Source organism: Arachis ipaensis, chromosome B9 (genome assembly GCF_059453495.1).
Source record: "Arachis ipaensis isolate K30076 ecotype BB chromosome B9, ASM5945349v1, whole genome shotgun sequence".
In the NCBI taxonomy this organism is placed as follows: Eukaryota; Viridiplantae; Streptophyta; class Magnoliopsida; order Fabales; family Fabaceae; genus Arachis; species Arachis ipaensis.
This window is the reverse complement of record NC_142444.1, coordinates 147,121,033-147,265,211: the sequence shown is the minus strand read 5'-3', so window position 1 is coordinate 147,265,211 and position 144,179 is coordinate 147,121,033. Positions and strand designations below refer to the sequence as shown.

Here is a 144,179-nt window from a genome sequence, read left to right as displayed (position 1 = left end):
CGTTCTGAGCAAATTAAGCTATATGTTGGATATTACTAGATTATGAGAATACAATTTGACACGTTAATATTTTTTTTAGTTACTTTATATATGTATATTAGGAATAGAAGGCGCAGTCATTCTTCGATTAGTCGAAGAGTGAACACATTGCCATTAAGGCGAGATGCATTAGATAATATCATTGGGGCGTGTGGAGATAGAAGTTGCATATGGGAGTTAAGAATGAGTTTGAATGCATTTACCAATTTGTGTGAATTGCTACAAGTTCGGTGTGGGTTGGAAGAAGATGGTCATGTTGGCATAGGTGAACAAATAGCTACTTTCTTAAACATATTAGCTCACCATACCAAAAATCGCAGCGTACAAGTTAGGTTCTATAGGTCTGGTGAAACTGTAAGTATGTATTTTTACAAGGTATTGTGTTCAATTTTGCATGTTCAAAGTATATTATTTGCAACGGCAGATCCTGTACCGGAAGATTGTGTAGATCCCAGATGGAAATGGTTTAAGGTAGTCTTGTATATAGCTCAATTTTTTACTGGTCAAGTTTATCTGGTGTGTAATAACTATTTTTTTTAACAGTTGATAGGGTTGTCTAGGAGCATGAGATAGAACTTACATAAATGTCACGGTCCCGAAGAATGAAAATCTAGATATCAGACAAGAAAATCTAGAATATCCACCAATGTCGTAGCAGTTTGCAATCGGAATATGAATTTCATCTATGTCCTTGGCGGTTGGGAATGATCGACATCTGATTCAAGGGTATTTAGGGATGCAATTACTCGACGTAATGGTTTGAAAATACCTGTTGGTATGTCTACATTAATCTTTTGATAAGAGCATTAACTATTTATTAAAGAATTACAATGTATATCTTATATTTTTTTTCTATCTTTCCGTTTTAGGGTTTTATTATTTAGTGAATACTAGCTATATCAATGGTAGAGGATTTTTATCTCCTTATAGAAGAATTTGCTATCATGTGAATGAGTGGATTCAAGGTCACCTCACCATACACCACAAAATCGTCTAGAGTTATTCAATAAGAAGCATTCTTCGGCTAGGAATGTGATTGAGCGATGCTTTGGATTGCTTAAGAAAAGATGGGCAATTCTACAAAGTTTGTCGTTCTACCTTATTAGGATTTAAAGTCACATTATTATCGCTAGTTGTTTGTTACAAAATTTTATTTCTATGAACATGGATGTTGATCCCGAAGAAGATGCAACTCTTTTACCAAAACACATATCCACAGGAGATGATACTATAGTTGATGAAACCGACATAGATGTTGTGAAAAGTAGCCATAAGTAGACTCAATGGCGTGAGGACCTAGCAACCGAAATGTGAGAAATATGGAGAGGAGATCATGGCACATAGAGTTTTTATCTTTGCTAGTTTTACTATGTATGCAATTGTCCTAGACTATTATTATATTTGAGTTCATTTGAGTTTTTTCTGTTGTGGCATATGTATTTGTCAACTCGGTTTGATGACTTGTATTCTAATTAAAGATACAACTAGATAAGGGTTTGTTTTAATTGTTTCAAAAGATGTTAAATGTCTATAATTTTATTGAAAATGTTGAAGTATGTTTGATATTGTGCTGGTAATTATTTATTTTAATAGTCCTACCCCACCCTATTATTATGCTAGTAATTTGATAAAAAATTCTGCTACAATTGTGCTAGTAAATCTGTTGTCATTATCATAGCAATTCTAGTGTAATCCTAAAAATAATTCTGCTATATGGTGCTCTTTTTCGTTATTGTGCATATATATTATCCAGCAGCAAATGACCTCCACACCACGCCAGTGGATTGAACAAGAAATTGAATAATTTGTGGTCCTCATGGAGGAATTGGTTGTTGAAGGCAAGAGGGCTGATGTCGATCAATTTAAATCAGGGGCATTTCAAAAGCTGGCAAACAAGATGAATGAGAAGTTTCTTGAATGTGGTCTTATTGTGAAGCACATTAGAAATAAACACAAGCGCCTAAAAGAAAAATATATGTATGTAGATGAGATGTTGGGTTGTAGTGACTTCGGATGGAATTCTCAAAAGATGTGTGTTGAAGTGGATAGTAAACAAGTATTGGAAGCTTGGGAAAAGGTGTGTTTTTTTGCACTTTTAATCATTGTTCGTACAAGTACTTTTTAATTTTCATATAAGTGTACGCATATGCATTTGTTAACGTATACTTTGTTATATGGTATAGGGTCACAATGTGACACTCTACACTCCAAACAAGCTATTTCTGTTGTTTGAACGTCTTGGGAACATTTTTGGCAAGGATAGAGCTACCGGTCATGAAGCATGCAGTGAAATAGATGATGAAGAAGATGTTACTCCGGACTCTACATTTGCTATAGCCATAGTTGGTGGCCTGGGTTTATATGGAGAGGATGTTGACATGGAGGATTTAGTAGCCGTTGAGAGCGAATTACCAAATACCTTTTTGACCTCTTTTGCTTCATCAGGTGAGAGAAATCAAGGATGTCAAACTGTAACTAATAAAAATCAACGATGCTACAATCCTATCAAACTTGGTTGAAACTTTTAAGGCTGCGGTTTATGATCAAGGAAAGCATGTGCAAGTACTAGCCAATGCATTGTCTGGGGTTAATGAGCAAGTGAATCTTGGCCGAATGTTGAATAGTCTTGGTTTCGACACAATAGAGATCGTGAAAATTGAAAAAAAATTATGTAGAATCTAGAATTGAAGGAAACCTTTTGGAGTTTGGACGAGGAAAATGCGGCATTCACACGAGATAATATGGACAACTTTTAGCTATTGTTGGTGTAGTTGGTCTTAGTTGTTAACTTATTAGGGTATATTGCTAAACTTACTACTGTTTTTTGATAAACTTATTAAACTTCTCAGTGTTATGTTGTTTTTTTGTTATGCTATACAAGTAAAGTGCACTTGCTACATTGCAACTCTTTTCTGTGTTGATTTTCTGTTATTATGCAACTAAGTTATCCATCAGGTGAATTTCAATTGTATTGTGCAATTTTGCACTTGAAATTGTGCATTCCTTCAAAATTCTATTGAATTTTGCATAATCTATGTTAATTTTCTACACTTAAGTACAATTAAATTTTAATTGTGCAGTGTAATTTTGCACAACAAAATTGTGCACTTCTGCAAAATTCGAATCAAATTTTGCTTTATAAAATAATGCACTTCATGTGTTGATTTCCTACATGATGTTTACAGCTTGAGTTTTTAATTTCCGTACTTACATTTTTGTGCAAAGCAAACAAAATATACTCTAGATACTATTAGCTAAAAACAAACAGCAAGCCAAAATAAATTTCAAAGAAACCACTTTCCATTCAATTTTCAATTCATACGATTTCATTACAAGTAAAGGATCTAACAAACAATTGTGTATTCCCTAAAACTATATCAATGGAACTCTTATGCTATTATTTGTCATGATTCATTGTATGAATACAATGCCAAATAACAAAAAAAAAATACAACTTTCAAAGTCTATGAATATCCCAAGAGCCATCACAAGATACTACCACTTCATCCTCTCTTCTTGGTATTGTAGATACCTGCCAAATGCAGAGAAGATGCTTCTTGGCATTGGCTTCTTCTTTGATGTTAATTCAACACATAGTGCTTTCCATTTATGAGCAATCACTACAACATTTTGGGACTATGGCCACGGTTTTTTTGGTCAAGGCGAAAAACCGTGACCATAGACCGTGACAAAAAAAAGCTATGGTCACGGTTTTCTAAAAAATGGTGGCCTAAAAGGGTCTATGGTCATGGTTTTGGGGGGTGACCTAAAGGGGTCTATGGTCACAGTTTTTTACAGTGACAAAAAAGGGTCTATGGTCACGGTTTTTACAAAAAGGGTGACCATACGGTACCTTTGGTCACGGTTTTGGGGGGTGACCTTAAATGGTCTATGGTCATGGTTTTGGGGGTGGCCTAAAAGGATCTATGGACACGATTTTAGGGGTGACCTAAAGGGGTCTATGGCCACGGTTTTTTATGGTGACCAAAAAGGGTCTATGGTCACGGTTTTTCAAAAAAGGGTGATCTAAAGGGGTCTATGGTCACGATTTTGGGGGGTGACCTAAAGTGGTCTATGGTCACGGTTTTGGTGGGTGGCCTAAAAGGGTCTATGATCGCGGTTTTAGGAGTGACCTAAAGGGGTCTATGGTCACAGTTTTTTACAGTGAGAAAAAAAGATCTATGGTCACGGTTTTTCGAAAGGGTGACCTAAAAGGGTCTATGGTCACGGTTTTGGAAAGTGACCTAAAGATATCTATGGCCACGGTTTTGGAAGGTGACCATAGATACTCTATAGTCACGGTTATTAGGGGTGGCCTAAGGTGGTCTATGGTCAAGGTTTTTTTTTTAAATACATTTTTTTATTTTTTAACTATCCCTATAAACGCCGTCACCCCCCCCCCCCAAATCCCAAAATTCCCCCTCCCTCCCACCAAAATCCCCATTCCCTCCTAATTAATAACTTATAACAAAAAAAACCCTATCACTTCATCACATTCCCCATTCTCACCGTTTTCCTTCGAGCCAGCCCCCACCTTCGCTGAGCTCCTCCCAACCCCCTCCATCGTACGTTGTTTCCCTTTCTCCCAGCCCCTACCATTGTCGTTCACCTTCCTCCCAGCCCCTACTTCGTCACAGCCCCCAAGATCGACGAAGGCAGAAACCCTAGCGTCGCCGAGCTCCTCTATCGCATCTCACCACAAGCTTCTTGTCACTGCGAGCTTCCTGTCACCGCGAGGAAGAAGAGTAGGCATCACGCTCCTCCGCTATCCAGCCACCATCGAACTTCGAAGAGAGAGAGAAAGAGCATGAAGATGAGAGAGAGAAAGAGGGGTCAAAAGCTGAGCTGGTGTCTGTCACTGCCTCCACTGCCTTCACCGCCGCTGTTGAAGCTCTGCTGCAGCTGCTGTTGCCGTCTGACCTGCCGCCAGGGGAAGCCACTACCGTCGTTACCACCACAGCACAAGAGAATCCACCACAGTAAGGAAAGAAACGTGAGTTAATCTTTCTTTTCTCTTTCTCTCTTCTGTTGATTCCTTTTGCTATTTATTCAGTGACCCCAAATTACACATAGATGTTTTTATTATGACTTTATATATAGTTTCTAGTATTAAGCTCTGCCTTTGCCTCTGTGTACAAAAAGAAATAACAAAGAATATTGTGGACAAATTAAGGTGGGGACTAGTGAAAGCATGCACTCCTAAGTCCTAAGACCTTGAGTTGTTTCCATTGCCTATACTATAGTTGCTACTTGCTAGAGCGAGAGATTCAAGGTAGTAAATAATGATAAGAAAAAGAAGGCCAAGGCATAACACAGTTAATGATTTTTCAGAACAAAATTCTATTTACAACAAAAATCAGAACAACAAAGCCGGAAACATGTATAAGATAAGTTAGTTTTCTTCAACTAAATAATGATTTTTCATATGATTGCTAATTGAACCACAATTAATACACTTCTTACTAAAGTTCTTGAATCAATGTCACCATTTGAAGTGTTCTTACTATCCCTCTTATGCAGCATTGTTCAAATTCATCATTCATCCCTACAACTTCAACTACTACTCTATCTAATTCTAATTCCTATAAGAGATTAGGAGATTGGTTGTTGGTTTTATTGGTTAGTTAGTTAGTGATTATAGTTAGCCTCTGTAACCATATTCTGTAACCATATTCAACTACTAGTCATAAATCACACAAAAATACAATGAAGTATCTCTCCAAATAAAATAATTTGAAAAATGAATAAAAATGCATTCTCTGTTGCCTTTTTTCCATAGATAAAACAAAACCAATACAATTAAATATAACTATAGAGTTTAACAACAGTCAAAACAGAGGTCTGGAACCAAAATTACTTGCTTTTGCTTTCGATAGATTTTATATATAACTAATTATTGAGAATGATCGCATAAAAAAAGATAAAAGAATAGGAAATTGTTTTATCTTCACTTTGTATTAGAACTTTTAATTACAGCAAAGTAACTGATTTAAGCATACAAATACTGATCCTTCCTAAAACAATTGCTAGAAGCACATCCAAAGTATATCATTATTAAGCAAAACAGAAGCAACCTGTATTGTTCCTATAAGGATTAAAATCTAATAGCTGACCTAATCATGTTCTAATAGCTGACCTAATCAATAAGGATTAATACCTATTTATATTTAAAAATGAAAGCATATTAAAAGGAATGGATAAAAAATGAAAGCATATTAAAATGAAAGCATATCAAGTGTTTTCCCCATGAATAGAAGTGTAGCTTATCATACCCAGCAGGAATTCAACTTTCTAGAATACTAGACCACTAGCAAAAGGTGTCAAAGTCTCCCACCAAACTAAAATGATGAAAATTTAGTAATGGAAATCTTAACCTGGTCACAAATTATTTTTTGTACAAGCTGATGGAAAATTTGTTGGAATTTTGAGCTAATTAACTTTAGATTAAGAAATTAGTATATCTGAAAGAACTTGAGTTCATTAGTTCTACTTTCTATACAATATTTTCTCTGTTATTAGAAAAGACCATTATATTCCAAGTTCTGTGAAATGAATGCTAAAAGTTTAGTTATTATGCTTCTAAGATTAGAATAAAAATTGTTGCTCAGTGAAGAAATTTGCAGCTGTAAAGTTGCAATAGAGTGAATAATGCATGATGAGACAGATAATTAGAACAACAATTCTCCATTCAATTTATAGTTTAATGGTGATCTTAATATATAAGAACACACTTTTTACGCCTGAACCAAAATCAGACGAAATTTAGGTTAGAATGGTCTAATTTTTCATATTTTGTTAGGTGGAGGTTAATTAACGGTTTCTGTGAAATATGTGTGCTTGTTTGGGTAAAGAATAAGCTGAGTGTTAGGTTAAATGGAAAACCTTTTGTACTGATTCATGGTTTCATGAATTTGTTACTCTGGTTTATGTGGGATGGATTCAATGTTGCATTTTTTGAGTAATGTGATTTACATAATATAGCTTCAGTGATTACAATTTCTGATTTTCCTTCTGGCTGCAGAATGACTTTCCTTAGTAGAGCTAGAAATATACTAAGCCAAGTGACAAGTAGGAAGATCAGTTCGGATTTATGTGAAATCCCGTTTGTTTTCCGGTCTGTATGGTGCATGTCAAATGCTCCAAGTACGAAGCTGTTTATAGGAGGTGCGCGGTTGTAGGATTACCTGAGTTGCATCCATGAATTGGCATACTTTTTCACCTTTAGTTGATAATAACAATTATGTAATGAACATGGTGTGTTTATCCATTGCAGATGTTTCGTATTCCACTTATGAGCAAAGTTTAAGGGAGGTTTTTGGGAAATATGGTGATGTTGTTGATGGTAAATAGTTGGATTCTCTTATTGCTATTTTTTTTGTTGGTTTGGGATTAGTTTCAAGTTAGTGATTCAATGTTAATTGTTGTTTTATCTTGTGATTTTTGTAGCAAGGATAATTGTGGACTGTGATTCTGGCAGATCCAGAGGATTTGGGTTTATTACTAATATAACATCCTAACTTTTAGCACGTCATGATCGTACCAAAAGTAAGGCGTTACGGACCTGATTTCCTTTATTATCTACTTAATATTGAGCCTTTACATCGATATTGCGTTTCAGTTTATAAGAAAATACCAGAAAATTATTTTTAGTAATTAAAATCACACAATTATTAATAAAAATAAATGCTATACAAATGAATTTAATATAAAACTTGAAGACAATACCTATCCCTCTGGACAAAATAAAAGCTAAAGCAACAAGGACGAGGAAACTCTATAAAAACGATAGGTATCACAAGTAAATCTACTAATCGTCCGCAGCTTCATACTGAATCTTCGAACCTGTCACTGAAAGGGTGGAATATTTTGGGGTGAGAACAAACCACACGTTCTCAATAGGGAATGGGAATGCCGTAAAAGTAATGAAATAAAATACAAATAATTAACTTCACTAAAAAAAACTATATTTCTATCAAACCTTTTTAAAAATACTTTTGGTTTTACTTTAGCTAACTAATTACCTCTTTTGAAATCTCTAAACTCAAATCAAATTTTAAATATAAAACTAATCACGTTACCCATCTCTCAGCTACATAAACATTTTTCAACCACAACATCTCACCTCAATACATCCGAGAACTAACAACACAAGTAAGGGATTCAAATTAACATACAAACAAGTCAAACAGCACAATCACAGAGAAGTAATACAAGCAAACACAACCAAGTACAAATGTGCAAACAACATGATGCATGTCTATTCCTAATGCAGGCCATGAGCTCATGTATCGGTTGCCTATCCGCTCCCGACATTACCCGGGCACAAGTCTCAGATATGGCTTTCCAGATGCATACAGTGTGCTTATAAGTCGCACGGCTAGGCCGCATACAGTGTGACTTTAAGTCATACAGCTAGGCCGCATACAGTGTGACTTTCCAAATCAATAAGTGTACATCTAGAAAACAGTTCTCAATGTGTGGGCGTCCCCGCTTTACATTTGGCACTAAAGCCCAAACAATGTCACATCTTCTCTCCTATGGCAGACAATCTCTTTAATTAATACATTCTTTTGATCTTTGTTCTCTGCTTTCCTGTGGCAGAGATTCCTTTATAACCTTTTCCAAAAGACTAAAAGAATCATTTTTGATAAATCAATAAAACTCATTCCCACTATTTCAAATCGTTTCAAATACGGATTTATTTTCAATATCAAATTAACCCCAAATCAAGAAAAGAAAATTATTTTACATAGTATTCAATCAAACCGACTTTCCAACTCAATAATCAAAATTTTTAGCCACAATCAACCAATTTAGCATAATCTCATAAATTATAATTTTAAACAATTCCATCAAAATCAGAAAAACCAACATCAGTCACAGCCTCATTTCAACCAGTCGCGATTCAATTTCATCAATTAACTACTCACAATAACAAAACTAGTCACGAGACATTTATAAATTATTTGCACTTATTCACTAATAAACTTTAATGGCATTCATAAATTAAACGATTAATTTTAAAACAAAATTCCCTACCTCCGTACGAAATCAAAATCAATAAAAATTTCAGAAAAACCTTCTGACCGTGCTGCTGAAGAAAAAAACGTCAGGAGTTGTATGTGTCTCCTAGAATTCCAATTGGCCGAACTCAAGGAGAAGAAGAGCTACGTCACAGTCAACTTCTACCGGACAAAAGTGATGCCAACGTGTAGAAGAGGAGGATACAAACATTTTTATTGGATTAGATTTTTTTATTGGAGTTACGGATTAAAAGAAATTGAAGAGGAAAGAAATGCGAGGAGCTCACGATTTCACCATGCAATTCGGTTACTCTCTCTTCATTTTGAAATGCAAGTTCGGTGATTATTGAATGAATTAGAGAAAATGCTTAAATGAGTTGATGATGATTTGGCAAGGCAATGGTGGTTAGGTGTCATAATATTTATCAAAGGAAATGGATATGTGTGTGTGTGTGTGTGTGTGTGTGTGTGTGTGTGTGTGTGTCATTGTTATGTTAATGCATGCATAGTATATATAATAGGTGAGTTTTACTTAACCTCCTTTAAAACAACATGTAAATTACCTTCTATGACGTGGTATATTTTAATTGAATTTTAATTTTAGTTTGAGTTAATTTAATCCAATAAGAATTAACATCTTAACTAAAATAGAATCATTTTTTAATTAAGATGTTAACTCTATTCTTTAACCTATATTAATATTCCAATTGATCAAAATTTTAACGAATATTAACTAGCAAAAATTGATAATTATTGAGGGATTGATAGTGACGATAATCAATATGATTGAAACGACATGATGATGGAACAAAGTTAACCAAACTATGTTTATCATTTACTTAGAAACATAGATAATGGTTTTGGGAGAAGGAATGATTGTGAGTTGCAACCTTAACAATAATTGAATTATATTAAACTATTTTTGGTGTATAATGTAAATTAAAAATTAGTTATTAAATTAATTATATATTTGTGTAAATATATGTTAATTCTAAAATATGTATTAAAAATATATGAAATAATGCATGTAGTTTATATATAAAGATGTGCTGATATTTTGTGTATATGTATAATATTTTTTTGTTGCAATTTTGACATTAAAAAAGGCAATTATATCAATTATTATATATATAGTAGGGTTATTTTGAAATTAAGATGTTAACTCTATTCTATTTTAGTTAAGATATTAACTCTTATTAAGTTAAATTAACTCAAACTAAAATTAAATATTCAATTAAAATATGTCACGTCATAGAGAGTAATTTACATATTATTTTAAAGGGGATTGGGTAGAAGTCACCTACATAATATTACTAATCTTTCTTTTGCCTTTGTTCCCCCTGGCTTCGACCAAGTATTCTTTTTTTTCTTTCTTTCTTTTAAACGTTAATAATAATAATAATAATAATAATAATAATAATAATAATAATAATAATAATAATAATAATAATAATAATAATATTTATAAAGATCAATTTAAACTTTGTCTATTAAAATAATTTCTAATACATAATTTAAACTAATAAAATAAGTCATAATTAAATTAAACTTCCATAATCATAAAATTCTATTTAATTATTTTTGTTGAAAATATTTTTTTTAAATAACTAATTATTTAATTTTTAAAAATTCAGGATGTTATATCCCACCCATCTTATAAAAATTTTCGCCCTCGAAAATTGTTATATTAAAACAAGTTTAAACTCTAATTAAAGAAAATAAGGTCCTTGAAGAGAAGGACAGAAAAATGTAATAAAGATAATATTTGAAAGAGGACAGGTAGGCAATTAGATTTGCAGGCCAATGAAACTACACCGGAACGATAAGATTTAGTCAAAAAAATAATCAAATCACATTCTGGAAAAATTCAAGGCAAGGATTCCAATGAAAATAATAAAGGAAGAGGTGGCACCAAGTCACATAGCACGAGTAAAGAATATACGTCGAAACAAATCTGTAAAACGTAACTTCTAACGTCCCAAATCCCGTAATTCTGCATAACCTATTATTTCTATTTTGTCTATGATAATCCATTAGTGTTTTCGTATACACAAATCATCAGTATTAAGTTGGTCAGACCTAATACCATGATAGATGCAACAGTCGACTAACAGTATTAATAAATAGATAGTCATGCATCTGAAACTTAAACTCTTGTCATTAGGACAAGTCCTATTGCATGACAGACACTCAGAGTATGCAGTGAAGCATAGTCAGTCCATTTCCAAGGCTCTAACAGGGACGAACTACACTGATACTATAATGTAACACCCTAACTTTTAGCACGTCATGATCGTACCAAAAGTAAGGCGTTACGGACCTGATTTCCTGTATTATCTACTTAATATTGAGCCTTTACGTCGATATTGTGTAACACCCTAATATTCAAATCCTTATGCTCGAGTCATAAGTCAATGATATTACGGTGGTACGACTCTCAGGTGGATTTTTAATATATAAATATAGGTAATTTCGAAAAGAGTATTAATCGAGAAGCCTGAAAAGAGTAGAAATAAAATCGCAAAGACGTATCACTCACGTTTCGACAACAAAAGATAAACCGTGAAGCCGAAAACGATATACGGACAAGGCGTAGAGGAGATTAAGAGATAGATAACAGATAGATATATATAACATAAGTAAATAGCCACTAGTCGCGACCCGCGAAGTTTAGGCCGGCTAGGGTACAGTATGAAAGTAGATGACAATAGTATATCCTAATCTCTCCCAAAGGAAACATAAGAGCCTCTATAGGCAAGTTCTAAAAGAGTTCAATACATAATATAATCTTTTCAAAACATAGGTGGAGAGATTCTAATCAAACACAAAGTAGAGGAAATAAAGATCTTCGCCGTCTCTCAGACGACCCACAACTCACTTCTGAGCACCTGGACCTGTATCTGAAAAATAAGAGATATATACGGAATGAGAACCCCGGGCCCATGGGTTCCCAGTACGGTAAAAGTGCCAAATAAATACAATGCACTGCAATAAAAACTCACCAAGCATCCTAAACTCCTTTTCACCAAGTATCCAGCCTAGATTCTCACTAATCTATAAATAGGCATCTGTCGTAAGGGAATACTAAATCTAGATCACATCTCATATGACTCCAAACTCGCTGACTCTCCCACGAATCAGATTTCAGAATCATAAACAAAGCCATCATCAGTCGTGCTGTCTCAGCAATTCTATATCAATATATCATGCCCTCCCTGGAACTAGTGAAACCACATCACTGCGTCTACCCAGGGAGCTCAAATCATTTCAACTAATGATCACCATCATCATGCAATCGCATCATCAATTCATCTCATCAAGAACAACCCTCAACCTCTACCAACACCAACATGAGGGGCCTCTCAATTGTACAAACACAAGCAATACAGGCAAGTAATACACAATTAGGGTACAAGTAGAACAACTAGCACATAATCAGGTAACTTAGCATATATAATGTAGAAATCCAAAACAAATAGGCAAACCCAAACAATTCAAACATATGCAAATGATGAATGCCTGCCCTATGGCTGATGATATCATCTGTCGGTTATCAAGCCAACCCGACATGTCCGGTAGCTAACCCGGGCACAGTCTCTCTGTTGCGTATTAATATCATTAGAGGGAATATGTGCCCTGTCACCATTAGAGGGTATCTGCGCCCTGTCGCCATTAGAGGGTATCTGCGCCCTGTCGCCATTAGAGGGTATCGGTGCCCTGTCACCCTTACAACCAGAGAGAAAACACAAGCATGCTTACATTCAACATTTTTCATCATTATTCATTTATCATAATCGTTAATTTATCATATATGCCTTTATACTCAGCCATAATCCATAATGGCTTTGCCGTAACTCGGCAATAACTCAGCCACCCGGCTCACAGTTCAATCCAGAACTAGCCAATTTATCAACATGGCTCCGCCGTATCCGGCAAGAACTCAGCCATCCGGCTCATGGTCCAATCAAGAACCAACCATTTATCAATAAATATAGCCCTTCGGCTCATGGCATACACGGTACTTCCACCGCCATCCTCCATATCTCATATAATCATATCTGATCATCCTTGATCATAACCTTTTCCCTTGCTTCACTCGCAAGTTACCACATCCCCTAGCTCCTTCCTCATTGCTAGGCATACCATAATGATTTGATACATAAGGGGTGAGATCGGAGGCTTAAAAGTATGAGGTTTGGCTTTAAAAACTCAAAAATCAACTTTGGCATGAAAACAGGGCCACGCGTACGCGCACTCCACGCGCACGCGTGGATGGCCAAAAACTCATCGACGCGCAAGCGTCATACGCGCGAACGCGCGGGTTGAAAAATATCCAAACGGCGCGCAAGCGTCAGCCACGCGTACGCGTGGGTGCTCTTGCGCCCAGACACAAAACTGGCACGACCCTGGCACAACTCTCTGGAAAATAGCTGGGCATTTGGTACAGCGCATCGACGCGCCCGCGCACACCACGCGCACGCGTGGATGGTCGTTCTGCTAAAAATTTTCTAAGTTAAAAGCTGCAGAATTTACAGATTCAACCCCCAATCTTCCGACGGACATAAGTCTCTCATTTTAAATCGTTTTTCACCCGTCCTTCGAACGGCATGGACATCCCGGATCCAATTTCATTTCTAAACAAATTTGGCAGAAAACAGAGATCCGTAGTCCAGGTTATGTCCCGTCAAAGTATGCCCCAAAACCATGTTTCCATACAAAACCACAAAGTTCCATTTTCAAAACAAGCCATTTTCAACTCTTTTCAAAATTAATCAAAACATGCCAATTTCAGCCTTTTCTTTGAAATCAATCAAAATATACCAAAATCAACATCAAGCCTCCTCAACTTGCACGTTGACACTTTCTCAAACTCAAACACATTTACATATCATATACTCTTTCTCATGCCAAATTTCAACAACACTATTTCCAATCAACCATCATTATACATAATCAATATCGTACTCACTATCACGTGGCTTTACCCACAAATCAACCTTAATCATTCCGCAAGCATATATCATGACAAACATATCTCTAATGCATCATCATACCATCAAGGCATTAATAATCATAATCACATATATGACCTTATTATATATCTCAACCAAATCCAAACATACCTCATCTATATAATTGCACCCAAATTTACCAAATCCCACACCTCAATTCCTCAAACCTTATTATTCAATAACCAACCCAATCATTCATATATTCATTATCTGAAATTCATCCAATCACTTGTGTCATCATACAATGCACACATCAACTTACCTTTCTCACCTTTTTTCGGCCTCCGGCTATTGTTTAAAAGAAAGCTAATAACCGGAGGCATGATTATTTTTTATATTTTATATAATTATTTTTTATATAATTATTTTTATTGTGGCATGTAATTGGATGTATTTGTAAATTAAATTCTTTTAAACATTAGCCTGAAAAGAAAATGTGCAAGTTTCATTGAACCTTGAAAAGGGATCGAGATGGGGGGAGGGGCGGCGGGGGCACCCGATTTATTCTACAAGGAAGCTCAGCACCTTGGCTATGTTGCTCGCTCTACCTTCAAGGTTCTCGAAACTTCTGTTTCTTCTTCTTCTTCTAACTAACTAACTAACTTTGAGTTAACAGCTAGTACAGATACAGAAGCAGCACAAGCTCATCAAGGCTGGCTCATCCGTACTGGACCTCGGCTGTGCTCCGGGTGCTTGGCTTCAAGTTGCTTGCCAGAGCCTCGGTCCTCCCAATCATGGCGGTTCCGTTCTCGGCATCGATCTCAAGGTAACCCAAACCTCCATCTCTCTCTTCCACGGAAACACAGCTGATATTGTTGAAATGTATGTTACACTTTTTGAAGTCAAAGAGAGAAACTTGGATTGGAGAATACGCCAAATAATTATTGTGCTTTCCTTTGCATTCAGGTTTTTCAGTCGACTTGGAATGGTTCCAGTAATTGCATTAGTTGGTTTTGAACTATTTAACAGAGGGTTCCTTGTGGTACATATAACACCAGCCCCACTTACTGCATTATTAATAGTGAAATTCACGATTATTTTCTCATCACTAATATGGTTTAGTATACTATTCTTAATCTAAATCTTTTGTGTTAGGTTGGGAGCTGCATCGAAATTGGAATTCCCATGCTAATACTGTTTATAGCCTTGTCTCAGGTACAATTTAAAAGTAGACACTAATGGATTAGAATTCTCGTGTCTATCTTTCTCAAGGCATATTAATTTTGGCATGTTTCTTAGTATTATTGTATAATTAGGTAGCTGTTATTGTATAGGACAAGGGAATAACAAGACAAATCCCATCCAAAACTAAAAGAAGCACTCATGATCACGTAGGTCTAGTCGATATATAACTGCAGCTATATACATCTTTTACATGAATTAAACCATCATTCATGCAGAATATATATATAATCATCACCATTAACACTTTTCAGTTTTTCGTACTCCCTACTTGGCACGCTAATAATGTCTTTCTCTAATTTTAATGATTTACTTTGGGCTTCAAATAATTGAGTTTATATATGATTTACTTTCAGTTTTTCCTACTCCCTACTTCCTTGCTGTGGACATATGGAGTTTATATATGATTTTTTTTTTCTTGAGAAATGCTGCTATAGTTACATCATTTTGTTTAGGATGCCATCTAATTAATATGTTTCCTTTTTCTGTTCATTATTTTTGTTTAGGATGCCATCTAATTTAAAGTAGGGTCAGGATGCTCACAACACTGGGATTCATGTTGGCACCTTGAAATGAGAGCAGGGAGTGGATGAAGAAAACTGTCTCAGCATCAATGGCAGTGAAACTAATGCTACCGTTTCTAGAGCACTCACATAGAACTATGCATAAGCTTAAGTCTTTCTACTTTGGACAACTTTCACCCACTACAAATTTAGCATATTAAATTGACTGTAAGTTCGTTCTTTCTTTTTTTCTTTTGGCCTTGAACCATCAATTCCATCAAACTATCAAATTTGTTATTGATTAGAATTTAGAATAGAAGCTTCTCTATTCAATTAAGTTACTCAACTTCCCTTGAAATTTGATTATGCAGGGTCCATGCCTAAGCAAAGTGCTATTAGAACACGTATAGTTGTAATGGCTGGCCAAGAAGGCCCTACAATTACAAGAACAAAAAGAAAAAGTGCTACTCAACATGGTCAGTTTCTTAAACAAAAGAAGGAAGATTAAATTTACTGATGCATTGGTATGGCAACGCATGATCATCTGCAGGTGGTTCGACATTGCTTGATCTTCTGCAGGCTCTAGAAGATTATTTTCCGGTTCTTTTGGGGTTAGTCAATGATGGTAAGTCTTATATTTGTTCTTTATTATGTAATATGTGCTTTTTTTTTGCCTTTCTGTAAGATAAATATTCTAATATTTGCTTTATGATGAAGGAAGCCATTTACAATATAAAGTATAATTTGTTTGGGTGAATCAAGAGGATGATGCTGAGGTAACTCCAACCATTTTTCATAATATGTCTAATGGTTGGTATGAAGTGTTGTCAGTTTTACATTTGATGGCAATGCTATTACTATTACAGGCTAATTTTTTACTGCTTCCAAGATCATCCACTGATGGTTATCAGCTTAAGGTATCTGAAGGTAAGTAATTTGGAATTTTAATACAAATCCATTGTACGAAATAGCCAAAATCCATTGTAATAAATTGGTTTAGACCTCAAATTAGACTCTTTGCTCTTGAGATAATTGTTGTATATACTGTAATACTTTATTTATAAGAATGTTCTGTCTTCGCAGTTGCACTGATCTTTAGTATATATTGTGTTGATTGTGAAAGTAAAATAGTCGTTACTTGTAACAGAAAGCAGACGAGCTTCTGTTGATATCTTCTTAAAGGCTGCTGGATATCTGGATTGTGCTGTCAAACATGTTCTTCCCCAGTTGCCGGCCGAACTCAGGTTAGTACATATATATGTCATTTATGCAATAACTGGAATGAAGCATTTTCTTTCCCTGTATATGACCTATATAGTTTTCTATATTATTTGATGTTTATTACATGTGTTCTGATTATAGGAGGAATTTACCAGTAGACTTAATTAGCAGAAGGAACGCTTCGAGCACTCTCTCTACAGGCATTAGAATATTGGCCAAGTGTAATTTGTGACATTCATGTAACATTGAGATGGTCATCTTATTTTTTTTGGGTATTTTTTTATTAAGACAATGAGATATTGGCCAATGATGTTGAAAAATAACATCCAATTTTATAGGTATCATGTAATGAATATTATGTTTATTTATGTGATTTTTGGCTTTCTTTTTTCAATTTACAGTGTTTGATGGAGTAAATTTAGAAAACAAATCTAAAGTATTCATTTTGCAATGGAAAAATCTAAAAAAAATTCTATTTTATCTTTCTGACGGATTTACAGATGGATTTTCTGTCTGTAATCAGAACGAGATGATTTTCCAAAGTTCAAATTACATATGGAAAATCTGTCGGAAAATCCGTCTGTAATTACAGACGAAAAATCCGTCTGAAATTTTGTCTGTAATTACAGACGAAAAATCTGTCGGAAAATCCGTCTGTAATTACAGACGGAAAATCCGTCGGAAAGTTCGTTGCCTTTGGGAAATGGATAGAAAATTTACAGAGGGAAAATCCGTCGGTAACTGCTAAAAATCCGTCTGTAATTTTCAGACGGAAAAAAAATCCGTCGGTAAATAATTTTCGACGGAGCTTTTACAGAGGGACAAAATCCGTCGGTAATTTCGTCGGTAACCAAAAATCCGTCTGTAATAAAGACTAAATCCGTCTGTAAATCTGTCTGTATTAATCCATTTTCTAGTTGTGGGACTATCCTGCTGTCATCAGCGTCAACCCTGGTCAGCATCGCCACAGCATCCATTAGCGACCAATCGCATGGCTTCCGGAAATCAACTTAGCACCGCCACTACTGCTGCATGTCACCGTCGACACTCCATTGAAGACACATCAACTTCTCCGAGGTACCACCCGACGGCACCTCCTGTTGCTCTGCCTCCACACACGTAGCGGTGGACATCTCCCTTCCTCGTTGAGGCACCACCATCCCACTTCTTATGTTCTTCGTTATCAACCCTAGCCAATGTGCCGCACCCAGCATCGCCTCCAAAACGCGTTGCGCAAAGTCTTCCTCCTCTATCGGAATCGCTGCGATAACAGGTTAGTAGTAATTCATGATTTTAGTAAATAGAGGTTGTTGATCTATTTTGGGTGCATGTTACAAGGTTTGGCATTCATACAAGATGATTTTTTTAATTTGTGGATGCTAATTTTAAGTAATATTAGCGGGATTGATATATGAGTTGAACTTAATTTTTGTATGATATTGGTCAATCATGCTTTGCTGGAGAGCTATTGTATGCGTTGGTAATCATAGTGGATAAGAGAATCCAGAACTATGGGATTAAAATAGGATTATTAGTTCATTTTTGTTTATCTTTTCGGATTTAAATTGGGTTTGAATGTGGTCAACGTATAATTGGGTTTAGAAAATAGCTAGTTGTTATCCCTATAAATAAGGAGTGATGTTTCAAAGTGTAGGGTAATAAATAGTAGTTGTAATTCCATTAACTGACTGTTATTTCGGATGCATCTTTCGATCAAAGTTAAATTTCATGCACTGTTCCATGGTTCACCTTATATGTATAGTTGTCACTGACTGTTTTTTTTTTGTTACGTTAGGTGTTTATTGATGTAAATATATATGATTAATAGATGTGCTATCGAATCACTCTATGTGTTGTTATTCTTGGACCTTTGATTTTGTTAATTAAGAAAAAATCGGTAGTTGAATGTTGTAATTTTTTTTGCTAAGTTGGTTTTTGGTTTATAGATTAGCAATTAATAGATGCAATGGTTTAAATTTTCCAAAAATGAGTGTGTCTTTTGATCAAAATTACGTTTCATGCATCGTTCCATTATTCAAATTATATGGATCATTATCACTAACTGAGTTTTTTTTTTGTTTCGTTAATTGTTGTTTGATGTCCATTTCATTAATAGAGGTTGCTCTTGAACTACTTTATGTGTTGTTATTCTTATACCTCTGATTTAATTGATCTAGAAAAACCAGCAGTTGAATGTTGGAGTTTTTTTCCTGAATTGATTTTTGGTTCATAATCTAGCGATTAATAGGTTCAATGGTTTAAATTCTCTTAAAAATCGGTGTGTCTTTTGATCAAAGTTACTCTTCATGCACCGTGCCATGTTTCAAATTATTTGTATGGTTATCAAAAATTGAATTTATTTAAGAACATGCAGTGTTCTTTGATGCTCATTTGATTAATAGAAGTTGCTATTGAATTACTTTATGTCTTCTGAGTCTTGTACGTGTGACTTAGTTGTTCTAGAAAAACCAAAAGGTGAATTTTGGATTTTTTTTGCTGAATTGATTTTTTGGTTTATAATTTAGCGATTAACAGATGCAATGGTTTGAATTCTCTAAAAATGGGTATGTCTTCTGATCAAAGTTAATTTTTATGCACCGTTCCATGGTTGAAATTATACGTATGGTTATCACTAACTGAATTTATTTGGTTTTGTTCAGTGTTCTTTGATGTCCATTTGATTAAGAGATTGTTGTTGAATTACTTTATTTTTTTCTATTCTTGTACCTCTGACTTAATTGAGTTAGAAAAAAAAAACAAAAGTTGATACTTGGAATTAATTTTTTTCTAAATTGGTCTTGGTTTATGATTTAGTGATTTAGAGCTGCAATGGTCTAAATTATCGCAAAAATTTTTTCTCTCCTCTTACTGTGCGTTCGGTTGAATTTTGAGTAATGAATTACGTGTTTTATTCAAACTAGATGTGTGATGTTGTATTTTGAGCGGTAACATGTGTTTTATTTGGTATTAATTAGACGCTTGTATTGGATTGCATTTTTCAGTTATATTTATCTGAATTTCCAACCAGCGTTGAAAACTCCTAACTTTTGATCTGTTACCGGAAATCACCTTGCAGACATGGAAAAATCAGTACTACATCTTTTACAATTTTATTCTTGTCTTTTAATTTGTCACTTTGTTTGCTTTTTATGGTCGTTTCGTTCGTATGCTGATAGAAATTATTGAAGACAAGGAGTTCGTCATGTTACATTGCGAATATATTGATGAAATAATATCTTATATTATGTTATTCTTAGGGTTTTTTGTATATTATATTAGATTTATTTATGTATTTTTTGAAAAATCATATGTAGATAATATGAATCAATTGAATTAATATAAAATAATTTGTTGTTTTTAAAATTGAATGTGATAATTACAAATAGTTAGATTCTGTTTATAATTTTTATATGTAGATAAAACTTAATGTTATTTTGTGCCAAATTTAATAACCATTAATTTTAAATATATTTAAAATTAGATTATATTTACCATAGAATTTATGCTAACATAACATGTTCTTGGTAATATTTTTTTATTAATCCAACTTAACAAATTTTGAATAATTAATTCTAGCAATAAATTCTAACAATTATTTAATTTAATATAAAAGATATTATTCTAATAGTAATATAAATTATTTCTAATTATATTATATGTAATATTTTAATGTGATTATTAAAAAAAATAGAATTATTATTTTTATTGTTCATCAGTTACAATTTTTTTTATATGAAACTGATTTATTACATATTTTTATTGTTACATATTTGATACTTTTGTAATAATGATTTTCTTTTTTTAAATATTTTTTTTACGTTCAATTAAAATTATAAAATATTAATTAAATTATTATTATTATTAAATTTTTGATAATTCAAATTACTTGAATTAAGTAAACCAACTGTATAATTGTTCATTCAACTATGCTATGTGTATAAAAAAACCAGTTACCAAATTAGTCATTCATATAAAATACATACATGTTAGAATATAAAATATATATTAAAAATAAATTTAATAATATATGTATGTATTTATATATAAATATATGATAACTAATTATTTGTGTACACATAGTATTTTTGTTTTTCATTTTACTTTTATCATGATGATTTACTTTGAGTCTTACTTAAATTTTATGTTTTTATTGATCGTTGTTAATATATTTTTTGATGTATTTAACTATTATTCATTTACATTGTAAATTTATGTAACATCTATTATTTATAAAATTTGAACAAAAAATATAATTCTTTTTTGTTAGGTGTGGCAAAACTTTTCAAGACACAAAAATCATCATAGGGACTGCTCGGAATAGATTTTTAAAGATGGAATTTTTTTTTTTGCAGAGGCAGAGATGGAGATAAATTTTTCCAAAGATAACTGTAAACCTGAGTGGAGATCACCGTCATCCTTGAATTATTAGGTGAATTTATTCAATTATCTTTAAAATTTTATGACGTGTGTTATTTAAATTTTTTTTTTGAACATGATATTAAACTTTACTTAATTTATAAGTTTGGACAAGATGTATTTATAAGTTGTTTCAATATTTTTATAATATTTTAATATTTTTTAAAAAATTCATTAGAATTTCTACAAAAATTATCAAAAAGAAATAGAGAATAGGGTTTTGTGAGAAACAAAAAAAAATAAAAATAAGGGTAATATTTTCCTATGGTGGAAATTGAGGACGAGGATGTAAAACCCGGTTAATTAACGACTAATTAACTCATAAATTATAATTTTATCTAGAAAATTAAAAATGTGATTTTTATGGCTTAATATGATAGAGGAAATTAAAACGAGAATTTTGATACCAATTTTAAGGAAATCGGCCCAAGATTAGACCAAACGAACCAAACTGGGCCAACCGGACCCATATTGGGCCCTTGGTCTAACCAAACTCAACCTAAAACCCTAAAAACAACACACTCTCTCCTCTCTAAACCCTCAAATACGCTGAAATTGGGGAGGAATGGGGAAAGAACACTCTTCCAAAGTTCTAACTCTCACTTGATCTTCAAACTACCATAACTTTTGATCTGGAGCTCCGATTGCCGCATCGTTTGTGGCCACGTGTTCACCGCGATGAGCTCTACAAAACCCACTACTTTGTTCTTGAGGTAAGCCACGATTTTAGTTCAGTTTCCTCAGCCCTTAAATTCGAATTTTTGGATAAAAAGTGTTGAGATTTTGAGCTCTTTGATGTTATAGGATCCAACTAGCTTGAAGGAGAGGCTTAATCTTGTCTCTTTGATCCTTGGGTGTGGTAAGATTCTCAACCCTAGTAGAATTTGTTGGTTTATGATGTTTGGGTATTGAGTTGTTGTGTTTGGATGTGATAATTGTGGCTTAGGTAGTGTGTATGTGAATATTGAAGCTTGATTGAGGTCTTAGAGAGTTTGGAATAAACTTTTGGGTGCTAAAAATCTGTTCTTGGAGGTGTTGAAGCCTTGAGAGCTTGTGAAAAAGTGATTTGGAGGTATTCCAGGTTAAGTGGGAAAGCGACTAAGGTATGGTCTCGGTTTCCTATATCTAAAATATAATGTGGTGTGAAAACTTAGGCTAGAGGCCCTAAGATAGGATTTGAATGGTTGATGTTGTTGAATGGTTGAGATAAATTGTGTGGTTATGTGTGTGATTAATGAATATTGTTGTTTTGATGGTATGATGCATGAGAGATATGCATGTTTGGATATATGCTTAATGATTGGTTGAGGTTGAATTGTGGGTAAAACCATGTTGATGGTGAGGATGATATTGATTGTATGTATTGATGGTTAATTGGAAATGGTATGGTTGGAAATTGGGATGAGGAAATATATATAATATGATATTGTGTTTAAAATTGAGTTATTTGATTGGGATTAGTTAAAATGGTGGATTGGTGGTTTGTGAATTTGATAAAAATGTTGACATATGAGTTGAGGAGGCTTGAGGTTGATTTTTTGTATGTTTTGGTTGGTTTTGAAAAGGATTGAAGTTGGTTTGTTTTGAAAATGGAACCTTGGGGTTTTATATGAAAATATGGTTTTTGGGCTTACTTTGACGGAGTATATCTTGGTCTCCGGATCCCCGATTTGTGTCAAACTTGTTTAGAAATGAAATTGATCCGAGATGTTTATGCTGTTCGAAGAATGAATAGAAAATGACTTGAAACGAAAAAGTTATGCCCGTCGGAAGATTGGGGTTTGAAACTGGAATTCTACAGTTTTTTAACTTAGAAAAACTTTTGGCAGATCGTACTCCCACGCGTACACGTGGCCGATGTGCACGCGTCACTTTCAAATTTTCACTCCCTCACGCGTGCACCTGGCCGACGCGTACGCGTCGATGTACTGATTTAAGTGCCCAGCCAAAGTTCCCGAGAGTTGTGCGGGTTTTGTGCGAAGAACACAAAACGCACCCACGCGTACGCGTAGCTGACGCGCAGGCGTCGCTTTACTTTTCTCTCATCCACGCGTACGCATGGGCGATGCGTATGCGTCACTATAACTTTTCTGCTTTCCATGCGTGCACATGGGCGACGCGCACGCGTGACCCCATTTTCACCCCAAAGTTGATTTTTGAGTTTTCAAAGCCAAATTTCAGACTCCTAAGCCTCCGATTTCACTCCTTATGTCTTAAATCTTTGTGATATGCCTAGCAATGGGAAGGAGCTAGGAAATGTGGTAACTTGTGGATGAAGTAAGGGGAGAATTAATGATGAATGATGATCAAATATAATTGTATGAGATATGGAGGATGATGGTGGAAGTACTTTATATGCCATGAGCCGAAGGGCTGTAATTATTAATAATTGGTTGGTTATGGATTGTATTATAAGCCGGATGGCTGAGTTATTGCCGGATTATGGCTGAGCTATTATTGAGTTATGGCTGAGTATGATTGCATATATGCTTATTGAATGAAATGTGAATGTTGCACTTCCACTATCTGAGATACGAGTTTCCCTGGGTGAAAGCAATGGCTTGCCACCACGTGTTCCAGGTGGAGACTCGATACTCTGCTGACCCTATATCATAAGTGTGGCCGGACACTATGAAAGTTCTGGATGAGCTCGCCCCCGTGGATAAACACCAGTGTGGGTGTTGTGAATATGTATTGGTGATTATGATTGAGTATAACTCGATTTGGGGATGCATGACAGAGGGACAGTCCAATGGTTAGTTACCAGGACTTGTTGGGTTGGCTTTATAGCCGACAGATGAGACTCATCAGCCACTAGAACAGGCATACATCATATGCATTATATGTGAACTGTTTGGAATGTCTAATTGACTGCATAATACTTGCTAATTGTGTAAATGATGTATCTGCTTCCTATATGTGCATTTCCTTATTGATATAATTGTGTTTGCGATATCAATTTACTGAAGGCGGTTGGGAGATCTGCAGGATTTAGAAAGGGGAGTGTTAGTTAGACTGAAGATCTTTAGTCAGTTGCCATTTATGGTTTAGTCTGTTTATAAGCTTTGATTATCTGTTGGAAGTTCTAGGATTGCCTTCGGCTTTCCCAGGACATTACATGTTAGATATGTGGGTACTATTACCATACTGAGAACCTCCGGTTCTCACCCATGCGGATTTGTGATTTTCAGATGCAGGTCGTGAGGCTTCTCGCTGAGGCAGGCTGAAGACTTCTGGATTAGCGAAGATCCTTAGTTCTCGAGACTTTATTTTGGTTTTATGTACTTACTTAGATACTTATTATCTCCATTAAATAAATATATATTGTTTGACTTCTCTTAGAGGTTGTTTTGGAGAACAGGTTTCTGGTAAATTTTCTTTTGGGTTTCTCTTGGGTTTCTTTATATATATATATATGCTCGGACCGGTTATCTTCGCAAACCGGGTCTTGAGTTTTGATATTCATATCTTTGGCACTCTCTTGTTTATGAATTCGCGTTAGTCTATCCTTTATCTGTTTTGTTACGTTATCGATCGAAGTGTTGCACTTTTCTATTTAATGATTTTGTTTTACCCCTTTTTATTCAAAGGCTCCTATAGTTATAAACATTTTTGACACTACTATATGTACTAAATTTTACTTTAGAGGTCGTAATACCTCGCCACATCTGTCTTATGACTTAAGTATAAGGCTCTGTGTGGTAGGGTGTTACAGAAGACGGGAAGAAGGTCAAGGTTTAGGGTCAAAGAGTTCGGAGGCATCCCTTGTAACACCCTAATATTCAAATCCTTATGCTCGAGTCATAAGTCAATGATATTACGGTGGTACGACTCTCAGGTGGATTTTTTTTTAATAAATAAATATAGGTAATTTTGAAAGGAGTATTAATCGAGAAGCCTGAAAAGAGTAGAAATAAAATCGCGAAGACGTATCACTCACGTTTCGACAACAAAAGATAAACTGTGAAGCCGAAAACGATATACGGACAAGGCGTAGATGAGATTAAGAGGTAGATAACAGATAGATATATATAACATAAGTAAATAGCCACTAGTCGCGACCCGCGAAGTTTAGGCCGGCTAGGGTACAGTATGAAAGTAGTTGACAACAGTATATCCTAATCTCTCCCGAAGGAAACATGAAAGCCTCTATAGGAAAATTTTAAGAGTTTAATACATAATATAATCTTTCCAAAACAAAGGTGGAGAGATTCTAAGCAAAACACAAAGTAGGGAAAATAAAGATCTTCGCCGTCTCTCAGACGACCCACAACTCACTTCTGAGCACCTGGACCTGTATCTGAAAAATAAGAGATATATACGAAATGAGAACCCCGGGCCCATGGGTTCCCAGTACGGTAAAAGTGCCAAATAAATACAATGCACTGTAATAAAAACTCACTAAGCATCCTAAACTTCTTCACCAATTATTCATCCTAGATTCTCGCTAATCCATGAATAGGCAACTGTCATAAGGGAGTGCTAAATTTAATTCATGTTTCACATGTTTCCCAACTCGCTGACTCTTCCACGAATCAGACTCAGAATCATAAGCAAAACCATCACCAGTTGTTCTGCCTCAGCAATTCTATATCAATACATCATACCCTCGCCTGGAGCTAGTGAAACCACGTCACTGCGTCTACCCAGGGAGCTCCAATTATCTCATTCAATAATCATCATCATCATGCAATCGCATCATCAATTCATCCTATCAAGAACAGCCCTCAACACCCACCGACACCAGCATGAGGGGTCTCTCAGTTATACAAACACAAGCAATACAGGCAAGTAATACACAAATATGGTACAAGTAGAACAAGTAGCATATAGTCAGGTAACATGGCATATATGATGTAGAAATCCAAAACAAATGGCAAACCCAAACAATTCAAACATATGCAAATGATGAATGCCTGCCCTATGGCTGATGATATCATCTGTCGGTTATATAGCCAACCCGACGTGTCCTGGTAGCTAACTATTGGACAGAAACACCCATTGCGGAGCAAGTAGGTTTGAGCTACAACCCCCTTGCTACTACCCGCTCAACCCAGAGCCAGTGGAATAACCACTACTGTGGCTACTACCTAGGCGGGTGTTTAAAAGCTCAACCTAGAGCGAGTGGATTCACCACTACTGCCGCTACTACCCAGGCGTCACAATCTCTGACCTGGAGCAAGTAGGATGAACCACAACCCTTGCTACTACCTAGGATCTCAAAACATACATTCGTTCAGTTTAGAAGCAATCATCACTGTTATCAAATCTCAAACATTAACCTGGAGCAAGCGGGACGAACCATCACCCTTACAACTACCCAGGTATCACAAATACACATTTATTCAAAACTCCATAATTAAACTCATTTATCATAAGCATCCTTTTCCGTCTCATACCCGGAGCAAGTGGACAACGCCACTGCCTACTACCCGGGGTCACACATCACATTTCAACCTTTTTCATTGTTATCCATTTAACACATTCATTCATTAATCATATATGCATTTATACTCAGCCATAAACGATAATGGCTTTGCCGTAACTCGGCAATAACTCAGCCATCCGGCCCATGGTTCAATCAAGAACCGGCCATTTATCAATAATTATAGCCTTTCAGCTTATGGCATACACGGTACTTCCACCGTCATCCTCCATATCTCATATAATCATATTTAATCATCATTGATCATAACCTTTCCCCTTGCTTCACTCGCAAGTTACCACATCCCTTAGCTCCTTTCTCATTGCTAGGCATATCATAATGATTTAATACATAAGGGGTGAGATCGGAGGCTTAAAAGTATGAGATTTGACTTTAAAAACTCAAAAATCAACTTTGGCATGAAAACAGGGCCACGCGTACGCGCACTCCACGCGCACGCGTGGATGGCCACAAAACTCATCGACGCGCAAGCGTCATACACGCGGACGCGCGGGTTGAAAAATAGCCAAACGACGCGCAAGCGTCAACCACGCGTACGCGCGAATACCTTTGTGCCCCAGGCACAAAACTGGCACAACTCTCGGGAAAATGGCTGGGCATTTGGTGCAGTGCATCGACGCGCCCGCGCACACCACGCGCACGCGTGGATGGTGCTTTCTTGAAGAACGGCGCGTACGCGCCAAGTGCGCCTACGTGCGGAGGGTCGTTCTGCTAAAAATTTTCTAAGTTAAAAGCTGCAGAATTTACAGATTCAACCCCCAATCTTCCGACGGACATAACTATCTCATTTAAAATCGTTTTTCACCCGTTCTTTGAACGGCATGGACATCCCGGATCCAATTTCATTTCTAAACAGATTTGGCAAAAAACAGAGATCTGTAGTCCAAGTTATGTCCCATCAAAGTATGACCAAAAACCATGTTTTCATACAAAATCACAAGGTGCCATTTTCAACTCTTTTCAAAATCAACCAAAACATGCCAATTTAAACCCTTTTTGAAATCAATCAAAATGTACCAAAATCCACATCAAGCCATCCTTAACTCACACATTGACAGTTTACCAAAATTCTCAAAATCACCATCCAACCATTTTAACACTTCTCAATCAAATGGCTAAAGGATAAACACAATATCATGTCATACATCCTTCCTCATCCCAATTTTCAATAGTACCATTTCCAATCAACCATCATTATACATAATCAATATCATACTCACTATCACGTGGTTTCACCCACAAATCAACCTTAATCATTCCTCAAGCATATATCACAACATACATATCTCTAATGCATCATCATACTATCAAGGCATCAATAATCATAATCACATATATGACCACATAATAGATCCCAACCAAAACCAAACACACCTCATCTATATAATTCCACCCAAATTTACCAAATTCCACACTTCAACTCCTCAAACTTTATTATTCAATAACCAACCCAATCTTTCATATATTCATTATCTGAAATTCATCCAATCACTTGTGTCATCATACAATGCACACATCAGCTTACATTTCTTACCTTTTTCTGGCCTCCGGCCCAATTTCACAATTTAAATGCATAAACCACAAATCAATACTTATTACCCAGTACATCAACTTCTCAATACACCAAGCATACAAGGCTACACAATTCTCAACCCAATCATTAATTCACATTACATACCAACTATGCATATTAGCACCAACCATTTACACAATCCAAACTTAATCCTAGGGGCATCTAGCCTAGGAATTCTCATCACAACACGATACTTAAATGAAACTTAAACCGTACCTCTTGTAGCCAAACCAATTGAGCCTCTTCTTTGGAAGTCTTCACCAACCTTAGCTCCAAGCCTTACCAAAGCTCCTCAAGCAATACCAATCTCCCAATTGTGCACCAACATCACCAAATACACTAACATAACCAATATCACATACATACATCAACCTAGGGCTCATAAAAATGACAAATCACAAGGGTTTGAACACTTCTTACCTCAGCCCATATGAAGTAGGGATAGAACCCACTTAGAATTCATATTGGAGTATCCCTAAACACCCAAAATCACAAGATTTCAACACTAACTACCCAAAAACGTGTAACAGTGGGGAATTTCGAAATCTGGGCAGAGATGAATGGAATACTCACCACAAAACTTAGATAGAATTGTAGAGGATGAGAAGAGCAACGCGTGGCCGCAAACGGCTCGTCAATCGGAGCTTCGTAGCTCAAGTTATGGTGGTTTGAAGATCAAAGAGAGTTAGGTTTTCTCTCTTCTCTTCTCTCTTCTCAATTTCAGCGCCCCAACCCTTCTTTTTAGGGTAAAATGAGCTGAAATGCTCATAACTAATGTTTATATATGTTGGGTCTTGGGCCCACTTAGGCCCGGTTCACTTATTTGTGCCCGTTGGCCCAATTTTGGGCCAAAACCTTTAAGATTAGCGCTCTAAATCGCACTTTAGATATTTCTACCTTTCCTAATTATAATTCCTCATTTCTTAATCTTATTTACTCATAATCAATTTCCTCAGCTGTAGTACCAGACAGATCTCAGCCGGTACTGCCGGTCAAAATTCCACTACGCGCTTTTACGCAGAAAACTATGTTTTTCGACTCGGAAAAATTCACTGAATCCAAATATCATATTTAAATTATCAAATTCCAATTGCCAAATCTTCCAACCATATTCGCTCCTATTTAACTTATTATTTAATTAATTTTGGTTAGACCGGGTATTACATTATACCCCCCTAACAGAAATTTTCGCCCTCGAAAATTCCATCCATCACTATCCTCTCTCTCTGCCAAGCCAATTACCACTAATCACAGCTCAACTCCAAGCATAACCTCCAAACTTACTTTCTTATTCTCAAACCCTCGAATTTCTACATGACTTGTTGTTATAAGGTCTCTGACCCATCAATCAAAAACCCCTTTCATTTCTAGAAAGCAAATGAGTTTGAAATAACAATTTAACAAAAATCATAAGAATCCGCTTTCCTTTAATAATCTATAAAAGCATTCGAGACACATCTCTTTCGTTAAAGTTACTCATATAAAAAATTATCCTCAAAACCATAACCAACACTGTTTCAAATTTTTGAGGAAAAATTTTCAATAGTATCTTCCCAAAAAAATTGGAGTTTACCGCCCGTCACGGGCTCCCTCAAACCAATCTCAGTACCGCATCAGTATTTCAATTTAGTGGCTTTCACATTTGTCTTTCAAAATCAATCATTATAAATCTCAATCTAATTCCAAGGTCACTATGACCAAACATCATGGTACTCATCTCTCAAACACGACAACTTGCACTCTCTCATCATCTAAATCCAATTATGCATCAATGATAATTTCCTCATCCGCTTTAGAACCATCAAAGCTCGCAGCCGCAATCAATTCCAACTATTTGGGGATCATTACTTGCAGTAACCCACTTAACCCTTCTAGCATTCAAACTTAAGATATTATAGTAAACTTTTACAGCTCCCATTCGTAGCTATCCTGTGTTACTGCTTTCGCAAGTTTCTGCTGCTTTATTCTGATCTCTCATCTAGTACGAGCTCTATCACTTACTTCCTCAAGTACTCAACCACAACTTAGCATGACTGGCATTTCAAATCAACGTTTCCAAATCCCTCATTTAGGACCATTCCTTATCTATTTAAATCAAAGGAACTAAAAGTCACGGGTTCAATCCGTTTCACCAAAAATCCAGAAATCAACCAACTACATAACAAACACAACACATCATTCTCAACAAAAAAAATCATTTACATCACAGGCATTTATCCATTTGTATTAAGGCAAATCCTTACTCGGACCATCCGGTTTGCTCCTCAGTCTAATATTAAACTCGACATTCCTAGTTTTACTGTACAGGCGGTATTATAAAATCACCCACTGTCCTTTAAGCCTGATTATTGCAATTACCTCAATCTTACTGTCGCAATCGGCCCGCATCCTAACTCTCCCCTTGTTGGCAATTTCTTGATACATGCCCTGGTAACCCGCACTTGTAACATACACCTAACCCCAATCGGCACGGCCTATTTGGGTGATGACTCCCACATCTCTGACAGCTCGAAACATCAGAAGCAGCCGTTGCCCTTTTTCCCTTACCATTCCTTTGGGACTCCTCACTCGTCGCAAAGTTAGTCTTGTAAATCATGTTGCTTGTATGCGAAGTTTGTATTCATAGGTTTTGATGAATGACAAACCAACAAACGACATGAAAGACAAACCAACAAACAACTTGAATGAACAAGCATATTGAAAGATCAACCAACATTCAACGTTGAGGAATGAAGAGTTGAAAGCAACACAACAACAACAAGAAACTCAAGTCCACAACATTTGAAGACAAGTATAGTGTCTTAGGACTTAGGTAACTTCTTGTTAAGAACCAATTGCTAAATCTCTCAACACACACTCACAAAATGTTTTGATGCACATCTTACAATTCGATGCTAGCCAAATGGTTTAAAAACTTGTTTTCAAAGGTACAAAAGCATAGGAAATGACTCCAACAAGTTTGAGATCAATCCTAAGTAGTTTGAAGTGATTTTAAGCCATTCTTTAAGGTTTGCATCGATGCACACTCATCTTGCATCGATGCAAAGATGTTTGCATCGATGCAACCTAGCTGAAAATTCAAATTTCAGCTTCAAAGACACATTTGCATCGATGCAAAGTGTTATGCATCGATGCAAATGATTCAAAAACATAAAAAACGGCTAGTTTTAACAAAACGGCTCCATCCCATAAACTCCCAAACGTTTCTAAGGTTTGGGAAGTCTATAAATAGATGGATTAAAGCCTTATTTCACACATGTGAGTATTTGCAAACTATCTTGTTCATATTCTTTCATTCTACACATTTTTAAGGTGTTATAATACACAATTTGAGAGAGCAATATCAATTGGTTCAATAGTGCTAAACTTGTAATCATACACTCTTCTAGAGAGTACTCATTTCATCTCAACAATTCTTTGAGAATTGTTTTCTTGTAACACTTTGTAAATTGGAGTGTGATCTCCAAGGTTGAGTCAAGAGTTATAAACACTATAGTCGGTGAGGATACCAAAGAAGTATACTAAGTACTCAAGGCAAATCTTAGAGGAGGTATCTCTAAGTGGAGTGGGTTAGTATACGAGTGGTGATCATATACCGTGAGGTGTTAGAAACTAAGGACTCGGATTGTAAAAGGTTTTGCGCGAGCACCTTGAAGCTTGGCAATAGTGGAACTTCTCAATAGCGATTGAGAAAGAAAGTGGACGTAGGACAAGGATTGTGCCAAACCACTCTAAATAGCGTTTGCATCTCTCCAAACTCATCTCTTCAATATTATTGTCTTTTACCTTTGAGCAAATAAATTGTGATCGAAAAGTAGCTTCGTAAGTACTTAAGGAATAGCTTAAGTCCGATTGGTGAAAAGCTTGATCAATTTATTTGAGTTGGTGTCTATTGGAAAGTAAAAGCTCCTTATAAATGCTTAGCAATTGAGTTAAGCTCTTGGAAAAATACTAGTACAATAACACTTTTGTATATTGTCTTTAACTTTCGCAAAAAGATACATTGTTGTTGCAATACTCAATTCACCCCCCCTCTTGAGTAATTGTGCATAGGTTCTACAAGTGGCATCAGAGCTTAACCCTTTGAAAGACTTAACCGTTTAAGGGAAAAGATCATGGCAAGCACAAGCTTTAACAACAACAACACTAGTGAAGGTAACTCAACCGCTAGACCTCCTCTTTTTAGCGGAACAAATTACTCTTATTGGAAAAATAAGATGAGAATTTGGATCCGTTCTCAAGATGTGAGAATTTGGAAAGTGATTGAGAATGGAAATCACATTCCAACAAAGACAACAAGCGCTAAAGAAGGAGAAGTCTCCGTCTTAAAGCAAGTACCGAAAGGAGAAAATGAATATAGTGACGATGATTGGAAGAAAGTGGCAATGAATGATAAAGCCATCAACTTCATTCATTGTGCACTTAACGAGCATGATTATATGAAGATCTCTACATGTGAAACCGCTAAAGAGATTTGGGATAAACTCCAAATCACTTACGAAGGAACCGACCACGTTAAAGAATCAAAGGTATTTATGTTGGTTCATGAATGGGAAAATTTTAAAATGAAAGATGAAGAGAGCATTGAAGAAGCTCTTGAAAGACTCTCCAAGATCTTCAACAACCTAAGCATGCTTGGCACAAAATACAATGATAAACAAATTGTGACCAAGGTGCTTACAAGCCTTACACCAAAATGGAACTCCAAAGTGAACGCCATTGTGGAAGGAAGGCTCTATGATCAACTTACATTTGATCAACTACGAGGTAATCTTCTCACCTATGAGATGACTATGCTAAATAGACAAAAAGGTGAAGAAAGCAAGAAGAAAAGTCTCGCCCTTAAAACAACATCACTACAAGAAGAGAGTGATGATAATGAAGAAGAAGGAGATGAAGAATTTGCACTCTTATTAAAAAGATTCAATAAGGTTGCAATGAAGAAAAACTTCAAGAGCAAAACAAAGGTACCAAAATGCTATGAGTGTGGAGAAGTTGGACACATTAAACCCAATTGTCCAAAACTTCAAAAGGAGGACAAAAACAAGAAATTTAAGAAGAAGGAGAAAGCATACATATCATGGGAGAACGAGGATGAATCCGACTCCGATGACGACGAGGTTGCAAATCTTTGCTTAATGGCAAGCGAAGAAAAGGTTAGTAATGACAACTCCACTTCTTTTAATTTACAAGATGAATATGATGCCTTACTTGAGGTGTACACAAAACTTACCCAAGATTATTCTCTCCTAAAGAAAAAGAATATGGATCTTTTAAAACAAAATGAGATGTTGAAAAATGAGAATATCAATCTTGGAAAAGATAAGTGTAGCACAAGTAGTGATCCATACAAATCTTGTAAAATGCATGAAAATGAAATTACAAATCTTAAGAACACTTTAGCTAAGTTCAATGAATCTTCAAAGAACTTAGATAAAATTTTGAAAAATCAAAAGCATGTTCATAATAAGGAAGGTTTAGGTTTTGAAAAAGGAAAATTTAAAAATACTAAAACTCCTATTAGGCAACCGCAAGCCCAAAAGGCAAGCATGCCTAAAAGGAATGAAGCCTTTAAACATCCTCCTCAACATGCTTCATTTAGAAATTATAATCACAATGCATATAGATCAAAAGATGTTGCATTTAGGAAACAACCTAGGCAACCATTTAGAAACATGCATAGGATGCATAATCCAAATGTCATATGTCATTATTGCAATAAAGTAGGTCATATAACACCCGTATGCTTTACTAGAATTAAACATATAAACTTTCGTAGTCAAGATACGAGATGGGCACCTTATGGGCATTATGCTCATACTAACCATCAAGGACCCAAATTCACTTGGGTACCTAAATCCCAATTTTAATTGTTTTGTAGGTACGTGTTGGAGTTAAGGATACAAATTGGTATGTTGATAGTGGATGCTCCAAACACATGACCGGCGATGAATCAAAGTTCACCGCAATAGAGCCTACAAACGGAGGAAATGTGATCTATGGAGACAACAACACCGGCAAAGTAATCGGCGTTGGAAAAGTTGGTAAAAATTCTTCTACCTCCATAGATAATGTTATACTTGTCAAAGGTCTCAAACATAATCTCATTAGTGTTAGCCAACTTTGTGACAAAGGAAACTTAGTTACCTTTGACTCAAAATGTTGTTTGATAAAACGGCAAGTAGGCCAGATATCATGTTTAGTGTATGCATGTGTGCGAGATACCAAACTAATCCTAAGGAATCTCACTTAAGTGCGGTGAAAAGGATTATGAAGTATCTCCTAGGAACATTAAATGTTGGATTGTGGTATCCGAAAGGATCCACTTGTGATTTGATTGGTTATTCCGATTCCGATTTTGCCGGTTGCAAATTGGATAGGAAAAGCACTAGCGGCACTTGTCACTTGCTAGGAAACTCTCTTGTTTCATGGCATAGCAAGAAACAAGTAAGTGTAGCCTTATCTACCGCCGAAGCCGAGTATGTAGCCGCCGGTAGTTGTTGCGCCCAAATTTTATGGATGAAACAACAACTTGTAGACTATGGACTCATGCTTGATCACATTCCTATCAAATGTGATAATACTAGTGCAATAAATTTAACCAAGAATCCGGTTCAACATTCAAGAACCAAGCATATTGAGATTAGACATCACTTCATAAGAGACCATGTTGAAAAGGGTGATGTGGTTATTGAATTTGTCGAAACTAGTAAACAACTAGCGGACATCTTCACTAAACCTTTATGTAAAGAAAGTTTTTTTAACATCCGAAATGAACTTGGTATCTTGGATTCTAATCTAATATGATTTGTTTGAATTCATTGTATTTATATTGCTATTTTATCTCTTACTAACTTAAGCATTGGAGATATCCAATTAGCCATTGTTTTGTAGGTTTATGAGTTGATGAATGAGTGATTAATCTTGAGGTAGATTGAAGAATTTGAAGATTATAAACAATGGAGGATCAACAAATTGAAGTTTATAATAGTTTAAATGAGTATATACATGATGGAACTCAAAGGATTGAAGAAAGAACCACCAAAGGATGAAAATTTGGTGATTTTGGGCAAAATGATGCATGTTGCATCGATGCAACCAAGCTTTGCATCGATGCAAAGCACACGACGTGCTATGTGCATCGATGCAAAGCCCATTGCATCGATGCAAACAAGACCAAATTACATAAAAACACGTAAATTTGGCATTTTTGTGCAACAAAACCCCACTTTATCATCATCTTCAACCTCACAACTCATATCTCCACCTCCAAACCTCCATTACCTCCAAAACAAGCTCACATATAGCTTCATACAACTCACAAAACTTAGATACCCACTACAAACAAATTACATATTTGAAGTCCCCACATTCTCCTCTACAAAACCCATAAAACAAAATCATCCACAATGCCTAGAATCAAGAGAACCGTCAAGAAGTCAAAAGGTTCTTCAAGTGTGGTTCCACCTCCAAATAATCATCCTTTGGCAAGGTACTTTGCTTCTAATGAAGATCTTCAATTCTATGAGGCAAGGCTCGCCGGAAGAAAGGAAATTCCTCCGAGGTATTTGGATCCGACCCTTCTTGTCATTCATAACTTTGATACTCTTAAGGCTATTCTAGTTCATCAAGGTCTCATGGATTTTGTTCAAATTAAGAGTAAATTTTATCCGGATTTAGTTGCCATAGCCTATAGTACACTCATGATTGAGATTGATGAGGAAGATGAATCAAGTTTCACATTATTCTTCAAGATAGGAAGAAAGGATTATAGGCTAGATGGTGATGAGTTAGCCACCATTTGGGAGCTGCCAAATCAAGGTGACTTGTTTCAAGGTGGTAAAACCCCAATTGATGAATGGGGTTATTCAAAGGACAATGCCATGCATTTGTTCAATCTTGTACAAGGAGCTCATTCCAAAATTAGTTGCAATTCAATGAGTGCGGAACATAGAACTTTGTTATATCTAGTCACCTATGTATTGCAACCTAGAATATCCGGGCATGCGAATGTAAATGATGAAGATTTGATTGTCATGTGGGCTATGATGAATGGAATTAAGATTAATTGGCCATACTTTATAATACAACATATGGTTAGGCTCAAGATGAAGGATAGGAATGGTGGATTAGGATTCCTTTGCCTATGGTCTAAAGTCTTTGATTATGTTGGTATTGATGTATCAAATGAGATTACCAAGGAAGTACCACCTCAATCTTGTATCAACACTCATATTCTCAACAAAATGGGAAGAAAAAATGTTGATGAACAAGGTCCTCAAGAGGAAGCTCCTCCACAAGCACCTCAAGCTCAAGAACCACCCTCCATGGTTGATATAATGAGAGAATTACAATCCATCAACCAAAACATCCAAAGGATTGACGTAGAGCATGGTAGGCAACTTGAAGCACTTAATCGTCGTGTGTCTCGTGTAGATCGTCGCACGGGTCGCTTGGATCGTCGTATTGATGACTTATATGAGCATTTCGGGATCCACCTACCATATGAAGAGGACACTGATGATGATGAAGACAAGATTGATTGTCTCCTCTTCATCAAGTCACTTTTTATTGCTTTATGTTTATTTCATTATATGAATTGTTAAACTAACTCCTAGTAAGCTAAGGATTTCTATTATGGTTTTAATATTTTGATATGCTCTTCATAATTTTGTTTAATGATTAATGCTTGTATGCTTATTTGGTGAATAACTCAAAATAGGCTTGGTACCCCTATTTTAAGTTAATGAGCATGCTTTAATATATTTCACTTATTTAGGGGGAATTATGCATGCTTGTTTTATATATAAAAAGAGAAAATCAAATTCTTTTTGAAAGGGGGAAATATCTATTTTCATTGTTTTATGCATGCTTCTATGACACATTTCAAAATCCTTTCTTTTTGATAATGTCAAAAGGGGGAAGAGAAGTTTGAGGATATTTGAAATTTTAAACTTTTGAAAAAGAAGAAGTTTAAGGATTTGAAAAGAAGAAATAAGTTTGCGAAACAATGTTTTCAAAAAGACTTCCGCTAAGCAAAAACTTTGATATCTAAATTGTTTTCTTTGATAAACGCCCATTAAGGGAACAAATGCACATATTTAGGGGGAACTCCTGCAAAATTTTTTGTGAAGTCTTCTCCAAAGCTTTCTATAAAACAAAGTGCATTATTGTTGCTTTCAAAATCATTTATAAATGCATATCCTCAAAATTGGTTTGTCATTATCAAAAAGGGGGAAATTGTAAATCATGTTGCTTGTATGCGAAGTTTGTATTCATAGGTTTTGATGAATGACAAACCAACAAACGACATGAAAGACAAACCAACAAACAACTTGAATGAACAAGCATATTGAAAGATCAACCAACATTCAACGTTGAGGAATGAAGAGTTGAAAGCAACACAACAACAACAAGAAACTCAAGTCCACAACATTTGAAGACAAGTATAGTGTCTTAGGACTTAGGTAACTTCTTGTTAAGAACCAATTGCTAAATCTCTCAACACACACTCACAAAATGTTTTGATGCACATCTTGCAATTCGATGCTAGCCAAATGGTTTAAAAACTTGTTTTCAAAGGTACAAAAGCATAGGAAATGACTCCAACAAGTTTGAGATCAATCCTAAGTAGTTTGAAGTGATTTTAAGCCATTCTTTAAGGTTTGCATCGATGCACACTCATCTTGCATCGATGCAAAGCATGCAACGACTTGTTGCATCGATGCAAAGATGTTTGCATCGATGCAACCTAGCTGAAAATTCAAATTTCAGCTTCAAAGACACATTTGCATCGATGCAAAGTGTTATGCATCGATGCAAATGATTCAAAAACATAAAAAACGGCTAGTTTTAACAAAACGGCTCCATCCCATTAACTCCCAAACGTTTCTAAGGTTTGGGAAGTCTATAAATAGATGGATTAAAGCCTTATTTCACACATGTGAGTATTTGCAAACTATCTTGTTCATATTCTTTCATTCTACACATTTTTAAGGTGTTATAATACACAATTTGAGAGAGCAATATCAATTGGTTCAATAGTGCTAAACTTGTAATCATACACTCTTCTAGAGAGTACTCATTTCATCTCAACAATTCTTTGAGAATTGTTTTCTTGTAACACTTTGTAAATTGGAGTGTGATCTCCAAGGTTGAGTCAAGAGTTATAAACACTATAGTCGGTGAGGATACCAAAGAAGTATACTAAGTACTCAAGGCAAATCTTAGAGGAGGTATCTCTAAGTGGAGTGGGTTAGTATACGAGTGGTGATCATATACCGTGAGGTGTTAGAAACTAAGGACTCGGATTGTAAAAGGTTTTGCGCGAGCACCTTGAAGCTTGGCAATAGTGGAACTTCTCAATAGCGATTGAGAAAGAAAGTGGACGTAGGACAAGGATTGTGCCAAACCACTCTAAATAGCGTTTGCATCTCTCCAAACTCATCTCTTCAATATTATTGTCTTTTACCTTTGAGCAAATAAATTGTGATCGAAAAGTAGCTTCGTAAGTACTTAAGGAATAGCTTAAGTCCGATTGGTGAAAAGCTTGATCAATTTATTTGAGTTGGTGTCTATTGGAAAGTAAAAGCTCCTTATAAATGCTTAGCAATTGAGTTAAGCTCTTGGAAAAATACTAGTACAATAACACTTTTGTATATTGTCTTTAACTTTCGCAAAAAGATACATTGTTGTTGCAATACTCAATTCACCCCCCCTCTTGAGTAATTGTGCATAGGTTCTACAAGTGGCATCAGAGCTTAACCCTTTGAAAGACTTAACCGTTTAAGGGAAAAGATCATGGCAAGCACAAGCTTTAACAACAACAACACTAGTGAAGGTAACTCAACCGCTAGACCTCCTCTTTTTAGCGGAACAAATTACTCTTATTGGAAAAATAAGATGAGAATTTGGATCCGTTCTCAAGATGTGAGAATTTGGAAAGTGATTGAGAATGGAAATCACATTCCAACAAAGACAACAAGCGCTAAAGAAGGAGAAGTCTCCGTCTTAAAGCAAGTACCGAAAGGAGAAAATGAATATAGTGACGATGATTGGAAGAAAGTGGCAATGAATGATAAAGCCATCAACTTCATTCATTGTGCACTTAACGAGCATGATTATATGAAGATCTCTACATGTGAAACCGCTAAAGAGATTTGGGATAAACTCCAAATCACTTACGAAGGAACCGACCACGTTAAAGAATCAAAGGTATTTATGTTGGTTCATGAATGGGAAAATTTTAAAATGAAAGATGAAGAGAGCATTGAAGAAGCTCTTGAAAGACTCTCCAAGATCTTCAACAACCTAAGCATGCTTGGCACAAAATACAATGATAAACAAATTGTGACCAAGGTGCTTACAAGCCTTACACCAAAATGGAACTCCAAAGTGAACGCCATTGTGGAAGGAAGGCTCTATGATCAACTTACATTTGATCAACTACGAGGTAATCTTCTCACCTATGAGATGACTATGCTAAATAGACAAAAAGGTGAAGAAAGCAAGAAGAAAAGTCTCGCCCTTAAAACAACATCACTACAAGAAGAGAGTGATGATAATGAAGAAGAAGGAGATGAAGAATTTGCACTCTTATTAAAAAGATTCAATAAGGTTGCAATGAAGAAAAACTTCAAGAGCAAAACAAAGGTACCAAAATGCTATGAGTGTGGAGAAGTTGGACACATTAAACCCAATTGTCCAAAACTTCAAAAGGAGGACAAAAACAAGAAATTTAAGAAGAAGGAGAAAGCATACATATCATGGGAGAACGAGGATGAATCCGACTCCGATGACGACGAGGTTGCAAATCTTTGCTTAATGGCAAGCGAAGAAAAGGTTAGTAATGACAACTCCACTTCTTTTAATTTACAAGATGAATATGATGCCTTACTTGAGGTGTACACAAAACTTACCCAAGATTATTCTCTCCTAAAGAAAAAGAATATGGATCTTTTAAAACAAAATGAGATGTTGAAAAATGAGAATATCAATCTTGGAAAAGATAAGTGTAGCACAAGTAGTGATCCATACAAATCTTGTAAAATGCATGAAAATGAAATTACAAATCTTAAGAACACTTTAGCTAAGTTCAATGAATCTTCAAAGAACTTAGATAAAATTTTGAAAAATCAAAAGCATGTTCATAATAAGGAAGGTTTAGGTTTTGAAAAAGGAAAATTTAAAAATACTAAAACTCCTATTAGGCAACCGCAAGCCCAAAAGGCAAGCATGCCTAAAAGGAATGAAGCCTTTAAACATCCTCCTCAACATGCTTCATTTAGAAATTATAATCACAATGCATATAGATCAAAAGATGTTGCATTTAGGAAACAACCTAGGCAACCATTTAGAAACATGCATAGGATGCATAATCCAAATGTCATATGTCATTATTGCAATAAAGTAGGTCATATAACACCCGTATGCTTTACTAGAATTAAACATATAAACTTTCGTAGTCAAGATACGAGATGGGCACCTTATGGGCATTATGCTCATACTAACCATCAAGGACCCAAATTCACTTGGGTACCTAAATCCCAATTTTAATTGTTTTGTAGGTACGTGTTGGAGTTAAGGATACAAATTGGTATGTTGATAGTGGATGCTCCAAACACATGACCGGCGATGAATCAAAGTTCACCGCAATAGAGCCTACAAACGGAGGAAATGTGATCTATGGAGACAACAACACCGGCAAAGTAATCGGCGTTGGAAAAGTTGGTAAAAATTCTTCTACCTCCATAGATAATGTTATACTTGTCAAAGGTCTCAAACATAATCTCATTAGTGTTAGCCAACTTTGTGACAAAGGAAACTTAGTTACCTTTGACTCAAAATGTTGTTTGATAAAACGGCAAGTAGGCCAGATATCATGTTTAGTGTATGCATGTGTGCGAGATACCAAACTAATCCTAAGGAATCTCACTTAAGTGCGGTGAAAAGGATTATGAAGTATCTCCTAGGAACATTAAATGTTGGATTGTGGTATCCGAAAGGATCCACTTGTGATTTGATTGGTTATTCCGATTCCGATTTTGCCGGTTGCAAATTGGATAGGAAAAGCACTAGCGGCACTTGTCACTTGCTAGGAAACTCTCTTGTTTCATGGCATAGCAAGAAACAAGTAAGTGTAGCCTTATCTACCGCCGAAGCCGAGTATGTAGCCGCCGGTAGTTGTTGCGCCCAAATTTTATGGATGAAACAACAACTTGTAGACTATGGACTCATGCTTGATCACATTCCTATCAAATGTGATAATACTAGTGCAATAAATTTAACCAAGAATCCGGTTCAACATTCAAGAACCAAGCATATTGAGATTAGACATCACTTCATAAGAGACCATGTTGAAAAGGGTGATGTGGTTATTGAATTTGTCGAAACTAGTAAACAACTAGCGGACATCTTCACTAAACCTTTATGTAAAGAAAGTTTTTTTAACATCCGAAATGAACTTGGTATCTTGGATTCTAATCTAATATGATTTGTTTGAATTCATTGTATTTATATTGCTATTTTATCTCTTACTAACTTAAGCATTGGAGATATCCAATTAGCCATTGTTTTGTAGGTTTATGAGTTGATGAATGAGTGATTAATCTTGAGGTAGATTGAAGAATTTGAAGATTATAAACAATGGAGGATCAACAAATTGAAGTTTATAATAGTTTAAATGAGTATATACATGATGGAACTCAAAGGATTGAAGAAAGAACCACCAAAGGATGAAAATTTGGTGATTTTGGGCAAAATGATGCATGTTGCATCGATGCAACCAAGCTTTGCATCGATGCAAAGCACACGACGTGCTATGTGCATCGATGCAAAGCCCATTGCATCGATGCAAACAAGACCAAATTACATAAAAACACGTAAATTTGGCATTTTTGTGCAACAAAACCCCACTTTATCATCATCTTCAACCTCACAACTCATATCTCCACCTCCAAACCTCCATTACCTCCAAAACAAGCTCACATATAGCTTCATACAACTCACAAAACTTAGATACCCACTACAAACAAATTACATATTTGAAGTCCCCACATTCTCCTCTACAAAACCCATAAAACAAAATCATCCACAATGCCTAGAATCAAGAGAACCGTCAAGAAGTCAAAAGGTTCTTCAAGTGTGGTTCCACCTCCAAATAATCATCCTTTGGCAAGGTACTTTGCTTCTAATGAAGATCTTCAATTCTATGAGGCAAGGCTCGCCGGAAGAAAGGAAATTCCTCCGAGGTATTTGGATCCGACCCTTCTTGTCATTCATAACTTTGATACTCTTAAGGCTATTCTAGTTCATCAAGGTCTCATGGATTTTGTTCAAATTAAGAGTAAATTTTATCCGGATTTAGTTGCCATAGCCTATAGTACACTCATGATTGAGATTGATGAGGAAGATGAATCAAGTTTCACATTATTCTTCAAGATAGGAAGAAAGGATTATAGGCTAGATGGTGATGAGTTAGCCACCATTTGGGAGCTGCCAAATCAAGGTGACTTGTTTCAAGGTGGTAAAACCCCAATTGATGAATGGGGTTATTCAAAGGACAATGCCATGCATTTGTTCAATCTTGTACAAGGAGCTCATTCCAAAATTAGTTGCAATTCAATGAGTGCGGAACATAGAACTTTGTTATATCTAGTCACCTATGTATTGCAACCTAGAATATCCGGGCATGCGAATGTAAATGATGAAGATTTGATTGTCATGTGGGCTATGATGAATGGAATTAAGATTAATTGGCCATACTTTATAATACAACATATGGTTAGGCTCAAGATGAAGGATAGGAATGGTGGATTAGGATTCCTTTGCCTATGGTCTAAAGTCTTTGATTATGTTGGTATTGATGTATCAAATGAGATTACCAAGGAAGTACCACCTCAATCTTGTATCAACACTCATATTCTCAACAAAATGGGAAGAAAAAATGTTGATGAACAAGGTCCTCAAGAGGAAGCTCCTCCACAAGCACCTCAAGCTCAAGAACCACCCTCCATGGTTGATATAATGAGAGAATTACAATCCATCAACCAAAACATCCAAAGGATTGACGTAGAGCATGGTAGGCAACTTGAAGCACTTAATCGTCGTGTGTCTCGTGTAGATCGTCGCACGGGTCGCTTGGATCGTCGTATTGATGACTTATATGAGCATTTCGGGATCCACCTACCATATGAAGAGGACACTGATGATGATGAAGACAAGATTGATTGTCTCCTCTTCATCAAGTCACTTTTTATTGCTTTATGTTTATTTCATTATATGAATTGTTAAACTAACTCCTAGTAAGCTAAGGATTTCTATTATGGTTTTAATATTTTGATATGCTCTTCATAATTTTGTTTAATGATTAATGCTTGTATGCTTATTTGGTGAATAACTCAAAATAGGCTTGGTACCCCTATTTTAAGTTAATGAGCATGCTTTAATATATTTCACTTATTTAGGGGGAATTATGCATGCTTGTTTTATATATAAAAAGAGAAAATCAAATTCTTTTTGAAAGGGGGAAATATCTATTTTCATTGTTTTATGCATGCTTCTATGACACATTTCAAAATCCTTTCTTTTTGATAATGTCAAAAGGGGGAAGAGAAGTTTGAGGATATTTGAAATTTTAAACTTTTGAAAAAGAAGAAGTTTAAGGATTTGAAAAGAAGAAATAAGTTTGCGAAACAATGTTTTCAAAAAGACTTCCGCTAAGCAAAAACTTTGATATCTAAATTGTTTTCTTTGATAAACGCCCATTAAGGGAACAAATGCACATATTTAGGGGGAACTCCTGCAAAATTTTTTGTGAAGTCTTCTCCAAAGCTTTCTATAAAACAAAGTGCATTATTGTTGCTTTCAAAATCATTTATAAATGCATATCCTCAAAATTGGTTTGTCATTATCAAAAAGGGGGAAATTGTAAATCATGTTGCTTGTATGCGAAGTTTGTATTCATAGGTTTTGATGAATGACAAACCAACAAACGACATGAAAGACAAACCAACAAACAACTTGAATGAACAAGCATATTGAAAGATCAACCAACATTCAACGTTGAGGAATGAAGAGTTGAAAGCAACACAACAACAACAAGAAACTCAAGTCCACAACATTTGAAGACAAGTATAGTGTCTTAGGACTTAGGTAACTTCTTGTTAAGAACCAATTGCTAAATCTCTCAACACACACTCACAAAATGTTTTGATGCACATCTTGCAATTCGATGCTAGCCAAATGGTTTAAAAACTTGTTTTCAAAGGTACAAAAGCATAGGAAATGACTCCAACAAGTTTGAGATCAATCCTAAGTAGTTTGAAGTGATTTTAAGCCATTCTTTAAGGTTTGCATCGATGCACACTCATCTTGCATCGATGCAAAGCATGCAACGACTTGTTGCATCGATGCAAAGATGTTTGCATCGATGCAACCTAGCTGAAAATTCAAATTTCAGCTTCAAAGACACATTTGCATCGATGCAAAGTGTTATGCATCGATGCAAATGATTCAAAAACATAAAAAACGGCTAGTTTTAACAAAACGGCTCCATCCCATTAACTCCCAAACGTTTCTAAGGTTTGGGAAGTCTATAAATAGATGGATTAAAGCCTTATTTCACACATGTGAGTATTTGCAAACTATCTTGTTCATATTCTTTCATTCTACACATTTTTAAGGTGTTATAATACACAATTTGAGAGAGCAATATCAATTGGTTCAATAGTGCTAAACTTGTAATCATACACTCTTCTAGAGAGTACTCATTTCATCTCAACAATTCTTTGAGAATTGTTTTCTTGTAACACTTTGTAAATTGGAGTGTGATCTCCAAGGTTGAGTCAAGAGTTATAAACACTATAGTCGGTGAGGATACCAAAGAAGTATACTAAGTACTCAAGGCAAATCTTAGAGGAGGTATCTCTAAGTGGAGTGGGTTAGTATACGAGTGGTGATCATATACCGTGAGGTGTTAGAAACTAAGGACTCGGATTGTAAAAGGTTTTGCGCGAGCACCTTGAAGCTTGGCAATAGTGGAACTTCTCAATAGCGATTGAGAAAGAAAGTGGACGTAGGACAAGGATTGTGCCAAACCACTCTAAATAGCGTTTGCATCTCTCCAAACTCATCTCTTCAATATTATTGTCTTTTACCTTTGAGCAAATAAATTGTGATCGAAAAGTAGCTTCGTAAGTACTTAAGGAATAGCTTAAGTCCGATTGGTGAAAAGCTTGATCAATTTATTTGAGTTGGTGTCTATTGGAAAGTAAAAGCTCCTTATAAATGCTTAGCAATTGAGTTAAGCTCTTGGAAAAATACTAGTACAATAACACTTTTGTATATTGTCTTTAACTTTCGCAAAAAGATACATTGTTGTTGCAATACTCAATTCACCCCCCCTCTTGAGTAATTGTGCATAGGTTCTACAAGTCTGTCCTTGGGGAAAGTGTTGTACGTATCCTCTCTGCTTAAACTCTCGACCCCTTGGTGCGAATCCTTGGTTGTGCTCTCTACGACTTCCTTTCTCTGCAACCCTCCTTTTCACACACTCTTCAGTAATTCTGCTCTTATTCACTAACTCTGAAAAAGTTTGGATCTCCATTGGTCCCACTGAACTTAAGATGTCACTCCGGAGCCCTCCTTCATACTTAATGCATTTCCATTCCTTGAAGTCTCCCGGAGCTCCTTGACACATGCGGGAAAACCTGAATAGCTCCTCAAATTTGTCTGTATACTCAAATACGGACATAGCACCTTGCTTCAGCTGCAGTAACTCCAATTCCTTGGCTGTCCTAGTGGAATTCAGAAAGTACTTCTTGTAGAATTCCACTTGGAAGGCATCCCAAGTGATAGGATCATTCCCCTATTGCAGGAGACGTCGAGCCCCTTGTCACCAATGCGATGCTTCCCCCGTGAGTAGATAGGTAGCAAATTCAACACACTGCTCTTCAGGCACCAACTGCGCTTGCAGTGCTCGCTCCATGGCCTGAAACCAAGTATCAGCTTCAGTCGGATTGGTGGTTTCCTTGAACTTAGGTGGATTAACCTTTAAGAAGGTTGCCAGTGTCATCAGGCCCTAAGCTTCCCTTCCGCCATTGTCATTATTGTTTATCTGCTGCCTAAGAGCCTTCGCAGTGGCCTGCATAGCAGCAACCATATTTTCCAACGCCGCCATAAGGTTTACCGGGTTATTCGGGTTGATTTCCAGTTCCTGCATATTAGTACAATCTCTTTCACGTCCCCGACCGGGTCCACGAGGCTCCATCTGGTTCCTTTACACACCAAACAATCGATATCAAGTTGATCAGTCTCAATATCGGAAGTATAGTGCTTCAAAGTACCAAAGGTACACTCATGGACTTCATGCTAGATGTATCGATTAGATACCCTAACTAGCACAGGCACAGACTCAGAGTATGCATTGAAGCATAAGTAGTTCCATCCCTCAGGCTCACGAGGACGAACTGCTCTGATACCATAATGTAACACCCTAATATTCAAATCCTTATGCTCGAGTCATAAGTCAATGATATTACGGTGGTACGACTCTCAGGTGGATTTTTTTTAATAAATAAATATAGGTAATTTTGAAAGGAGTATTAATCGAGAAGCCTGAAAAGAGTAGAAATAAAATCGCGAAGACGTATCACTCACGTTTCGACAACAAAAGATAAACTGTGAAGCCGAAAACGATATACGGACAAGGCGTAGATGAGATTAAGAGGTAGATAACAGATAGATATATATAACATAAGTAAATAGCCACTAGTCGCGACCCGCGAAGTTTAGGCCGGCTAGGGTACAGTATGAAAGTAGTTGACAACAGTATATCCTAATCTCTCCCGACGGAAACATGAAAGCCTCTATAGGCAAATTTTAAGAGTTTAATACATAATATAATCTTTCCAAAACAAAGGTGGAGAGATTCTAAGCAAAACACAAAGTAGGGAAAATAAAGATCTTCGCCGTCTCTCAGACGACCCACAACTCACTTCTGAGCACCTGGACCTGTATCTGAAAAATAAGAGATATATACGAAATGAGAACCCCGGGCCCATGGGTTCCCAGTACGGTAAAAGTGCCAAATAAATACAATGCACTGTAATAAAAACTCACTAAGCATCCTAAACTTCTTCACCAATTATTCATCCTAGATTCTCGCTAATCCATGAATAGACAACTGTCATAAGGGAGTGCTAAATTTAATTCATGTTTCACATGTTTCCCAACTCGCTGACTCTTCCACGAATCAGACTCAGAATCATAAGCAAAACCATCACCAGTTGTTCTGCCTCAGCAATTCTATATCAATACATCATACCCTCGCCTGGAGCTAGTGAAACCACGTCACTGCGTCTACCCAGGGAGCTCCAATTATCTCATTCAATAATCATCATCATCATGCAATCGCATCATCAATTCATCCCATCAGGAACAGCCCTCAACACCCACCGACACCAGCATGAGGGGTCTCTCAGTTGTACAAACACAAGCAATACAGGCAAGTAATACACAAATATGGTACAAGTAGAACAAGTAGCATATAGTCAGGTAACATGGCATATATGATGTAGAAATCCAAAACAAATGGCAAACCCAAATAATTCAAACATATGCAAATGATGAATGCCTGCCCTATGGCTGATGATATCATCTGTCGGTTATATAGCCAACCCGACGTGTCATGGTAGCTAACCATTGGACAGAAACATCCATTGCGGAGCAAGTAGATTTGAGCTACAACCCCCTTGCTACTACCCGCTCAACCCAGAGCCAGTGGAATAACCACTACTGCGGCTACCACCTAGGCGGGCGTTTAAAAGCTCAACCTGGAGCGAGTGGATTCACCCCTACTGCCGCTACTACCCAGGCGTCACAATCTCTGACCTGGAGCAAGTAGGACGAACCACAACCCTTGCTACTACCCAGGATCTCAAAACATACATTCGTTCAGTTTAGAAGCAATCATCACTGTTATCAAATCTCAAACATTAACCTGGAGCAAGCGGGACGAACCATCACCCTTACAACTACCCAGGTATCACAAATACACATTTATTCAAAACTCCATAATTAAACTCATTTATCATAAGCATCATTTTCCGTCTCATACCCGGAGCAAGTGGACAACGCCACTGCCTACTACCCGGGGTCACACATCACATTTCAACCATTTTCATTGTTATCCATTTAACACATTCATTCATTAATCATATATGCATTTATACTCAGCCATAAACGATAATTGCTTTGCCGTAACCCGGCAATAACTCAGCCATCCGGTCCATGGTTCAATCAAGAACTGGCCATTTATCAATAATTATAGCCTTTCAACTCATGGCATACACGGTACTTCTACCGTCATCCTCCATATCTCATATAATCATATTTAATCATCATTGATCATAACCTTTCCCCTTGCTTCACTCGCAAGTTACCACATCCCCTAGCTCCTTCCTCATTGCTAGGCATATCATAATGATTTAATTCATAAGGGGTGAGATCGGAGGCTTAAAAGTATGAGATTTGGCTTTAAAAAATCAAAAATCAACTTTGGCATGAAAACAGGGCCACGCGTACGCGCACTCCACGCGCACGCGTGGATGGCCACAAAACTCATCGACGCGCAAGCGTCATACACGCGGACGCGCGGGTTGAAAAATAGCCAAACGACGCGCAAGCGTCAACCACGCGTACGCGCGAATACCTTTGTGCCCCAGGCACAAAACTGGCACAACTCTCGGGAAAATGGCTGGGCATTTGGTGCAGTGCATCGACGCGCCCGCGCACACCACGCGCACGCGTGGATGGTGCTTTCTTGAAGAACGGCGCGTACGCGCCAAGTGCGCCTACGCGCGGAGGGTCGTTCTGCTAAAAATTTTCTAAGTTAAAAGCTGCAGAATTTACAGATTCAACCCCCAATCTTCCGACGGACATAACTATCTCATTTTAAATCGTTTTTCACCTGTTCTTCGAACGGCATGGACATCCCAGATCCAATTTCATTTCTAAACAAATTTGGCACAAAACAGAGATCTGTAGTCCAAGTTATGTCCCATCAAAGTATGCCCAAAAACCATGTTTTCATACAAAACCACAAGGTGCCATTTTCAACTCTTTTCAAAATCAACCAAAACATGCCAATTTAAACCCTTTTTGAAATCAATCAAAATGTACCAAAATCCACATCAAGCCATCCTTAACTCACACATTGACAGTTTACCAAAATTCTCAAAATCACCATCCAACCATTTTAACACTTCTCAATCAAATGGCTAAAGGATAAACACAATATCATGTCATACATCCTTCCTCATCCCAATTTTCAATAGTACCATTTCCAATCAACCATCATTATACATAATCAATATCATACTCACTATCACGTGGTTTCACCCACAAATCAACCTTAATCATTCCTCAAGCATATATCACAACATACATATCTCTAATGCATCATCATACTATCAAGGCATCAATAATCATAATCACATATATGACCACATAATAGATCCCAACCAAAACCAAACACACCTCATCTATATAATTCCACCCAAATTTACCAAATTCCACACTTCAACTCCTCAAACTTTATTATTCAATAACCAACCCAATCTTTCATATATTCATTATCTGAAATTCATCCAATCACTTGTGTCATCATACAATGCACACATCAACTTACATTTCTTACCTTTTTCTGGCCTCCGGCCCAATTTCACAATTTAAATGCATAAACCACAAATCAATACTCATTACCCAGTACATCAACTTCTCAATACACCAAGCATACAAGGCTACACAATTCTCAACCCAATCATTAATTCACATTACATACCAACTATGCATATTAGCACCAACCATTTACACAATCCAAACTTAATCCTAGGGGCATCTAGCCTAGGAATTCTCATCACAACACACGATACTTAAATGAAACTTAAACCGTACCTCTTGTAGCCAAACCAATTGAGCCTCTTCTTTGGAAGTCTTCACCAACCTTAGCTCCAAGCCTTACCAAAGCTCCTCAAGCAATACCAATCTCCCAATTGTGCACCAACATCACCAAATACACTAACATAACCAATATCACATACATACATCAACCTAGGGCTCATAAAAATGACAAATCACAAGGGTTTGAACACTTCTTACCTCAGCCCATATGAAGTAGGGATAGAACCCACTTAGAATTCATATTAGAGTATCCCTAAACACCCCAAATCACAAGATTTCAACACTAACTACCCAAAAACGTGTAACAGTGGGGAATTTCGAAAACTGGGCAGAGAAGAATAGAATACTCACCACAAAACTTAGATAGAATTGTAGAGGATGAGAAGAGCAACGCGTGGCCGCAAACGGCTCGTCAATCGGAGCTTCGTAGCTCAAGTTATGGTGGTTTGAAGATCAAAGAGAGTTAGGTTTTCTCTCTTCTCTTCTCTCTTCTCAATTTCAGCGCCCCAACCCTTCTTTTTAGGGTAAAATGAGCTGAAATACTCATAACTAATGTTTATATATGTTGGGTCTTGGGCCCACTTAGGCCCGGTTCACTTATTTGTGCCCGTTGGCCCAATTTTGGGCCAAAACCTTTAAGATTAGCGCTCTAAATCGCACTTTAGATATTTCTACCTTCCCTAATTATAATTCTTCATTTCTTAATCTTATTTACTCATAATCAATTTCCTCAGCTGTAGTACCAGACAGATCTCAGCCGGTACTGCCGGTCAAAATTCCACTACGCGCTTTTACGCAGAAAACTATGTTTTTTGACTCGGAAAAATTCACTGAATCCAAATATCATATTTAAATTATCAAATTCCAATTGCCAAATCTTCCAACCATATTCGCTCCTATTTAACTTATTATTTAATTAATTTTGGTTAGACCGGGTATTACATCCCTACCCCGGTCTTTGCCTCCCCTCTGTTGACATCTGATCCTACTTTTGGTATTAAATGTATGGTTACTTTAGTTTTTTTTTTTTTTGGTTATGGAAAACTATATTACCATTTTACTTTAACTAGAAATTTTACACACATGAAAGAGTTGTTAATATGTTATTTTTTTTCTACTTAAATTTACCACCACATGTTATATTATGAGTTGAAATAGTAAATAACACTAACATATTTTATTTGAAAGAAAAATCTACTTAATTTAATATATCCACATTAATAATTTGTTAATTTACTTAATTATTACATATTTTAAATCATAAAATTATTTTGATAAAATTAAAAGCTTAAAGTAAAATATAAAAGATATAATTTTAATGAATGTAGTAGATAAATATCGAAATTAAATTTTAATTTAAAGTAATTAAATATATTTATAATTTTTATTATAAAAAATCAAATAAAAACATTTTTTAAATACAAAAATAATTTGTTCAAAATAATGAATTATATAGACTAATTCATTATATTGTGAATATAAAAAATAAATCAATATTAAGTAATTTTTATGTAATTTAAAATTTTAATAGCTAAATTTTTAGTAATTTTAGAAAATTAAAATAAATAAGTTAATTTATAAATAAAAATGGCAAAAAAGTTTGTGAGAATAAATATTATAAAATATAATCTACTTTAATAATTGCATATATATAATTTATAGAAATACTTAATAATATTTATAATTTAAATTAAATTTAATCTCTCCATACAAAGCATGGAAAAATAAAACGTTAAATACGATTTTAGTCCTTAAAGTAGTATATGTCAAAAAATTTTTACGTTTCCAATCTATTTTTGCATACAAAATGGTCCCTAAGGTCTAACATGGTTTTAAAATCATCCTTACTTTAAGGACCAAAATCGTACAGAGGTGGCAGCGGAAGCAGAGGCAGAAGTAGATTGTGGACAACTTCTTCTTCTTCGTTTCTTTCCCTTTCTTCTTTTTCCCTTCCCCTTTACAAGAGTAAAAACACTCTCTTTCTCTTATGTTTTTTGTTTATTTTATAATTTTTTTGTTATGGATAATTTGGTTCAAAATTTTAAGATTTAAGTAAAAATGACGATTTTAAAACTTGATTTTAAACCTTATGGATGATTTTGTATGCAAAAAAAGATTGGAGACGAAAAAAATTTTTAACCTATACACTACAAGAAAAAGTAATATTTGTAACAAAAAATTATTACAAAAAACTGGAATTTTGAAACAAAAAGAATTGGTAACAAAAAAAGGGCCGTTGCATACAGTATGTCCCATTACAAAACGTTTGTTACAAAAAATGGAACTGTTACAATTCAAAGTAATATTTTGTAACAAATTTTTTTAATACAAAAACCAAAATTTATTACAAAAGTAGTAACAATTTTGGACCTTTAAAATATTTTTCCTAACAATAAAATTTTTCCTATCACAAAATTTAGTTACAAAATATAACTTGATTTTGTAACATTTTTCATTCTTTTAGTTACAAAAGCACAATATTTATTTTATAATAATTTCTTTAATCGTAATTCGTTAAATCATAAGACGGAATGTAAATGTAACTCGTAAAATATAAAAATTATAAAATTTTTTATAGCAGAAATTAATTTTACAAAAAATGAAATAAATCTCAAATAAACCAAATTATCCATTGGACTATAACTAATATATACCATAACAAGTCAAAAGTCACATACTCAACACAAATTCACAACTCAAATTAAAACACAAATTCACAACATACAAGTTTATACGCAACTAAAATAAATTAAGTAGCAAATAAATCAACCAAACTACTATAATGAACAACTAATTAACTAAAGTCTAAACAAGTCATTTAATAGTCACTCTATTCTTCATCAATCATAAAATCTTCACGAGTTTCACAAGCTTCTGCATTACCATCTTCATTATCAACAGCAGGAGGAGGAGGTCCTGGGAGAAGTTCTTCAAATTCATTATCATCAAGATAAGAAATAGCTAAAGTATAAGAGCAAAAATTCAACAATTGAACTCAATGCAATAACAAAAAATCACCATTGTAGTTCATGATTAATAAAACATATAAGAATTAATTTCAATTATCACCATTGACCAAAGTAATATTCATGTAAACAATAAAATCATCGTCTCATCACAGCAGCAACAGGCCAACAACAAATACACTAACTTTCTTCTTTTTCTTTTAGTTCCTTTTTTCTCTTTTTAATCGAATGAATATTCAACAACAAAAAAAATTTCAACAACAATAAAAATTCCATCATTCATTTTAATCAATCCAAAACAAGATCCAGAACAAGAAAAATTCAATTCAATTTTTATTAATCATTCATCCTTCTAACATATGCCCATACCTGACCTCCCAAGTCCCAGAACACAAGTTTTCGATTTGCAGTTTCAATATGATCGATATTCAACCCCATAGTTGGAACGATTCGATTAGGAGGAAGGCTCTCTATGTTTGAGTAAACTGACTTCATCCTCTCCACCAAAGTCTGTAAAGTTAATGTATTCAGCAACTCAGGGAAACATAACAAAGTTCAACAATTTTGTAAAAAATATGGCATTCGAAATATGCATTACTGTTTTCCCAGCCTTGTCAATCCTCAGAATGAGTACGTGAATAATAGTGGAGCATTTGTAACAAAATTCAATGAAAAAATTCAATAAATAAATTCAGTTCATTGTATCTACCAAACAAGTTAATGTATCCTCTAATTTGACAACCTTCATCTAAGTTTTTGTAGGCATCCAACTCTTGTTATTTCAGCTTCTTTTATACTGAGTTACAAATAATTAAATAGACTAGTTCTATCATTAAATCACTCCTTAACCTTAACCTATTACGGATGTAAAGCAGCTTCTTGTTTCTTTATTCATGTATGTTAATAACATGAATGACAACAATCAAGAACAACCTAAGCAATTTGCAATTATATTTAGAGCATGTATGATATATTTTCTCCAGTTATTTAGCTTAGCAGGAGGCCCTAGTTGCCTTAAGGATGGTAAAAATTACAACACATACCTTATGTTTCAAATTTAAGTGGCACTTGCTAACCTGTATGACATATACTTGGCTATATATATTATATGATGACTTAATCTGTAAATACTAAGTAGTGGTAAAACCAGTATTAAAGCATTGAGAAATATTATACATAACTTCCTAAATTTCATAGATCTTGGGCAGGACCAGATATTTCTTCTATACATTCAACTAGAGAGCCTCTCATTTCTTGTTTAAATCAGTTATATGATTTATATGAACAAATACAGAAGTTTCTTTTGTATAATTATTAATTGATAAACAGTAAATGCTACCTTGTAAGGTACTCACACAAAACTGAAGAACTATAAAACAAAAATATTACTAAAATTGCCAATATAGCAAAAAATTTGTCACATATACCAGAATTCTAAAGAGAAAAATAAGAGTTATATAAATTATTTATTCAAGAACTGGTTGGTGATCTTATTCTTTGAAAATCATGATACAGCAATCATAAAATAACAATAATGGGACCAAAAATAGCAACTAACTAGGCTCTGCTTGAGAGATCCCACAATAGCATCTTCATTTTGATCTAAAGACCTTCATTTTGATCTAAATACCACTTCCTCTGAAACATCAATACTTTCTTTAAAAGTCTGATTTCTTCCAGTGAATGATACTCACCTCTACAGGGAACAAATCTGGGTGTTTGGAAAATATTCTGAGCCTCAAATCGTTGTATCTGGAAGAAATAGGAACTACACATATTAAAAGGAAAAAAGAACTATAATCAATATTGCTGGTTCATCACATACTAGAGGAGAAGCGACAGACGCAGAACAGAGCCATTTTTCCCAAATCCCCAACAACAACTTCCTTGTTTTCTTTCCCATTCGCGTTCCTCTTCACAGCAGACCTTGGCGATGGCGGCTCCTCCCACGGCGACGGTGACAGCGTGAAGCAGCGCCCCTTACTTCTCTTATTTGCGGCAGCTCTGATGGCGATGACAAGGCACAGCGGCGGCGGTAAACCCTAGTGGCAGCAGCAACGGGTCAGAAGCGCTCCTTGGTCGATGACGCGCGCGACGGGTCCAACGGCGGTGGGAGCAGCCGAGGCGACGGCAACGCGAGCTCCCTTGTTGGCGAGTTCACAACAACTCCCTCTAGCTTTCTCTCTCTCTCTCTCTCTCTCTCTCTCTCTCTCTCACAAACGCATCTCTCTCTCCTGCGATGGCTTGGCGGTGACCCGACGGTGGTGACAAGGCGGCTGGACAGTGGCAGTAGCATGGGTCTTCCTCTCTTTTGATCACAGCTCTCCTTCTCTTCTCTAATTTGACGTTGTGTGTGTATGTTTGTGTTGAAGCTCGGTTTGGCAAGAAAAGAGATGGTGGCTGCTTTTAGTGTTGGGGGGGTTAAGATTAGATAAAATTAGGATATATTGTATTGATTTAAAATTTAATTATTAATTAATTAATTAGTTTTTAATTAAATTTTTTAATTTAAAAATAAAATAAAATAATTTATTTTTTTATTTATAAAATTAAAGTATTAAATTTTTTTAAAATTTTAGTTATTTAAACTATATTATATAAAATTTTTACTTTTTTAAAACTACTAAGATTTATAATTTAAATATAAAAAATTATGCAATAACTATAAAATTAAATAAAATTTCTAGCTTAATTATCAAAACTTAGTTTAGTTACTTTTAATAAAATAGTTTATGAAAATAAAATTTTTAATAAATAAATAAATTAAAATTAACTCATAATAAAATATTTCATAATAATTATGTAAAAATATTATTTAATTATAATTTTTTAAATTATTTTTAAATAAATACTCTAATTTTAAGAATTAAAAATAATTAAATTAATTATTCTTGAAATATCATTTTATTATTAATTTACAAATTATTTTCAAATAAACACTAATTAAAATAAAATTAAAGATAATCAAATTAATTTTTTTTATTCATAAAACTTAAAGTATTAAATTTAAAAATCTCAAATAGTTAAATCAAATAATATAAAATTTTATATTTTTTTCAATTACTAGAACTTTAAATTATAAATAAAAAAATATTTCATTTAATATAAAAATTTCTAAAAATTTATTTTAAATAAATATAATAAATCATAAATGACTTATTATTTAATTTTTAAAATAATTTTAAATTAAAATTATCATTAATTTGACTTAAATATTTTTAATAAAATAAATTTTTAAATATAAAATCTTAAATAAATATAATAAATCATAAATAATTCATTATGTTAATTTTTAAAATTTGAAATCTTACATTTAATATGTTGAAATAAAATATTTTATTAATTACAAAAAAATCTTTAAATTTTTTGACAAATAAATAACTTGTTATAAAATATTGTATTTTGTGATAAATTAATTTTTTGTTACAAAATATTTAGAACTTTTGAAATAAATAGATATTTTGTTACAAAATATTTTGCAACAGAACAACAGTTCGATACGAAAGCCAACATATTTTGTGGGTGCGTTTTGTGCTCCTCGCACAAAACCAACACAGTACCCGCACAACTCTCGGGATTTTCTATGGGGCATTTGCATCAATGCAGCGACGCGTACGCGTCGGTTAGGCACACGCGTGGGTGAGTAAAAATTGAGACAGACGCGTGTGCGTCGGCCAGGCGTGCGCGTGGAAGTACGATTTTCCAAAATATTTACTAAGTTAAAAAGTTGCAAAATTACACTTCTAAACCCCAAACTCCCAACACACATAACTTCTACAAAATTCCTTTTTCAACCATTTCTGAACCGTTGGAAAGATCGTTGAATAAACTTTCATAAAAATCCAATTTTGAAGAATTCCAAACTTCATGGACCGAGTTACTAACCGCCAAAGTTGGTCAAAAATCAGTTTTTACCCAAAAATAGAAATCACCAATTTTTCCAATGTTCACAAGCCAAATTCATTCCACTCATCCAAATGACCACAACCCAACCACATTCACATAATTACACTCAACCAAACCAAACCTACCTCATCTACACAATTTCACCAAAAACCATCAAATTCCACACCTCAATTCCTCAAACCTTATTATTTAATAACTAAACTAATTATTCACACATTCAATATCTAAAATCCATCCAATCTCTTATATCATCACACAATACACACATCAACTTACCTTCCTTATCTCTTTCCGGCCTTCGGTCCAAAATTCACAGCCTCCGGTCCAAATTCATAATTTAATTGCATATTCCACAAACTAATATTCATTATCCAATTCATCAAATTCTCAACACACCAAACATACAAATCCACACAATTCTCAACTCAATCATTAATTCACATGAAATATCAACTATGCATATTAGCTCTAACCATATACACAATCCAAACTTAATCATAGGGGCATCTAGCCTAGGAATTCTCATCACACCACATGGTACTTAAATGAAACTTAAACGTACCTCTTGTAGCTAAAATAATTGAGCTTCTTCTTGGAAGTCTCCACCAACTCTTAGCTCCAAGCCTCACCTAAGCTCCTCAAGCAACACCAACCTCCCAATTGTGCACCAAAATCACCAAATACACTAACCTAACCAATTTCACATATACACATTAACCTAGGGTTCATGAAAATAATAAATCACAAGGGTTGGAGCACTTCTTACCTCAGCCCATATGAAATAGAGATAGAACCCACTTAGAATCCATGTTAGAGTATTCCTAAACAACCAAAATCACAAGATTTTAAAACTAACTATCCCAAAAACGCATAACAGTAAGGAATCTCAAAAATTGGGCAGATATTAATGAAATACTCACCACAAAATTTAGATAGAATTGTAGAGGATGAGAAGAGCGACGTGTGGCCATAAACGGCTCGTCAATCGGAGTTCCGTAGCAAACGTTATGGACATTTGAAGGTGGATCTAGGATTACGTTTTCTCCTCTCTTCTCTCTTCTCCAAAGCTGCGCCCCTACCCTCTTCCTTTAGGGTAAATGAGCCGAAATGCTCATAACTAATGTTTATATATGTTGGGTCTTGGGCCCACTTGGGCCCGGTTCACTTGGTTTAGTTCGTTGGCCCAATTTTGGGCCAAAACCTTTAAGACTAACGCTCTAAATCGCATTTTAAATATTTCTACCTGTCCTAATTATAAATCCTAATTTCTTAGCCTTATTTACTTATAATCAATTTTTTCCAGCTGCAGTACCAGACATATCTCAGCCGGTACTGCCGGTCAAAATTCCAGTGAGCGTTTTTACGCAGAAAACTATATTTTCGACTCAGAAAATTTCACTGAATCCAAATATCATATTTAAATTATCAAATTCCGATTACTAAATTTTCTAACCATATTCGCTCCTATTTAATTTATTATTAATTAATTACGGTTTGACCAGGTTTTACATCCAGCCTCTTGTATTAATGAACCAATTCGTGCATCGCGCAATGATAGACGGCTTGTGCCGTCAAGTACAAGTGATGACCCTCAAACTCACACAAAATGCATCCAGACTCGACATCATGATGAAGTGGCCGATAACCTTTAGAGGATAAAGATTACAACTCGGAAGCGGATGAAGTTGAGTCGTTTGATGACCACAATGACAACTTGTTTGCTGTCCAAGAAGCCGAAGGTCGGAACAACAACAACAAATGCAAAGATACAGATTATTAGAAAATTACCGTCATTGGTAAAATTTTTTCTGCTATTTTTGTTAATACTTATTTTTAAAGTCCTTTACTTTTATTTTCCTTTTGTGAAACGATTATCTTACAATTCTTTTTATATATTTCTTAGAGGATGGCATCACAAAAGAGTCTGAACTGAGTATTAAGTGGTTGCAAAGATTATATTCCTATTTAATAAATAGTTGCAACCAATTGGCCAAGCAACTGGATTATTAAGTGGTTTCTTAGGGAGTTTGGGTATTGACTATTTCCAGATTTCCATCTGTGAAGAGAGTTGGAAGAACGTGAACAAAACTAACAAGAAACATGCATATAACATGGTTAAGGTAGATCTTTTAGTTTCAACATATTAAGGCAATTTAGTTATCAGTGTTTTTTGGGTAAAAACTTTGGCATGAGTAAATTATATTGCTGGTTAAATTTTCATATTTTGTGTTTCACATGTTTAAGTTAGCATTTCTATGTTATATGTAATTACGACTACATGCCCTCTAAATTCTTATATTCTTATAATTTTTCATTTTAAAGTAGCCTCTTTTTTGTTATTGATATTCTTCACATTACCATAGTCTTATGCTTGTTGATTGGTTTTGGCTATTGATAATGGCAAATAATTGTAGCGGGTCTTTCACTATGAGGACGACGGGGAAGGAAAAATAAAGCGAAAAAATATGCAAAGGATAGAAAAGAACTAGAAAGATATAAGACACAACTTGTATCATAAGTTTTACAATGAAACAAATACTCTTGAGAAAAATGTTAAGCATTGTCTATTAGGAATAGAAGAAAATTCACTAGAAATAGTTCCTTGAATATCGCTTGAAGGAAGAAACAAAGGTAATAAATGGTATTTTGTATTATTTCTCCTAAAACATATGTATGTCTATGTAAAAGTCTCTTTAAATTTTATAATATTCATCCCAGTCTCACTTGTATTTGTTTTATTATTTGTTCATGGAAAAAGTGTAAACAAAATGCTTTAAATAATTCGAAGCAGATTTACATCTGGGAGCTCCAAAACATTGGCAAGACAAAAAGACGAAGAGGTAATAAATAATTATTTGCTTTAAGATTTTGCTTCATTTTCCTAAATATAGTGTTGTTATTTATATAATTGTGTCGACATCAATATTATAGGAGAAAGTACGAGGAAAGCCAATTAGTAGAGGAGAGTTGTGGACCACAGTTCATAAAAAAATGCCTCGTATATCCATGCCGATGCGCGTGTTGTTGGTGTAAGTAATGTTTTAAAATTTTCAACTTTTCTAATTGTATTTATCATGCTAATTTTAAATCATTATAACCCAAATTCTGGTATATTTGTACGAAGAAATTGTGAATATTGAGAGTCAAGATGAATCCTCCAAGTAGTTTTCGTAAAATGGTTCGCTTGTATAAGTTCTTGGAAATGAGCACTTAAGACGAGTTCATGACTTAGGTGGTGGACCATGTCCCACGCAAATTTTTTGTAACAGTACTGCACAACAGTCGGATTCTGGTGTGCAAATTGAAGAGTATCAGAGGACAATCATAATCTGCAACAAAAATAATGAGTTTGAGTCAACTAAAATAGATACTATTGAATTTAATTTGTTTTAGTGTTTAATGTTTATTTTCCTAACATTACCTCATTTTTATTTATAAGGAATGGTGTATTTATGACAATTTTATTATATATATTATTTTTGCATATATATTTATGTTCTTTATGGTATTTTGTTTTTCTATTTGATTAAAATTTTTTATTTTAATTACGTTCTACTAAATTAAAGTAAAAAAAAAGCAGACAACATAAAAGAGGGAAAATAATAAAAAAGAAATTGAAAAAAATGAATTTGGCAGCGGCATATATCCCCCGCAAAACATATGCCATTTTTACATACGTGCTATTTGGCGGCGGTCACAAGCCGCCACTAAAATGAAAGGCATTTTTGTTACCAACTATGGCAGCAGGTAAAATCGCCGCAAAACCGAACGCTAATTTCGTAGCAATTAACAGAAATCACTGCTAATTGTTTACCTGCAACCTATTTTGCACTACAAGATTTTTGTTTATTTGTGGCAGTTTTTTTTCTTATTTGTGGAGGTTTATAACCCCCAAAATTTGAGGTGCCACGAGGTCTTTTGTGGAGGTTTTTAAAAACCTCCACAATCTATTAAGTGGGGGTTTTATGTGTGGTTAGTGGGGGGTTTTATATTAGACTTTTGTGGCAATTTTTTGTCAATATTTGTGACGGTTTAAAACCCCCACAAAAAGACTTTTTTATTTTAAAAAAATAGCTATTATGTAGAGGTTTCAAACCTGTCAATTTAATTTTTAAAAATTAATCTACATTATTATTACACTACTAATCATTTATTATTAAAAAAAATATTTAAGCAAGACATTAAAAATGTAGAAGAAAATTAAAATAAAAGAAATACTTTAAAACAAAATATAGTATACTACCATCATTTTTCAATCACATTAATTATAACTACAAAATATTAAAAATAACATGATAAAATACAGACTTATGTCCAAACTCCTAAACAATAAACATAACTAGATAAATGTATTTGCAAATAATGCAAATAGATCTTGACTTCTAGCCATATCATTATCATCCAGAAGTAATGACAAACTAACAATGCAGTTAACAAGTTCTAATGCTTACACTAGCTGTTGCAGAAATTTTTAAAGCTAAAACAAGAGTATTCAGGAATTTCTGTTACAATGAGGAGCCTTTCTTTTAATCTCTATAGCCATTACTCCAAACAACAATACATGTTCATGTTCAATGCATCATATCAAATTTCAGGCTTACTTCACATTCCAAATTCCAAAATTTAGGAGGACTGAAATTTGAAAAAGAAGAAAAACCAACCAATCATTCAGATGACAGATTCAAAATACCTTTCCAAGATGAGGTGCCATTCCAAGAGTTGAAAAGCACTTGTCAACTCTAAGTTTATTATTACCACCTGTAGTAATTAATACAAATACAAATTTTATTAGATATGAATAACATAAGCACAAAAAAAAAAGCCTAACACATAGCTTAAGGTTTTATATTATTGACATTAAAACTAAAAATTTATTAGTGCTAAAGCATGGAAGATAAGCTTAATATCTCCTTTGCATAATTAATGGCATACAAATGTCTCATAACTAACATAAGCATGTGATTAACAAAACACATTTTTCTAGATCAGCATGCCCAAGTTTGACATGTCAAAAACTATGAAATTCTTTTTTCCCATTTTGCAACTTGTAACCAATCATTTTTATATATCTATCTTAACCATGAATTAACATAGATGGTTATATAGCAGAAAACAAGACACATTTTAAGCATATACCTAGATTGGAAGGTGCACATTGTCTTTTTTCTGCACTTGCAATCTCAGCACAAAGCTTTTAAATTTCACGAGCCATGGAGATTAATTTCTTCTCTATCACTTGCCCATGAGCTGAGAAGTAAATAAAAAGAAGTGATTACAAGAAATTAAAGAGAATAGCCAATGTGGTTTCTCTAACAGTCATTTCACCAATGTGGTTATCATGTTACCCAATATACGCTGAACTTCTCTGTGCCACAAACTCTTCTACCCCATGCCCATTGTATGTTGCTCTCCCTGATTTCTGATTTTTTCATCATCATAACTAACCTAATTATTATCCTTTTTTTTATTAAACACATAGGAACAAGAAAATCCATGTGTAATAATTTAATTACTAAAATTTAAAAGGAACTATGGCCTACAATGTATGAACTTATTATAGCAAAATTTGATTGATTTGCTTACTTTTAAATCTTTGCCAAGTTTTCCAACAAAATGTCAATCAAGGCTAATAGCAATGTGGTCTTCCTTGAGCCTGGAGTCCCAACAACAGAGTCATTCTACAAAACAAACCTCATCATTATACCAGCAACAAAATAATAATAAATAAATAAATAAATAAATAAAGTTTTATATGATTCTCGTGGGTGTATTTTTAGCAATAACAAAATAAATAAAAAATATAGAAAGAGAACAAAAGAAAATAATAATAAAATAATCATTCACCTTCTGGGCTTTATGATTCCACTAACATTCTGAAGGATGTGTAAAGGCTTCGTTGGACTTGGAATGATGTGGAGATAATTGAAGAACCACTAAAATTTTTTTTTCTATAGTATTTTGGAGATGAATTACCTCTAAGACATTCACAATGAAGTTGAATAGTGTAGCCGATCAAAACTTTGTGTCACTTCATTAAGAGAAAGAAATCAATCAGCTTTATATTATCATTCCATAATGAAATTGCATCAACAAAATTAAATTATCATACATATGGTCGATGTTAATTAATTAGCATGTAATAATGTAATCAAACATGAATGAATAGATGTACATCTATTAGATTAGACTTATTGCACAATAATGTAGAGTTTAAATGATTAATTTATAAATTGGATTACACATAATAGATATTTCAATATCACATAATGGGACAATTATAGCCTCTTTGTTATAAATGGTTTTATTTCCTTCAATTCTTCCTTTTTGTTCAAAATTGACATTGGGCATAAGAACATCTCCGTAAACTTATCTTAACCAAAATGAAATAATCCAAATATATACAAAGTTTTCAATGAATTATATAAACGGTATATGGTTGTACTACATAAAAGAGGTTTTAATTAACTAAATTTTTCGATAATCATCCCTTGTCTTATGTTCGTAGATTGAATAAAATCAATCAATTAATTCAGTTAAATAAGAGTCCCCTTTTTTTCAAGTGCTCTTAATACCTCCTTTGCATCTTTATACTTCTCCCGGGAAATTTCTTCATATCGAACAGTAGCAAGCATAACCTACAAGTTGATCAAGCGATAAAGCTTCAACATAGATTAGTCCTTGAAAGAAAATTTGCTAATATATTTCGCAAGAATTAATTTTGTGCACACGAGACAAGACACGAGAATTAACAATAGTTCAATACTGCTTTCATATGTTAGGAACCATAATGAACCATCTGAGGTTTACCTTATGAGAAGGAAGATCGAGGTCCTTGTCTGCCTTAATCATTTTCCAGATTTTCTGACAACTGTAAGGAAAGTCTGACGCAGGAACTACTCCATTCGAGTCCCGAGTAATATCGCAGATTTTTTCTCACAATTCCGCAACCTACAATGAAAATAATCCAAAAGAAGTAGAAAAGTGATGTAAATTATCAAATATGAGAGATAATCATAACTTCATATAGCATTAGGGCTCCTAGAAATAGAGTATGGTCTATTAAGAGATAGTACAAAGTTAGTTGGTTTAGTTATCAGAGTTCTATAGCTAATAGATTTTTGTTTAGTTAGTTTTGTGTTTTGGTTAGTTAGTTAAAGCTTGCTCTTCATGGTTATTCTTGAGAAGAGTCTGACTCTGAATCATGTGTATATATATAACAATTGTATTGGTCATTAGTGTGAAGAAATAATACTGGTTTTCATTAAGCTCATTTTTATTTTTTTTTCTCTAAACAAGTAACCAACTTTGTTCTTAATTTTCTGCATTACTTCACAGCTTGTTTTTCAATCTGTGATGTCACCTTTCTGACAAAAGAAGTACCACTCCTTCTCTCCCATCTTTGCTTTTTCTGCACACCAAATAATAATCAAAATAACCAGTCATAACTCATAAGTCATAACTAACTAACTGCTCATGTACGGACATAATATTACTACTTCTTACTTGGTAAATCCCAAGGTCCGGATTTGTTCAAATCGGCTTCACCTATGGCAGTTGCACTGAAGTTGCTGTTCATGACCTTCTCGGTGAGGTAATAAGTGATGATTTCTTCATCTGTTGGGTGGAGTCCGAAACCTGGTGGCAAATCCAGCGGCTCCTTGCCTTTGTTAACTACGACAGGCTCTTCCATCTAACACAATCAAACTAAATATCTTTTAACAGATTTTTAGCAGAAAAGGAAGCAATCAATCAGCTTTATATTATCATTCTATAATGAAATTGCATCAACAAAATTAAATTAACAAAGGTGAAAATATATTTAGTTATTTACAAAATCAAATGGAGAGAGTAATAAATCTCCAATAGCATAAATCAGAGAAAACAAATCTATCCATAGAAAATGAAAGGAAAACTAAAAAAGAACCTTGAACTTTTATGAGGATATCATCGAACACTTTCTCTAAGTTAACAAGGACAACATCCAAGAAATTATACGTTAGCATAAAATAAAGGATATCATATTAAAAAAAGAGTGTCACGCATATGTATAGAAATCATACTTCAAATATTGTCGGAAATCACTGATTCCTTGAATAGCTAGATAGAAACAAAAATTTTCTCACAAAATCAGTAAGCAAAAATATCTAGACTAATTGTGTCGCCATCAAATTCACTGAATAATCGCAAAAGTAACAAAAGTAAAATCCAAAATCAGAGAAGTAATACATCAAACCGTAATTGGAAAAATTCCACGAAGAACAAAAAGAGAGAGAGAGACAGAGAAAGACAGAGACAGAGAGGGAAATCTCAAAAGTTACCGTGTCGCGACCAAAGGAGGCGATGCATCGACAGAGGAGACAACGGAAAAAGAGATTATCGAAGCATGCGGTGGCGGCAAGGACACGAATGGATATAGTGGTGGTGTTGGCGGTGGCGATGGAGGCGGCGATGGCTGTGAGCTTTAGGGTTGAAGCTTGATAATCATTTTGGATTTGACGAGATCTTCTCTCTCACACAGCAACGGGTGATAGCTTTAGGGTTTGTTTGGAGGGGGGTTTGGAAATTTTAATTATGTGTAACAGTGGGGCCTGGGGGGATTTTTTATAATTATGCAGGGGAGTTTTATAATTTGCCACAAATGAAATATTTTGTGTAGGTTTTAAAAATTCCCACTAGAAAACCTCCACTAATTATTAAAAACCTTGTAGTGTTGGAGCGGTTACATAACCGCCGCAAAATATTTTGCGGTGATTTTGCTACAAAATCGCCGCTAACTGTCGAAAGTTTTGTAGTGAAAATTATAATATAAAATAAAAAAGTTACATTACCAATTAACCTATAATATATATTAAACTAAAATCAATCACCAATATATTTGTATATAACTACATATGATATTTGATTTAATTTTAATGTGTTTTTATATTTTAATATATATTTCATACTAATGGCTAATATTAGTGTACACCTAATATATTTAATAATATTAAAAATATAACTATTTATATACCTCTTCCTATAAGTTTAAACGTTTGAGAAAAATAATTTTATGATATGATATCAAAATTTTTATATCTAAAAAGTGTAGAATTCGATATTTGGTGAACTCTAAAAAAAATATCAACATAAGACAAATAAAAAAAACACACAAAAATAATTAAAATTAAAATTTTTACTAATAATAATTGTCTTAAATTAATATTTTAGATTTGCTTATTGAATTTAAGCATATTTTGTGAAAGGATGAATTGAATGAGAGTCAATCGAAAATTTTACGCCCATAATCCAAAACACAATACCAAACTGAACATGGTATTTTATTTAGAATAAAGTATTACTTTTGTCCCTAGAGTTCCATATCCTCTCCTTGATTTCAATGGAGCCTAAAGAATGCCAATTTGGAACGAGGCAAAGCAGCAAACATATCTATTGTAATCTAACAATATAAAACTTGCAGGAAGGTAATCACTCTTTAGGCAACAGAACAAACAAGAAGAAGAATCTAGGTTTTAGAATCAACCAACCTGAGAATTGGGGTTGACGCAAAAACTTGGAGTTGTGCACGTGAAGCTTTAGAGGGACAAGCTGGGAATCCGAGGAGAGGATAGGAAAAGGAGAGATCGCTGTGGAACTGAGCTACATACATTTAGCACGGTAGCAGTAGCAACAGCAATGGCAGTCAAATATCAGCATAATCAGAAAATGCGGCAACAACTAGCATGGTGAGCTGTAGCGAAGATGGCAGAGGCTAGGTGTGCTACACCAGCGACTGGCATGGTGAACTGTAGTCTAACATAGCATCATCATGCTCTCTCCTTTGTGAGGAGCAGAAAGCAGCAGTGAAGCCGGCAGAGTCTTCAAGTGTGGAGGCGGATTGGAAGCATTCAAGATAACGAAAAGGTAATTTGGTTACTTCGATTTTATTTTTTCTTTTTTTTGGTTCAGTTTTTGCCACCTAATAATTAACTTGATAACTTTTTATAAAATACTTATACAATCTAAATATCAATAATCAAATTTAAATTGGATTTGTATTTTTTTTATTAGAAAAGATAGGTTATTTATCAGTTAGTGTTTTTTTTTAAAGTTAGTTTTGATTTGGACAATTATAGTTAGAAGATTTTTTTTTTTTGCTAGGGATGTTATCATAAAGACACTACAAGAAAAATGAGTTTTAGCGACAAATTTTTAGCGGCAATAACATAATAGTCACTGTTTCTTTTATTCAACTATTCAAGTTATATTTTTATGGCCATTATATATTTGTCACTAATACTATATATTATAATGGCAATTGTTATTATTGCCACTAAAATATACATAAAAATTTTAAAAGGATATCAAAGACCCCTATAGAGAAAGATATATGGAAGTTTAGATACATGGGATCAGACTGAAACACTGAATGAAAAGTATGAGTTTTCACTTTGCTTGTAGTTGTGGTAGATTTGCAAATAGAATGTTAAAAATATGGCCTGCTATTTTACCATTTGTGATTTGTTGACTTATTTGTTTTTCTATTCATTTTGTATACACTAATTTATTATTATAACTTATTATCATATGTATAGTAATAGAATAAATAATGAATATGCATCTTTATCTTTATTTATATATTGAGTCTGTACTTACTTAACAGTCAACTCTAAACAGTTGAGCCTCTCATACCTTGGATCTGTGTAGAGTTTGATAGAGTTAGAGTTAGATTTTGGCAACTTTTTGAAGCTTTGACATCATTTTCCCCTCGTTCGTTCACCATTCTCAAAGGTATTATTATTCTATTAAAGCTAAAAAGAGGACTTCATTCTTCAATTAAAGGGCCACTCTCCTTTTAATGCAATGCAAAAAGGCCACCCTTTACAAAGGCTTGTAGTTGTGGCAGCACAGCACTAGCAGTGTCACAACTCTTCACTCTTCAACGACAAGGTTCAGTGGTCAAGAGAGAAATCCTTTTGTTTATCTCCCTTACATCCATGGTTTTTATGAAAAAGATATATCTCTTGTGTCCCGGAAGATTATGTTAGCAGCAAGTGATCATCATCACTTTGTGGTTACTTCCTGGAAGGAAACTCAACTATGCTGAAATGCAAAGTCGCATGTGAAGTCTTGGCAGTTTAGAATCTATTTAATGGTCTCTGGCAACTAACTTGGCCGATTTAGATCATTGCTAATACTCACATTGCTACATTGATGTAACATAGTTATAAGTTTATAGTATTTTTTGTTGTTTTTTGTAATATAATTTATTATTTTTCAAGATAAATTTGTGTAATATTTTGAGTTTAATAAAATATCTCATTTTGTAATAATTAATTTCAGTATATTTATATTATGCATAATAATAATAATTGTTGGCAAAAATAATTTAGATTTTAGAAAAAAAGATAGTTCGTTGCTTCTAAGAAAATGAGTATAGTATAATTAAAAAAAAAGTGTTAAGATTTTAGCGGTAATAGTAATGGCAACTAAAAGTGAATAACATTATAATTTTAGAATTATTTTTAATGGCCACATAAATTGCTGGTAAAATAGGTTTTGACGGCAATAGTAATGGTCACTAAAAGTGAGTAACATTGCAATTTTAAAATTACTTTTGGTGGCCATATAGATTGTCAAGAAAATGGTCGCTAAAAGTGATATACTTTTTGCCGTCATTAGAAAAGTCTTTACCGGCAAATGTTATAATTTCCGTTAAAACCTTTTAACGACAAAATATAAGACGGCTAATGTCTAATTGCCAGTAAATATAGTAGCGGCTATTTTTATTGCTGCTAAAAGCAAAATAAATGACTGCTAAAATTTATTTTTCTTGTAGTGAGAGTCGAATTTGTGAATTGTGATTTTATAAATGATGAATATTTTTTTAATGACTATTTAACAGCATATACAAAAAGAGAAATTATGCTCCTTTAAAGTGAATGAACAACAACAACAACAACAACAACAACAACAACAACAACAACAAAGCCTTATCCCACTAAGTGGGGTCGGCTACATGAATCAAACGACGCCATTGTGCTCTGTCATGTATCATGTCTACAGAGAGACCGTTTACATGTAGATCTCGTTTGACCACCTCATGGATGGTCTTCTTAGGTCTTCCTCTGCCTTTCGCCCTTTTGTCTATCTTCCATCTCATCCACCCTCCTGACTGGATGTTCTATCGGTCTTCTTCTCACATGTCCAAACCACCTGAGACGCGATTCAACCATCTTTTCCACAATGGGTGCTACTCCAACTCTCTCCCTTATATCTTCATTCCTTATTTTATCCAATCGCATATGACCACTCATCCATCTCAACATCTTCATCTCTGCCACACTCAACTTATGTTCGTGCTCCCCTTTAGCCGCCCAACACTCTGTACCATAAAGCATAGCCGGTCTTATAGCGGTGCGATATAATTTACCTTTAAGTTTTAAAGGCACTTTTTTGTCGCATATAAAACCAGATGCACTCCGCCATTTTGACCAACCTGCTTGGATCCTATGATTTACATCCTGTTCAATCTCTCCATTATCCTGTATGATGCACCCAAGATACTTAAAACTTTTAAATTTTCGTAGGATGTTTTCTCCAATCTTCACCTCTATATTGGAGTTTTCCCTTCTCAAACTGAACTTACCTTCCATATATTCCGTCTTGCTACGGCTTATGCGCAGACCATACACTTCTAGAGCTTCTCTCCATAACTCCAACTTCTTATTTAGGTCTTCCCTTGACTCTCCCATAAGGACGATATCATCGGCAAAAAGCATGCACCATGGCACAAGCTCTTGGATGTGCTCTGTGAGTACTTCCAAGACTAATGTGAAAAGGTATGGACTTAAGGATGATCCCTGGTGTAATCCAATACCAATAGGAAATTCCTCTGTCACACCACCTTGAGTCTTCACACTAGTTATGGCCCCATCATACATGTCTTTAATTGCCTGAATATATGCGATCCTTACTCTCCTCTTTTCTAAAACATTCCATAAGACCTCCCTTGGTACCCTATCATACGCTTTTTCCAAATCAATAAACACCATATGTAGATCTCTTTATTACTACGATACCTCTCCATCATCCTTCTTAATAGGTATATCGCTTCAGTGGTAGATCTGCCTGGCATAAATCCAAATTGGTTCTCTGTTACTTGTGTCTCTTTTCTCAACCTCCGTTCTATCACCCTTTCCCATAGTTTCATAGTATGACTCATAAGCTTAATCCCTCTATAGTTTCCGCAAATTTGTATATCCCCCTTATTCTTGTAGATAGGTACCAAGGTGCTCTTTCTCCACTCATCAGGCATCTTCTTTGACCTTAAAATCTCATTAAAAAGCTTGGTTAACCAGTTGATGCCTTTTTCCGCAAGACCATTCCAAACCTCAATCGGGATATTATCAGGTCCTACTGCCATGCCATTTTTCATCTGCTTTAGAGCCTCTTTTACCTCGAAGTCTCGAATCTTTCGATAGTAGTCAAAGTTTTGATCTTCTTCCCTTGGGCATAATCGACCAAGGCTCGGAAGAGTCTTCTGTCCCTCATTAAATAACTCGTAGAAGTAGCTTTTCCACCTTTCATTAATCTTCTCCTCTTGAGCCAACACCTCTCCATCCTTATCCTTTATGCACTTAACCTTATCCAAATCTCTTGTTCTTCTTTCCCGGCTCTTTGCGATTTAAATTTAATTTAAATCAAAATAACAAACGCGTACATCATGAAAATTATAAATTCAATAGATTGAGATTTTAGAGATATTCTCCACATCCAAGCAATTTTAGCATTCAAGCTCATCCAAGTAATTTTAGATCATGCATTTTTTCCGTTTTTTTTCCTCATGCTTCTTCTGATCTCTTCTTCTTCTTCTCTTCTCCCCGCGCTTCTTCTTCTTCTTCTTCTTCTTCGCCTTCTTCTTCGCGTTCTTCCTCCTCTTCTTTATCCTCCTTCTTTTTTGCGTTCCTTCTTTTTCATGTGTTTTCTTCTTATCGTCATTCTTTTGTTGTTGCTATTGTATTTTTTTTGTCTTTTCCTCCTTCTCTCCCTAGTGAAGAAGTAGTAGAAGGTGAGGAGTGATGACAAGTCATCTTAGCCTAGTTTCACTAGCCTTTTTCTTTTGTTTTCACTTGATTTATACACTTTCTTGAGCCATAAGCAAGCCAATTGGGTAGATTTCCATGTTTCCTTTGATTCAATCAACCATGTATGAATTAAGGCAATTTCATGAGATTCTATGCTATAATTGTCATATATTATGAAAGAATAACAAACTCATGATTTTAAGCAAAGCTTTGATGTGTTTGGTTGATTGATGATAGGTGAAAAGAGTTTTGAAGAAGGTTGAAGAAAGAAGGAATGGCTAGGAGCAAGAGAGAACAAAAAGCTTGAGCAAAAGTTTGACCTCAAACTTTAGCTCAAACTTTTGGAAGAATTGAAAAACACTCCAGAGGAAAAAAAGCTTGAGCAAAAGTTTGACCTAAAACTTTAGCTCAAACTTTTGGGATCACAAACTCAATACCCTGGAGAGAAAAGCTTGTGCCAACGTTTGAGGTCAAACTTTTGCTCAAACGTTGGCGCCACACTTGCACACCCTGGAGGAAAAAGCTTGCGCCAACGTTTGAGGTCAAACTTTTGCTCAAACGTTGGCGCAACACACATTTACAAGGGGGCCAACGTTTGAGCAAAAGTTTGACCTCAAACTTTGGCTCAAACGTTGGTAGCAGCAAGGAAGCTTAGCTGATGCGAAAAGTTTGAGTAAAAGTTTGACCTCAAACTTTTACTCAAACTTTGACTCAAGCTTTTATGTTTTTCAACCCGGTTCACAATGGATCTTTCTCCAACTCCAAGAGCAATCAACCAAAGCCTTTATCAACCCAATTCCATCAAGAACAAAGGCCCAATTCAAGGCTTGAAGACCATTTGAAGAAAGTGTATAAATAGCTTAGGATTTAAGTTTTGAAAGGAGCTTGTTTTGAGAATTTTCATAACACTTACAGTAGAGAACTCACTTTACATTTTTGTTTGGCTGTTTTAGAATTCTAGAGAATTGGGGAGGAGAATTGATCTCTCTTCTTCCTGGTTCTTGTTGAGCACTCTTTACTTTTCTTGCTTGGGATCTTAGGTGGAGAATTGAAGAACTTCTATTTCAATCTCACCTTTGGATCTTGTTTAATTTTCTGCATAATCAAAATTCAATTTCTGTTCATTGCTTCTTCTTCTATTCTCTCTGCAATTTACATTTCCCTTGCAATTGTTCTTGCTGGATCTAGGAAGGCAATGAGATCTAGACTTGGTTATCTAGTCTCTTGGGTCCTGAGATCTACAGCTTTAAATTTCAATTTCACTGTTTCGTTGCTAGACCAAGCTGATTTCCATTTTTGTCAAGATCCGGTTCAATTGAATCCATCTTCTACATTCCTGTTTGTTGCAATTTATTGTTCCTTGTTTAATTTCTGCAAATCCACTCCCCAATTCCCTTTATCATTCAAGCCATTTACATTTCTTGCACTTTAAGATTCTGCAATTTACATTTCTTGCAATATAAGTTTCTGCAATTTACATTACTTGTTCTTTAAGATTCAGCTTATTTACTTTCTTTGCTCTTTAATTTTCTGCAATCTACCCTTCTCCCTTTTTAATTTCATGCAATTTAGCTTCTGTCGAATACAAACCACTCAAATCCATTCTTGATCCGCTTGACTAAATCAACCACTAAACTAAAATTGCTCAATCCTTCAATCCCTGTGGGATCGACCTCACTCCCGTGAGTTTTATTACTTGATACGACCCGGTGCACTTGCCGGTTAGTTTTGTGTGTTTGGAATTCGTTTTTCATTTTCCGAAAATACGCATCAAGGAGGAAGAGTTTTAAATTGTGTAGAACAAAAATGAACCGAACATGTTATTATTATGGTGAAACAATTGTATAGTACTAAATGAATGGAACATTATCCATTATATAAATTCAAATTCAAACAACTTTCTGCATAATGAACCGAACATGTACTCATGGTGAAACAATTTTATAGTATTGAGTGAACGAAATATAATCCATTATATATATATATATATATATATATAATACGAAATATCTCTGTCTACAATTTAGAGATTATCCACTACTAGAAAATTAGTTATTACAGACGGATATTTCCGACGGATTTTATCCCACTGAAATACAGACGGAATTTCAGAGGGATTTTTTTATCGGAAAACAAAAAAAATAGATTAGCATAAATTACAGACGGAAAAGAGAATCCGTCTATAATTCTGTCGGAAAAATTAATTTTTTTTCCGTAGAATAGTTACAGACGGATTTTCCGTCTGTAATTAAGTAGATAAAACACGCATTTTATTAAATTATTACAGACGGAAAATCCGTCTGTAATTTAAAATTTTCTGTCTGAAAATTTTAATTTAGACCTAACCTATACCCTCTTCTCTCTCCGTGGCAGCCCCCATTCAAACTGTGTTTCGAGCTCCATTCATAGATCAAACACGAGCTTCTTCCTCTCTCCCTGGCACGAGTTACTTTTCTCTCGGTGGCTGCTACTTCTGCTTCTTCCGCCGTGGCCGTTGCCGCTGCCGCCGCTGCTTGCATCGCACAATCTCTCTGTCATCCCTTGCGTCCTACGAGATCCCCCCGCCGTCGCTCTCATCGCAGAGCTCTCTCTGCCGACGCTCTCATCGCATCTGCTCCCTCTGGCACCTCTCCCATCTAATCTCAACTCACTCTCTCAGTTCTTCTTGTAACCATCTCAAATTTCAGGTATATAAATCCTGATTTTGTGATTCTGTTCTTTGTGATAAACCTTAGGGCTCAATTTTTCTGTGCCAGTTTTAGGTTTATCATACTCTACTTTTGTGCTTCGTTTGAATCTGTGGATTTACTCTGATTTTGATGAATTTTTTCTGCAATCGAAGCTTTCGTTTGAATTATTTGCTTGGACGAATGTTGAATCTGTTCTGTTCTGCTTTGTTCAAGTAATTTGTAATTCAATTTGAGCTATTTGTTTGATAATTATTTACAACTTTCATTGTTTGATAATCATTTGCTTGTTATTCAGTGTTACAGCTCAAGATCTTGTTGACACTATGCTTCTAAATTTCTGATATCTTCACTCTTAACGATGGATCTGTAACGCCTCTACTCAAGGTTAGGGTTTCATGTCTCTAATTATATGCTAATTATGAGATTATGTTGATAGTAATTGAGATTGTGAATGTTGCAGAGCATGACAGTGCATAATATGTATGTTGGAGAGGGTTCAGACTTCCAATATAATATATAAAAGGGTGGCTGAGCAGTGGGGTTCTCTTGGTGACTTGACTACGTCTGTTACATCGATTCGATTCAATTGATACAGAAGGAATACTCAGGATCTGCTAGAACTGGAGATGGATCTATTAGACGAGATCAAGTTGGTGAGGTCAAAATACTCAGGTTAATATTTCAATTGCATAACCCTTATAGAGTTCTATTTTATGTTTCAGAATTGTTATTCTGGTAAATAAGGTTTAGTTCAATATTTAATCTGTATTGGTTTCTGTGTTGTTGGCTTATGTATTTTGCAGCTTGTTCAACAGGGTTCACTGAATTATATTAGTTCCCAGGTAAAGCTGGCCCTCCTTGTCTCTCCCAAGTCTTGAAGACATACTTAATCAATTTTTAACCCTTTAATTCTTATCTTCTGTGAGCTCTGAAGCAATGGTAAAAGGATTGGAGGAGTTAGTAATCAATTTTTAACCCTTTAATCTGAGAAGGCTCAAAGTGAGCTGGAGCATAGTCCAATCTTCTCATTCAGAACCAGAGAGTTGGAGCATAGTCCAATCACTAGTCTTCCACTACTACATTACTATATATCGAGAGTGCGTTTGAGCCTACAAGCTTCTAACTAATATTTTTCTCTTCATGGAACAGTTGGTTGAATCTATTTTAAGCAAGGTTGTAGAAGAGTTCGAGCATCAGATTGCAAGCAGAGGAGGTGAACAGTTACAACCAAAAATAACTTCAAGAGATCCTATTTCTCAAAGCAATGGGTCTTCAAGAGGTGAACAGTTACAACCAAAAATTTCTTGAATGTAAGTAGAACTGTCCAATGAACATGACAACATAGCAAAGAAATAGGAAAGTGATGTTGATTCCTTTTATTGTTGATCTTTTTCTAGTCATATTCTAGCACTTGTTCTGTTTGGTTTATTTTCTTGAGAGTAAAAACTAAAACGAGGTTCAGGGCCACCTAATTAGAAGATAAGAGGTGAATTTAATACATTAACAGATGTAATACATTCGGTTTTCTTTTTAAAGATAATATAAAAAATTATTTTTACTGTGGCATGTAATTGGATGTATTTGTAAATTAAATTCTTTTAAACATTAGCCTGAAAAGAAAATGTGCAAGTTTCATTGAACCTTGAAAAGGTATCGAGATGGGGGGAGGGGCGACGGGGGGCACCCGATATCTTCTACAAGGAAGCTCAGCGCCTTGGCTATGTTGCTCGCTCTGCCTTCAAGGTTCTCGAAACTTCTGTTTCTTCTTCTTCTTCTAACTAACTAACTAACTTTGAGTTAACAGCTGGTACAGATACAGAAGCAGCACAAGCTCATCAAGGCTGGCTCATCCGTACTGGACCTCGGCTGTGCTCCGGGTGCTTGGCTCTCCACAGGTACCCTCTCTTACTTGAAACTTACCAAATAAAAGAAAATGGACTGACTTTGTTGTGGAAAAATGCTGAACAAACATTTTATGGAATTAGGGTTCCGAATTTTTGGTGGTGGTTTTGCTCAACAATCACCATTCCTAAATGTAATACAATCAAGTTTTGGCTGTTGACTTTTCAGCAAAAAGGTTTTTCTGTTATACTTTTGGACATGTGCCCTTTGGTTTCTAGAATCACAACTAAAGATGCAGCTCTGTCAGTGGAGCTAGGGATGCGAGCATTGGATTTGGCTGTTGGCAGAAGAGCTGCATTTTCAGTTTATGCTGACGGTGATGATAATCAGGAAGGTGAGCAAAGCCATGATGATCCATCCACTTTGGCGGAAACTGGAGTGTTGCAAGTTGGTGGGAACCTTCTTATAAAGCTTTTGGAGAGCGAAGATGCAAAAGGTGGTGTGGTTCATTTATTGTTCCAAATTGCTGATTTTTGAAAACAGGATAGTTAAAGTATCTTGAGTTAACTAGGTCTTGTATATAAATTCTTGCAGGAAATTTGTTGCTTGCTAAGAGAAGCTTATTTTCAATGCATTTGTCCTCATAATTTGGGTTAACTTGGTAGAACTGCTGTTTTGTGTTTTTGTTTATTTTTTGTACCTCCCCGCAGCACTATCTGTTCATAGACTGGTGTAACTTTTAAAACTCTTATTCTAGTTCACTTTCCCTCGTAACATGCATCATCTAACAAGTTGGATATTTACTGTGGTTTCTTATTTTGTGATTGCAGAACAATCTTCATGAACTTTGGGCCCTTCTCAATTTTCTTCTGCCTGAAATTTTTAGCTCTGCTGAAACTTTTGATGAATGGTTCCAAATATCAGGTAAAATGATCTAAATATACTTTACTATTTACTTGTAAATACATATTTTAACATATAAAAATTAATTTTAACAAAATGCTTAAATATAATGTCTATGTCATTATTATTACTCTTATTTGAATATAAATTTTCACTTATGAGTTACCAAAATAATTTAGTTAACTATGACGCTGAAAAAAAAAAAGATAAGACTCCTCAATCCTTTTCCCGCCTTTGAGAAAAGATTAAGAATCTCACTATAAAAACATTTGGAACGATGTGTCACGGTTAGATAAAAGAGTGAGTAAAACAAGGAAGGATAGTTAAATGATGATAATGAATTCTAAAACTTAGTAATATGGATGAGATTCCAAGTCACCAGTTTTGAATAGGATAAGAGATAAACAAAAACTTAAAAAGGAATATGATAGATATAGCTGAGATAAAAAAGGTGTTTATTGCAATTGTTTCTAACTTTTCCACAGGCTTCAATTATTATATGTATAAATGTTTCTATGATCATAGTGATGCTTATTTTAATCTTGATTCTATTTGGTTGATTTTAGATTTCTGCAAGGACCTGAAACTGATCGAGCTACAGTTAAAAAAATTAGAGAGGCCATTGACAACCAAATAGAAATTACTGTGCAGCTCATTAATTATCAAAGAGTGGTAACAATTAATATAAGCTTCTTTAATTAACATTTATTCTTTCTATATCCTTTGATTACTCTGCAGTCTGCACTCTACAGAGAAAAATAACAAATTTAACAATTTAAATCTTATTATTCTACTTGCTACTGAAGATTCTTAACTTCTACTCAATAATTCAGGTAAGAAGTTTTGGAATTTGTTTCATTTGCAACCTATGCGAGATCAGAAGGTAAGGTACAACACGCACGCGCGCGCGCACACACATATAGATAATCATACTAAATTTAATTAACCAGTTTTAAGATTGTGTTTTTATTAACAGGGAGAAGTACAGTATTTTATTGGTGTTCAACTTGATGGTAGCCAACAATTGGAGCCTCTTCACAACTGCATTGCAGATGATACTGCCAAAGAGGGACAATTATTGGTCTGTTTAATTTCTAATCATTAACTAATTCTTGCAATTCTCTTTATTTTACATTGGATAATTGTTGGTATGTATCTGTGTTAATCAGGTAAAACAAACTGCTGAAAATGTTGATGTTGCTGTTAGAGAACTTCCAGATGCTAATATGGTAATTAATTATATTTATTTGGCCACTCTTGTTATTATTGAGTGCTCATAAATGTGTTTGGAAAAGTTAAAAACTTAACAGGCACATGCTTATGATAGTTGATAAAATATCTTAGTTTGTTCTTCTCTGTCTTAGGCATATGGAGATTCATCTTTCCGGGATTGCAAGCTAGCCTCTGAGGAAGCAATGGCTACAATAGTTAAAAAGTTGCAGGTTTTGTTCCTTCACCTTTGCCAAGCCTTTGGACTTGGGCCAATCAAGCAAAACAAGCCTGGGGCCATCTTAGATGCATTTATCTATTTTGTTACTCTTGTGACTTAGTTTGATCTTCTATACCTCTATAATTTGCTTTATTTAAGTGTTAATTTGTGTTTCTCTGCCTCCCTTATCAGCTTATACATTGGCATATATAATGCCCTTGTTGAATTGCTATATGCTGTCTTATTTAGTGACCAACTACCATTTTACTGACTAATAATATTCAATTTGAGGGATGGTTTTCCTCACCAATTTGTTTATTGCTGACAGGCCCACAGAGCCATTAGGATGGTTTTCCTCACCAATTTCAAGGAAGTTGAAAGGCTTTCTAAAATCCTTTTTATATATACAAAAAAGGTGTTTATTGCAATTGTTTTCTTGGTTGCAAACTAATAGTGCTATATGATCAATGAATAAACAAATGATTTGATTATACATACAGTGATAACTACGCAGAATCCACTTTTTAGGGACAGCTTTCTGATGAATGGTTATGTTCTAAATACTGGCCGTGCAGCTCAAGGAATGCCTCTAAACAGCTGGATTTGTGAGTTTTAGTTACTTATTGTGCTGTCTTCATGTTTGTTTTGAATTTGTTATGTTTAGACTTTAGACTTTAGAGTTGAGGAACCAATTTTCATTTATTTAATTTTTATTTGTTATGAATGGTACTGGATTTTGTGCTTGTAGGTATCACCATTTGAAATTGTATCCAGAAGAGGAATCTGGTCCTCAGTCAACAAAGAAACCTGTTGTTATTTTTATTCAAGCATTCTAATTCACTCCAATTCTAATTTGGGTTTTAATTCTATTTCAGTCAGGAGATGTCAAAATTAACTTTCAATATGGAGCTTGATGCTGCCAATGCAACTTAGTTAACTATTAATATTTTAGATTATCCTATCTTTAAGTGCTAAGTGTAATTTGTGACATTCATGTAACATTGGGATGGTCATCTTATTTTTTTTGGGTATCTTTTTATTAAGACAATGAGATATTGGCCAATGATGTTGAAAAATAACATCCAATTTTATAGGTATCATGTAATGAATATTATGTTTATTTATGTGATTTTTGGCTTTCTTTTTTCAATTTACAGTGTTTGATGGAGTAAATTTAGAAAACAAATCTAAAGTATTCATTTTGCAATGGAAAAATCTAAAAAAAAATCTATTTTATCTTACTGACGGATTTACAGACGGATTTTTTGTCTGTAATCAGAACGTGGGATGATTTCCCAAAGTTCAAATTATAGACGGAAAATCTGTCGAAAAATCCGTCTGTAATTACAGACGGAAAATCCGTCTGAAAATCCGTCTGTAATTACAGACGAAAAATCCGTCGGAAAATTCGTCTGTAATTACAGACGGAAAATCCGTCGGAAAGTTCGTCGCCTTTGGGAAATGGATAGAAAATTTACAGAGGGAAAATCCGTCGGTAACTGCTAAAAATCCGTCTGTAATTTTCCGACGGAAAAAAATCCGTCGGTAAATAATTTCCGACGGGGCTTTTACAGAGAGACAAAACCCGTTGGTAATTTCGTCGGTAACCAAAAATCCGTCTGTAATAAAGACTAAAGCCGTCTATAAATCTGTCTGTATTAATCCATTTTCTAGTTGTGATCAATTCAATTCAATTCAATTCAGATTCAGAACACCTGCGTCCATTATCTTCTATTATTAATATCAAGGGAGCGTTAGTTAAGTTTTTAATAATATTTCAATTAAGTAAATATTTTGATTAAATAAGTATTCATTATAAATGTTTAGTTAATTATGAATAAATTAAAACCAAATTTTATAAAACAAAAATATTAGTGCCGTGCGTTAAAGCAAAAACCACATCTTTTTTATTTTACTTATTTATATTAATTTGTGAAAGAAATTTATTAGTAATTAATGTTTTTTAATATTAACCAATATTTTAAGTTGGTATTTTATTTTTATATTATTCAAATTTAAAATTATTTTTTAATATTTAAAATTAATGAAATATTAATAAAAAATAATAAATTTTATTGGTGGTGTCGTATTGTTTGTAATGAAATATTGTATTGAATCATATATTATTGATTGTTAACGATTGGACCAGATATATACCAGCGAATGTATCCCAAAAAAAAAAAAGAAAAAGAAAAAAAATACACGTGAATGTTATGTAAGTTGGTATAATAATAATAAAAAGGGATAAGTACGATTTTGGTCCCTCACGTTGAGGGTCAGAATCAAAATCGTCCCTCGTGTATATTTTGATTTAAAATCATCCTTAACGTGTTTTTTTGTATTAAAATCGTCCTTTTAAATTTTTTTGGACAAAAATACCCTCCACTACCATCAGCACCTTTACCTCCATCACTACCAGCACCTTTACTCCCACCACCACCACCAGCACCTTTACCTACACCATCAAGAAAAACATCAATAAAATCAACACAAATTCAACAAATCCAAAAATCTAAAAATCAGAAATTCAACAAATTAACACAAATTCCCAAAATTCAACAAATTCAACAACCAAATAAAAAAACAACAAATCAAAATCAGCCACTACCACCACCACCACCAAACAACAAACAGAGATCAATTAACAAACTTCTTCCATCAACAGCAAACAACAATTCAGAAATCAAGAAATTCAGAAATCAAGAAAACCAACAACTCAAAACCAACAATGATTCAACAAATCAAATATTCAACAAATCAAGAAGCAGAAGACGAAGAAGAAACAGAAATCGAAGCAAGAAGCAGAGGCGGCGAGGCGGCGACCAGCAGCGGAACGGAAGCCGACGACGACGAGGAGATCACGGCGGCGACCTCCCTGTTTCTCCCCCCTTCTTTCTCTCTCCACCCCCCGGTAGCGTGGTGAGGACGACGGCGGCAGTGCAGTGAGGACGCGGTGGTGATGAAGGCACGGCGGCTCCAAGCCCGTGACCCCCTCACTCGCGATCCATCTCTCTTCGTGGTTCTGCTCACGATGGCACGACGCAAACGGCGCGATGGTGGCGGCGACATGTTCTGACGACAGCAACGCGAGTAGCAGCGCCGGCGCCGTCCCCTCCCCCCTTCCCCTTCCCCCTCTCCCTCCCCTCCCCCCTTCGCATTTCCTTTCAGCCCCCCACCCCCAAAAAGGCGTTTCCTCTCCCCCTCCCCCCAAAACGTGTTCTTTTCTTTTTTTTTTAATAAATTTTTTAATTTTTTTATTATTAAAGTAGGGGTATTTTAGGAATAAAATTAAATTTTTTTAAAAAGGACGATTTTAATACAAAAAAAATACGTTAAGGATGATTTTAAATCAAAATATACACGAGGAACGATTTCGATTCTGACCCTCAACGTGAGGGACCAAAATCGTACTTATCCCTAATAAAAAAGTTCTAGATTTTTTAGCATATCTCTTCAAACAATAATTTTTTTTTGGATTTTACTTAAATTTTTGTATAATTTTTTTTCTTTTTATTCGTTATTCTTTTTTTGTTGGAAAGGGAGAAAATAATAAAGGTCGAACTTTAAATTTTGTTATTATAGAAATTCCGATATTATGTCATAAAATTATTTTTTTTAAAAGGTTAAATTGATAAAAAAAGGGTCAAGTATGATTTTAGTTCCTAATATAGAGGCCGAAAATTTGTTTTGTCCCCAAGTTTATTTTGTAAACAAAATCTTCCCCAAAGTTTATGTTTGTTTTAAAATGATCCTTTCGCACCAAAAATAAATTTTAATGACAAGTTTGTCCCTTGTAATTTGTGTCCCTTAATTTCATTCTCGCGAATTTGACTCTTGCTCCTCAAATAACTCATAATGTTCTTAAAAACATTTGAAAGTTGAAACCTTTGTGTCAAACCCTCGAATACGTTGCTGCGAAGAGATTCTACGGAAGTGGTTGTAGGGATTTGGGTGGTGGAAGTTTCACAATCGGTGAGGTGTGACATTCGTCACTGATCTTCATCGCTGGACCAACTGATTTTTCAGGTACAGTTACTTTTCATGCCTTCAGCAATCACATCAACTGTTTATAGCATTTTGGGGGTTTGAACTTGACAACAATGTTGCTCCGTTTGAGCTTTTTGGGGTTTAATGTAGGCTTCCGATTTTGCTGCTATAGCTAGGGTTTGTATATATGTGTTTCTTTTATTTCGTCTCAATTTTAGTATCGTCTCTGTTTTAGTAATGTATTCTATTGGATAACAGGGTTGACTGGCAGAAGATGGTGTACATATACATGAGGGTGCATCATGGCGGTGCATTCGGTTATGAAGACGGGGTATTTAAGTACTTAAAGGGTCAAAGAACAATTATTGAGGACATTGACAGCGATCGTTGGTCTGTGTTTGAGGCCTATGAAGAGCTGAGATAGTAAGGGTACTTGCAGTCCAACATTGCAGCATTGTGGTGTAAAGATCCAGGCTTGGATGATTCGGAGACTAACTTGAAGATGCTGAAGGGTGACGCAGATGCAATCGAAATGTGTGACATTACTGGGTTAAGGGGATTGGTAGAGTTGTTTGTGGTCCACGATGTTGGGGATGCGGAGGTATTTCGGGAAGTGGGTTACATTGACGTTGGGGGAGTAGCTAAAGAAGGGAATGATGCTGGGCTTGAATTGGTTGTTTTTTATGGTCATGGGGCTGAAGCAACGGAGGGAAGTGAGGAACCTAATAAAGGAACCCAGGGTGGAGGACAGTTTCGAGGAGATGGAAATGGAACCAGTGAAGAAGACAGTGATGACCCCGAGTATTTGCCGTCCAATGAGGAGGGGGACAGTGCATGTGACATTCACTTTACTAATAGTGAGGAGGAGTATGAGTACGATAGTGCATTTGATGAAGATAATTCTGTGCCTAAGAAAGATACTGCTAGCAAGGGAAAGAGGGTTAAGACAAGTCAGATTAGTGATGTGGATGTGGTAGATAGTGATGAATTAGAGATAGACTATATGATTGGTGGAGATGAAGGGGAGGATGATGCTAATGATGCATCAGATCATGGGGGTCAAAGGTTTTCAGTTCATAAACTTTTGAAGAATATGAGCAGCTATAGATGGGTGGTAGGAATACTTTATGCATCCAGGCAAGAATTTAAGGATACTGTGTTGGCTTATGCAGTTCATACGGCTAGGAGTATCAAGTTTAAGAAGTGTGATTTGGTGGGCTTAGGGCTGTTTGTCAGAAAGATTGCCCTTTTTGGCTCTATGCACACAGGGTTGGGGATAAATCCTTATGGCAGTTAAGAAGCATGAACCTGCAACACACTTGCATGCAAACATACAGGGTTGGCATACTGCACATTAAGTGGCTTGGAGCCAAGTTTAAGAAGAAGGTAGAGTCAAATCCTAGAATAAAAATAAAGGAGTTGGTGGCAAAGGCACATAAGAAACAAAATGTCACTGTGACTAAATCAATGGCAGGCAAAACGAAGCAAGAGGCACTAAGCCAGATTTAGTGTGTATCTAGTGAGCAGTATAAAAGGATTAATGATTACTGTGTTGAGATTCTAAGGGCAAATCCAGGTTCATCAGTGATTTTGAAAGTGATTCGGAGCCCAGATTTTTCCCAGGAAATACAGAACCCAGAGTTGATGAATTATTGTACATTCCAGAGACTATATGTCTGCTTCGATGCATGCAAGAAGAGCTTCTAACATTGCAGACCCTTTATTAGTTTGGACGGGTGCTTCTTGAAGACTCCTCAAGGTGGCCAGATATTGACTGCAATAGGAAGAGACCCCAATGACCAGATCCTTCTAATTGCTTATGCGGTGGTTGAAGCTGAGACAAAGGACTCCTGGGTTTGGTTTCTGTGACATCTATCTGACGATTTGGGTGCTGAGAAAATTGGGAGGTGCACATTCATGTCTGAGCAGCAGAAGGTAATTAACGATTCATTTTTTATTTGTTTTGGGCATTAAGAAATTTGTTAATACTGGACTAACTTCCAAGTTCACCTTTATACTGCAGGGCTTGTTACCAGCTTTTGATGAGGTCATTCCAGGAGTTAACAACTGATACTGTGTGAGGCATCTGTATAACAATTTTAGAAAGAAATTTCCTAGATTGGAGCTGAAGAATCAAATGTAGAGGTGTACAAAGTCAACGCACTGAAAAGATTGAGAGAAGGAGATGAAGTCACTGAGGCTCAAGAATGAGGGTGCATGTCGGCACTTGAACAGCATTTCACCTAGGTTCTGGTCCCGTTCTCGCTTACATTTCATTCAAAATGTGACTCCCTTATTAACAACATGAGTGAAAGTTTTAATGTTGTCATAGTTGAGGCTAGAGAAAAACCAATTGTGACTATGTTAGAGGACATTAGGGATGACTAGATGGGCTGCAAATAGAGATAGGATTCAACTGTACTAGGGTAACATCATGCCAACAATTAGGAAGAAATTAAAGAAAAGGGCAAAGTTTGCTAGGGACTGGAGGCCATATTGGTCAGCTGCTAGTAAGTATGAGGTGATGTGTGGGTTAGACAAGTTTGTTGTGGATCTGTCTACTGGTGAGTGTTCCTGCAGGAGGTGGCAGATGAGCGGGCTACCCTGTCCTCAGGCCATCAGCTGCATCAATTTTAAGGGGTTGGACTTGGAGTCGTTTGTGGATGACCACTACAAAAGGATGCTTACCTAAGGTGTTACCAGGAAGTGATACATCCTCTGAATGGGCCAGATCTGTGGGAGAGAACCTAGTATGATGATTTCATGCCACCACCATATAGGAGGCCAAGTTACCGATCGGTGAAGAAGAGGAAGTGAAGACCTGGAGATAAGGATAACAGAAGCCAGACTCACCTCTCCCGTAGGAGACAAATACAAATATGCTCTAATTGTGGTGCTGTAGGACACAAGAAGGGAGGTTTCACAAAACCTAAGAAGAGGGTTTATGGCTCACTATTTTATGGTTCAATTTGGTAGTATACATTGTTATATATTAAATTGTGATTCATGTTATCAAATTTTAATTTCCCTCATAGGTCCAATATGCAACCTAACAAGCTAGCAAAGGTCCTAAGAGAGGTTGGAAGGTTTCATGCTCACAACCCCCTGGCCATACAGTTCAGAGATGGACACTTAAAAGGAGTTCATGCTCACAACCCAACCCTCCAACAAGTCAGCCAAAGAAACAAGCAACTAGGCCCAACAAATCAACAGCTAAGCCCAATGATACTTCAACTCAGCCCAAGATCCAGCCCAAAAAGTTAGGGCCTGCACCAGCTCAGACCAACCCTAAAGCTCCTTCATCTCAGCCATTGCCTAAGAAGAGAAGTACAGCAGCATCCTCCAATAGCAAGAAGGACTCACACAGTCAACCAACTGAGAGAAAGAGGCATTTTTTGTTATCCAGACTAGAGCACCACATGACCCTCTGCAGAAACTGCAGCTAATGGAAAAATTGCCTCCTAGTGCATGGGGAAACCTTTAGATGTTGCTAGTTATGATTTGACTGTTATGAATGTTTCTCTAAGCCTCAAACAATGTTATTTTGTTATTTTGTTCTAGGTGGTTAAGTGGTTTGAACTTTGTTTATGCACACTGTTGGTCTGTGTTTTTTGTTTAAGTGACATCTTTAATTCTGTAATTGGCCTTTTTGGCTTATGAATTGTGTTATGCATGACTAGAATTGTCAGTGTTTTAAGTTTCATTGATCTGAATTTGGCCTTCAATACGATATGTCCTTACCATATGCACACATATCTACTTTAAAGTATTGCAACACAATTCCTCTGCTTTAAGCTTGGAAACTAAGACAATACTTTTATTCATACGTTCAAACAGGTTCACAAATGATACAACATAAAAGATCATTGTAACATGACACGTTTTCCTATCAATTTACCAAAAGAACACAATAAAATCCTAAAATTGATGTTCTAATCATCTACAATTTAAGTGCATTCTATATGGTTGCCTTAACTTGTGTGGATTCTACAGCAACAAATACAAAAATTCAATCTACCCAACAATCCCTAGAGTAGCTACAATCCTCAGCTTCCATTCAACATCCTTTAACCTTGTCTTCAAGGTTGTATTTTTCTTCCTACAATTTGCAATTTCAAAATCCTACTGCGCTCCTCCAGCTTCCGGGTCTGCCCACCAAAAGAAATCACAAGCATCCTGAACCTATCATAAGCCAGAAATCCTTAGATGAAAGAAACCCAGATGCCGAAACTCATGCTCACAAAATGGAAACAACAAAATACCTCATAGTAGACGCAACCCCAAAATCGTCGGCCTGGGGTTGTCCTTTGTCGTTGAGGTTCGCAGAATCGGCCTCTCCCCATGCCCACATACCAACTTCTTCACAGGTGATCAAACTCGACACGATGTTGGACTCTGCGAAGCCATCGACGCAGCGTTTTCGAGCCCTTCCTCTGCTTCGTTGTACCCTAACACAGTTTCCTTCCTCTGAGCTTTTCGAAGAAGATGATCCTCTTCTCCTTCTTTTACAACGTTCCCTTTTATTATTGTTATTATTATTGTTGTTGTTGTTGTTGTTGTTGTTGTTAACATTATTACTCGATTACAAATCAATAACGGATAGTAACTAGCTGAGGGGCATAATTGTCCGCTGGACCATTTTAAAACAAACATGAATTTTGGGGACGAAACAAATTTTCAGCTTCTACATTAGGGACTAAAATCGTACTTAATCCTAAAAAAATTATATCTCTAACAAAGATTAGAGACCAAATTTTAGACATTTCAATTATAACAAATTTAATATCATATTATAAAATTATTTATTCTAAAATTTAAACCGTCAATATAGAAATAAAAGAATGATATATATCTAACGATTTGTCCATTATATTAATCAAGGATGAAAAGCCCCTTTTAATATAATCAATTTCGATCATTATCCCAATCAATTTGAGTAACTTCTAAATTCTCAATACACTTTCACTTGTTGCCCACAGAACAACATGATAAACATGTAAGAATTTCGTGTATTAGGATTCTATTAATTATTGTCTTTTTTAATACAGATTGAATGTTTAGATCTAGTTATAATATTTATTTATTTAATCAACCCAACTATACATTTAAGCATTTTTGTATTTAACTCTAATCAAACATGTCTAAATTCATCAAAAATCACTTTCATTACACCCGTGTGTACACACGCATGTTTGAATAACACTTCTTCGTCTTCATCTTTGTGTTCTTCCTTCTTCTTCGCTTTCCTTCTTCTTTGTCTTCGCATTCCTTTTTCTTCGTCTTCGCGTTCTTCCTTCTTCTTCTTCATCGCCTTCCTCCTTCTTTTTTTTTGCATTTCTTCTTCTTCTTCTTCTTTGCGTATTTTCTCTCAATCATCATTCTTTTATTGTTGTTGTTGTTGTTGCATTTTTTTCCTTCTTTTAATTGAGTTTCATTTAGATCCAGAAATGAACCAAATTTAGTTTAGATTTAGTGAATACTTAACAGTAGTATCAAGTAGTGAACCTAACTCAATTCACATATGAACCGAATTTAGTTCAGATTTGAACAAAAAGTGATAAACATTCAATTAGCAAGAAAAGCACATTTCAATTCATTTCTGCATGCAAATAAACTCAATTAAACTAAGAAATGAACCGAATTTCTTAAGGAATAATAGATTTGGTGAATACTTAAAAGTAGTATCAAGTGAACCTAACTCAATTAATAAATGAACCGAATTTGGTTCAGATTTGAATAAAAAGTGATAAACATTCGATCAGCAAGAAAAGCACATTTTAATTCATTTCTGCATGCAAATGAACTCAATTAAACTAAGAGATGAACCGAATTTCTTAAGGAATAACAGATTTGGTGAATACTTAAAAGTAGTATCAAATGAACCTAACTCAATTAACAAATGAATCGAATTCGATTCAGATTTGAACAAATAGTTAAAAAATTACTTAAAGAATAAAAAATTTGGTCAATACTTATTAGTATTATAAAGTGAACCTTAATTAACACACAAATAAACCGAAATAAACTAAAAAATAAACCAAAATTATTTAATGATGGTATCTAATAACACTACAAGAAAAATACCCATTCAGCCACACTTTTTTTAAGCTATGTAAACCCCTTTAAATTAGTAAATAATTAGTCAATAAATTAGTTTTTAATAAAGAGAATTAGAAATGCGTATATTATATTAAATTAGGATAGAGCTCATCGAAACGAGAATTTTGACACCAATTTCGAAGAATTTGGCCCAAGATTGGATCGAACGGGCCGAACTGGTTGAACCGGGCCCAACTGGCCCAGCACATTTAAAGGGGCACGCTTCCTTTCTTACCCATTTCAGCAAAACGCTGAAAGCCATCAAGCAGGGGAGAAGAAGGAAGAAACCCCCAATGCTTACGGCAAAATTCAAAACGCCGTAACTCCTCCGTCCGAGCTCCAATCTCCGCACCATTTACGACCACGTGATCACCGCGTCGAGCTCTATATTTCTCCCAGAACAATTTCATAGGTAACCCGCTTATTCACTCTCAACCTCTTCTTCCCCAATTTTCGAGAAATTAGGTGGAGGTATTGAATTTCTTTGCTCTTTGATGTTTTAGGATCCAATTAACTTGAGAAAAACATTCATTCTTACTTATGTGAAGCTTGGATAAGGTGAGGATACCATAATTCCATTTTAATTTTACTGAATTTGAGCTTTGGATATTAAATTCGGTATATATGTGTTATGAATGTGTATTAGGTTGTTGTTCATACCCTGGCCCAATAAATAGGGCCCAGGATCCAAGCAAAGAAGCCCAACCCAAAGGGGTTGGCCCTCCCCAGTACCAGCCTTCATCCCCAGAAGTCGGTACTGAACACGACCTGCTCCAAAGAAGTCGGATACGAGGGTTAGCTGGCAGATAACACTCATTCGAATGAGTAACTGCCCCTAGAAACTCTCTAACCACTTCATAGAGCCATATCTTAACCTCCCTAAGATATGGGAACGGTTATCCACCTAAAAAGGTGGCACTACTTCAGCGGTGGTTATTGGTTCACCACTATAAATACCCTGACATCCCTCAGGTATCACTAAGTCCCAATACATTCTCAACTTGCTCACACTCTAGCTAACTTAGGCATTGGAGTGTCATTGCAGGTACCACCCCCCATTCTTCCACACGCACAAGTCGGACGGAGGAACACCGAGTTTCAGGTGCACTCGATAGCCACCTCCCTCACGCGTTTGGGCCAACCAACGTCATCCGGCCCACGAATCTCTGGTTACCCACCGTAACATTGGCGCCGTTGCCGGGGACCCGAGAGATTAACCAGTGATGGCGGAAAGATCCCCTGAAGAAGGTCATGTGGAGACAGATTCTGATCAAGAGAATTTGAACACTGGAAACAATGAAGCAGATCAGAACCTCCACCAGGAAGCTAATGATCAAAATAAGGAAGGCACTTCCGGAATCAAAAATCCGAAGGTAAACTCCTCGGAGGGGCGCGAGTCAGAAAAAGAAAGACCCCCTCTCGCTAGTGAGCTTATGGGGCTAATCCATAGCCGCCTCGAGCAGCTAGAACAGGAGCGGGAACGACAAAGGGAAGCTGAAAAGAACCTAAAAGAGGAGATGGAGCGACGAAAAGAGTTAGAAAGAAAACTCTTAAAGTTAGAATCCTCCCTCAAGGGTCGGAATTCCCAAGGCAATAGAGAAGATTCTCCCTTAGGAGAGAAAGATCCGTTTAGCGAGGACATAATGAGGGCAAAAGTTCCGAGAAACTTTAGAAGCCCCGATATGGACCTCTATGATGGAACCACCGATCCAAAGCATCATCTGAGCAACTTTAAAAGTCGGATGTATCTGACCGACGCTTCTGACACTACGCGATGCAAAGCTTTCCCGACAACCTTGTCAAAAGCAGCGATGAAATGGTTCGACAGTCTCCCTCCGAGGTCAATTACCAGTTTTGAAGACCTCTCAAGAAAATTCTTGATGAGATTCTCCATCCAGAAGGACAAAGTAAAACATGCACCAAGCCTCCTGGGAATAAAACAGGAGGTCGGGGAGTCCTTACGGGCCTATATGGAAAGATTCAACAAAGCATGTTTGGAGATTCAAGACCTGCCCACCGAAGCGGTCATCATGGGGCTAGTCAATGGTCTTAGAGAAGGTCCCTTCTCACAGTCCATATCAAAAAGACACCCCGCCTCTTTAAATGATGTACAGGAAAGAGCTGAAAAGTACATCAATATGGAAGAAAACGCTAGGCTAAGAGACCCGAGTTTGCGAATCGGGCACCCTCCCTCAACGAAAGAAAGGGAGAGGGAAGCGAAGAAGAAGGAAGAGCTCGGCCTTGATAGGCCAAGAAAATATCACTCTTATACTCCATTGAAAGTTCCTGTAGTGGATGTATACAGAGAAATTTGCAATACTGAAAGGCTGCCTCCCCCCAGACCCATCAAGAATAAAAAAGGGGGGGAGCCGCAGTGATTACTGCGAGTACCATAAGATATATGGACACTCAACAAACGACTGTTACGACCTTAAAGATGTGATAGAAAAGCTAGCCAGAGAAGGTCGGCTTGACAGATATCTCATAGAAAGGTCGGACGGTCATGGAAAAAGAAAGCGAGAAGATACGGATAGAAGAGACCCACCACCACAAACTCCGGAGAGACATATCCATATGATCTCAGGAGGATTTGCGGGAGGGGGACTCACAAAATCCTCTCGAAAAAGACATCTCAAGAGAGTCTACCAGGTCGAAGAGGGGTCCTCCGATCTTCCGACCATTTCATTCACAAAGGAAGACGGGCGAGGAATAATCCCTGGGCACGATGGCCCAGTGGTAATTACCATGATCCTGGCAAATGCCCATCTACACAGAACCCTAGTAGACCAAGGAAGCTCAGCAGACATCCTCTTTAAGCCCGCTTTCGACAAACTAGGTTTAGATGAGAAAGAGTTAAGAGCCTACCCCGACACCTTATACGGATTAGGTGACACGCCGATAAAGCCACTAGGATTTTTACCCCTCCACACCACCTTTGGAAAGGGGGAAAAATCAAAGACTCTGAGTATAGACTTCATAGTCATCGACGTGGGGTCGGCTTATAATGCTTTAATCGGCAGGGCTACCCTTAATCGACTCGGAGCGGTGGTATCGACGCCCCACCTCTGCATGAAGTTCCCGACCTCGTCGGGAATAGCAACGGTGAGGGGAGATCAGAAGCTGGCAAGGAAGTGCTACAATGAAAGCCTAAACCTGAGAGGAAAAGGCAGAGAAGTCCACACCATAGAACTCGGGGGAGCAAGGGTTAAAGAAGAGCTACGACCACAGCCCGGGGGAAAAACTGAGGAAATTCAGGTCGGCGAAGAGGAAGGAAAAAACACTCACATAGGAGCCAACCTAGGGGAAACCCTAAGACAAGGGTTGACTAAGCTCCTAAGAGATAACTCCGATCTCTTCGCCTGGAAGGCCTCCGACATGCCTGGGATAGATCCCGAGCTCATGTCTCACAAGCTCTCGGTCTACTCAGGGTCCCGACCTGTACAACAAAGAAGACGCAAGCTCGGCCCAGAGCGAGCCCTAGTAGTAGAAGAGCAAGTGCAGGCGCTCCTAGAAGCCGGCTTCATCAGAGAAGTCAAATACCCAACTTGGCTAGCCAATGTAGTGCTAGTCAAAAAACAAAATGGTAAATGGAGAATGTGCGTCGACTACACCGACTTAAATAAGGCATGTCCCAAGGACCCTTATCCACTACCAAGCATTGACGCCCTAGTGGACTCTAGCTCGGGGTATCAATACCTGTCATTCATGGACGCCTACTCAGGGTATAACCAAATCCCGATGTATGAACCAGACCAGGAAAAAACATCATTCATCACGCCCAGAGCCAACTATTGCTACGTGGTCATGCCATTTGGATTGAAAAATGCAGGGGCCACATATCAGAGGCTAATGAATAAGGTGTTTGCCCCACACTTAGGGAGCTTAATGGAAGCATATGTCGACGATATGTTGGTAAAAACCAAGGAGGAAGTTGACCTCCTATCCGACCTCTCACAAGTCTTTGACACCCTAAGGTCGCACGGGATGAGACTAAATCCTGCAAAGTGCGCCTTCGCAGTGGAGGCAGGAAAATTTCTAGGATTCATGCTAACACAAAGAGGGATCGAAGCCAATCCCGACAAGTGTAGAGCTATCCTAGAGATGAAAAGCCCGACTTGTTTGAGAGAAGTCCAACAGCTGAATGGCCGACTAGCAGCTCTCTCCAGATTTTTGGCAGGATCAGCATTAAGATCCCTTCCACTGTTCTCCCTACTAAAAAAGGGGCACCAGTTTGAGTGGACCCCCGAATGCGAGGAGGCGTTCCAGGAGTTCAAAAAGTTTTTGAGCCAACCTCCTATCTTGACCCGACCTATAGCCGAAAAAGACCTCATCCTATACCTCTCCGTGGCAGACAGGGCTGTCTCAGCAGCATTGATAAGAGAAGAGGAGGTCAGGCAACACCCAATCTACTTCATCAGTAAAGTTCTATAGGGCCCTGAGCTAAGGTACCACAAATTAGAAAAGTTTGCCTACTCCTTAGTAATAGCCTCTCGAAGGCTACGGCCTTACTTTCAGGCTCACACAATAAGAGTCCGCACGAACCAACCCATGAAGCAAATCCTCCAAAAGACGGATATTGCAGGAAGAATGGTACAATGGGCAATAGAGCTCTCCGAGTTCGACTTAAAGTATGAAACTCGGACGGCGATTAAAGCCCAGTGCCTCGCCGACTTCATCGCTGAATATGCAGGGGATCAAGAGGACAAACCGACTACCTGGGAACTCTACGTGGATGGGTCCTCCAATAAAACAGGAAGCGGCGTAGGCATAATATTGGTAGACGAAAGGGGAACCCAGATAGAAGTTTCCCTCAAGTTCGAATTCCCAGCTTCAAATAATCAGGCAGAATACGAAGCCTTGATCGCAGGATTGAAGCTGGCTGAAGAAGTCGGCGCCACGAAAGTGATGGTATACAGCGACTCCCAGGTGGTGACCTCCCAAATAAGTGGGGAATACCAGGCAAAAGACCCAACTATGAAAAGGTACTTGGAGAAAGCCTCGGAGCTCCTGGGGCGCTTTGCAGAAACCGAGGTGAAACACATAACTCGGGATCTAAACAGCAGAGCAGACGCCCTATCCAAGCTAGCAAGTACCAAGCCAGGAGGAAATAACAGAAGCTTGATTCAAGAGACCCTCCAGGAACCTTCAGTGGTAAAAACAGAAGACACACTAGAAGTCTTTGAAGTGGTCGGATTAAACCTCGGATGGATGAACCCCTTAGTCGAATACCTAAAATTCGACATCCTCCCTAAGGAGGAAAAAGAAGCCCAGAAAATCCGAAGGGAAGCACAACACTATACTTTGGTGAAAAATGTTCTCTACAGAAGGGGGATATCAACACCATTGTTAAAGTGTGTACCGACCTTAAAAACCACCGAGGTGTTGGAGGAGGTACATAGCGGAATCTGCGGGAACCATCTCGGAGCCAGGTCATTGGCCAGGAAAGTGATCCGAGCTGGATTTTACTGGCCAACCTTACAGAAAGATGCCACAGAATTTGTGAAAAAGTGCCAGCCACGCCAAATGCATGCAAATTTCCACGTGGCTCCCCCAGAAGAGCTCATTAGTATCACTTCTCCATGGCCCTTTGCAAAATGGGGAATGGATTTGTTAGGTCCTTTTCCCCAGGCGCCAGGACAAGTTAAATACCTAATAGTGGGAATAGATTACTTCACAAAGTGGATAGAAGCAGAACCACTGGCCACCATCACTGCACAGAGAAGTCGGAGGTTCCTCTACAAAAATATAATCACAAGGTATGGGATACCTTATTCCATTACCACAGATAACGGAACCCAGTTCACCGACTCCACCTTTAGAAGCCTGGTAGCCAGTATGAAAATTAAACACCAGTTCACCTCGGTGGAACACCCACAAGCCAATGGGCAAGCCGAAGCAGCCAACAAAGTCATTCTGGCAGGGCTGAAGAAAAGGTTACAAGACGCGAAAGGGGCTTGGGCTGAAGAACTCCAACAAGTATTATGGGCTTACAGAACAACTCCCCAATCCGCCACTGGAGAAACACCCTTCCGACTAGTCTATGGCGTAGAAGCCATGATCCCAATAGAGGTCAATGAGCAAAGCCCAAGAGTGATTTTCCACGACGAGATCAGGAATATACAGGGACATAAAGAAGAGCTCGACTTGCTCCCTGAAGTCCGAGAAGAAGCTCAGATAAGAGAAGCAGCATTGAAACAAAGGATGACTACAAGGTACAACAAAAAAGTCATTCGAAGGAGTTTCACCCCAGATGACTTAGTCTTAATCAGAAACGACATTGGGGTCAACAAATCTGGGGAGGGAAAGCTCGCCGCCAATTGGAAAGGACCATACAAAATCAAGGAGGTCTTAGGAAAAGGCTATTATAAGGTGACCGACTTAGGCGGCACCGAGTTACCAAGGTCATGGCATGCTTGTAATATGAAAAGGTACTACAGTTAAAAGCAAACTCTACTCCCTGATGTACTCTTTTCCCAGCTTCATGATTTTTTCCCAGAATCAAAGGGTTTTTTCTGAAGAAGGGTTTTTAACGAGGCATCACAGTAGGGGCTAAGGGAAATAAATTAGCAAAAGCCCTTAGTAGCAATAAGGTACCTCCTCAATTAATAAAGAACTCTTTCATTTTAAATATCTCTTTCAGAATTCCCTTTTTATTTTCTTTCTACGAAACGCGCCGATTTAAGCTCGACAAAACGTAAAAATCCCATGAACCGACCTAGATGGTCGTCAGGATAAAACGACGAGGTACAAGTCGGTGTAAAGAGGCTATAGAAGTCGATCATGATAAACTCGGGATCAGTCCGACTCACAAGGCAGAATGCGAAACCGAGTAAAATTAAAATGAATCGCAAAAGTAGCCTAAGTCACGAAAAACTCAATAAAACAAAATTGAGTACTAGAAATAACAAAAAGAGATAAGGAAAAACTAAGAAAAAGGCTGCCTTGAGAATCAAGGAAATTCAGAAAAGCAGGCAAGTCCCAAAGAAAAGGTTTCCTCCAGAAAAGATCAAAGAGTCAAAGGAACCACGAAAAGCATGCGCGCATAAGGTAACTCAAAGCCCTTATCCAAAAAGGGCATTTATTTAACGCTAAATTAAACCCCTATTAAAAAAGGGGCATTACTGTTTTGTTTACGGCCTTAAAAGGCCAAAAAATTGTTCAAAACACCAACAAATAAATATATAGAGTTTAAAAAAGAGGGGCCCACAGGCCGGGCCCCGATAGCCAAAAATCACTTTTTTAGAAGATCACCACCAGTAGAGTCAGGGGGAACGCCAGGAGCAGGAGTTGAAGATGAAGTCGGAGGAACGGTAGAAGAACTCGGAGCGTCCTTAGAGTGAGGAGGGGACTCTATGATCCTCTGCCCCCGAGTCTTTAAATCAGACTCAGACTCCACTATGGGGACAGGAGGATCCACGATGGCACCATCAATAACAATCTTATCAGGGTCCAAAGGAGAAAGGTCCAAGTCAGGAGCAATAACTCCGACCTGTTCCTTGAAAATCCTCCAGGCCTCATCAGCACCATCCGCAATAGAGTCCTCCAACTCGGTATAGGCCTTCCGAGCGTTCAGCAAGTCATTTTTTACAGACACAAGATTAGCAAACAAACTGTTGTAGCTGGCTTGCGCTGCTTTCCTCAAATCCATCTCCATGTTGCATTGGGCTTGCAACTTCTTCCCTTTCTCTCTGAGGCTGTCCCTCTCCTCCGTCAGTTTGGCAACTTTCCCCTCCAACTCCTTCTCATGCTCCTGATATATACGAAGCCTACCCTCCAGCTCCTCGACCCTCGAGGTCGTCCCTAAAGAGCTGATGGGAGTCTTCTCGAATATATCCAAGAGTTTGCCACAAACCCCCGCCGTCTTGAGACTCTCCTCAACCACAGTAGTGAGGTAGTGCCGAACAGAAACATCATCCATACTCATACGAGCATGAGGATAGATGTTCTTTCGAACGAACGCAAGAGCGTCCGCCTCACCAGAAGCGCCAGACTCTAAGGTCTTGCGCTTCTTTGGCTCTGGTTCGGGAGTAGGTCGGACGGAAGGGGGTGGCAGAGAGGAAGCAGAGGAAGAAATTACAATAGGTTGAGAGGGAGTCCCAACGTTCCGAGGAGGAGGAGGGGGAGAGACAACCGTCCTAACACCTCCAGACCTGGCTCGAGACTTTGCCTTGGCTTCCTGAACCCTCTGGTAAGACTCTTGAGCGTTTTTCTTTGCCATCTCTGCAAAAACAAAATGGTAGCTAAAATCAGACAAAGTCGGTAAAAGAAATTACAAGTCGGAAATAAGCAAGAAACGCAAAAAGCTACCTAATTGTGACTGAACAAAGGTCGGCGACCCCTGGAGAAATTTTTTAGTATCCAAGTATGGGGCCCTCCCCCACGCTTCTCGGAGGAACCCCACAATGGCTGCTTCTACCTTATTTAAGTCATCCAGACCATATTTCTCGCAAGGGGAGGCCTCCAGCCAATATAAAGGGAATCGGGGAGAAGAATGATCATCCAGGAAAAAGGGATGGTGACCCTCTACAGCTTGCACTTTGAAAAAGTAGTTCTTGAAGTCATGAAAGGACTCGTCAAAAAGGGTAAAAAGTCTCCGACCTTGTATGGCTCGGAACGACACCCACTGTTGTTTATTGTTTAGCCCACTGAAGGGTTTTGTCATATGAAAAAGATGGAAAAAAATCTTTAAAGAAGTCGGGAACTCTAAAACTTGGCTGATAAATTGATAAATTTTCAAAAAACCCCAAGAGTTGGGGTGAAGCTGGGTGGGAGCGACTCGACAGTGATGCAAAACAGATATCTCAAAATTTGAAAAAGGAAGAAAAACACCCAAACGGGTGATCATGCATTCATACATAAAGAAAAAATGAGGGGCCGCCTCATCGACTCTTCCAAAACAAACCCGGTCTTCAGGACCCGGGACTACCAATTCATATTTTGGTTCGTCATCCTCAGAAGTGCAAATTCTGTGATGAGTGCGAAGGTTGGTAATGAACTCAGAATCGACTGAGGGCTCCTCCCCTAAGACCGTAACATCAACCCAATGAGAGAGAGCATCTACAGAAGCCATTTCTTTTTATAAAAAAAGGGGGTAACAAAACCTACAAGGGGAAAAGAAAAATCACCAACATGGTCTCTAAAGGGAGGAGGATGCGAAACTAAAGTCTACAAATCAAATTTATCTACAAAGGCATATTAAAGAACTAACCTTTATCCGGAAATAAGGGTTGGAAGCAAAAGCCTTCGAAGACGCAAGAACGCAGCACGAACGGATACAAGGAAAATTTGAAAGATCGCAGAAACGAAACAACGAAAGAGAGGGAAAATATTTATAAGAACGTTAGGGGCATAATGGTAAAATCGGGGCAATCATTAATGAGGATGCACCGTTACCAAGGCTATTAAATCCCTATGCACACCCCTAACAGACACAACGCTTGATTGGACGTAATTGTCAGAACCAAAAGGTCACGAAAAATCACGTCGGTTTTCAAACCATCACGTCGGTCCTCTTACAAATCGGCTATGACCCCGAGTTGAATACTCGAACCCAACTCTTAAAAATAAATTGGGCTCGAGTAGGGGCACTGTTCATACCCTGGCCCAATAAATAGGGCCCAGGATCCAAGCAAAGAAGCCCAACCCAAAGGGGTTGGCCCTCCCCAGTACTAGCCTTCATCCCCAGAAGTCGGTACTGAACACGACCTGCTCCAAAGAAGTCGGATACGAGGGTTAGCTGGCAGATAACACTCATTCGAATGAGTAACTGCCCCTAGAAACTCTCTAACCACTTCATAGAGCCATATCTTAACCTCCCTAAGATATGGGAACGGTTATCCACCTAAAAAGGTGGCACTACTTCAGCGGTGGTTATTGGTTCACCACTATAAATACCCTGACATCCCTCAGGTATCACTAAGTCCCAATACATTCTCAACTTGCTCACACTCTAGCTAACTTAGGCATTGGAGCGTCATTGCAGGTACCACCCCCCATTCTTCCACACGCACAAGTCGGACGGAGGAACACCGAGTTTCAGGTGCACTCGATAGCCACCTCCCTCACGCGTTTGGGCCAACCAACGTCATCCGGCCCACTAATCTCTGGTTACCCACCATAACAGTTGTGAATAAATAATTGGAGCTTGAAATTATGAATAACGAAACTTGGAGGAAGCTGTTTTCTTGAGGTTTTTGGGGCTGTGTTGGTTTTTATAAGTCACCTTGATTACTACGAGAAAACCGGCCAAGGTATAGTTTAGGTTTCTTGCATTTAATATATAATGTTTTGTGAAAACTTAGGCTAGATGACCATAGGATAAGTTGGAATGCAGGTGTATATTTAATATTTAGCATCTTGACAATAGACATATTTGATTTGGCTTGTTGGATAATTAGTGATTTGATGAATTATTATGGTTTGATGCTTGTTGGTTGGTTGGTAATGTTTGATGGATTTTAGGAAAATGTATGTGTATTACTGTTTATTTAAGGAATAGATTGTTATGGTGGTTATTTTGATGATAAAGAAGGATTTGTTATGTTGAGAATTGTAGGTATGATTATGAATGGAAATTGAGATTTTTGAATGAAATGAGGTTTATGAGGTTTGTAGAACTTTGGTTTTGGGCTGAACTTCGGTGGGATATAATTTGGCTTTCGGAACCCCAAATTGATTCCAACTTGTTTTAAATAAAAATTGGGTTCGTAAAGTTTATGCCGTTCGAAGAATAGAAGAAAAACGATTTAAAACGATTGAGTTATGCCCATCGAAAATTTTGGTGTGGAATATGTGGTTATGCATGTGACATTTCCTGATTATGTAGCTCTCTGGGTGATCTGTTTTTTTTTTTTGGAGAACGTACGTCCACGCGTACGCGTGACCCACGCATACGCGTGGCATGAAATTTTCAACTGTGCATACGCGTATAGCCCCATGCGTACGTGTAGTTGACCAACATGCATGTCCACGCGCACACATGACCCATGCGCACGCGTGACATGAAGTTTTCACCTACGCATACGCATGACAAAGGGACGCGCACGCAAGCTGCAATTTTTATTCTCCCACGTGTACGCGTGGCCCCTGTTCCAGCAAACATGATTTTTGAGTTTTAAACCCTATTTCAAACTTCTAAAACCTCTATTTTCATTCCTTTAGTCACAAAAAGTAGTATTAAACCTGATAATCAGATGAAGCTAGGAAATGGGGATAACTTGGAGGTGAAGTAAAGCTGAAAAATGATGAATTGATTATGAAATGTTACGGATGATCATGTATGATACTTGGCTTGAATGATTAAATGATATGAGATACGAGACTCCCTGGGTAAAGTACCGTGGCTTGCCACCACGTGTATCAGGTTAAGAACTCGATACTCTGTTGACCCTACGACGTAAGGGTGACCGGGCACTTATAAATTCCCAAGAATAGTACCCCCATTGAGCGATTTGATATATGCATGAGTAAAAGCTATGCATAGACTCATGGGGATGCACGTCGGGGGACAGTCCAAAGGTTTAGCAAATTGGACTTGTCAGGTTGGCTTGATAACCGACAGATGAGACTCATCAGCCATAGGACAGGCATGCATCATGTGCATACTACTTAAATTACTTGTTTGTGTATTAATTGGGTGTGCCTAAGTGTGCTTGCCATATTAAATGTATATTTGTTACCTGCAGTATTTGTACCCTTCTTGTGTTTGCCTTTATCTGTTTATTTGTCTGTGAAATACTGACGGAGATAGAGGTATGGAGGAATGGCAGTATGGGACTTAGATCTAAGATTAAGTGAAGTTAGGCTTAGATACTTTTAAAAAACCACTTTTTATGGCTTCTGTTTAATACTTTAAGCTCTATAATCTGAATGTCGGCGTTCTAGGATTGCCTCTGGCATTCCCAGGACCTTATATCTTATGTGTGTGGCACCTTTACCATACTGAGAACCTCTGGTTCTCATCCCATACTGTGTTGTTGATTTTCAGATGCAGGTCGAGAGGCATCTGGACTTTTGAAGCGAAGTGGTTATCGGGTTATTTTGTTGTATAGTGTTGTTTATATATGTACTTAGCTTTCTCTCCGCATAACTTGTTCCTTTTGATCCTCTTAGAAGCTTATGGAGAAACAAGACTTTGTTTATGTACATTCGGGTTTTGGATATATATATATATATATATATCTGTGTAAATATTCTCTGGCCAGCCTTGACTTCACGGGCTGAGTTAGGAGCTTGTTATTTTGTATCTTTGGCACTCTATTCCTACTTTTAGTATCTTATGTTCGATAGTTATAGTTTTCTTAGCACGCAAGTTAACTTGTTTCTTGAGCGTTGCGATTTTATTCCGCGACTTTTATTTCATCTATTCTTCAAGGCTCCTTGTATATTATACTCTTTCTGCTATTATACGTATACATTATGTTGTAGAAGTCATAATACCACACCACCTTTGTTTTACGGCTTGAGCGTAAAGCTCAGTGTGGTAGGGTGTTACAAGCTACATTTGAAAAGTGTAGCCTATTCTATGAATAGGCTACACTTTTCTCAGTGTTGCCTATTTTTAAGAGAAAAGGAAACACAATTTTGGCATCATTTAAAAAGTATAGCCTTAGGTATTATAGAAATCACTTATAAAGCGTAGCCGTATGTTGATATCTATGGGTCCACTTTTTGTATCAAAGAGAGCATTTTTTGAGGGTAGCCTATTTGTTAAGTTTTGGGTGTGCTTCAAAAGTGATGCCTAATGAGTGCTTTTCCTCTTTTTCCCGATCGAAAGCAAACTCACAACACTTAATGAAATTTTTGTTCCCTCCAAAGCTCATCACTCATCATCGCGAAGAACCCTCTCTGAAACCCTCTCTGAAATTTTTGTTATCAAATGCCTTTATCCCCTTTCTGAAACCCTCTTACCATCGTGAAGAACCACACGCACCACTCACTATCGCCACATCGCCACACACTCACCACTCACCACCCTCACTCACCACATCGCCACTGACTGTCGCTCCTCTTCGCCCTCCTGCATTGAGCTGTGCCGCCCTCAACATCGTCATCTCTGTGCTTCTCATCGTCCTTCCCCTTTTAGTTCAATCATCATCTCTGTAACCCTCACCTTCGCCATTCTCAATTTCTCACCGTCGCTGGTGATCGTCGCCACCCAGTAACCACTCACCGCCAGTCACCGTCGCTGTTGATCGTCACTATTGCTGCACTGACCATCGCCCTTCTTCACCGTTCTTCTCATCATCGTCTTCTCTGTGCTCACATCATTGAATATGTATGTATTGATTTCTATTTGGTTATGAAATTTCAGAGGTTTAGGGTTCCGATTTTAGGAGTTTTAATTTGGGGGTTTTAATCTGTGAAATATGGGTTTGCGAATTGTGATTTGATAACATGCATGTTGTTGTTGATGAAGATGCGTGGTTTAACAGATTAGTGAGTATTGTTAGATTAGTAATTTTTTATGTTTATCCTACCTTCTAATAAAGAATAGAATAGTGTCCTTACAGTGAAATGTGAAAAATGAAGAACATGCTTCTCTTTTTGTGTTCTGCATTTTTGTGTTAAACCAAAATATTTTACCTGTAGTTTGTTCAAGTTCTCACGCAGCTTGCTTTTTGACAATTTAGCAGCACTTGTTTCCTGCATTATCAGATTTTCCTTGAATCATTTTTTTGTTTCTAAATTTGGTTTCTTACTCTTAGTAGATCCAAATATAGTTTTTAAATTTGAATTTATGATAATAGAGAATAGAATTATGCAAATTGCAAAAAAAGAAATAAAAAGTTAACAATAAATAAATAAGTAAAATAAAAAGTTTGCATGTAATATATAAATTGTGAAATCAATTTGTCTGGTTTTTATTTTTGACATTAACTCCACCTTAAACAATTTTGATACTCACACTTATTCACTTACTTAACATGTCAGGTGCTAATCAATACCACTTACTTAACTTGTTGTAATTGGATGCCTTTTGAAATTTCAGTAATATATAGTGATACCATGCTTGATTTGTGTTTTGCCATGAAGGCTGTGATTCAGCCACTGGACTTGTGCAGTATCCATTGATTGAATGCATAATTGTGTCTTATAAATTTCAGTTGTAGCTTGCTTAATGCTACTGGCAGTGAACTTATCCAATTGCATTACCGTTTGCTTCATATGTTTCCTCTTTGGGAATTACTTGTATCGAAGTTATGTTTTAAGGTATTTGGTTATTTTGTGCAAGAACCAAGTGCGAGGATGTTAGAATGATGTAGAGTTTTGTTGCAGTATTTGAAACAAGAGCAATATGATCTTCTTTGAATAAATAAAAATGCAATGGTAAAATTTGATGGTTGTAGATCGTGGGAAGGTCAGGTCAGAATTTGGATTGGATACTGAATGAAATTTGATTTCCAACTTCAGTCTTAAACAGAAATCCTGAAGTGTGTGCTGTCTTAGCGCTGATCAGAAAGAAATGTCCTTCCATCTTGATTTCATGAAGTTGAATGAATCCATTTTCTAAATTTATAGCTCTGTGCCTTTCACTACTGGAGTTTAGACATTTACTAACACTTTTTATGTAATATTTTTAAAATGTTAGCTATACTAATAAAATTACACCTTTAGCAACATTTATTTCATAAATATTAGAAAAGATATTTTAAAAAAAATTCAGATAGAAATGTCACCAAATATACCAAGGGGGTGATGATTCTCTTTTTTTTGTCATATTTCACGGGTCTAAAATAGAGCCACTTTCATCACATTTTGTTCACTCTCCACTTCTTACCGATCGAATTTTTGTTCTCTTCTCAATCAAGTTTATCCCAATTATTAACCTCAATCAGATCATATTCTTCTTCTCAGTCAAGGCTTTATGATCTCAGCGTGACTCATTCTCCAAATTCCAATTCTTTTTCTCGATTTCAATCCCGATTTTGGTAAGGATTTTCTCTTTTCTTTAATTCATTCGATTCAATCTGATTTTAATTTTCCATCCCTTGCTGATTTCAATTGAGATCTGAATCTTTCAATCCTTATAGTTCATATTCAATTTTTTGCACTTGTTTCTCTCTATTTTTTTTTCTTTCTTAGAATTTGTTTTTGTGCTTAACCTAATGTGATTGTTGCAACTGTGGCTTACAAGCCTAAATGTTCTAATCTCAAGCTAGATTGTTCCATCATAATTATTCTCCTTATTTGACATTTGGTTATTTTTTAGGAAAAACCTGATCTCGTTCCATCCTTGCTAACACGGTCTTGAGTTTAATTGAGGAAGCAAAAAAAAGAGATAGATTCATATTCCAAAGCTGGTTTAATTGAGAAAGCAAAAAAAGAGATAGATTCATATGCAGATCTAATCAGTATGCATGTTATACTTTCTTTTACCATACATGTTACACTTATACCTATTGGTCATTCCTATAAATTCATTTGTAATTAAGTTGAATAGAACTTGCCTAGATATATTCCTAAATGATGTGAATTCATTGAGTTTCTGTTATATATTAAAATAAGGAAATTCTAATAATAAAAGAGACTAATGATTATGAATAACAAAGAATTTATTTTATGCCATAAAAAGTGCAAATGTGTTTTGGATTATTCTTGCTTTATTTAAAGAGTATGAGTTGAATTTGTGTTATCAAACTCAATTGAGGGATTAGTGAGATTTGAACTTGAGGCATTTCTCTTAGTGGGATTTTGTTGGGGCAGAACCACTTTCTTTGAAAAACACTTCCCTCTTTCATTGTAGGTAATGTTCATTGGGATCAGGGATCAGTGTCCCAACTATTTTGATTGTTTACCTTATCATTTTAGTATCTTACAAATTTTTTCTTATCCTTAAATGGCATTTCATGATAATGCACAACAGGTTAAATGGCATTCCATAGTGCAGTTGATGCGCACACTGCTGCTCATTTATTCAATGTAAGAAAGATTTCACTTTGGATTCTCAATCACAACAAAATTATAGGCCTAATATATTTGAAATAAACTAATGTTTTTTACATTTATGAAATTACAGGAATGTGTCATGACAGTTCTTAGGAAAAAAACAATCATTCTAGTGACTCATCAAGTGGAGCTTCTCTCAGAAGTTGATAAAATCCTAGTAAAGTATCTCAATTTTTTTTGAGATTTCAAGTGTGAGTCATTTAATCTCACATTGGTTAAGTTTGACTTAAGTGAATGATATAAATTTGAAACAAAGCATAGGTTATTCATTTTAATGTTTTGGGTCAAGATGTAGCATTTTTGTTAAACTCTTTAGCTTTCTCTTGACCACTTGATACAATTTTAGTGTTATATTCCATTACATATTAGAGACTAATTCATGTCAAATGTCACAAAATATGTTCTAGGTGATGGAGGGAGGGAAAATTACCCAGTCAGGTAGTTATGATGATATCCTAACTGCCGGGACAGCATTCGAACAACTTATGGGGTGACCACTTGTTAAGCAAGCACTTCTGATTCCGAGGCTCTACCAGGAAGTGGTGGTTCAAATGCTAACAACCAATGGCGTGATTTCTTCAAGCTTCTCAAGAAAGGCTCAAGGATGCCATTTCAACCATTTCACCCTCTTAAGAAGAATGTTCCTAAGTTAACTAGAAGGAAGAGTAAGAGGGTTAGAGATGATCTCATTCCTTATAGTAACTATTATGGTGTCTTGGAATTTCTAATATCATGTTCATATTCTGTATCAATACTTGAGCTTCATAGTTGACTAAATAAATTAGGAAAACCTTTCACAGTCAACTGGGGCATACAAAGTTGCATCAAGACTGGCAAGTGCAATACCACCTCCTTCACATGTTCTAAGCCGTGGTATTGGCTGGCAGGGAATTGGAATACTGCTAAATGGACTTTTAGGAGCCGCAACTGGTTCATCAGTTTCTGTGTAAGTGCAATTCTTCATGTTCCTAGTTTCCAGTTTCACTATTATAGGACACAAATTTGATTCTCCTAGGATCATGACAGAGAGAATGTGGGACTCCTTGGAAGCACTCGCGTTGGAAGTTGAAGGGTCATTCAAATTTCAGCGGGCTTTATGATATTCTTCTCAATGTTAGGTGAGTAGTAAACTGTGGGGCAACATTGGTCTTAACTAAATTTATTTTGACAGTTTATTTCATGATTTTTTCTTACAAAGCACAATATACCTCTTCAGGAAAATTTGGAGCTTTCTTTGCATCAATACCCTTACCTATTTTTGCAGCTGCACACTGCATTCTATTTGGTCTTGTAGGTGAGTATAAGCTACAACCGTTTAATTCATTTCACCTTCGATTTCATTGGAGCCTATCTATGCTTCAATTATCTATCTTTTGATGACAATTGCTCTTTGCATGTTTCAGTTTCTGTGGGATTATCATTTCTGCAGTTCACTAACATGAACTCATTGAGGAACATCCAAACATTGTAGTAATTATTATAAGAGAAGTAATTCTTTGTTGTTAAGTGCTTTTTCAGGTGTTACTTGCATCAAATGTGGGAACCCGATGGACAAAGAACTGAAGATAATGGTGAATGATTCCAGTAGTGAAGTTACTCATCGTCATGAGGATGGAGCATTTGTTAAAGGAGAAGCCATGTACTTGATTTTTGATGATTTGAAAGTGCTTCAAAGCTCTCCTAGAATCTTTGTGAAGGAACTTGTCCAGCTTGGCTACAAAGATTTCAACAATTTGACAGAAATTTATCAAAATGTTGGTCTGAAGGAGGTAATTTTGCTTTTTTTTTATGAGTAAAATCATAAGTATATTTTGCATCCGTTAAATTTTCATCATCTCATTTTTATTATCGATCTATATGTGATAGTCATTTAGATTTTAGATTAAGACTAGAGGTTTTTTGCTTGCTAGTTGACAGTATGATTAGTAACTAACAGCTTAATTTAAGAAAATTGCTGCATGTATTTATTTGTTTATTTTCAAAATCTAACTTGAAAGTTTTTTACTATAACTGTTTTGAGTTCAAAATGTCTTAAGATTGAGGGTTCATTTTTCTGATGCGTGATGTAAGGATGTCTTGTTCATTCTAGCTATGATGATTAACAGTTCAAGCTTTAGCATGTGTTTTTATTCTTTTCATTGTTTGCTACAGTTGCAGGAGTCAAGCAAGTACCAGTACCATGAGCAACTTTGGGATTCTCCTTTCAGCCATGCCTTACCCAGCTGTCTTAAGCCAAGACATTGTCACTCCTAGCAGTGCAGAAATCATCATACATATCTCCTCTATTTTTTACTGGTGTGTTGGAGGTGAGCCACTGAAGTGTGTTGTTTCTCTTAAATGGCTAAAAGTTTCTGTTATTTCCTTCTAGTCTAGTAATGCATTTTAGAGTTTTCTTCGTTTCAGGCTGTGGTAGCTGCCTTGTTTATGAATATTTATATTGTTGGATTGAATCAATTGTCAGATATTGAAATAGACAAGGTATAGATCTTGCTAATAGATATAAAAATCTCGCTGACTAATAAATGCTTTTCTTTTGTACTTGGCTTCTGAATTATTCAAGTAGAATTGCTATGTGATTTATCAGTTAACTCGCCAAAGTAGAAATTTTCAGGTTTTATTTCTGCCCACTATATGAGTTCTTATTGCTTTTTTGTTTGATGTGCATCAGATGAACTTGGTTGACTAGTTTAAGGGAATGGTAATAAGTCGTCGCAGCGATGAGCTAGTCAAGCAGATAAATACATTTTTCTAGGATTAGTATAAGGACTAAGTTTTTTATGTACATAGTATCACTTTTTCTTTTCTTTTTTATATGGAATGTTTATAGAGTTTAAGTGCTATAAGTATTTTTTCTTTTTCCATTTTATTTGCATCACGAAGAAAATTTGTACAATGATTATTGATTAATAAAAGAGGCTATAAAAATTTTATTTTGTGAATTTAATGAAATATTTCATGTTGTAGTAATTAATTTTAGTATATTTATATTATGTATAATATAAATAAAAAATAAAAAATAGTATAATATAAGTAAAAAAAATGTTACTAAAGATCTTTTGTAATATTTTTTAAGTGTTACAAAAAATATCTATGGTAACATTTTTTGAAGTGTTACAAAAAATATCTATGGTAACATTTTTCTAAGTGTTACATAAAATATCTATTGTAACATTTTTTAAGTGTTATAAAAAATATCTATGGTAACATTTTTCTAAGTGTTACAAAATATATTTATTGTAACATTTCTTTAAGTGTTACTAAGAAAGGTCTATTGTAACATTTTTATTAAATGTTATTAAATCTTTAGAAAAATGTTAATAAAACTCTTTAGTAACATAGGGTATATTTAACATTTGTTAAAATGTTACTAATATACATAGCTAACATTTTAATATGATTTGGTAACATTTTTTAAATGTTAGTAAAAGTCAATTATGTAGTAGTGTTTCTTCTACTCATAAGCACTAACATAAATTTTTTTTGTATTCTTTTAGGAACAAGTAAAGCTGCAAAATTCTTGAGAGCCAATGGAATTTCTCTTTTCAAAGTACCGAAAAAAATAGTAAAGCTACTTGAAAAATCTGACCTGTATTTCTTTAGCCCCGAGCATCCTCCATTGATCGAACCAGCTCAGAAAGCCCTTGACTGGGCTGTGGATGAGTAATTGAAGTCAGGTATTATGGTTTCTGCCTACCAGTTCCTTGCCAAAATTTGTTTAATAAATGAGTTGGACTCATTGTCAGTTTGGATTTTCCATTTCGTGTTGTACTACTTTGCAAGTTACTGTTGCACGAAATTAAAATGAACTGGAAAGAAACTTTGAGTTGTCTTGTGCCCCATCTAAAAATTATTTTAATTTGTGTATGATTGTGGTAATATTATATGTCAGAAACATATAGGATATACCTGATTTATTTTTTTCATCTAATCAATTTTCAGGGTTTATGATCTTTATGTACTTCTTTGAAACTTACTTGGATATACGACAACTTAAGGCACTCAAACTTCCTACTCTTCCAAAGACTTTAGAAGGCGTAATAAGCCAAGATAAATTTTTGAAATCCAGGGCCTACAGTCTTGATAAAAGGTTTGTTATTTTGTTTTTCGATATTCGCAGGTCTTCCTGAAGTTTGCTTCTATAGTTTTATGTGTCTTGTTAATGTTCTTAACATGCAAGTCTTGTAGACCACCTTGTTGTTATTACCAATTTTTGTTTCTATTGTGAGATTTTCACCGACGATAGCCGCGACTGGTTTGTGAGATTTCCAGTTATTGTTGCTGCCCATTGCTCAACAAACAGTGGCTTTTCTTCTAGATCTTATATGATGTGATGACAGTCTGCAAGAGAGACTAGCAGCTGGACGAAAAAGTACTTTAATCAATTAAGCAATTTGATTTGTGTTTTGATCAAAATGGATTTTAAAACTCTGGAATTTTTGTGAGAGAACCAAATCTTGAAGGATTTATTATAGAGAGATGCTGCCCACAGAAAACTATTGTTAGAATCTTTGATAGAAATCAAGGGATTGCTGAGTGAAATCACTTGTTGTGTTTTCTTTGATTTTTGCTTTGTGCTGTGCTACATTAAAAAGTGAAAGAGATCAATGCTATTTTAGATCTCAACGTTGCCTCCATTGACGAAAAGCTTTGTATGAGTGCGCATTTTGCTGCTTAGTGTAGTTGATTGATTTCACTCTTAATTCATACAAAAAGGAATAAGATTGATTCTGGGTTTCTGTATGCTTGTCACTGTTATTAATTTATTTATTATGTCTAATTTGATTTATTTATTTCAAGTTCATAAATCTGGGTGAGTGTATGATTTTGCATAAATAGCCTTTGTTTCCAACCTCATTCAAACCAACATATATTTTTCTAAAATTTGGGTAAGGGAATTTAGCAGCCTTGATTTCAAAGTTAACAATAAATAAATAAGTAAAATAATGGATCTACATTTATTTATTTCAGATACTGCACTTGTTTAATTGATCTGTAATTATTTATTTATTTGGTGATACAAATTTTACTGTGTTTGTCTTTTTTCCATACTTTGATTAAGGTTGGTGGCATAGTTGGTGCTCTTAGTGATTCTGTCACTGTCTTCCGTGAGAAGAACAAGATCACTATCACCTCTGATAGTAATTTCTCCAAGCGGTAATTACCCTTTTATTTATTTATTCTTTTTTTATATTGTCAGCTCTACATTCTTAATATGTTGTGAAATGATTGTGCTATTAGATCTTGTCAAAAATGAAAATTCAAGTTTGACTCACTCAAAATGTACACAATGCATTGATAAACAAGTTTTTGAATATGATCAAATTATAGAACAAGTTTTTGACAACTTTGAAGGATAAACTTGGAAATATGGAGAACAAGTAGCAGAAACAAGAGAAAGAGATTTATGGATTGCGGAATATCGTCAAGTTAATTGTGGTTTATTGGCTAAGATAGAGTAATGTTGGGAATGGTTACATATATGGTTAGTTGACTAATGACTTTTATTAAAAGATACTTATGTAGGATATGTTTTTTGTAGACTATTAGTAGTAAATTCTAAGTGGTAGTATGGTTATTTTGATATGGCTATGCTTATTTTAGTGTGAGATGTATGAATATTCACAATTAACTTCATTCTAGTATTTTTAGATTATTATTATAAATATATTTTGGTTAGAGATCATTTTTATTATTTAAAGAAAATATTTAGTATAATTATGTATTTATTTTTATTTTATAATATTTAATTTATTTAATAAAAAATGCAGAATTATTATACATGTAATCATATTACTAAATATTATGTTCTATTAATAATTATTAGATTATTATTATTATTATTATATATAAATATATATATATATATATATATATATATATATATATATACAGAAAAAAATAAGGGACCTAAGGCTACACTTATATACAGTAACTATAGTATACAAAAAAAATGAGGGACCTAAGGCTACACTTATAAAGAGTAGCCATAGTATACAACGTAGCTACGCTTTACAGGTGATGTAGTAGCACTGAAAAGCGTAGCCTATTCTGGTAAAAATGGAAGCTGAAAAGCGTAGCCTTTAGTCTTGTACAGCATCACTTGAAAAGCGCACCCTCTTTCCAGGGAAAGTCTAGGGGGCCAGCAACTTTTAAAAAAATTAGCCAACATTTAACCATCAAAAGAGAATTGAATGATCCCACACCATTGGATTTAATCTCACACCATTAAAAATACTATTGATGGCCAATTGATGGTTACGAAATACAAAAGTTGCTAGTCCCCTAGCACTCCTCCTATTCCCAAATGCCAAAAGCGTAGTCCTTGGTGCAGAAAAGCGTAGCCTTTAAGAATAGGCAACGGCGGAATAGGCATCCCCCACTAAAGCGTCTCCGTAGCTCGAAAAAGCATAGCCTTAGCCTAAGGCATCATTTTTTTTTTACTTTTGGCTACACTTTTTAAATGTACCTAAATGGATGTTTTTCTTGTAGTGTAAAGATGTTAGCAAAATGTTGGTGTTATACGTAATGATGATGATAACGAAAAAGAGAAAGAAAAAGAAGAAGACGCAACATTGGAAAAGGAGGAGGAGGAGGAGGAGGGAAGCAGAAGAAGAACTTGTGTGTGTAAATTTAAAAGAAGAAGAAGAAAAAGAAAGACAAAGAGGAGGAAAAGAAAAAGGAGGCACGTAAAATTTTTTTGCTTATTTAATATGTTTATGAAGTAATTGGATGATCTACTCTAAATTTTAAATCTCATTATGTATTATATATTGGATTTTAGTAGGCTATCACATTAGTATAAATAATAAGATAGATAATAGATAAAAAATATTTATAATCTAAGTCTAAAATATAAAAATTAAGAGGCTAAAAAAATTAAGAGAGGACCAAAATACAAAATTAAAAAATTTCACATGTAAAATTATTAATTTGGAAAGGTCATTAACACTCCGTTCCTTTTCCCAAAAATATAAAAATAAAAAAATTTTATATGTAAAATTATTAATTTGGGAAGGTCATTATGGCGTTAACCACCCCAAAACAACCCCCCCGGGGCGCGACTACGGATAATAATTTTTGCTAAGAAGAAATCTGCATTAACCACCCCAAAACAACCCCCCTGGGGCGCGACTACGGATAATAATTTTTGCTAAGAAGAAATCTGCATACCCATATGATGTGATCGGAATCGGACACCATGCATGCAACAAAAAAGTACCAATCTATCATCACTTATATTAATAATAAATTTTGTTGATTTATATTATAATAATATTTTATATATATATATATATATTTTTTTTTTTTTTCGGTGACTATATTTTATATATTTTGAATATTATAGATTAAACTATTGTTGAATCACGTTATATTATTTTAATAATTAACTTTAATTTATCATTTTTTTAAAATAATAAATACGAATAAATTTATTAACGGACAGTTAAAATTCCTAAAATACACTACAATCACTTACACGGATTTTTTATTTAAATAAATTAAATAAATATATTAATTATTGAAATAAATAATTTTAATTATTATCGAAATTCGTCTCTAAATCTTATCTCGTTTACAGTGTAACCGAGATACTTTTGTACATATCTCGTTTACACTGTAAATGAGATAAAGCTTGTCGACGGCTATAAATATATGTCGTTGACAATAAAATTTTAGACCCCAATTTCAACTTTTCGATCACTTTTTTTCTCTTTTTTACCCATTTCTATCTATATTATCGAGTAATACGATGATGACGTACACAGAAGGTAGTGATCGGGACATCAACCAGCTGAATGAGACTTGGCATTACGCCGGGACAAAGGACTTTGAGGTTAGTTTTGATATGTTAACTTTTATGCAATCCCGTATAAATATATATGTATATATGTAGCCATAGTTAGGATACTTGGTAAGAACTACTATACAGTTTGTATTACTAGGAATATGTCACTGATTGAAATTTGGAACTCTAATTATTTTTTCTGTATTAGGTTGTTACTACATAATTATTAATTTAGTTAATAACTAGCCAAATTTGATAATTAGATTATTAAGTTAGGTCAGACTTTGTTGGTTACATTGTTAATAACTTTATTGAATGTTTTAAATTCATGTAATGGAATGAGAAAATGTATATTAGTTAAGAAAATACATAGTCACAGAGAATGTCGTGTCGGCATAAATCCAGCTTGTACATACGTGTAAGATTCTGTTAGGATTATGCGTAGAATAGTAAAGACAATTTGCTATGTTGATAGACCTATCCAACAACAACAAACAACAACAACAACAACAAAGCCTTGTCCCACTAGGTGGGGTCGGCTACATGAATCAAACGACGCCATTAAGCTATGTCATGTATCATGTCTACAGAGAAACCGTTTACATGTAGATCTCGTTTGACCACCTCATGGATGGTCTTCTTAGGTCTTCCTCTGCCTCTTACCCCTTGTCCATCTTCCATCTCATCCACTCTCCTAACTAGGTGTTCTGTCGGTCTTCTTCCCACATGTCCAAACCACCTGAGATGCGATTCTACCATCTTTTCCACAATGGGTATTACTCCAACTCTCTCTTATATCCCCGTTCCTTATTTTATCCAATCGCGTATAACCAATCATCCATCTCAACATCTTCATCTCTGCCACACTCAGCTTATGTTCGTGCTCCCCTTTGGCCGCCCAACACTCCGTACCATATAGCATAATCGGTCTTATAGCAGTGCGATAGAATTTACTTTTAAGTTTTAAAGGCACTTTTTTGTCGCATATAAAACTAGATGCACTCCGAATTTTGACCAACCTGTTTGGATCCTATAATTTACATCCTGTTCAATCTCTCTATTATCCTGTATGATGCACCCAAGATATTTAAAACTTTTAAATTTTTATAGGATGTTTTCTCCAATCTTCACCTCTATATTAGGATTTTCCCTTCTCAGACTGAACTTGCATTCCATATATTCTGTCTTGCTATGGCTTACGCATAGACCATACACTTCTAGAGCTTCTCTCCATAAGTCCAACTTCTTATTTAGGTCTTCTCTTGACTCTCCCATAAGGACGATATTATTGGCAAAAAGCATACACCATGGCACAGGCTCTTGGATGTGCTCTGTGAGTACTTCCAAGACTAATGTGAAAAGGTATGGACTTAAGGATGATCTCTGGTGTAATCCTATACCAATAGGAAATTCCGTTGTCACACCACCTTAAGTCTTCACACTAATTGTGTCCCCATCGTACATGTCTTTAATTGCACGTATATATGCGATCCTTACTCTCCTCTTTTCTAAAACCTTCCATAAGACCTCCCTTGGCACCCTATCATACGCTTTTTCCAAATCAATAAACACCATATGTAGGTCTCTTTTATTACTATGATACCTCTCCATCATCCTTCTTAACAGGTATATCGCTTCGGTAGTGGATCTGCCTGGCATAAATCCAAATTGGTTCTCTGTTACTTGTGTCTCTTTTCTCAACCTCCGTTCTATCACCCTTTTCCATAACTTCATAGTATGGCTCATGAGCTTGATCCCTCTATAGTTACCGCAACTTTGTATATCCCCCTTATTCTTGTAGATAGGTACCAATGTGCTCTTTCTCCACTCATCAGGCATCTTCTTTGACCTTAAAATCTCATTAAAAAGCTTGGTTAACCAGTTGATGCCTTTTTCTCCAAGGCCATTCCAAACCTCAATCGGGATATTATCAAGTCCTACTACCCTGCCATTTTTCATCTGCTTTAGAGCCTCTTTTACCTCGAAGTCTCAAATCTTTCGATAGTAGTCAAAGTTTTGATCTTCTTCCCTTGTGCATAACCGACCAAGGCTCGGAAGAGTCTTATGTCCTTCATTAAATAACTTGTAGAAGTATCTCTTCCACCTTTCATTAATCTTCTCCTCTTGAGCCAGCACCTCTCCATCCTTATCCTTTATGCACTTAACCTGGTCCAAATCTCTCGTTCTTCTTTCACGGCTCTTTACGATTCTATATATACCTTTTTCTCTTTCTTTCGTGCCCAAAGACTGGTAGAGACCCTCATATGCTCTTATTCTTGCTTCACTTACAGCCACTTTTGTCTCTTTTTTAGCCGCCTTATATTTTTCCCAATTATCTGCATTGCGGCATAAAGACCACTCTTTAAAGCACTCCCTTTTTATCTTTATCTTTTCTTGTACACTCGCATTCCACCACCAAGACTCCTTGTCTCTTAGTTCTATTCCTTTAGATTCACCAAAACTTTCTTTTGCTGTTCTTCTAATAACTTCTGCCATCTCCCTCCACATCTCTTCCGCGCTTCTATTTGCATCCCATTTTGCCTCTTCTCCTACCCGTCTTAGGAAACTTCTTTGTTCCTCACCTTTCATCCGCCACCATCTCGTCCTTGGGTTCTTCGTATGATGTCTTTTCCTCAACTTTTGCTCAATGCACAAATCCATGACGAGCATCCTATGTTGTGTTGTCAAATTCTCTCCCGGGATAGTTTTACAATTAATACAAAATTTTCGGTCGACTCTCCTCAATAAGAAGAAGTCGATTTGAGAACTTTTCATGCCACTCTTATAGGTTATAAGATGTTCGTCTCTCTTTTTAAAACATGTATTTGCGATGAGAAGGTCAAAGGTTGAGGAAAAGTCCAAAATAGTTTTACCATCGGCATTGATCACCCCGAAACCATGGCCTCCCTGAATACCTTCATACCCAGTCACGTCTCTTCCAACATGGCCATTTAAATCTCCTCCTAAGACAATCTTATCTCCCGAAGGTATGTCTTGGACCAAACTCTCTAGATCCTCCCAAAACCTTATCTTGTGTTATTCGTCCGAACCCACTTGTGGTGCATAGGTGCTAATCACATGAAAGCACCTCCCTCCACCACAAGTTTGATAGAGATGATCCAATCTTCCACCCCCTTGACATCCACTACGTCCTTCTTCCACTGCTTAACCACAATAATACCAACTCCATTCCTATTCTTCACCTTTCCTGTATACCAAAGTTTGACACCGAATGTATCAAACTTCCTAGCCTTCGCACCAACGCATTTTGTTTCTTGTAGGCACGTAATGTTAATCTTTCTCCTTGTCATGGTGTCCACCACCTCCATGGATTTTTCTGTTAGAGTGTCTATGTTCTATGTCCTAAATCTCAACCTTCTGTCACTCCGACCTTTACTTTTTACTTTGTGAACTAGCTTATTTACCCTTGTCCATTCACGAAAACGCGGGAACTCTTACTCATTTAACACTACATCCGGGCATTGATGCAGCGGCTCTTGCTCATTTGACACCGTACTTGAGCCATACAGCGCGTTGCTTCTGGGCAACGACCTAGCTTTAGAACAATAATGTCTTTGATTCATGTCATGGGATTCGACTATGTTTTTATGTTGGTTGTCGAAGACCTAACACAACCCTCCTCCTTTATCCGGGCTTGGGACCGGCTATGTACCACAAGTGTAATATAGGCGGAGTTGTTAGTGGACCTATCCAATTATTTATTTTTTAATAATTGTAAATATATATTTTTTTGTCAGAGGCCTCTCTTTCTCCTCAACCGGCAAGTGAGCTTCCTCCACCCGATGCCATCGTCCTGTATCTGAGGGAGGCTGGATTCAGCGACATGGTGTCTCTCAGAGATTTCAACAACTCTCTGATTACGGCATTCGTGGAGTGATGGCCTTTGGAGACCCACACGTTCCATCTCCCGTGGGGTGAGGCCATCATCTCCCTGATTACGGCCTGTAGCTCACAAATAGTTTCCGAAAAACAACTCTGTAGCGCCTGAAGCAGTTTTGACACCTTGTTGTATGACTCCTCCCAATTCCCGTAGATATGAGCAATTACCTTTTGCTTCGCCATCCACACCTTTTGGTAGGAGGGTTTGAAGTGATAACTCTGTTGGACTGCACCTTACAGGACAAGGATACTGACGGATGAGTAGAACTGTATCAACCGCAAGATGACCTTGCAGATAAAACTGCTATCCAACTGTCGATAGTCTTGGAACATGGTGGGTGCTAAACAAGTGTGCGCTCCACCAACCATACGGACCTCCCTAACGAAATAAAACAACCATGGTTGGAAACTAATTAATATATAGTAACCATAAATGAGTAAGTATGCCTCAATTAAACTTGAACTCACCAGTATCCGAGGTACTGTTGAAGGACAACACGGAGACTCCATGGACACTCATTTGCAGCTTGACGGCAATGCACATAGTACTTTAATCGGTCCGATTTGATCACCTGGTACTCAGCACCACTGCGAATACTATAGTTCTTCACACTCTGTATCAATGCATCTCGGCATTTGAATCTGTGACCAACCTGAAAATCTACACCACTGTATAGGTTGTAATCCTCTTCTCCCGTGTTGGAAAACGAAGTTCTCTCATGCATGGTGTCCATATCCAATGTATGATAGTGACTTGGCGCATCTGATAGCATCGGAATTGGGTGGGGGGCGGAGGCAAAACATGGCACACCGCTATCTCGGTGGGCTTCTCTAGTACAAATTCCTCCTCGTAGCCCCCTTCAGGAAAATCACTATCAACAACGTATTCTTCGTCGGAGTCTTCCTCACCCACCTCCATGTCTTCCACTAGAATGCCAACATGAATGGGTGGTGCAAGAGGTCGGTCTTCTTGCACATAGGTCGAGTGTATAGAACCACCACCACCAACATCTCCAACCTTGGCAGACAGCTCCATCACTTGTTCTGCCATTATTCTTCCTTGAATGTCAAACATGAGTCGCATATGCTCGTCTTCTAGAAGTCGAAATAGTCGAAATCGAAAAACTCCATTACCCAACAGTGCTAGCAACCTATACCCCACCCTTCTGACCTCCCTCGTTCCTATGCCACCAAGGTTGTTCAATATCAAACTCTTCAACTCGGATAACGAACTTACACGCCGAGTGCACAAGAATATCGAATTCTCACACTCAAATATCACCTACTGTCGCCATTTCTCATACGATAATTCGGAGTAAACACACACAACTATGTATACGCTATTACTGGCGATTTCTGCCTTCTTTTGTGAGATAAACGGGAGAGAAGAAGATATGAAATGTATGTAGAGAATGACAAGGGTTACATATTCTTTTACCGCTGCTGAAAATTTGTCTTATTGTATCTCGTTTATATTGTAAATGTATTGATTTAACACGTATCTCGTTTACCGTCTAAACGAGATAACTTTGCACATATCTCATTTACACTGTAAACGAAATATATACGTATCACATGCATATGTCTGATCTCATTTACAATATAGACAAAATACATGCAAAATTATCTCCTTTACATTGTAATGTAAAGAAAATTAAGTTTGGGACGAATTTTAATAATAATTTTTAAAATTATTTATTTCAATAATTAATATATTTATTTAATTTATTTAAATAAAATATTCTCACTTACACGCATATATTAACAGCTATTAGAATTTCTAAAATACACAATATTTTTTAATATTATATATTTACAATTATATTAAATATACACTAAAATCAATCATTTAAATTATTTATTAATATAAAATACACATTAAAATATAAAATATATATTAAAAAAATTAAATTACATATATAAATATATAATTAATTAATTTAATAATTAATTTTTAATATCCACGTAACATTTTTTTTAATATTTACAGAAGTAACGTTTTGCATGCATCATGCGCCTTGAACCTACTGTCACGGAGTGTCACCCACTCTATATATACCCAATAAATTAGCACTAAACTTGCAACCCACACTAAACATAACTTATTCTGCGGTGTTATACTTATTTCCACTTTATACGTACCAGCCATGGCGTCTAACTCCAAAATACCCTTATCCCTTCCCCTTCTTGCCTCCGTGGCCATCTTCCTCATCCTACTTCACAGTGTGAACTCAGCGGATGTCACCACTTTCCTCTTCGACAGGTTCGATCAAAGTAACTAACGAGAATCTCATCATCCAAGGCGACACTTCCTTTTCAAGCAACGGAGCCTTGCAACTCACTAGGGTTGACAGCAGTGGCGTCCCACAAGGAGGTAGTGTCGGCCGAGCCTTGTACTCCGAACCCATTTCGCTCTACGATAAATCCACCGGAAGAGTAGCATCCATATTCACCTCCTTTATCTTCCTCATTTCTTCACCTTCTGATACCCCGGGTGACGGCCTTACCTTCTTCCTCGCTTCGCCGGATACTACTATCCCTCCTAACTCCGGTGGTGGCTACCTTGGCCTCTTTAGCGCCTCGAATGCGCTCAACAACACGCGCAAAGAGCTCGTTGGTTTTAAATCCACATCTGACAAAGTTGTTGCTGTTGAATTTGATACGTACCCTAATCTCAATCTCGGGGATCCCGATTACAAACACATCGGAATTGATGTGAACTCTATTAAGTCGGAAGTTACCGCTGAATGGGACTTTCAAAATGGAGAACCGGTGGCGGTAACAATATTCTATGATCCCAATGCCAAGACTCTTAGAGTTTATGCTTCTTACCGTAATGGTTACAACGTGGACTTCACTCATGACATAGATTTGACCACTGTTCTTCCTGAACAAGTTAGGGTAGGGTTCTCTGGTGCCACTGGACAGTACTCACAAATTAATAACATAATATCTTGGTCTTTTGGTTCAATTTTAGGGAAAAGCTTCAAGGTTGAGAAAGGTGGTATTGCAAGTGTTGTGTAATGATTGGGCATGACGCTACATAATAATAATAAGGACAAGTACATGTGACTGTCCATTGTGTATGTGAATACTGCACTGTGCTTGTGGTGTTACTGCCTTCTATGTAATATATCTATGAACAATGAACTCTTCCTAATAAGATGCTTTTTTATTTTTGTACTTTTCTGTTGTTTTCGTTTCGTTAGGAAAAGTGACACATGTCAAGGAAAAGAAAAAAAAAAGATAGAGGTATATATGATTTTTTAGGAGAAATATAAAGGAGAAAGTTTAGTGCACTAATTTTTAGTTAATTAATATTTATCAATTTTAATGTTTAAATTTATAATTTTAAATTCAAGATTAAATGTTTATGTTTTAATATTTAAAATTTTGGTGATGTTACACGTACGAATTTTTTTTATGGTAGCTACTCCAATGAAGATTTAATGATTATCATCATGTGAAGATACATCATTTTGACCATTGAATGATAGATTGTAGCCCACCCAGGCTTATTGGATTTATTAGGAGTTACGGTAGTTCGAAGTTCCAATTGTGAAGGGGTTTTTGAAGTTCTTCCCCTGGGATTAGGAAGAGATTCTTAGAGATATGGGCTACCTCCTATTGGTAGTTATTAGTTACGGCTTTCGTAACACAATAGACTTACTTCTTTCCGACTTCGGATTGGATTCAATAGTCAGTTCCCAGATCAAGTAGAAAATTCAATTCCTCCGGATCTTAGCGCTAACTTAATAACCCGACTATGTACACTAGCTCCGGCTTATCTGTCTGCAGGAAGGGCTGGTATTCCAATAAGCCTACTTGCTGCTTGCGTAACCTATTTCTAGCTCTCAGGCCCCCTTTCTTATTTGAAGTAAAAGTGTTACATTTATTTAAAGTGTTGCTAAATAAATAAGTTACACTTTTTAAACAAGAATCATCATAAGAAGATGTTTTTGACATCTTCATGGAAATAATTGCCTTTTTTTATAACCAAATTCAATCAAAGTGCCAGAACGTCAATGAAAAAAAATGTGTGCATGTATCACATGCTTCATCGGGGGATAAATTTTTTTGAAGAGTATAAAAACTTATTAATTGTACTACATAGCACATAATTTATTAATATAAAATTCTTTGCACATTACATATAAATTTTTGTATATAATATATGTATTTTGTTTGTTGAGTGAGTCAATATTTTGAGTATATAATCTTTAAAAAATTTATGTATTGTACATTAAAATTTTTGTATTGTGCCTATTTTGTTGATTCAATATCAATATTATTATAGACATCTAATCTTTTAAAAATTTATATACTGCACACCAAAATTTTTATATTATACACCAATATTTTTATGTTGTGCTTTAAAATGTGTGTGGCATGCATAGTTTGCTAGTTGGACAATAATAATGTTATGTGCATATAATCTTCAAAAAATATATATACTACTTATCAAAATTTATGTCACTACAAGAAAAGAGGCCTATGGCTATGCTTTTTTTTTGCTACGCTTTAAAAGGGTGGTCAAAAGTGGTCAATCGCCACGCTTTTACGATGGTGGCGATTGATTAGAGATTTGATCACGTTTTTTTTTGCTACGCTTAAAAAGTGTGGCGAAAGGGGTCTATGGCCACGTTTTTATAAGGGTGACAATAGAGAGAAACAGGTACGCTTTTAAAGGGTGGCGACAGGGTTTCGTTATAGTGACGTTTTAAAGCGTGGCCGTTTCTTATAACTCTTTTGGCACGCTTTAAAAGCATGGCCAAAAGGTCCTTGTACAAAATAAAACGCTTTGTTTTACTTCCTCATTCAAAACGCGGCTTATTATCTCCTTCATCATTCGAAATCCCCTTTCTCTTCAAAGAACCTGGAAGGCCAGAACCCTAAAAGCTTCAAAGAACCCCAATCCTCACCCCAGCACTCCGCGAAGAACCCCAGCCCTCCGAAGAACATCGTCGGCACTCGCAATGCCTCCGTCGTCACTCTCTCTTCTGGCACTTCCACCATCGCTGCTCCTTCGGCGGTGATTCTATCTGGTGGTGACTCCCTCGTCGCACACCGTCCGTCGCAAGCCCTCTATCGCAAGTCTCTCTGGTGGTGACTTCCTCCGAGTTCACTCGATTGACTCGGAGCAGCCTCTGGACCCTGAATCCATCTTCTCCGAGAACGATGAAGGTTCGAGCCCTAAATTCAGGGAGCGAAGAGGGGTTCTCCACTTGTTCCGGAGCGCTCTTCTCACTCCTCGATCCCAAGCCCTAGGTCTCGCTCTTCTCTTGTCTTCATTCTCACCATTCCCAATCACCTCTCCTTTGATGACCTCAATCGCTGGTGCGGACCCCTCCTCCACCATCTCCACCGCCTCCTCTTCATCAGGTACCGTTTCTTCTCCGCAAATGTTTGTTGCTTTCTTTGCATATTTCTTTCGTTCAAATTCCAAAATCGTGATTTGACATGTGTAGGAATGATGGAATGGAAAATCGCTACAGTGTGCTGATTGAACTTAGTTTTATCCAGCGTGCAGCTATTGAAATTGTACTTTGACATAGAGTGCATACTATGCTATAAGATTAGAAGCAAATGAAACTATTTTAGAAGCTAACAATATAAATGTTGTGAACTAAGTTGAAAAAATATGCTGTAATGAGATAGATAGATTCCCCAAAAGTTTTAATATTTCATTGTCTTTTCCTTTTTAGATTTTTCCCTAACACAAACACCATCTGGAAGCTGATCAAGACCAGAATTTTTCTTCATATTGTTGAGAAGATTTTGTGGTGTGATTTTTCAGGGTAGGTATAGGTGAAATAAAGAAGATGGCATTTCCAGGAGCAAATGAATCCATTTCAGGAGCAAGTTCACCACAGAGAAAGATAGGAAGGGGTAAGATTGAGATCAAGAGGATTGAGAACACTACAAATCGCCAAGTAACCTTTTGCAAGCGCAGAAATGGTCTTCTCAAGAAAGCATATGAGTTATCTGTGCTTTGTGATGCTGAGGTTGCTCTTATAGTTTTCTCCAGCCGTGGTCGTCTTTATGAATATGCTAATAACAGGTAGAGATTATTTTCACCATCATTCTTCCCTTTTTTGTGACATTTTTTCTTCCAAAGTTTCTTAGTTCTTTTGTTCAGCTAAAAATTATGATTTTGGAGTTCTTAGATTTTTGTTCCTATAAATAGATCTTGTGAAGGATTTGATTTTGGAGAACAAGAAAAATCACAATCATTTTCTTTTTTTTTTTTTGTGATTCAGTTCTAGAGATATAGAGATTTTATTTTTCCTCTTTATATCTCTGTTGTTCTGCAAACAAGAAGTTCCACTTGTCTTTCTTTACTTCTTATTTTGACTTTTTCCTTTCTATATGAGCCCTTTTTTTTTAATTTATGTTTATATATATTTTTATGTTTTTCTTTCTGCTTATGATAATTTTTCTTAGCTCTTGGTTTGTTAGATACATAGATCTGGTGCAATAGAAGCCAATTGGGGTTGTTGTATTTGCTATTATTATGTGGGAATTTCTAGTACCAACAGCTATTTCTGGTTTTATTGCAAGTGACATGAAAGGATTATAATGTTGCTTGATAATTATTTCTGAAGGGCTTATAATCATAATAAAAAATTAAAAATTAGTTATGACTAGTATTATTAAGTTTTATTATTTAATTTTGTTGAACTTAGTTCATAAAAGACTTAGATCTGTAATATTATTCTAATTTAGAGAGGGTATAATTTTTGTGCTGAGATTTTAAACACTAACTTTTTCTACACAATACTTAGTTTATTATCATTTTCAAATTTTAATATATTTTTTATTAAATTTATATATTTACTCTGTTTGTTCTGTTGCATTAGATTTTAAGTAGAAATCTCAATTCAAATCACCTTGAAGAGGAGCATTTGGACGGAAAATTTATATGCATCAGGATTTGTGTATATCTTATGTATGTGTATACTTTTTATTTTTGGTATTAAAATAATGGATAAAAAGTAAAAAAAAAATCTTATACATAATAAAAAAAGCTTACACGAGTGATATACTAAAGAATAATACAAATATACTTTCTCTGACATTATAACAAAAAAACAAAAATAATAAAACTATGCAACTCTTATTTTGTCCTACATTAATATGGAACATTATCATTTTTTTAGAATTGATTTCCATCTCCCCTCCCCCCAGCCCCAAAAACAAAATCATTAGTCCTTGAAATCTGTTAGAGGACAAAGCAATTACTAATATAATAATTGCAAAAAGTATTATATTTCCAATTTGTATTAAAGTTGAGGCACTATGTTTGTTCTATATAAACTCTTGAATGTCCTGTTTTTATGCTGAAACTAACATAGACAGATAGCCTGAAATAGAAATATATGCATATCTGGGTCTTATATAATCTTACTTGCTGTGATTAATTAACACTGGCCTGCTTGCATGGACCAATTTACATTTAATAGATATATTGTCTTGTAGACATAGTTCCACATCATCATTTTATAGGATAGCATTTTAATTTTCTAACAACACTAAGTCTTCATTGTTATTAGCACCACTGTTTCTAAGTATATTTCCCATTTCAATACGTGGTTAGTGATTCATTGTTATTTCTCAAAAACAGATTTTGGATGAATACAACCGTCTTCTAACATCTCAGTTGGAAACTCAAAGACAAGTAAGTTGACACTAATGCTCCTAAAACTCATTCTCTAGGATATTTTAATAATAACTATGGAAAACAGTCTCTGCTTTGGATGTATAAACTATAGACTATATCATATCATCAAGGTTGACTGGAAACTACTTGTTCCTGACATATCATTAGAAGTATTATAATTACAGGAGTGGTTAGAATTTAGGGGTACTGAACCTGCATGCTTTGGTTTATGATAAATGCTTTAGGATTATAGATAAAGCTAAATAATGATTCCCTCCATGTGATGATTTTTTGATGCAATAATATTGCTGATGATGTGTGACTGAACTCGGATTCTCTTTGTGCCGTCGTTGTTGTAGTATTCTGAATCTTTGCTGGCAGAGGCAAAAAGCAAAGTGGACAGTTCTGTCTCTGAAGCAGTGGAGAAAGCTGTAACTTCTGGATTGCAGGACACCGAAGATAAATTGGAAAAGTGTATAGAAGAGAGAAATGGTGTTGCTGAGGTGAGGAAGGAAGTTTGAGGGCTAAAGGAAGGAGGAACAGCAAGGGTTTAAGTTGTATTGTTCCTGTATTTTTCTTTAGTTTTTCGTTTTGGAATTTGAACTCCAGATTTATTTTGTATGTGAGTATTAGTTTTCTAATGTATAAAATAATTATAGCAAAAATTATATGTCACTAATAACTGCTTGATTTGTCTTGTAATAAAAATTGTATATTATATTTTATAGGTTTAGTAATAAAACAAGGACTGAAAATTTATATTGTGCACGATGAAGATCAAGTAAGGAAAAGAATTTTTTTTTAAAATTTGACAAGGCTTTCGCCACGCTTTAAAAGTGTGGCCGTATATCTTGCTATTGCCACGCTTTAAAAGCGTGGCCATATCTTGCTATTGCCACACTTTGAAAGCGTGCCCATATCTCGTTATCACCACGCTTTAAAAGTGTGGCCGTATATCTTGATATCGCGACGTTTTAAAAGCGTGGCTGTATCTCACATATGGCCACACTTTAAAAGCGTGGCCATATCTCCCACGTACAGCCACGCTTTTAAGCGTGGCAATATGTAAAAAGCGTGGCGATAGGTCACCAAAAGCGTGGCGGTAGTTCAAAAAGCGTGGCAATAGAGCTTTTTTCTTGTAGTGTGTGTTGTGTACTAATATTTTCTTTGTGCATCAAAATTTCTATACTTAACAATTTTATTGAATATATTAATCAAACAAAAAAAAAAAGAAGAGCGCTACAAGAAGCACGCACATAAATTAAGTAAAACTTAGTTAAAAATGACTAGGCCGCCTAGCTTTATTTTCTTGTAAATGTGTTTTGAATAAGTTTTATAACACATCAAACACAACACAAAACAGGTTAAAATTTTGAAACTTGCAATATAATTACTACAAGAAATTACTAGAATAGTGACCGATTCTGGTAGTTGTTAAAATCTTGGTCGCTAATTTGAAAATAGTGACTAACTTCAGTCGCTAACCGTTATCAACTGATTTTCCATTAATACTACAAAACTAGTACCAAACGATATTGGTCGCTGAATGGCGACCACTGTTTTGGTCGCTGTGAAAATCGGTCGCTAAATAGCAATCGACTTTTCGGTCGCTAAATCAGTTGCTGATAAAATTGGTCACTGATATTTGATCTGAAAATCTAAAATCAGTCGTTAAATCGGTCACTATTATTAATTTTCTAATTATAGACATTTACTAATTTCACATATACCACTATTAAAACTTTATTTTCATAAATAATTATATTTCAACAAAATATAAAAAGAATCAAACATAAATCAAATTTTCAAATAAATACAAAAAATATTCATAATATCCATATCAAAATATAAAAATTAAAAGAGACAAAATTTATAAATACATCAAATTTATGATGTACAATTTAAAATGTACATTGATGGATTTATAGCCAATAACTCCAAATGAATGCAAAAAACAAACAAAAAAAAAATTTCATTTACATAAAGTGAAAAAAATCCCTGACAAAACTAAGACAGGTCCTCTTCTATGTCTTCTTGTCTGCCTCCCAAAGTGCAACCTTCTCCCTTACTCCACAGCAAAATCATCCTATCACATTACAAATAATAAATTAGAATCATACTCCAAATCTTTCGAACATTTTAGTCTCTAACAAATTTAATTTTTCAAATAGTCTCCAAATTAATTTTTCGTTCTTACACTACAAGAATTTGACAAATTAGCGACGAATTTTTGCGAGAAATATTTTTTGTCACTAATCCGTCACTAACTTGCGAGGAATTAGTGATGCACTAACGACAAAATAATGAGCGGTCACAAAATACCCGAACTTGAGAAAAACGACTGATTAGTGAGAGATTTACGAGTAAGGTTGTTTCTCGAAGATTGACTTTTGTAGCTAAAAAAAGAGCGAGGAAAATTTCGTCGCTAATTTCTCGCAAATTAATTAGCGAGTGACAATATTCTAGCAAATCAGTCGCTTAGGAGTTCAATCGAATAAAAGTAAAGTAGCGAGGGATATTATTGTCACTATTCCGTCGCAAGTGTTTGCTATACAAGTAGCGAGAAACAATTCACACACTAGTTTGTCGCTAAATAAACTTTGTGTGAAAAGGCTAATTAGTGAGGAACAATGTCCCTAGCTAATCTGTCACAAAGACTTGAAATGCATTCTGCAATGGACAAATTCCTAGCTAATTTGTCGCTATAGTTTTTATTTTTAGCGAGCAATTCATTTCTCGCTAATTTGTTGCATAATATTTTTAAAATTCAAAATTAGGGTAGCGACAGAAAATAGTCGTCGCTAACTCGTCGCAACGGATATATCATTCAGCTAGGAAAGTGTTCCTTGCTAATTAGTCGCTAAAGTGGAAATACGGATATTGAGCGCCTATGACCTAAGTAGCGAGAAATTTGCGACCGCTTAACAACTGACACACTTCGTTTGCTGATTTCAAGTCGCTGATTAGCGGGCGAAATACATTTGTCGCTAAGTTGTCGCAAGTTTAATTTAGCGAGCGACTTGGCAACTGCAATCTTATCGCAAAGCAAAAGCTATATCCTACCTATTTTGTAGCAAATTACTCGCTAACCTCGTTGGAAATCAGTCGCAAAGTTATAACAAATCCAAAGTTAATCGAGAAAATTTTAGAAGTAACTAGTCGCAATTGAGTCACGAATCAAAAGCTTATTTAGTGAGGAATTAGCGACCGTTTAACAACTGATAGACTTTTCTCGCTTATTTCATGTTGCTACTAATTTGTCAGAAAAATGTTAGTCCTTATTTTGTCATTACTTTAATTAACGGCTCATCCGGCACTATCGTGCCTATTCAGCCACTTTTTCTATTGAGTTTAAGAAATTAATTTTATATTTTTATTTTTAAAATTATAAATTAAATATTAATAATTGTAAAGAAATTATGAAAAAGATAAAATATATTTAATTATTTAACATGTAAAATCTTTAAAACAAATAAATTTAAATTAAAAAATAAGATTAAAAAAATATAAGGTTGTTATTATGTGTAACTAAATCAATATAAACACTTACTAATATTATTTAAAGATTAGTTACTTATAAATGTTATTAAATTTTATTTATTTTCTCAATCCTATTTAATTAGAAGAAAATTTAAAAATTTATATGCAAAGCATTTTTTTATTTTCATCCATAATTCTAATAGATAAAAAAATGTATTACTTTAATTTTATCTTAAATATCTTTAATTATCTTTAATTTTATTATTTTTTAAAATTATTAATTTATATTTTGATTATATCATCTCATCATATTATACACTATCCTTTTATCTTTTTATTCTTTATACATGTATAATTATTATTATCTCTAAATAATATAACTGTCATTTTAAAAATTGGTCAAAAATATAATTATCAGTTAAATTTTCTTTCTTCTTTTTACCGTTACCTTTTTATTTGGGCAAATGACCTTAATAAACCTAATGCATTTCAATATGTCCTGATTATCCTAATTCAAAAAATACAACGTCAAAGTCTCAAACTACGTTTTTATATAAATCGAATTGATTTAGCGAAACACATAGTAAATGATTCGATTTCCTGAATAAAAATCGAAACGAGTTAATTCGAATTACGTGAATGGTTGAAAAGTGAATAAATCGAATTTAGTGAATTCAATTTCTAACAACGTTTAAATCAAATTAACAAGATTCGATTTAGGTAACAGATTTCATGCCCAACATAAATCGAAACCATTTGATTCGATTTGATGGTTTCGTAAATTGAATTTAAATATTTCGAGTTACATGCATTTCTCGTCGTGCATAATTCGAATAAATTTGATGGTTTTATTAAAATACTTTGCATAATCAATAATAATTTAAAAATTAAAAAAATTATTTTATTCCATGCATTAAAAAAAAGCTAACAAAATATTTAATTACGAGATTTTTTTAAAATTAATTTTTATTTATTAAATTAAAAATAACATATAAAATAACATAATTTGGTACTCTTTTAAGTACTCTCAATAATAAGATTATTATGTATAAATTGTTGATTCTTTTTGGACAAAATAAATAATAATAATAATAATAATAATAATAATAATAATAATAATAATAACAATAATAATAATATTGACAATACTTAATAAAGATAATAATAATAATACTTAATAAAAATATGAGCTCAACGTGAATTTTTCACTAAAATGAGAATCAAATATAATACTCTTTTATATAACTAATAATTTTAAAATTAAAAAAATTATTTTATTCTATGCATTAAAAAAAATAAGCTAACAAAATATTTATTATTATTGTGTATTGTATAACTATCGTCTAACTAATTACTTAGTTGGCATGTTCTTAACTTAGCTTCTTACTACTCTTTCAAAAAAGATAATGTCAATAAAATCTTATACCCCTAACTTATATAGTTAAATCCAACTTCATCATGCTGCTGGTTGCACCATTATTAAATTTTAAAAATATTATAATAAATATAAATATATAAAAATTAAATAAATTTGTATATTTATTAATATATAAAATTATAGTTTAATTTTTAATAAGAACAAATTAAGGTCATTTGTCTTTATTATTTTACACATAACTTATATTTTTATTATCTTCTGTATTATTCTACTGAGTACATATAATACTCTTTTTCTATCTTTATTTCACTTAATGAAAGAAATAATGATAGATATATGTATGGAGAATAAAAATAATGAAAATAAAAATTAAATATTTCAAAAGGATAATGACTAATGATGATTTAAGATATTAAATATAAAATAAAAAAATATAGCAATTAAAATTATGCGAAAAAAAGATTTTTTTTTAATTTAAATTTTTACATTTGCTTCAATTTAAATAAGATTGAGAAAAAAAATTTACAAATTTAATATTATACTTAAATTTATTCAAATTTTATTATTCTATATATTAGAAAAATTAAATAACTTATAAAATTGTTACTTTTATTTTTATTTTTTATTTATTAATAATTTATTATTTACAAAATTTTTATTTTTTATCTTAAATTTATTATTCAAAAAATATAAAAATTAATTTTCCAAAAATATTAGGAAACAAAAGGGGGCATAAATGGTGTCGTCCCAAGTCCCCCTCCTAAGCTGAATGACCACCAACCCTGAACCCCCAACGTCTCTCTCACGCCATTATCATCTTCGGTCGCTCTGTGTTCTCACTCTCTCAAGCTCGGTCACCGCGCTCGTTGTCATCTTCTTGCTTCGGTCGTCAAGCCAGTTGGCCAGCTCTCTTCACCATCACTGTCTTGCACCCAGTCGCTTATTCCCCATCATCGTCAACGCAGAAGCAGCAGGTCCCGGGGTCGCACTCTGTCTCGTCATCCTCTCGTACTCAGAAGTGCGCCTTCCCTGCGCTCGTCGTTGCCGGCAACGGAGGTAGCAGGTGGGCTTGTCTTCATTCATCTTCTTACTTTGAGCCTTGCCTCAGGTTCCTTCGCACAATCCAATTTGGTGAGTTCCAATTAATTTCTCATTTCTTTCTGTTCTGAAATGATCACTTTACTGATTGAGCTTGAATGCACTTTGATTTTGTTGTCGAAAGATGAATTTGTTGCTGAAAGTTGAATGTGTGGCTGAAATTTGTTACTGGAACCTTGAATTTTTTGCTTATCTGAAATGGTCAGTTAAATTTGTTAATTGCTGAAAGAATTTGTTACTGATTGAACTTGAAAGCACTTTGATCTTGTTGTTGAAAGTTGAATTTGTTGCTGAAAGTGGAATGTGTGGTTGAAATTTGCTACTGAAACCTTGAATTTTTTGCTTATCTGGAATGATCACTTAAAATTGTTCATTGCTGAAAGAATTTATTATTGATTGAACTTGAATGCACTTTGATTTTTTTGTTCAAAGTTGGATTTATTGCTGAAAGTTGAATGTGTGGATGAGAAATTTGTTACTGGAACCTTTAACTTGTTGCTGTTCTGAAATGATCACTTAAAATTGTGTTTCTTTGATTTTTTTTACCTATTTTTAAGTAACTGGGGTTTTTCAATTGTATAAGTCTACTTGCTTCATTTTGAATTGGTTCATGTTCATTTGTACTCTCTTAAAAAAAATTGGATGATTTGATATTTATGATAACAGGGATAGGGAAGCCGTAATCCTAATCAAATAAGAAAATAATAACAATAAATATCAATATTAATTCTAAGAGATCACATCTGATATTCCTTAATGTTCTAGAGATATTATCTTGATTTTCAATAAGGCATATATACTTGTACTTATCTCAAACTTTCATTCCCCAATTTAAATCCAGCTAACTTAGTGGATCACTACTACACACTCACTTTCCACATTTGTTATTGAAAATTTTGTGCTAGAATCCTAACCATGTTATTGATATTTTTTTTATTAAACCCGTTATATCTCCATACTTTTTAACCTCGTGACTTGAAGTTCTTGACATGAGATTAATGATACCCAATTGTTTTTGGTTTTTCTAATGCTTCAAATTGTTTATGATTATTTTCTTCAAGCTTTGTATATTATCTTTTTATGATTTATATCTTTATTTTCAAATTGAATGTATTATGTTTGTTACTTTATAACTTGTAGAAAGGATTATTTAGTGTGATTGTGAATAAAAATATATTAATAAAATTTTGGAGAAAATATACACGAGAATATGTCCATTTATATGCATGTTAAACATTGGTATTACAACTAAAATGAAACCTTAGTCCAGATAATCATGGCGCCCAATAGAAGTTGGATGTCACGATGGCAAGATTGCACTGGTCATCTAAGCGAGGAATTTAAGAACGGTGTTGTGAAATTCATAGATTTTGTAGAAAGAAACCCGACAGTCATTGATAGTTTAGGTCGCATTCTTTATCCATGCACAAAATGTAAGAACAGGCTTAGGGATGAAATATTCTGGGTCGAAAAGCATTTGTGTGATCGTGGATTTATGGAGGGTTATATAAATTGGACTGCTCATGGTGAGGAAAGATGGGTTGAACAGGACGCAACAAATGTTACCCAAGAACATGAAGAGGAGAATACAAATCCATATGTAGACATGGTTATTGATGCTGCAGGTGGTAACTTAAACGTAGTGGAAGGTTTAGAAGAGGATCCAAATCCATCCGCGTCGAAGTTTTATAAGTTGCTGAGGAGTGCTGACGAACCTTTGTGGGATGGCTGCACCAAGCATACAATATTGTCAGCTGTAACCCAGCTAGTTAACTTGAAGTCAGAATTCAACATGAGTGAGAGCTGTTATAATCGAATGGTTGCCATAATCAAGAGCATGCTCCCAGAATCAGAGAAGTTGCCAGAAGATTTCTACCGGTCAAAGACAATGATTCAAGAATTGGGATTAGGATATGAGAAAATTGATGCTTGTCCTAATCACTGCATGCTATATTATAAAGAAACAAGTGACAAGATTAGTTATGTAGCCTGCACAATGTGTGGGCATCCACGATTTAAGCCAAAGGCAGGGGATACATGTAATAGTAGTAGGGATGTGCCATACTCAATATTGAGATATTTTCCTATTACTCCAAGGCTTCAACGTTTGTTTATGTCTAAAACTACTGCGCAATATATGAAGTGGCATGTGGATGGAGTACGCCAAGATGAATCGGTGATCACACATCCGGCTGATGCTGATGCTTGGAAACAATTTGATGCCACCCATGAACTATTTGCCCAAGAGTCTAGAAATGTTAGGCTTGGACTTTGCACTGATGGTTTTAATCCATTTTCTGGCTCGAAGACTCCATACTCATGTTGGCCTGTGTTTGTCACACCTTACAATCTTCCTCCATGTATGTGCATGAGAAGAGAGTACATATTCCTCAGTCTTTTGATCCCTGGACCGAAGTCTCCGGGAAAAAAATTATATGTTTATCTTAGACCACTGATTGATGAGTTAAAGGTTTTGTGGGACAATGGTGTTACTACTTATGATGCATGGGAAAAGAAAAATTTTAACATGAAGGTAGCATTATTGTGGACTATAAGCGATTTTCTGGCTTATGGAATGTTGTCTGGTTGGAGCACACACGGTCGTCTTTCTTGTCCGATTTGCATGAAGAACACTAAATCATTTCGACTACAACACGGTGCTAAACCCTGTTGGTTTGATTGTCATCGACAGTACTTGCCTGTTGGTCATGCATTTCGTCGTGATCGGTACTCTTTTAAAAAGTCAACCGTGGAAAAGTCTTTTCTACCGAAACGAATGAGTGGAGTTGAAATCTTAAATGAGTTGGACAAACTCGAAGAAGCTAACTTAGGGGCTAATCCGAGAGGAAAAAAAGTCACCATTCATAATTGGGTGAGAAAAAGCATATTTTGGGAGTTGCCTTATTGGTCAACTAATTTGATAAGACACAATTTAGACATTATGCACATTGAAAAAAATGTTTTTGACAACATCTTTAACACTGTTATGGACGTAAAGGGCAAGACAAAAGACAACGCAAATGCAAGAGAAGATTTGAAGATAATATGCAAACGCCCTAACTTGGAGTTGGTATTTGAGAATGGAAAGTGCAAAAAACCAAAAGCAACATATGTCTTAGATTCTCAACAAAGGAGGACAGTATGCGAGTGGATAAAGCAATTAAAATTTCCTGATGGTTATGCATCAAATATTTCACGATGTGTTAATCTAGCAGATGGGAAGATATACGGAATGAAGAGTCACGACAGCCATGTTTTCATAGAAAGACTAATTCCATTGGCCTTTCGAGACGTGTTGCCAAAATCCATATGGGGAGTGCTAACAGAGCTCAGCTTGTTCTTTAAACAAATTTGTGCTACTGAAATACGCTCTGATGCTGTGGAGAAGGTAGAGATTTCCATTATTGAAACGGTTTGTAAGCTGGAAAAAATTTTTCCGCCAGCTTTCTTTGATGTGATGGAGCATTTAGTTATCCACCTCCCTTATGAAGCTAAGGTTGGAGGACCTGTGCAGTATCGATGGACGTATCCATTTGAAAGGTGTATGCTATACTTAAAACGAAAAGTACGAAATAAGGCAAGAGTTGAAGGATCTATTTGCGAAGCATATATTTTGGAAGAAATTTCAAATTTTACTTCTATGTATTTTGAGTCAACAGTACAAACAAGGCGGACTCAAGTTCCTAGGAACGATGATGGTGGTTCAAATATGGATGAAAATCACTTGTCTATTTTTAGATACCCATGCCTTTCCATCGGGCGAGGTTCAAAGAAATACTTAACTGATGAAGAGCTTCATATCGCCCACACATACATTCTTGTCAACTGCGAAGAAATAGAACCTTATCTCCAGTACGTCAGAATTAGTTTTTATATTCATATTATATATAGACTAATTTTACAATTAATCTGAATGTTATATTGATTACTTTATTTATTAGACAATTTGAGGATTCACTGAAAGAATTACATCCAAATATCTCCGAAGATGAAATACTAAATGCCTGCGATAAGGACTTCAGTAGATGGATAAAGAATCAAGTGAGTGATTTTTGAAATTAAATACCTATAACATTAAAATTATTTTTAAAGCAAGAATGTATAACTTTCAATTGGTCTTTGTATTCATTTGTAGGTAGATACAGGTCACATTGAAAGTAGAATGATTCAACAGATAGCTCATGGTCCTTCCAAGTCTGTCACTTCATACAATGGCTTAAAAGTTAATGGATATAGATTTCATACTAAGGATCACGACAAAAATAGAGCTACCATGAATAGTGGGGTATGTGTTAAGGGAAATATTTATGGGGAAAATGACTTAGACTACTACGGCATTCTTGAGGAGATATTGGAACTGTCATACTTAGGCTATGGAAATACTGTATTTATCTTTCGATGCTGCTGGTTTGACCCAATTAATGGAGTAAAAGTTGATGAGAGATATGGGTTAGTGGACATAAAGTATAAATCAAGACTACAATCAAACGAGCCGTTTGTTTTAGCTGAACAAGCACAACAGGTATATTACACAAAATACCCACATAGTGGGTATAAGTCTAGTGGGGAATGGTGGGCAGCTTGTAAAGTTAGAGCCAAGCTCTTTATGAATGAAAGTTTGCATGATCCAGATGAAGAACCTAATGAGAAGGCTGATAGTAATGATTTTTATCAAGAAAGTGTATCTGAATTAAGAGAGCAAAGTGTTGTTTTGGAGGATGAAGTTATTTCATTGTTTGATGCAAATGCTCCAATGGAAGATGTAAATGTAGAAGATATAAATTGTCCAATGGACATTTTGCTCAATAATGAGTTCATCAACGATAACGAAAAATTTGATAGTGAAGATAGTGAAAGTGCTAGTTCTGAACTTGAGAATGAAGACTATGTGATGTAGATTCACATATTTTCTGTCTTTATATATCTCATATGTTCGATGAAATGTCTCGGCCATTCTACAAAATCAAGGTAAGCTTTTATGCTTGTTCCATTGAATCTCTTTTCAAATCTATGTTATGTTTTAGTTTTAGGGTTTATATAATAATTAAAATTGTTATTTATTTGTTTAGATATCACTCACAATTGAGAATATGTTTGGGGTTTAGCTATAATAGTGCTTGAGACAATAGATGTAATTTAATTTATCAAACTGGACTTATAATTAGATTTTTATTATTTATTATTTTTTAGAAAAATACAATAATTTTAGAATATTTGTTTTTAGAATATTCTATATTTCATTCTACATAACAAATAAAAACAAAAATTTAGAGAGTTTGTATTTTTAACAAAAAATAATTAGAAATGATCTAATTAAAATATTTATCTAATAGAGGGACTCCATTCTAAACTTTAAACTATAAAGATCTAATTAAAAATTTGATGAAATTATAATTGAGTCTTTATTTTATCATTATAATTTTTAGTGTGATTTCTATTCTAGTAGAGTAATAGTAAAATGCTTATTCTTCATGTATTTAAATATTATTTATAATATTTCTTATCTTTAATAAAAAAAATAAAAATAAAAATAAAAATAAAATCAAATCTTCCTAGCTTTTTTTCAACTTACTACACCAATTGGTCTCAATCATTTCTTTAGAGTTGGTGATTCTCTAGGTACAAAATTAAATTCCCATGTCAAAATTAATGTTCTTCAATTTCGGAGGGCTCTATATATTTAGTGTTTTCTTTTTTGCTTTCAAATGTTATTTCTATTTAATCTTAACAAGATCATTATTATATCAGTAATTCTTCTTATTTGTATCTTTGAAAAAAAATAATAATATTATATTATAATTTTATAATAAATTATTAACATTATATTGTATTAAGAATAATGAACTGTCATAATCGAAAATTTTTTTTCAAAATTTTGTTGAATGTTAATTTAATTTTGCTGTCTTTATTTAATTTGTTGAATATTAATGTAATTCTCACTTCAATTTAATCGAATATATAAATACGGTTAACCATACAATCAATAAGACAAATTAGTTTATTTGCTTTGGATTGATTAAATAGTTAATTTAAATTATATTTATATATACATCTTAAAAAATAAAAAAGAAAAAAAAAACCATACAAGTACATGGTGCCGTTTTAGTTAGCAATCAGAAGAATGAAAGAGAGCAAAACCAAAACACCCTAACTACTCTTGCCCTCAGCTATTTCACCTCACTCCCAAAACTCGAGAGCACAACGGTGCTTGACTTGCTTCGATCGCAGCAGAGAAGAACATGCAATCTCCATCTCGTCGCCGTTCTTCAACCTGTCCAGCCACCACCGTCATCGCGTCTGCTCTGTCGTGGTGCGCGCAGCGCCAGCTCCATCCAAACGCCTGTGTTCTGTCGCCTGTTCGAGCCTCCACTCAGCCGCCATTTCCCCGCTGTTGCAGCCTCTCATCCGCCGCTGTGCATCCCTCCATTCAGCCATCTCCATCGAGTATGAAAGCTTCATCTCCCTCGCCCTCCTCTTTGATTTTCAGAACATTTGAAAAAACTTAGGTGATTTATTTTCCTTCTTCTTTATTTTATTAATTATTCAGTTATTATTTTCCTTGGTTTTTGTTTTAATTAGTGAGTTGCTGATTCAATTCTTGTTGTTCCAACCCTTGTGGTTTTTTTGTTCTTGAACTCGTTGGTTTTTAATTTGCCTTTTATTTTTGTTTGTGATTTTTTGTTTTAAATTTTACTAAAATTTAAATTCTTATTTAAAAAAAATATAAATTTTAAATTTAAAAATAAGAACACAAAAATTTCAAAAAATTATACTATATCTAATTTTAAAAAAGCGCTAAAAGTAAAAAACATAAAACGCGCGCAGCGCCTTTTGCAGTCCCACTATCTCCACTATTTCCCCTTCAGTTATTAGTTCACCATAGAAACAGAAATTAAAATAAGGATTGCTGGTGCCATTTGTTTGAAGTAGGTTCGCTGAAGGAGGTTCGCTAATAGAGGTCTGATCAACGACACCACTGAAGGGTCCGCTGCTCTTTTTCACAAATCGCAGGTTATGTTAATCTCTCCCCAGGCTTGTTCTTGTCGATAATTTAATATGATTGTGATGGTACTTGCATTCAAAATTTTCATGGATTATCCCATCTTTGTTGGATTAGATTTTGTTGCTGCGGTGAATTTTATTGTTCATTTTTTATTTTTTTTAAAATAATCTATATCTGAGTTTGTTGCCTCTATATTTGAGTTGTTGAAAATATTAGTATTCATTTGTTAGGTTGATGAGAGAGTTGCATTGGAATCTTTCCCGCTATATATTCCTTAACTCTTTTAGGATGATCAAGGTTCAACGGGATAGTGGAATTAGTTTAGTCCGGTAAGAAAAAATCTATATGAATATAAAAATTGGCAACTAATCATAAGTAAAATAATCAAAGGTTTCAAATAATATAATTCAATATTTTTAGTACAGCATAATCAAATGTCCTTATATTGATTGGTGGCTGATTTTGGAATTAGCATGACTAGTCCAAACTGACTTACCTACTATTGGTTAAAAGTATACAATCTTTCCTTCAATAAATGTTGTAGTTTATTATCACTAGACACTTTGCCGGAGAGAAAAGTAAAAATCCTGAGAAAGCAAGCAATTGAGCAGAAAAGCCCAAAAAAAAGTATAAGAACAGGATCACTACTAAGGTCAATTATTGTGCTGGCAGGCATGTTGAAGACATGAATAGTTCTAAATATATGAAAAGTAAGAAAACAAAAAAAATGGCATGATGCATTGTTCTGGATAATACATTCTATTTGTTTCTTGTTACATGATGACAGATTCCTGTTTGCTGAAATTTAAAACATGTATGGATTTAGCTGCCTTTTGGTCACAGTAAGCAAAGCATATTCCTAAAGAAAAATGGTACATGAACTAGTCATTTGTTAACCAAATTTTAACTCGAACTAGTTATTTGTTTTGGTGCCATAATGTGCATTTTTGTTTTCACCTTCGAATTAATCTCTTTCTACACACTGATTTAGCTCCTCTTTGCTGTTCTTCTAATACCTCTTTTGTTCCTTGCTTCCTCTTTTGTTTCTATGTATGAACTCAATCAAATGGGATTTCAACTTTTCCAAATTGTGATCCTAGAACTTGTGGGACTTTTATTTCAGCTATGAATTGCACAAAATTTAATCTTGATTTTGGAACAATACGTCCTGTGTCTATTAATTTCTTGAGGCTCAACCAAACACTGCCCCAATCTTAAAAGAAAAGTAACAAACTGAAGTGGGGGCAGTGGATGTGGTGTTACTATTATATGATGTTAATGATGGAAAGAGAAGAATAATAATAACATTTTAATATAATTGTGATTTGTATATTGTGTTGTTTATTATTTTACTAAATAAACCTAAAAAAATTGTGTATTGTTATGTCTATGTCTATTTGTGTCTAAGTCTTATTTTCTTCCCTTCATTAACAAAACACAGCCTAAATTTACATCACATGCAGAACTACCTTTTTGCCTTTGCTGATTAGTAATGCTTTGAATAATGTTTGGGTGCCTTAGCTAATTAGTGACTCTCAACTCTTTAATATTTTGCAGGGGTAAAAACAAAATGGGTTATTTAAGACAGGGTTTGAATGGATTATTACTACTAAGGGAGAAGAGAACTATTATTGTTGGGCCTTTGCCATCATTATTTGTTTCTGATGAGATTTTATAACACCCTTTTTATTAGATTCACTCACGCATTTACACCAATTTACTACCGCAATGTTTTTAGCCTTAGACTTAGATAAGAGATACCTTTTGCCTCCCTGTGATTTCTTTCTTTGACTATATTATTATTATTATTATTATTATTATTATTATTATTATTATTATTATTATTATTATTATTATTATTATGTGAAATTAATTTGTTGAGATATGTGATATATGGAGTTGTTGACCAAAGAAAAAGGCAGAAGCACATGTTGGGTTAGTGAATATGTTTTTATTGAACATGTCATCATAGGAATTAGGATAGGAACTCATGAAGACTATAACTTTGAGTTGATTTTTCTTATTTTCACCATACACTCGGTAGTAGCTATATATGGCATTTTGTGGTCAAAAGAATGATTCATATCATTGTTTGGTTGCTTTGGCTGATTAGTAATGCTTTGAATCATGTTTGGTTGCCTTAGTTAATTAGTGACTGTCAACTCTTTATTGTTTATTTTTTTTAAATTTTTGTGATCTAAATTGTGCAATAATGTTTTATTCTTCTTATTTATTGGTAACTATCGTTCCTAGGTATCTCAACTGGTTGTATTTTAAATATTTTTAATAACACTTTCTTTTCTTTTTATTCTTTATTTGACAGATAATCATGGCACCGAAAGGTAGGGGTGGACGAATAGTACGAAACACTCGTATTGATCAATCTCGGCTTCCCTCGCGTATGTCAGGTATACATTTTCCGTTTAATTTATTTTACCATTAACAATTCTTTATTTAGGAAATATGATGTGTGCCTATTTTATTGAGTTTAGGTGAGCAAAATGTTGATATTGATTCTTCTCAACCATCGGTACATGTGTTAGGTACATAGCTATACTATATATTTGAGTTATATGTCTTCATTGTGATTTATTTAATCCTAGGCTAGGAAATGATTTTATCGCATCTATATTTTTCTTGTCTTTTTCTTTTGTTTAGGTCAACAGAGTAATACTCATGATGAACCTCATCTTACACAATTGAATGTGGGATCAGCATCACAACCATCCCCACAAATTTTATCACAACCATCACCACAATTAGATGGTATGATTTACTTCAGCGGCTAACTGTTTACGTATTCACAAATAACAACACAACTAATTGAAAATTGTCTCTTATTCACTGTAGGTGCGAATTCGTCTGACGCATCTGCTTTAGACGCAGAAGATAATGAGCTACCTAGTGTTGGACAATCAAGTTTGCATACTGAAACTAGGAGTAACAGGAAGCTGGTAATAGCTGTAGAGAAAGGCGATAAACCGTAAGTAGTTATAAATTTATTTTGACCTATAGCATACTTTCTACTTGAAATAAAAAAGAAGAATATCATTAAGTGCAGTACCTTTAATTTATTAGTTTATTACTAGATTTTAGCTCTGATTATGTTGTGAGTTGTATATATATTTATTTCACACTTTATCGTGTTCAAATTATCACAAAGGTAGAATTCATGGCTTTGATTTTACTGTTCATTCATTAATTTTGTTAGAAATGCATGTGCTGTATTTTTTAAAAGAAGTATAATAACATATAAAAATTAAATTAAAATAGTATATTATTCTATTAATTGTATGTATTTGTGACACTTGGCTGGCTTCTCCATTGAGATTACTCAACTTTTCTATTAATTGTATTATTCTATTAATAGATAGATAGATAGATAGATAGATAGATAGATAGATATGATCACACAAGTCTTGATGCCAAGCCTTGAACATCCAGCTTATCTAAATGTTAAAATTATTAAAACTGATTCAATATACTCCTACTTGTTTTTTCTGTGCAATCACAAATTAAATTATAGTGATGCTGAAGTTGTTACTTTTGCTTATTACTCCTTTATTATCGTTACTTTTTAAGACATGTTTGGGATGAAATGAGATCACTTCTTTTTCCCTCTTCATTTCTTGTGGGTTTTACAGTTTGAGATAAAATATATTTGTCTTTAGTGCAAAAGACACTAACCTCCCGAGATTTGGTAAATTTGTGATAACTCCTCTCTATTTGTCCGAGTGACATTCATCTCTCTTTAAATGATGCATTAGGAGTGTTTACAGTTTACCATTATATTTTAGAAAATACAAGAGTACAACATTATTATTACCTGAATTTCATTTAATCAATGCATGATTTTATAGTGCATTTGATAAACTTGATTTTTATTTGAAAAACTGTTTGTTGGGATTGCTTGCATGAAGATAACAATGGTTGCTGCTTTAGTCTTGCATTCTTGGGAGCTTTATATTCTTTTGATCTATTTTATTTTCATGAATTATGTTAAAGTTGAGTAGTATAGCTAAGTCTAGAATTTGTTGTTGCTTTGATGATCTATGTTATTGTGTGTTAAACTGTTTTTGATAATTGTGTATTTTTTAATGTAGGAAGAGATTTACAGATCATACGGTAACTCGTGACATCACGAAAGATTTATTAAGTAGGATGCCTTCTCCAGCGCCAAGATGGCAGGATTATTGTCCAAACATGAAGGACGAATTGTTCAAAGATTTTCTGGTTAGTAATTATAATGTTGTTTCACTGCGATTTTTTACAAATAATTGGATTGAGTATTTGTTAATTCTTTTACTCTTTAAATTTAGGAAAAACATGAATTTGCATCAAATTATGATAAGGCTATGGCAAGAACTGTTTGGAATAAGACAATGCATGACCGCTATCCTGATATTTTGAAAAGAGCAATGGATAGAGCTTTTAAGGAGGCAAACTCTACTAGTATTGCTGATATTAAGGGTCATGGACCTAAAGCAATGAAAGTTGATGTTTGGAATGGCTTAGTTGATCATTGGTTAGATTCAAAGTGGCAAAACAAGTCTGTGGCCGGTCAAAAAAATAGGGCTGCTATGCCTGCTCATAAATTACACACTGCAGGGTCTATCAGTTTTGGCGAACACAAGAGAAGAAAGGTATAAAGAAAAATATTGTCTATAACAAATGATTTATGATAGTCTATTCTAATAAATGTTGTTACAGGAAGCTAAGTTGAAGCGTCGTGTATCTTTCCTTGAAGTATATGATGATGTTCATAAGAAAAAAAGTGGAGAATATGTTTCTGAAGTATCCAAGGGAATTATTGTAAGTGTCTTTAATTTTGTAGTATAATTTAGTTTTAGTTTTCTTAATAATATGTCCTTATTTTTCTGCTGTAGGACTCATATGGAGAGGCAATATCATAAAAATATGGAGAAGATTTAATAGATCAACCTGAAGTTGATCCTGACGTGTGGACAGAAGTTGCAGGAACCAACAAGAAAGGACGAGTTCATGGGTTAGGCCGCAGTCTGGATATTGGTATTCATGATCACAGAGATGTGCCATTAACTAAAGATACAGGTGTTTCTACAGTCAAGTCAGTTTCACAAACAGACATCACTGAGGCTATTAAAGAAGCATTGCCTAGTGCTATAAATGCAGTCTTGCCTAGTGTTGTAAATGAAGCTATACAGAGTAATTTACTGTCTCTCCTTTCTAAGATTCCAGGATTCCCCCAAGAGAAGAATCAGTAGAGTGATTTTGCTGGGAATAATATTTGATTAGGTGGCTTATGTTAATGCATTTTGTTAGGCTTAGTTTATTATCGTAGTTTATTTTTTTGATAGACAATTGATTAGGCAATTTGTTTCATTTTCAGTTTTTATAGAAGTTGGCTTACTTTTATTGGTAGTTTACTTAGTTGATAAATAATTATTTGGATTGATTTTTATAGTTACTGTTAGATTTAACTTGTTTTGGTATTTTATTTGTGAAGTATCTATGTTGGAGATGTTGCATTAGACTTTTATTTTAATAAATATGTTGGGTTTATTTTTTTTAAACATGTATAATTTTTATGAACTAATTTTATTTTTATGCATTATAATCTTTCATTTCAATCAAAAAAACAAAAAATAATATGATGTTTATTTTAGTATAACGAAAAAATTGGAATTCTAACTGATATTCTAGTAAAATTAGCGACGTACTCGCTGTTGATGATGGTGACAAATTAAAGACTCTATTGCGACTGAAACAATTGTAAGATACCTATCGATTTGTTACTATTTTAAAAGAAATTTGCGATGACATTTTGCGATAATATTGCAACTAATTGACTACATATTATTTCTTAGCAAATTAGCGACTATTTCATAACTCTACTTTATAATTTCGAATAGCTTTGGTTTAGCGATAAAATTCCTACAAATTTGATTAAGGATTTTCAAAGATTAGCTATAGATTTGCTACACAATGTGACAGATTTGCGACCATATTAGCCGACAATTTGCGACGAGTTAGGTTCGAAAAAATTCCTCGCTAATTAGCGTCAACCAACCATCCCATTTTGTCTACGCACTTAGCTTTCATTTAGCGATGAATCTGCTGCAGTAGAGTTTATCGCTAATTAGCGACTACCGTTTAGTCCATTTCTTCTACGGAATTAGCTTTTACTTTAGTGATTGATTTGCGACTATTTATTCGGTAGCTAAAAAACTTTCCGATGAATTAGCGACTGTTGTGTTTGCGTCACTGATCTGCAACTTGTAATTAGCGAGGAAACCATTAGTTGCTAGTCGGTAGCTAATCTGCCACAAATTATATTTTGCGTCAGATTAGCGATGATTTTACGACTCTTTTTGTAGTAGCTAATCGGCCAAATTCTTGTAGTGTTATACAATGTGCGAAACACTTGGATTTCAATTTTATATATATAGCTTGAAGAGGCTTTCTGAAACTTTTTCAGTTTCACCATTTTAACGCTGGTTTAATCTATTTCCTCTCATATTGTATGCATGTTTGTTTATTCTGTTTGGTTAATTATTTTTGGAACCCTAGAATTGCACATTCTTAATTAATCAGTGTTCTAGCAATACAGTGAAATTCGTTGAACTGTTATAGATATAGAATGGAATTGAACTTCTAGATTATGGCTTCTCTTAATCACTTATTGCAGCAGATAAATTTATCTATGCAGAAATTGTAGTATTAGGATTATTTATTGCAGTATTATTCTCTCTTCTGTGATTTGGAAGTTGTAGAAGTAGTTAGGTGATATGTTAAGATACAATATTGAAAGGTTCCTTTTTTTTCTCCTTCTGTTTTATGACCTTCTTTTCAGCTTAAATATTAATGGAAAATAAAATTAACTTTGTCTATGACCTACTTGGCTGAGGAGTGAGGAGTAGATACTCTGGGATGATATCAAGTTTGGTGGAAAAGCCCAAACAGCTTTTCATAAAAGATATTAGGTTAGTGCACTGATTGATTCTATGGATTTGTCAAATAGGAATTGGTTACTGACCTGGTTATTTTGGTGGCAAGATGTTGCCCAAGTATAATGTCACTGCCACGTTAAGGTTGGTTTTAAATTAATAAGGAACATGATTTATTTCCTTTTTTCTTTTCGAAGGTGTTTTAGTTTTTGGTATATATACTTCAAATGAATTTGATTTTCACTTTTTGGGTCTGTTTGGTTTATGCTTTTATATTCTGTTTGGTATAAGAGGTATGCATTTCATGCAAAGATTGCAAATGCTGATTAGTTTTGTTGGCTTATATGATTTGGTAGGTCTCAGGACAAACCTCTGGCTGCAATGCAATTTTTGTATTGACCAGAGCTTGCTTCTCTTGCCATAAGTGCGATGCAGTTACTAGCTCTGGTATATCTTATTTGTTACTAAATCGGATTTCTCTATTGACTTTAGGTTGACAAGCTTGGAAAGGAATCCCTTATTAACTGTGCCAAGACCAGCATGTCGTCAAAGTTGATAGCTGGTGATAGCGACTTCTTTGCCAACTTGGTATGTTTGAAGTTTAGTGCTCGAAAAGGTTAAATTTTGGGGATATATGGACTGCGCAATTGCAAAAAGCAGTTTCAGTTCTCATCATGTGGGTTTATGGTTCTGGTGGTTTTGGTTATTTACACAGGTTGTAGAGGCAGTGCAAGCTGTAA

The 144,179-nt window shown here is 35.3% G+C and overlaps 9 protein-coding genes, 1 long non-coding RNA gene and 3 pseudogenes across 18 annotated transcripts; 10 read left to right on the top strand and 3 right to left on the bottom strand.

The window, feature by feature from the left end:
• Positions 1 to 7,061: 7,061 nt before the first annotated feature.
• LOC148546717 (glycine-rich RNA-binding protein 3, mitochondrial pseudogene) lies at positions 7,062 to 7,556 on the top strand (annotated as a pseudogene).
• A 7,478-nt stretch (positions 7,557 to 15,034) lies between these two features.
• Positions 15,035 to 17,374, top strand: LOC107616748 (uncharacterized). 5 transcript variants are annotated; one of them, XR_015899890.1, is made up of 8 exons: positions 15,042 to 15,056; positions 15,170 to 15,229; positions 15,785 to 15,987; positions 16,131 to 16,235; positions 16,310 to 16,384; positions 16,477 to 16,535; positions 16,626 to 16,686; positions 16,907 to 16,984. XR_015899890.1 is itself a non-coding variant. In XM_088499847.1 (3 exons), exons 1-3 carry the CDS (start codon positions 16,560 to 16,562, stop codon positions 17,210 to 17,212), a joined length of 315 nt encoding a protein of 104 aa, XP_088355973.1. In that variant the 5' UTR covers positions 16,542 to 16,559; the 3' UTR covers positions 17,213 to 17,374. The 5 variants fall into 5 exon arrangements, 1 of the variants encoding a protein (XP_088355973.1); XR_015899891.1 differs by having other exon boundaries at positions 15,763 to 15,987; XR_015899892.1 differs by having other exon boundaries at positions 15,035 to 15,229; positions 16,481 to 16,535.
• Positions 17,375 to 64,088: 46,714 nt separating this feature from the next.
• Positions 64,089 to 64,937, bottom strand: LOC110266267 (NAC domain-containing protein 87-like). The gene is made up of 3 exons (XM_021110585.2): positions 64,751 to 64,937; positions 64,608 to 64,655; positions 64,089 to 64,195 (listed from the first exon to the last, which is right to left on the bottom strand). Exons 1-3 carry the CDS (start codon positions 64,935 to 64,937, stop codon positions 64,089 to 64,091), a joined length of 342 nt encoding a protein of 113 aa, XP_020966244.2.
• Positions 64,938 to 73,896: 8,959 nt separating this feature from the next.
• LOC110266268 (uncharacterized) lies at positions 73,897 to 74,672 on the top strand. Its single transcript, XR_002353418.2, has 3 exons — positions 73,897 to 73,997; positions 74,296 to 74,384; positions 74,461 to 74,672. It is a non-coding gene; the product is annotated as an uncharacterized LOC110266268 (long non-coding RNA).
• A 699-nt stretch (positions 74,673 to 75,371) lies between these two features.
• On the top strand, positions 75,372 to 76,379 carry LOC107616420 (uncharacterized). Its single transcript, XM_088499848.1, has 3 exons — positions 75,372 to 75,743; positions 75,805 to 75,895; positions 75,986 to 76,379. Exons 1-3 carry the CDS (start codon positions 75,659 to 75,661, stop codon positions 76,377 to 76,379), a joined length of 570 nt encoding a protein of 189 aa, XP_088355974.1. The 5' UTR covers positions 75,372 to 75,658.
• A 1,234-nt stretch (positions 76,380 to 77,613) lies between these two features.
• Positions 77,614 to 79,010, top strand: LOC110266954 (uncharacterized). Its single transcript, XM_088499324.1, has 6 exons — positions 77,614 to 77,628; positions 77,722 to 77,826; positions 77,915 to 77,974; positions 78,110 to 78,187; positions 78,503 to 78,555; positions 78,923 to 79,010. The coding sequence occupies exons 1-6, from the start codon at positions 77,614 to 77,616 to the stop codon at positions 79,008 to 79,010; spliced, it is 399 nt and encodes a 132-aa protein (XP_088355450.1).
• A 16,481-nt stretch (positions 79,011 to 95,491) lies between these two features.
• On the bottom strand, positions 95,492 to 101,312 carry LOC148546716 (uncharacterized). Its single transcript, XM_088499323.1, has 2 exons — positions 101,231 to 101,312; positions 95,492 to 96,480 (listed from the first exon to the last, which is right to left on the bottom strand). Exons 1-2 carry the CDS (start codon positions 101,310 to 101,312, stop codon positions 95,492 to 95,494), a joined length of 1,071 nt encoding a protein of 356 aa, XP_088355449.1.
• Positions 101,313 to 104,812: 3,500 nt separating this feature from the next.
• On the top strand, positions 104,813 to 106,461 carry LOC107618764 (uncharacterized). The gene is made up of 6 exons (XM_021110584.2): positions 104,813 to 104,873; positions 104,994 to 105,154; positions 105,235 to 105,326; positions 105,425 to 105,502; positions 105,716 to 105,977; positions 106,360 to 106,461. Exons 1-6 carry the CDS (start codon positions 104,813 to 104,815, stop codon positions 106,459 to 106,461), a joined length of 756 nt encoding a protein of 251 aa, XP_020966243.1.
• A 6,094-nt stretch (positions 106,462 to 112,555) lies between these two features.
• On the bottom strand, positions 112,556 to 116,945 carry LOC110266953 (uncharacterized; annotated as a pseudogene).
• Positions 116,946 to 118,026: 1,081 nt separating this feature from the next.
• On the top strand, positions 118,027 to 118,958 carry LOC107619665 (lectin pseudogene; annotated as a pseudogene).
• Positions 118,959 to 121,716: 2,758 nt separating this feature from the next.
• Positions 121,717 to 124,075, top strand: LOC107617007 (floral homeotic protein AGAMOUS-like). The gene is made up of 4 exons (XM_088499322.1): positions 121,717 to 121,955; positions 122,354 to 122,366; positions 123,519 to 123,572; positions 123,914 to 124,075. Exons 1-4 carry the CDS (start codon positions 121,717 to 121,719, stop codon positions 124,073 to 124,075), a joined length of 468 nt encoding a protein of 155 aa, XP_088355448.1.
• A 6,665-nt stretch (positions 124,076 to 130,740) lies between these two features.
• LOC107616421 (uncharacterized) lies at positions 130,741 to 134,407 on the top strand. Its single transcript, XM_016318381.2, has 3 exons — positions 130,741 to 133,362; positions 133,452 to 133,551; positions 133,646 to 134,407. Exons 1-3 carry the CDS (start codon positions 130,787 to 130,789, stop codon positions 134,405 to 134,407), a joined length of 3,438 nt encoding a protein of 1,145 aa, XP_016173867.2. The 5' UTR covers positions 130,741 to 130,786.
• Positions 134,408 to 135,607: 1,200 nt separating this feature from the next.
• LOC107616422 (uncharacterized) lies at positions 135,608 to 142,065 on the top strand. 5 transcript variants are annotated; one of them, XM_088497730.1, is made up of 10 exons: positions 135,608 to 135,954; positions 136,441 to 136,521; positions 138,837 to 138,921; positions 139,006 to 139,056; positions 139,172 to 139,279; positions 139,364 to 139,496; positions 140,617 to 140,746; positions 140,833 to 141,156; positions 141,224 to 141,325; positions 141,400 to 142,065. In XM_088497730.1, the coding sequence occupies exons 3-10, from the start codon at positions 138,843 to 138,845 to the stop codon at positions 141,424 to 141,426; spliced, it is 954 nt and encodes a 317-aa protein (XP_088353856.1). In that variant the 5' UTR covers positions 135,608 to 135,954; positions 136,441 to 136,521; positions 138,837 to 138,842; the 3' UTR covers positions 141,427 to 142,065. The 5 variants fall into 5 exon arrangements, with proteins under 5 accessions (XP_088353856.1, XP_088353857.1, XP_088353854.1 ...); XM_088497731.1 differs by having other exon boundaries at positions 136,438 to 136,521; XM_088497728.1 differs by having other exon boundaries at positions 135,608 to 136,016.
• Positions 142,066 to 144,179: the final 2,114 nt, after the last annotated feature.

Bases quoted from the DNA above. Each gene is read 5' to 3' on its own strand.
- LOC107616748 (XM_088499847.1), top strand. From the start codon at position 16,560: ATGTCTAATGGTTGGTATGAAGTGTTGTCAGTTTTACATTTGATGGCA. The intron at 16,687-16,906 runs GTAAGTAATTTG...TACTTGTAACAG, and splicing joins TCAGCTTAAGGTATCTGAAG to AAAGCAGACGAGCTTCTGTT. The intron at 17,004-17,121 runs GTTAGTACATAT...TTCTGATTATAG, and splicing joins CAGTTGCCGGCCGAACTCAG to GAGGAATTTACCAGTAGACT.
- LOC110266267 (XM_021110585.2), bottom strand. From the start codon at position 64,937: ATGGAAGAGCCTGTCGTAGTTAACAAAGGCAAGGAGCCGCTGGATTTG. The intron at 64,656-64,750 runs GTAAGAAGTAGT...TTTGGTGTGCAG, and splicing joins CGGACCTTGGGATTTACCAA to AAAAAGCAAAGATGGGAGAG. The intron at 64,196-64,607 runs GTGACATCACAG...TTTTCATTGTAG, and splicing joins GTACTTCTTTTGTCAGAAAG to GTTGCGGAATTGTGAGAAAA.
- LOC107616420 (XM_088499848.1), top strand. From the start codon at position 75,659: ATGGGGGGAGGGGCGACGGGGGGCACCCGATATCTTCTACAAGGAAGC. The intron at 75,744-75,804 runs GTTCTCGAAACT...TTGAGTTAACAG, and splicing joins TTGCTCGCTCTGCCTTCAAG to CTGGTACAGATACAGAAGCA. The intron at 75,896-75,985 runs GTACCCTCTCTT...TTATGGAATTAG, and splicing joins GGGTGCTTGGCTCTCCACAG to GGTTCCGAATTTTTGGTGGT.
- LOC110266954 (XM_088499324.1), top strand. The intron at 77,975-78,109 runs GTAATTAATTAT...TCTCTGTCTTAG, and splicing joins AACTTCCAGATGCTAATATG to GCATATGGAGATTCATCTTT. The intron at 78,556-78,922 runs GCTTTCTAAAAT...TTGTGCTTGTAG, and splicing joins AATTTCAAGGAAGTTGAAAG to GTATCACCATTTGAAATTGT.
- LOC148546716 (XM_088499323.1), bottom strand. From the start codon at position 101,312: ATGACGATGTTGAGGGCGGCACAGCTCAATGCAGGAGGGCGAAGAGGA. The intron at 96,481-101,230 runs GTGAGTGGTGAG...TTGTTTTTGCAG, and splicing joins CGATGTGGTGAGTGAGGGTG to AGATGGCAAAGAAAAACGCT.
- LOC107618764 (XM_021110584.2), top strand. From the start codon at position 104,813: ATGCCATTTCAACCATTTCACCCTCTTAAGAAGAATGTTCCTAAGTTA. The intron at 105,503-105,715 runs GTGAGTATAAGC...TTTGTTGTTAAG, and splicing joins CATTCTATTTGGTCTTGTAG to TGCTTTTTCAGGTGTTACTT. The intron at 105,978-106,359 runs GTAATTTTGCTT...TGTTTGCTACAG, and splicing joins AAAATGTTGGTCTGAAGGAG to TTGCAGGAGTCAAGCAAGTA.
- LOC107617007 (XM_088499322.1), top strand. From the start codon at position 121,717: ATGGCATTTCCAGGAGCAAATGAATCCATTTCAGGAGCAAGTTCACCA. The intron at 123,573-123,913 runs GTAAGTTGACAC...TCGTTGTTGTAG, and splicing joins AGTTGGAAACTCAAAGACAA to TATTCTGAATCTTTGCTGGC.
- LOC107616421 (XM_016318381.2), top strand. From the start codon at position 130,787: ATGGCGCCCAATAGAAGTTGGATGTCACGATGGCAAGATTGCACTGGT. The intron at 133,363-133,451 runs GTACGTCAGAAT...TTTATTTATTAG, and splicing joins GAAATAGAACCTTATCTCCA to ACAATTTGAGGATTCACTGA. The intron at 133,552-133,645 runs GTGAGTGATTTT...ATTCATTTGTAG, and splicing joins GTAGATGGATAAAGAATCAA to GTAGATACAGGTCACATTGA.
- LOC107616422 (XM_088497730.1), top strand. From the start codon at position 138,843: ATGGCACCGAAAGGTAGGGGTGGACGAATAGTACGAAACACTCGTATT. The intron at 139,497-140,616 runs GTAAGTAGTTAT...TTTTTAATGTAG, and splicing joins GTAGAGAAAGGCGATAAACC to GAAGAGATTTACAGATCATA. The intron at 141,326-141,399 runs GTAAGTGTCTTT...TTTCTGCTGTAG, and splicing joins AAGTATCCAAGGGAATTATT to GACTCATATGGAGAGGCAAT.